The 144,179-nt window shown below is 39.3% G+C and overlaps 1 protein-coding gene and 1 pseudogene across 1 annotated transcript; both read left to right on the top strand.

Moving 5' to 3' along the window:
• Window positions 1–21,456: 21,456 nt before the first annotated feature.
• Window positions 21,457–48,237, top strand: LOC130034753 (histone H3.3C-like; annotated as a pseudogene).
• Window positions 48,238–57,956: 9,719 nt separating this feature from the next.
• ENPP1 (ectonucleotide pyrophosphatase/phosphodiesterase 1) lies at window positions 57,957–139,549 on the top strand. Its single transcript, XM_056126325.1, has 25 exons — window positions 57,957–58,178; window positions 93,331–93,403; window positions 94,620–94,736; window positions 95,837–95,962; window positions 97,120–97,180; window positions 98,669–98,766; window positions 101,391–101,470; window positions 102,307–102,426; window positions 102,924–103,033; window positions 104,867–104,932; window positions 105,219–105,291; window positions 109,380–109,488; window positions 110,821–110,952; window positions 113,472–113,503; window positions 113,868–113,995; window positions 116,832–116,901; window positions 120,849–120,936; window positions 122,421–122,590; window positions 124,402–124,453; window positions 126,377–126,531; window positions 128,123–128,252; window positions 131,065–131,145; window positions 132,187–132,319; window positions 134,480–134,642; window positions 138,865–139,549. The coding sequence occupies exons 1-25, from the start codon at window positions 57,957–57,959 to the stop codon at window positions 139,033–139,035; spliced, it is 2,760 nt and encodes a 919-aa protein (XP_055982300.1). The 3' UTR covers window positions 139,036–139,549.
• Window positions 139,550–144,179: the final 4,630 nt, after the last annotated feature.

Below are 144,179 nucleotides of genomic sequence, written 5' to 3'. Positions count from 1 at the left end.
GAACAGTGGTTCTCTCTGCTTCTCATGTCCATCTTACTCTCTCTCTCCTTTGGTACCAGTCAATTGTTTATTACATCTCTCATTGCTGCTATGCTTAGACCAACCCTGCTTGTCACTTTTCTCCTTAATGTACTAGAGACTGTGTTATAGATGAGCTTTTCCAAAAAAAAAAAAAAATCGTATACTAAATCCCTATTGTTCAGTATTTCAGAAGATGATTCCACTTGAAAATGGATTCTTTATAGGAGTAATTCTTAGGGTGAACTACTCCTATAAGACGTTTTTGGTTGATATATATATATATATATATATATATATATATATATATATATATAACCATTCGCAGCAGTGCTCAGGGGTTACAGGTGACTCTGTGCTGAATGTCATTCCTGGTTGTGCTCAGGGGATCATGAAGTGCTGGGGATTGAACCAAGGCTTCTTGCATGTAAAGTGTACACTCACACTCACCCCCTTGAACTAGTTCTCCTACTCAAGGTCATTGTTTTTATTTGAAGAGACTATTTGGTCACTTTCACAGGCAGAAGATGAAATAAAGATATAGTAGAAACTACAAGTCAAAGAGAAAAGGCTATCAAAGAAAAGAGAAGAGCTCTGGGGCGGAGCGATAGCACAGCAAGTAGGCTGTTTGCCTTGCGTGCGGCCGACCCAGGTTCAATTCCCAGCATCCCATATGGTCCACCAAGCACTTCCAGGAGTAATTCCTGAATGCAGAGCCAGGAGTAAGCCCTGTGCATCACTGGATATGACCCAAAAAGAGGAATAAAAAGAGAGAGAAGTCTTCCACAGATTTCAGAGCCTAACAATGACAATTTTATCTATGATTTCTAGTCTCCAGAGTGGTAAGAAAATAGACTTCTGTTTTCTGAGGTATTCAGTCTGGTAGTAGTTTGTAGTAGTTTGATATATTAGCTTTAGCAAATTAATAGATTGACTTGGAAATTATATAGCCAAATTGATACATGTGCGTTCACGGTATTCAGGGATCACACACACATTTTAGTAGTAAAATGTAGGCCATATTTGTGACATTGGTGATCACAGTGATGGCGCCTTTTGTGAGCAGTCAGGTTTTCATTGATTTTACATTGGCACTTTGAGTAAAATGATGCTTTCACCTTGATAGGAAAAATTTTTACTATCGTCCAAAAAATCAGGGGGTGTTTTTAGTTGGGACTTTCTTTGATGGGAACTTTATTTTGTGGTTAATTTTTATTAGAGAATAATTGATGAAACTAGCAAGTTACATAATCACCATGCAAAAATATGGATAAAAATGATGTTGCTTTTATTGGGTTGTTTTGAGAATAAAATAACTTGAGATTCACATGTTAATTGGAGTAGCTGACAGATAATAAATATTGTGTCTGAATTAGAAAAATAAATTAGTTTTGCAACTCTGAAGATTCAGTTTTTATATCAAATGCTGTAGACAAGCTTTTACACCAAACACTGGCTTTTGCTCTATTTTCTTAACAATGCTACTGCATGCGTAAGCAGTACTTTCTCAGGCCCCTGGGATTTTTCATTGTTTGGTGATAATAATCTAATTCTGCTGCAGTTTCATTTTACAAGATTGGGAATGAGGCAAGAAAGTGACAATGATTTACAATACCTTGGTGAATTGTAGAGCCTCAGTGGAGGCCCCCTAGCAAAGGAATGAAATTGCTGTTTCACTAACCTGAATTGTTTGGGGATCCTTGTTTTGCTCTGCTTTTTTTGAGAAGACCTCCTGAAACTTTCAGCAGAAACTATTGCTGAGTACCTTCTTCCTGGACGACATCATCTTAGAAACAGTAATAAATGTGCTGTTTTGATTTGGCAATTTTTTTAGAGGTAACTGGCTAATGTTAAAAAAATAAAAGTATGTGAGTGATGCTGTCATTCCATTGCTTAAAGTACTGTTGAGAATAAAGGACTACCTAAGTGCTGGACAATATTAAATGTATTAACCATGGAGTGCTGATATGTCATGATCTCTAGTGTAATAAAATAAGAAAAAAAATAGTTTTTTGGTTTTGGGAAATTTAGTAATGCTCAGGACTTACTCCTTGTGAAAAATAAAGGACTAGAGAGATAGTACAAGGGTAAGCTGCTTACCTCGCATGCAGCTGTCACTGTTTTGATCACTGGCACCAAAATAGTCCCCTAAGCACTGCCAGGTGTGATCCCAAAAGAGAGTTTAAAGCTCTTGCCTTGCATGCAGCCAATCCTGTACCATATATATGGTCCCTTGAGTTCCCCCCAGGAGTTATCCCTGATCCCAGAGCCAGGAGTAAACACTGAAAATCTCTAGGTGCATGGTTCAGAAACTAAAACAAATACAAAACATGCTTAAACAGCATCATTTGGGTTTACATGTTCTTCACCCCTGCAGGGTTGGTGTGGGTCTTAGGTAGTCACATTTCCCGCAACTGTGTGTTAAATGAAGGCTGATGGTGCTGAAAAGCAGAACAATGGACACTGACTTTTTCCTGCCTGCCTCCCCTTGTCCCCCATATTATTCTCAGTAAGAATAAGGATATCTATTGCACTGGGTCAAAAGTACTTTACTATCTAAAGTCTCAGGAGGCAAAAGAGGAGAGAACAGTTCTTATCTCGCCCTAGTTATCAATGGTGAGCTCGCTAAGGCACAATGGCTCCCCTTTGATAAACCATCTTGGTTGAAAGAATATCTTTGAGCTACTTCCAACAGACAAGTTTCAATGATGAGGCTAAGTGTTTGAAGCTTTTGGCTAACAACTCCTAGGGTGCTGCCAACTCCCAGGTTTCAGAAGACAGTTCTTAAACTTTTCAGAAAGATATTCAAAGCCCAGAAATTTAAAAATGCAGAAATAAAAAAGGATGAGTAAAATACACTTGAGCTTTTGCAGGTTGAAACTGCAGCCTTGATGGTGTGTGAGCCACCTAGACTTACCTCACATCTGACACTCAGTTAGTGCTGCCAGAACATTTTTTTTTATCCAGTGGTCAGAGTTTCTGGGTTTCACAAACTCACTTTTGACTTTACATTTTTTTCCTTTCCCTAGAAAAGATATATATATATATATATATATATATATATATATATATATATATATTTAAGTTTGAGCATCCACAGTCATTCTTGATGGAAGAAACTTGGCACAGAGAAACATTTTTTTAAATTTATTTTTTGTTTGGGGTCCATATCCATTAGTACTCGAGGATAAATTCTGGCTCTGCTCTTAGGAATCATTCGTGGTGGGCTTGGGGACCATATGGGATGTCCAGGCTCCATCCCAGGTCAGCCACATGCAAAGCAAAGTCCCTTATCTGCTGCTGTCTCTCCAGCCTCACATTATTTATTTTATTTTTATTTTATGAAGACACTATTATTAAAAGTGTTGTTCATTGTAGAGTTTTCTAGGCATACAATGTTCCAACACCAATCCCCAACTGTTGGTAGGTCTCCCTCCCACTTCCCAGCCTGCAAGCACATTTTTACCTTTATTTATTGTTGCTTGTGTCTCATAATTACTGTGTTGTTGGTTCTGTGGTTTAAATGTAAATATTTACCATACCTCTACTCTCCCAGTGTGTCTTTTTTAGAATAATAGTGAAGGGCTAGGACTCTGCGCTTGAGTTACCACTTATCAGCCAATTGTTTAAGCAGTCATTGTAAACCTCCAGTTTCCACCTTTGTAAAACAGGAAGGAATATAGGTGATTGTGATGAGTGAGTTCAATTGCATCTTTTAAATGCCTGGCTATGATAAGTATTTAGTAAAAGTCAACATGAGCAACATGACTGCTATAGGTGATTTGTGAGGTTCGAGAAGGGAAGGAAAGACAGATTGAATGGAGTCTATGACGAGTCTTTGCCACATCAAAGACCGGAATCCATAAGGTTGGAATGAGGACAAAGTTGGCAAAACCCTCCATGACATAGAAGCTAATGGTGTCTTCAAAGATGTCACACCGCTGGCCAAGCAAGTGACAACAGAGATAGACAAATGGGACTATCTTAAACTAAGAAGCTTCTGCACCTCAAAAGAAACAGTGACCAAAATACAAAGACAGTCTACAGAATGGGAAAGGATATTCTCCAAATTCACATCCGATAAGGGATTGATATCAAGGATATACAAAGTACTGGTTGAACTCCACAAGAAGAAAACATCCAACCCCATCAAAAAATGGGGAGATGAAATGAATAGAAACTTTCACAAAGAAGAAATCCAAATGGCTAAAAGGCACATGAGAAAATGCTCCACATCATTAATTATCAGGGAGATGCAGATCAAAACCACAATGAGATATCATTTCACACCACAGAGACTGGCCCATATCCACAGGAACAAAAGCAACCGGTGCTGGCGTGGATGTGGTGAGAAAGGGACACTCCTTCACTGTTGATGGGAATGCCAACTGGTTCAGCCCTTTTGGAAAACAGTATGAACAATTCTCAAAAAATTAGAAATTGAGCTCCCGTTTGATCCAACAATACCACTCCTGGGAATATATCCCAGAGTGGCAAAAAAGTATAGTCGAAGTGACATCTGCAATTGTCTGTTCATTGCAGCACTCTTTACAATAGCCAGAATCTGGAAAAAACCTGAGTGCCTGAGAACAGATGACTGGTTAAAGAAACTTTGGTACATCTACAAAATGAAGTACTATGTAGGTGTTAGAAAAGACGAAGTCACGAAATTTACATACAAGTGGTACTACATGGAAAGTATCATGTTAAGCGAAATGACTCAGAAAGAAAGGGATAGACATAGAAAGATTGCATTCATCTGGGGAACATAAAGTAACAAAATAGGAGACGAACACCTAAGAATGGCCGAGATTAGTACCAGGAATTTTACTCCAGGGCTTGGAGGCCAACCACACATACTAGGGGAAAAGGGAGCTCAGATAAAGAAGGGAATACCAAATAAAGATTTTGGGAGGATCCTTCGAGGATGGGAGAAGCATGCGGAAAGTAGACGATAGACTAAACATGATTGTCACCCATTGCCTCTTTTGCAAACCACAACACCCAATAAGAGAGAGAGAACAAAAGGGAATGCCCTGCCACAGAGGCAGGGTGGGCTGGGGTGGATGGGGGGTGGGAGGGATACTGGGATTTGTGGTGGTGGGAAATGGGCACCGGTGGAGGGATGGGTATTTGATCATTGTATAATTGAAACCCAAGCACAAAAATGTGTAAGTCTGCAACTGTACCTCATGATGTCTCACTATTAAAAAAAATTTTAATAAAAAAAAAAAGCGTGACCTCCCCCTTATCTGTCACCTGAACACAACATCTAGGTAACTGCTTCATCATAAAAGCACTTTAAATTCCAAAACACAGTACCGAAGAGAGCACCACTACTGTTTCATCAAGGTGATTTTTTTAAGATATCTGTTTTCTTCAAACAGTTTTAATTTTTATGACTATAAATGTATGCTTTTTAACAATAAAATTTTTTAGATGTGTGAAATTTACTGTGAACATTTCCAGGGGGTACAAAGACTGTTGCTTCATATACTACTAATTTCTTGGAAAGGTTATACTAGAATACTAAGGGCATTTGACAATTTTAGTAAAAAGTGAGTTATTAAATTTTAAGCATAAAGAAAAGCAGTTGAATCTACTTAAACTGATCAGTGCAGCTGACAGCAAGATACTGAAAGTCTGCTTCAAAATGTGATAGTTTTCAAAGAACCTTTTCATATATTTTCAGAGGTCTCCCTGAAAGGATTTCTTTCTTCACCAATCCTGCTGTTAAAGAAGGCCTCTGAAAACTGAAATGAATCTGAAGGTAAGCATAGTTCTTAAAGGAATAGAAGCCTAATTCAGGAATGTTTATTGAACTGAAGAAATTCAATCGACTGTCCCTTCCAGGCACACCAATTTTTTCTCGTTTCCAAAGTCCACTGTATATTTTAAAATCCTAAAGTTTCATTCAGGAAATCAGCAAACTGGCCCTGGCCTATGTCGGTATACTTTTCTGGCCCCTGTAAGAACTGTTCATACAGTCTCCTGTGTCTTTGAGATCACAAAGTCACTTGTGATTGGAGAGGGTTTTCTGCCTCCTTCTGATAGCTAAACATTTACCTACAAGAGTAAAATACATCTCTTTTTCTCATCTGAAACCTCCCTGACACTGATACCTTGTAGTTTTTACAAAAGATGAGGTTAAGTCAATACAGGGGTAGTAAGTCAGAAGCTGCAACTGGCCATACAGAAGCAATTTTTCTTCGAGAGTTCTGCTGTACTTGACCAGCGATTATGTGTGTGTGTGCAAGTGTATGTGTGCGTGTGTGTGGTTGTGTATGCATGCCTGGTTGTGGGACACACAGAGAGAAAAAACAAAGAGAATTCTTTTATTTTTTATTTTTTTTATTAGTTAAACACCATGAGGTACAGTTGTAGATTTACAATTTTTTGTGCTTGGGTTTGATTATACAATGATCAGATACCCATCCCTCCACCAGTGCCCATTTTCCACCACCATGGATAATATCCCCCCCACCCTCATCCCCCCATACCACCCTGCCTCTGTGGCAGGGCAATCCCTTGTGTTCTCTCTCTCCTTTTGGGTGTTGTGGTCTGCAAAAGAGGCATTGAGTGGCAAACATGTTCAGTCCATAGTCTACTTTCGACATGCATCTTCCCTCCTGGGAGGATCCTCCAAACACCCTTTATTTGGTGTTCCCTTCTCTATCTGAGCTGCCCTTTCCTCTAGAATGCCTGACTGGCCACTAAGAACAAAGAGAATTCTTAAGGAAGAATAACTTTGAAACTGAAAACAAGGAGAAGGATAATAAGCTGCTGTAACTCAGGAGTGCCTGAATCAGAAATCATCCATAACTGGAACAACATTTTCAAGGGGTAACAATTATGTGTTCCTCCAGGCAATCACCTAGATTCTTCTATTTCAGTTGTTCTTCATATGACAGAATCTGTGTACCATGTTAACATCTTTGTACTGTTCTTACTTTAACAACATTTATTTTATTTTATTTTAAATTTTTATTAGTGAAACACCATGAGGTACAGTTGTAGACATACAAATTTTTGTGCTTGGGTTTCAATTACACAATGATCGAGTACCCATCCCTCCACCAGTGCCCATTTTCCAACACCACTGATCCCAGTATCCCTCCCACCCCCATTCCCACCCCCCCATCCCACCCTGCCTCTGTGGCAGGGCATTCTCTTTTGTTCTCTCTCTGCTTTTGGGTGCTGTGGTTTGCAAAAAAGGCATGGCGTGGCAATCATGTTTGATCTATAGTCTAATTTCAGCATGCATCTCCCATCCTAGGAGGATCCTCACACCACCCTTTATTTGGTGCTCCTTCTCTATCTAAGCTGCCTTTTCCCTTAGTATGTGCAGCTGGCCTTCAAGCCATGGAGTGAACCTCCTGGTACTTATCTCAGCTATTCTTGGGTGTTAGTCTCCTATTTTGCTTCTTTATGTTCTCCAGATGAATGCAATCTTTCTATGTCTGTCCCTTTCTTTCTGACTTATTTCACTTAGCATGATACTTTCTATGTAGTACCACTTGTATGTAAATTTCATGACTTCATCTTTTCTAACAGCTACATAGTACTGCATTTTGTAGATGTACCAAAGTTTCTTTAACCAGTCATCTGTTCTCAGTCACTCAGGTTAGCAACATTTATTTTTAATTGTGATGGGTGGGATTGAGTATTTCACATGAAGTGAACTCTACAGAAGGGAGTGAGTCTCTTTTTCCTTTCTGGATATGTTTCTTACACATGGTACCTAAGACACCTTCTTGGCTCATTCAGTGTATTACAGTTACATATCAAGCCAGAAGAAGCTCTTCCTCATGTCATCTTCTATTGGTCAGAGACCTCGCAAACTAGTTTGGGAAAAAACTACCTAATTTCTTATGTGATAAGAGGCTTTGTGAAACAATTTTTAAAGATACAGCTTACTATGACTATGACAAGTCTCTATCAGCTATCAAAAAATCACAGTGTATTTTCCAGGCAGATGGAGAGTTTTACAGTCAAAAGATGATTTATGTGGTTCATGGTAGATTCAGTAAATTATTTTTGGATGATTAATGAAAAATGAATGAATTTGCACTTAATGAATTACACAAAGGACTCTTTCAAACAACCTAAAAATATGTATTTCAACTCAGGTTTCCCTAATCTAGACCTGCACTACACCACTTTACCTTGCCTACGACTTCCAGTGGCCTATATAGTATTGAGTACACACTATGTGTGCCAAGCATTGTTCTAAGTTCCTGGACACTTTGTGCCAAATACATCCTGATATGCAAATAGATACCTGATATATCAATAAATAAAGACAGAGCGATAGCACAGCAGTAGGGTGTTTGACTTGCACGCAGCCAACATGGCGGACCCAAGTTCGATTCCTCCGCCTCTCTCGGAAAGCCCGACAAGCTACCGGGAGTATCTCGCCCGCACGGCAGAGCCTGGCAAGCTCCCCATGACGTATTCGATACGCCAAATACAGTAACAACAAAGTCTCCAATGGAGCCGTTACTGGGCCTGCTAGAGCAAATCGACGAACAACGGGAGGGCCTTTTTATTAATTCTAGATTTCTGTGAAATAAATGGACAAAAGGTAAAATGGTGTACACATTAAATAGATATTGAATAGCAGAACAAAAAAGAGAGTGAAAGAGAGGACATAATCACAGGAATCAGGACTTCTGGGCAGTGGAGCCAGAGCAGGTTGCCGTATTAAGTAGAGGTGAGTTTCACTGGAAGGATGTCATTGAGCAAAGACGTGCAGGAGGTAAGGTATTAGTGAACCAAGACGATCTCTGAAAGCAGGGAATCCAGGCCAGAGGAACAGCAGGAACAAAGGCCATGAAGAGGGAATATACTTGGTCAGTTCTAAGACCAATAGGAAAGCAAGAATGGTGGAATCAAGGAAGTGAGTCTATATGGAGCCCTATATAGTACTGTGAATTTAGTCTGTCAATAAAGAAAACTGGAAGATTTTGAGAAGAGATATGACTCATTCTCACCTTTAATTTTTTTGTTTGTTTTGTTTTTGGCTTTTGAGCTACACCTGAGCAATGCTCAGGATTTCTCCCGGCTCTGCACTCAAGAATCACTCCTGGTGTTGCTTGGGGGACCATATAGGATGCCAGGGATTGGACCTAGGTAGGTCACGTGTTAACTTTTAACAGTGACACCATCTACACTGAGACTAGAGAGCTAACAGGGAAATCTAGAAGGAAGATGATTTAAGAGGAATGCAAAAATACAATCAATATTTAATAATTATATTCCAATAATCCAGACTTTAGAGGGACCAATACAGGGAGTAAGAAGCGATTGTATTCTATAGGTTTTTTGATGGGAGAGTCCCAGATTGGCTGAAAAAGGATTGAAGGAGGAAGAGAAATTGAGATGATACCGCCTTTTTCTCCTAATTAACTGAAGAGGGAGAACAGTGCAGTCTCCTGCCCCCGTGCCTGGCTATTCCTCACCGGGGCCCCTTGGAGGGGAGCGGGTTGAGCTTTCCTCCCCGCCCTGACCAGGGCCCAGGCAGCCGAAGACCTCCAGGACCAGCCACCACCATGCTGAGACCACTCTCCACACACATGAAGGTACCGGCAGAGGGACAAAGCCACGTGGGTTCCGGGGCCGAGATCTCCAAGCCTACTTGGATTGGAGTCGAGCATCCTCCACCCAGATCCTCCAAATTCCAGTAGGCGGGGGTCACACCCACCAACTGGCCCCCTGGCGCCGTGTAATCCCATCAGCGGCCAAGACTCAGAGACTATAAAAATCAGCTCCTGGAACTGCGCGGCCGCAATGCGGCCGCGCGACATTTTATTATGACATTTCATTCCTACTTTGACAAACTGGCAGGCTACCGAATGTAGCCTGTCCACACGGCAGAGTCTGGCAAACTCCGCGTGGCGTACCCAATATGCCAAATACCAGTAACAATGATGGGTCTCATTGTCCTAAAGAGCCTTGAATATAATCTCAGGGCTAGGATGAAGGAGACGTTACTGGGGCCTGCTCGAGGCAATCGACAAATAACAGGATGATCTGTGATCTGTGATCTGTGAACTGAAAGTATGAAATTAATATCAACTAAACCCTAAAAAGCAGACTTTAAGGAGAAGAAATGTTAATTATGACATATTGAAATTATAATGTTGATTAAATATTAAATACTAGTTGAGTAACAAGTAGGTTATTTACATACATCCTAATATAGTAGTTATAACAATATTTTTGTTGTAAATGATTTGATATATTGACACATTTCATACCTTTTCCTTCAACATCTTTATTCACTTAAGTTTGCTGATGCCATTGTCTGTGGCTTTTCATTTTGTTCTATTTGTCTGCAGTGCTGTAGATCAAACCCAGAGCTTTACACACAAAAGTCATAAGCTCTACCAGTGAGCCACATTCCCTGGCATTGATGTGATTATTTGATTAACACTCTCATGAGATTCTAAACTCCCTGAGAAAAGGGCAAACCTTTCTTGGTACTCGTTATATCTCCATTGCTAGAGATAACACTTGGCAGGTGGTACAAGATATATATCAACAACATAATATACATTTGTTAAATAAATCAATATACTTTTTAGAAGAAGAGAGTTTTTAAAATCTGACTGTATATCTAGAAAATTTAAAGGCAAGTACATGTTTTAAATTTTACTTATGTAGATAGTAGGGTTGGGCTGGAGCGATAGCACAGCGGGTATGGCATCTGCCTTGCACGCAGCCAACATGGCCGACCCGAGTTCGATTCCTCTGCCCTCTCGGAGAGCCCAGCAAGCTACCGATAGTATCTCGGCCGCACGGCACAGCCTGGCAAGCTACCCGTGATGTACTCGATATGCCAAACACAGTAACAACAAGTCTCACGATGGAGATGTTACTGGGCCCGCTCAAGAAAATTGATGAACAACGGGAGGACAGTGACAGTGACAGATAGTAGGGTGCTTGCCTTGATGGCCATGGGGTTTGATCCCCAGTATCCCACATGGTCTCCCATGCACTGTCGGAAGTAATTCCTGAGTGCAGAGCCAGGAGTAACCTTTGAGCATTGCTGGTTGTGACTCCAAACCAAAAAAATTTTACATGTGCATTATCATGCTCTTTTACCATAAGTATTCATTAACTTAAAGTTTTAACAGTAATTTTATTATTAAATAAAAATTGGGTAAAATAGTCTATCAGAAGTTATGTTCTTAATTTAAAATTTCTCAATTAAAAATTTGAGGCATCAGAAAATACTACTTATAGCAAAATATATTAATATATACTTTTATAAACATAAAATTCAGACATAATGTATACATAATTTAAAATATATTTACATGCAGACATTGCCATATTAATATGAGCTAGTTTTTCTGAATTAATGCCATGCATTAAAAGATGGCATTTGTAAGATTTATAAAAATTGCAGTAAATAAATCAGAACTTTTTTAGATGCAATAAACTTATATAGAGAATCACTTTATAAACACTATGATTTAAGTAGATGGCAGTAAAACAGAACAGGAAGTGGTATGGGGGAGTGGGTGGAGGATCCCAATCCAAAAACCACGGGAGTTTGGGTTTTGAGATACTCTGTGCTTTTGAGTGGCCTGACCACAAGGAAGTAAACATTGTGTCCTTGGGCTCATCAGTATACTCAATGGGGGCATTTTTCAGGAGTCCCGAGCCATTTCGCCTCTGTCTACTGCGGTTAAGGAAAGGAATGGGCAAGGCTCATACTCTATTTTATTGGAGACCTTCTGGATTCTCATCCTGAGAAAGGAAGAGAAATTGATCACAGAGAAGCATCTCTACAGGAACTCCTGCAGGAGCAACAATTCACATTTAGTTTATTCCTATGGTCTTTCTCCAAACACACAATTCTCTACTCCTGGGTTAAAACTGGATTCAGATACGGGAAAAGTGAGATAATGTTCTGGATCTGTCTTTATAAGTTTTTCAAGCCAATTGGCAGGTCTTTGAAATTTTAAAAAGACAAGATTTCCTTTGGTTTTCCTGAACTATATTCAACTTCTGAAAGGAATTTCTCAGAGAAACTCACTGGGGAATACACTGGACTAGAAATCACAGAACCGGCCTACTGACATCAATCTGATTATTATTCTTAAGATTTTTATATATTTTGCTAGTATCCCTGGTTCCCTCTGCAGAGTAAACAAAGTTTTTGCCATTGGCAGCAGCATATAGAAACACAATGTGATATTTAGGAGTTCTGAACACAAAGTATTCACTTAAACGCACTAAATATCAATGTTTTATCTGTAGAGAGAGAGAACAATGGAAACTACTATATTTTCTTTGCTTTGAGCATATAACACATTGCTCATATTCCCTATATGATTCCTATTTTTTAAAAAATGAATTACCTTCAGATACAGGTACAAGCTTACAAATTTTCGTGATTATGTTTCAATCATATAATGATCCAGTACCCATCCCACCACCAGGCACATTCTCCACCATCAATGTTTCCAGTATCCCTCCCGCCAACCCCACCCTTCCTACTCCCTGCCTCTGTGGCAGGCACATTCACCTCTGGCTGTCCTCACCGAGGCCCCTTGGAGGGGGGTGGATTGAGTTTCCCTCCCCGCCCCGAGCAGAACCCCGGCAGCCAAAGACCTCCAGAACCAGCCACAGCCATGCTGAGACCACTCTCCACACATTCAGACAAGCCTCATGCATGAAGGAACCGGCCGAGGAACCCAGGTCCCAGGGCTGAGATCTCCAAGTCTGCGCAGATAGGAACTGGGTCTTCTCTACCCAGATCCCCCATCTTCTAGTAGGTAGCATTATACCCACCAGCTGCTGCCAGTGCCAGGTGGTCACATCAATGGTTAAGACCCAGAGACTATAAAATCCAGCTCCTGGACATCTTGTTATCTCATTTTTACTTTGGAGAACCCGGCAGGCTGCTGAAAGTATCCTGCCCGCACAGCAGAGTCTGGCAAACTTCCCGTGTTGTACTCAATATGCCAAATACCAGTAACAATGGTAGGTCTCATTCTCCTAGCCCTGAAAGAGCATTGAATATGGCTCTTTTAAAATCTCAGGGCTAGGAAGAAGGAGACATTACTGGTGCCTGCTCGAGGCAATTGACGAACAACAGGATGATCGTGATCGTGATGCTGGGTCCATGTTGTGGTACTTTCTCTCCAGTTCTCGTAGATCATTATTATGGATGAATATATTTAAGGAGTTTATATATTCTTATTATGGCACCTAGTACAAAATAAATATTCTCAAGAATTGCTTTTCAGACAGAGAAGATGTATGAAATCTCATTCTAATTATGAAAAACCATATAGAGTGGATTTGAATCCAGAATCCATTAAGCTCTGATTCCTGATGAATGCATGATTCCTATCCTTGGTTTCAATCTGTACGATCTTCGAATTTTCTTCTTCCCCTAGCCCCTTCTGTTGGACACAGTGCCTTCTACCCACTCTTTATCCAGGAACTTGGATCCAGGAGTTAATGCAGGTAAAGGAGGAGAAGATCAGTGTGTGGGTGATGGGGCTAGGGGTCTGATATTCTTTACTGGAGCTGCACACAATTCAACTACCTCCTTTTCCCCCCATACTCTTAATGCATTTATTTATTTAAATATATTTTATTTTCATAAAAGCCTTCACGGCTGTGCAACATCTTATTATCTCATTCTTACTTTGGACAAACTGGCAGGCTACCAAATGTAACCTGCCAACATGGCAGAGTCTGGCACACTCCAATATGTACCCCCAATATGCCAAATACCAGTAACAATGACGGGTCTCATTCTACTAACACTGAAAGAGCCTTGAATACGGCACTTTTTAAAATCTCAGGGCTAGAGCGAAGGAGATGTTATTGGTGCCTGCTCGAGGCAATCGACGAACAACAGGATGATTGTGATCATAAAAGTAGTTCACAGTAGTTCATTACAGATGATATTTAAACACCAATCCCACCACTGAGTATCTTCCCACCACAATAAGAGGGAAGTGTGTGAAGGTTGTTGTATTTCATTCTGGAGCCATTTAAGCCCAAATATGAGAGTACAAACAAGTATATTAAAACCAAACAAGCGTGTGCTACTTTTGATAAGTGAGAGAGTATAAGAGGTCTAGTAGCCAGAGCTTTAGTTTATGGTGTTTGGGTTTTGTCCGTTGATGAGATTGTATGGCACAGGGGGCAGTTTGTGAGTGTGACTGCCAAGCTACTGGAAAACTGGGAAGCTGGGGGGGAAGAAGGCCCAGTCCTGATCCAAGCGGGCTTGGAGATCTCAGTCATGGGTTCCCACATACCTGTTTTTTTCTGGCAGTCCCCTCTGGAGTGATGTTCATCCTCTTGGGTGAGGCCCGTGCCCTCCTTGGGTGAGGCCCATCCGAGCATGTAGAGAGTGGCCTTGAGCATGGTGGCGGTTGGGTTTTGGAGGTTTTCAGCTGCTGGGGTTCCGCTTGGGGCAGGGAGCGAAACTCAAACTGCCCGCCTCGGAGGTGCCCCATCAACTACCTCATTGTTGCCACTAATTTGCTTTCTAGCAATCTTAGGCCTTTTCTCACTTTCTCTCCCTCTCTTCTCTGCAAGCAGGCATTGTTTCAGGGCTCTCACTGCCATGCACTTTGTCTTATGGCCCTCCCTGCTGCCTCAGGGGCCAGGGGTTGCCTCTGGCTTCAGGGTCATTCCAGGACTATGCAGCAGCAGCTCTAGACAGCGTGGTGGCCCCAGGTAACAGCAGCTTGTAGCTTGCAGCCCTCCCTGCTCCATCTCTGTCAGGGGTTGGGATCCCTCTACGGTTCCCAGGTCTCTGATACCATTTGAGCAGGCATCCACTCTGGCAACGACCATACCTGGGAGTCTCTCTAGCTAGCTCACTTGCCTTCAGCTGCTTCCAGCTGCCCCCTAACTTTCCCCAAGCTATCAGCTAACAGTGTCCCCAGAGAATATCAGTGGATGCAGTAGACTCCCTGCTTTGCCCATGTTCTTGAGACAGCTCAGACAACATCAGCATCAGCTCTGACAACACCCCAGGCAGCAGCAGCTGCTCTGCTCACTAACAGCTGCTCCAGCTCCCACTGTCTGGGAGTACTCACAGGGCAGGAAACTAAGTTGGCATGATGCCCAGGATTCCTGAAAACCGATGGGTAGGTATGTACACAAGTATCCAAGATCTTGCTATTTGTCTGGATTCTGTCCCCAAGATCCTACTGCCTTTGCCAAAGTCAAAGACTCGTCCTCATCCTAGGTCCCAAGCATGCGGCCAGGTCACAGTCCCTCCAGAATAAAGACCTAGCAGTGATAGTGTGGAGAAAAGCCCAATCTTTTTATTATTATTATTATTTTTAAACTTTTAAAATTTATTCATTGAATCACCGTGAGAATAATTACAAAGCTTTCAGGTTTAAGTCTTGGTCATAAAATGATCAAACACCCATCCCTTCACCAGTGCATATTTTCCACCACCAAGAACTCCAATATACCCCCCCATCCCACCCTTCTCCATGCCTGTGAGGCAGATGATTTCCACTTAACTCTCCTCAACTTTCATTGCATTCATTATTTCAACAGAAGATGCATCATTATTATTTGGAATTTTACACCAATAATCAAACCTGCTGAAAAGGCATCGTGAAATAATTTGTTTTCTATTGCTGATTATGAAGATTATATGATTTTTGGATATTTTATATTTTACTAATTAAGTCTGGAGGGATTTCTGCCAAAAGCCGCATAGTTCCAAGATTGGTTTGTGTGCCTCCGGGTCCATGGCCATGCCGGAGAGCCGCTCGTGGGGGGCAACTCGTGGTCTCGGCGGGTGGGAAGGACTTGCAGGTTCCACCCCCCATCCCATAAGGCCGCAGTTGCTCCGTCACCGCCAGCTCATACCTGGCTGTCCAATAAGTTCCAAGGCGGTAGCCACTGTGCTGCCAGGGGGAGGGGGTAAGTTGGAAGAGACAGACACCATTTCCCTCCTGGGAGGGCACAGTGCTGTAGTTTAATGCATAGTCCATTTACATTTCTGCTAAAAGCTGCTGGGTTCCAAATTAGGTTCATGTGCCTCTGGGTCCATGGCCATGCCAGAGAGCCGCTCATGGGGGGCGGGGGGGGGGGGCGAAAAGCCTGACCTTTTGCTATAAGTGCCATACCTTCCCTTGGTTCTGATGTTCAAGAGTTGTACACTCTATTGTGGTGTGATGGAACTTGCATATTTGTTTTTGCACTGGGGTTCACAGTGGCACTGATGCAGGGATTGCACTAGACAATGCCATGAGGTACCTGGTATGAAAAACTTGCAACAACATGCCTGCAGTGCAAGCTTTCCCCATGCACCGTGTCCCTACGCCCCTTGTGCTCTTTTAAAATTTATATGTAGCTATATAGCAATAGATATTTTTGTTTTTCTTTATTATTTCTTGTGAAATGTCTATTTTTTTGTTTTGAATTAACATTTTAAGTTTAAGCTACACAAATTCATACTTTGAAATCTGTATGTACTGCATTTTCAGTATCACCAGAAGTTGGTTCAAAATTTGATTTGTTTGTTTGTTTTTGCAACACACCTGGTGGTGCTTAGGGCTTACTCTGGCTCTCCACTCAGGAATTGTTCCTGGAAGTGCTCTGGGGATGCCAATGACTGTATCTAGGTCAGCTACTTGCAAGGCCAATACCCTACCTGCTGTACTATTGCTCCAGAGCTCCCTCCAACTTTAAATATTTTTTAAAAATATTATCTTCATCATGATAATAAAAACTATAAGGAAATCTGGAAATTAACATCCCTCTAACAAAACTGTAAGGGAAAGTGTTTAAAAAGGCACACATTTGTATATCTTTGGGTCATGTCACATTCCCTAATTCAATATTTTTGTCTCATTCATTGATGGATGCTAATAAAATGTAAATGTAAAGGCCTTGTAGATATTAAAACCAAAAGATAGAAGTATGAACAGATTGGGAGACTGAAATGATCTGGATACTATTTAGCCTATTTCTGACCTGCTAGGACGTAAGAGACATTTTTTTTCCATTTATTTTATTTTATTTTTTTTTTACAGTTGTAGATTTACAATTTTTTGTGCTTTGGTTTCAATTATACAATGATCAGATACCCATCCCTCCACCAGTGTCCATTTTCCACCACCATGGATAATATCCCTCCCACCCCCATCCCCCCATCCCCCCTGTCTCTGTGGCAGGGCAATCCCCTGTGTTCTCTCTCTCCTTTTGGGTGTTGTGGTCTGCAAAAGAGACATTGAGTGGCAAACATGTTCAGTCCATAGTCTACTTTCGACATGCATCTCCCCTCCTGGGAGGATCCTCCAAACATCCTTTATTTGGTGCTCCCTTCTCTATCTGAACTGCCCTTTCCTCTAGGATACCCGGCTGGCCTCTAAGTTATGGGGTAATCCTCCTGGTGCTGATCTCAGCTATTCTTGGGTATTAATCTCATACTTTGTTACTTTATATCCCCCAGATGAATGCAAACTTTCTATGTCTATCCCTCTCTTTCTGACTCATATCGCTTAGCATGATACTTTCCATATTGTACTACTTGTATGTAAATTTCATGACTTCATCTTTTCTAAGAGCTACATAGTACTCCATTGTGTAGATGTACCAAAGTTTCTTTAACCAGTCATCTATTCTTGGGCATTCAGGTTTCTTCCAGTTTCTGGCTATTGTAAAGAGTGCTGCAATGACCAAACAAGTGCAGATGTCACTTCGACTATACATTTTTGCCTCTCTGGGATATATTCCCAGGAGTGGTATTGCTGGGTCAAATGGGAGCTCAATTTCTAATTTTTTGAGAATCGTCCATACTGTTTTCCAGAAGGGCTGAGCCAGTGGACATTCCCACCAACAGTGAAGGAGTGTCCCTTTCTCGCCACATCCACGCCAGCATCGGTTGCTTTTGTTCTTTTGAATGTGGGCCAGTCTCTGAGGTGTGAGATGGTATCTCATTGTGGTTTTGATCTGCATCTCCCTGATGATTAATGATGTAGAGCATTTTCTCATGTGCTTTTTTGCCATTCGGATTTCTTCTTTGAGAAAGTTTCTGTTCATTTCATTGCCCCATTTTTTTGATGGGGTTGGATGTTTTCTTCTTGTGGAGTTTAACCAGTATTTTGTATATCCTGGATATCAACCCCTTGTCAGATGTGTATTCGGCGAATATCCTTTCCCATTCTGTAGACTGTCTTTGTATTTTGGTCACTGTTTCTTTGGAGGTGCAGAAGCTTCTTAGTTTAAGATAGTCCCATTTATCTATCTCTGTTTTCACTTGCTCGGCCAGTGGCGTGGCATCTTTGAAGATACCATTAGCTTCAATGTCATGGAGGGTTTTGCCAACTTTATCTTCAATGTACCTTATGGTTTCTGGTCTGATGTTGAGGTCTTTAATCCATTTTGATCTTACTTTTGTACATGGTGTTAGGCAGAGTTCTGAGCCTATTTTTTTGCATGTAGCCGTCCAGTGATGCCAACACAATTTATTAAAGAGGCTTTCCTTACTCCACTTCACATTACTTGCACCTTTATCAAAGATTAGATGAGCATATGATTGAGGAGAGATGTCAGTGTATTCAACCCTGTTCCATTGGTCTGCAGTTCTGCCTTTGTTCCAGTACCATGCTGTTTTAATTATTACTGCTTTGTAGTAGAGTTTGAAGTTAGGGAGGTTGATTCCTCCCATTTTCTTTTTCCCAAGAATTGCTTTAGCTATTCGTGGGGGCTTATTGTTCCATATAAATTTCAGGAGTGTTTGCTCCATTTCTTTGAAGAATGTCATGGGTATCCTTATAGGGATTGTATTGAATTTATACAATGCTTTCGGTAGTATTGCCATTTTGACAATGTTAAGTCTCCCGACCCATGAGCAGGGAATATCTTTCCATTTCCTCATATCCTCTTTTATTTCCTGAAGTAGCGTTTTGTAGTTTTCTTCGTACAGGTCCTTTACTTCCTTAGTTAAGCTGATTCCTAGGTACTTGATTTTCTGGGGCACAACTGTGAACGGGATTGTTTTTTTCATGTTGCTTTCATCTCTCTCACTGTTTGCGTATAGGAAAGCCATGGACTTTTGGGTATTGATTTTATAACCTGCAACTTTACTATACGAGTCTATTGTTTTTAGGAGTTTTTTGGTGGCAGTTATTGGGTTCTCTAAGTAGAATATCATATCATCTGTGAATAGTGAGAGCTTGATTTCTTCCTTTCCTACCTGAATGCCCTTAATATCTTTTTCCTGCCTAATCTCTATTGCAGGTACTTCCAGTACTATATTGAACAGCAGTGGAGAGAGTGGGCATCCCTGTCTCGTCCCTGATCTTAGAGGGAAGGCTCTCAGTTTTTCCCCATTGAGGATGATGCTTGCTGTAGACTTGTGGTAGATGGCTTTAATTATGTTGAGGAAGGTCCCCTCTATACCCATTTTGACTAGGGTTTTCATCATAAAGGGGTGCTGGATCTTATCAAATGCTTTCTCTGCATCTATTGATATGATCATATGCTTTTTATCTTTTTTTTTGTTGATATGGTGGATTATGTTGATTGATTTCCGAATGTTAAACCATCCTTGCATCCCTGGGATGAATCCTACTTGGTCATGGTGTATGATCTTTTTGATGAGTAGTTGGATTCTATTTGCTGAGGATCTTTTCATCTGTGTTCATCAGGGATATCGGCCTGTAATTCTCTTTCTTTGTGGTATCTCTGTCTGCTTTAGGTATCAGTGTGATATTTGCTTTGTAGAAACTGTTCGGAAGTGTTTTTGATATTTCAATTTCGTGGAAAAGCTTAAAGAGCATCGGGAGTAAGTCCTCTTTAAAGATTTGGAAGAATTCACTAGTGAATCCATCCGGGCCAGGACTTTTGTGCTTGGGGAGACTTTTTATTACCATTTCAATTTCCTTGATGGTGATAGGTCTGTTCAGGTATTCCAGGTCTTCTTGTTTCAGCCTTGGGAGTCTGTAGGAGTCTAGGAATTTATCCATTTCCTCGAGGTTTTGATGTTCCGTGGCATAAAGCTTCTCAAAGTACTCCCTGAGTATCCTCTGAATTTCTGTCGTTTCTGTTGTAATGACCCCCTTTTCATTTCTGATTCGGTTTATTAGGGTTTTCTCTCTCCCTTTCTTTGTGAGTTTTGCTAGAGGCTTATCGATCTTGTTAATTTTCTCAAAGAACCAGCTTTTGGTTTCATTGATCTTTCGGATTGTTTTTTGGGTTTCCATCTCTTTAATCTCTGCTCTGAGTTTTATTATTTCCTTTCTCCTGTTCGGGTTGTGCTCCTTTTTTTGGTCCTTGTAAGAGACATTTTCTAAGAAACCATGCTGGTATTACTAAACAAGACCATAGTTTTCTGAACACAGAAACACATAGGAGACAAATGTACACCCAAGGATTACTACGATTTTCAAGTATGGATGCAAAGGGATGCAAGTGTTTGGTGGCCGAGCCCCGTTCCCCTGATGAGCCTACGGCAATGGATGGATGAAGGATGGGGGAGTGGGAGGACCCTAGGCTGATTGGTAATCAGGGGACATTTATTTCACTCTAAACCTCACTCGTACACTTCTTTCTCCTACAGCATAGTTGTTTCTTCTCCCTTCACAGTGTAGTAATTTCTCTTCCCCTCTTACAGTGTCATTATGTCCTTCCTTAATACAGTGTCATTATTTTTCCCCCTCCCTCCTTACAGCATAGTTATATAGAAATCATGAAGGGTGGGGGAACACATAGATGGGGTTGAAAACTGTCATAACAACAAACAGAGGGAATGTGCCTGCCCCAGAGGCAGAAGGAGCAAGGACAAGCCAATGTTATCCAACAGGTTACAGTGGTAAAGAACTGTATAAGCAATAGGATATGGTGTGACTGCCTCAGGCAGGGAATAGAGAACATTGGGATTCAGCCAAAAGCAGGGAAACCAGGTAAATAAGAAATATCATTTTATATCAAGATTATGTGTGTCTATAGAGCATTGACATCTGCACATTCTGGAACACCCTTCTCCAGGGTGTTATGAATGGACTTTTATGATACGGAGATTTCCATCTTGTTCTAACTTGCTTCATTTGTGTGGAAACTACCTTGCCTTATTCACTAGTTTTTGAGTCTTTCATTCAAACAATCTGTATTGAACCAGAAATGCTATCAGTGGAGGGTTTGATGAACCTTAAGAAGCACATAAGCAAATTGATTTCAGATTCCATTGTGCCCTTGATGCACATCCTCATCTGGCACCGCCTTTTCAGATTTTCAGTACCCTCACCCTTTCTCTCTTCCTTACCTTGTCAGAACCAGCTACTGGGTCACCATAAACATTATGACATGAACATTAAGATCTAAAATATATTCTGTTATATCCGTGAAGATTATTTGAATTTCTTAAAAAGAACTAAACCCACCAAAGGCATTATCACATACTGAATCTGAGATTTCAGCATCTGCTGGTTAATGTTGGAACTTTTACCTGGAAATTTGGGCCACCAAAATCAAAGTATGAGCAATAATGTAGGAGATGCAGGTGACTTGTTTGAAGTAATCAGGTATGTGCTTTTAATATTGTGGATCTATCACTCAGAAATATCAATCTGCTAAAAAAACATTACTCCATTTTGAAATAGAGAGCATAGGGACCTAGAGAATATTCAGCAAAATAAATAAAAAGAAAGAAAGAAAAAAGAAAGAACAGAGAGAGAGAGAAGAAAAAAGCGTGCCTATTAAATAACTCTTAGGTACTTAGGTACTCTTAGGTATCTTAGTCAGCCAGCTAATTCATCACCCCTTTTGACAATTCCTACTGGTTATTCTGTGTTGTAAACTGACTTTTATATTTATTCTCCACAAGAAATTATCAAATTACAATGTGTAAGCAATTAAGATTCTCTAGTACATCTGGTATATGTGGTTTTAACGTTACAAGATTTCTGAGAACTACTAGTGCATTCTCATTTGTAAGACTGTATTCCAGGAATTGGAAGCTAACATTCAATGAATCATAAAAAATATTTTCTGATTGTAGTAATGAAGTCTGTTTTCAATGTATTTTTTATAGTTACTTAGCAAAAAGTTCATAAAACTTAAAAAAATGATAAATGTGTTCTAGGTCTCTCTTTCCTTCTTCTCTCTCTGGAAATCTTTGTGGAAAAAATTGCTCTGTCTAGGATGGTGAACTTTGTACACAATCTCTGATTCAGCCACTCCATCAGTTCAATTCTCAGACATGGAATTCAAGTTTTGCGTATACATTGACTCTGGGCTTTGAGTTTACAAGGAAGAGATGGGAGTGAACAGTGGGCTCTGGGCTCTGTGCCTGGGAGCTGCTGAAGGCTGACTCTCTCTCTCTCTCTCTCTCTCTCTCTCTCTCTCTCTCTCTCTTTTACTTTCATAGATAAAAAGCTGGTGGTCTCATTGATATCCATTTTCAAGGCATTTTGTTCCTGGCTGGACTCTTGGGCGAATTCTCCCAGACAGTAGGAAGGATAAAAAAGTCTGACTGGCATCTCAACACTGAATAGCCTTGCTCCCACCTTGGAAATAAAATAAACAATAAATAATTTGGTAGTGAAGTAAATGTATTATGTACTAATACTGATACACACCTAATATTTTTTATAATTTTGTAATACGATGTAACTTCTATAATTTTTTTTTTTTTAGGGCTGGAGTGATAGCACAGCAGGTAGGGTGTTTGCCTTGCACGCGGCCAACCCAAGTTCGATTCCCAGCATCCCATATGGTCCCCCGAGCACCACCAGGGGTGATTCCTGAGTGCATGAGCCAGGAGTAGCCCTTGTGCATCGCTGGGTGTGACCCAAAAAGCAAAAGAAAAAAATGTTTTTTTTTTAAATGAGAGACAGTGATGTTTTATAGGTTTAGTGAAAGCAAATTTCAAAAAAATTTTTTTTAAATATAAAGTTACTCAAACCATAGATATGTACTATTTTCAAACTACACATGCTCCCCTAAAAGCCTAGTTAGTATATTCCACAGAAGCTTCTAGGCTGAAGTCAGGGTCATCTCATCATGGGGTCCTGGTGATTCTGGGGGAAATTACACAAAGAAAGACGAGAAGTGGAGAACCATTGGAATTGACCAGGTCGTAGATGTGCAACGGGTTTAACCCTTTAAAATATTTCTGTTATTTTTGCTTCATTAGGGGATACAGCATTCTACACAAGAAAATTGACATATTTCCCAAAGATCTGAGTAAGGTAAAATAGCCCACTCTAATAATTCAATTTGGTAAGTATATTTTATATTTTCATTTCTCATTTGTCTGTGATTTATTAGGCAGAACAAATTATTTCTCAAATTTAAAACTTGTCTAAAGATTTGTTTTAATATTTGGAGGAAATTTTATGAGATAAGATGCTATGCAAGTTATGGTATTTTTTTAATGGGCATACTTATTTCCCTCTGTAAACTTGTTACACATTCATGAGAACTATTTCAAAGGACTGCTTTCTTAGTAAGATGTTATCTTGAGCTTCTTTCATCTATTAGCCAAATGAGTAAATTAAAATGAGTAAAATCAAGAGTAGGAGAGACAGTACAGAAGTTAAGCAATTTCCTTGCATATAGGTCGGTCCTGGTTTGGTCCTTAGAAACACATACAGTTCCTTGAACACCGCCAGCTGTGACCACCCAGCAAAGAGCCAGGAGTAAACCCTGAACACTGCAGGATGTGGCTCCAACTTTTTAAAATTAAATAAAATGAGTAAAGTCTTTACTTAAGATAATAATAATAATAATAATAATAATCAATAGCATTATGTCTATATTATATGCTACATTGCATTCTAAATATTATGCATATTGTATAATTACAAATATTAAAAAATAATAGAAGACCAGTAGATAAAGCTCTTTCCTTACACATAGTCTACGTGGGTTCAGTCCCTGGCACCACCTATGGTCAACTGAACCCTGACGAAAGTGATCATTGAGCACAAAATCAGGAATTAACCCCAGGGATAGCTGGGGGTGACCTAAGAAATTAAAAAAATTATAAAATTTAAAAAATGTTATATTATGTGTGGGAAAAATTAAGGAATATCTAAAACTTCTGTTGTGAAAGGATATTTGAAAGCTGCTAAGTACCTGAGAGCTAATGTCACCTTTAGAATAACAGACAAAAAGGTATTGAGACTAGAACAGGGTATGGGTCAGAAAGAAGTAACATTAGGCAACAAATAAATCTTACCAGACTTTTTTTAGAAATGAAAGTCACTACAGTTGGCAAATGGGCACTGGGAGGGCAGGTTTGTTTAATTTAGCACAGAGCTTATAAAAAACCCACAAGGACTTATTTTTAAACTCAAAATTTATTTTGAAATAAATGGTCATTTTCTTGCATAGAGTCCTATATATTTATAAATTGACTGGATTCTTCAGTCATGTTTACAAATTAATACAATTATCACCTCTCGACAGGAGGTTTCTTGGAACAACTGAGAAAAATAAGTTGACTTCTGTGTTGAATCATTTTTTTTAGAAAAACTAATTAAAAGGTGAAAAAAAGATTTTTCTCAGTGTGTGAAAATAGTTGTGATAAGAAATTAGAAATGAGTGTTAGTTTAAAGTATAATATTTTCACTCATTTTAAGTATTGAGTCATTTGTCAATTCTTAGTTTGAGATAAAATTGACTTTTTGTTTTTAAAAATAAAATCAGGATTTTTTAATGAAGGTCACTATCCCTAAGTGACACATCACCCATTTGTAAAAATTTGCTTATAGTTTATAGCCATTGCACAATTATTATAGGATAAATATATTATAATATATACAAACTCTACTGCACCTTTGAAATTTACCAAGTGCAGTTATGCCCAGAATCTTAATATTTTAAATATCCCTTTATGAGTTTGACAAAACAATGAGTATTATTATCCTCATGTTTAAAATATGGGAAACAAACTGAAAAGAAGTCCTGCCACATAGCTGGGATCACCTAATCATCAAATAGACAAAATAGGACTTCAACAAAGATTTGCTATATTCCAAACCTTTTCTCCCCACAAAATGGCACTTAGTTAACTACCTTTATTTTTAAACAAGGCTCCCTCTCTACTAATAATTATCTAGGAAAGCTCAGTTGTGTTTTATGAAGATTGAGAGCAAATTATTCTTTCACTTCCCTTCCTTCCTGCTAGGGATTCCCTTTCTCTTCACCTTCTCTTCCAATAAGAGTCTCCTAATAAAGTTATTGCAGTCTAAGGAGGAAGTTGTGTGGATAAACATACTAAGGAAGACTTTAAAATATATTAGAATTTAGAAACAAATTTTGTTTTGTTTTGATTTTGGGGCCTGGCTATGCTTAGGGCTTACTCGTAGCTCTGAGTTCAGGGATCACTCCTGACTGGCTCAGTGGACCATATATAGTGCTGGGAATCAAACCTGGGTCTGCCATATGCAAGACAAGAGCCACACACACCGTCTATCTATCCAGTCCCAGGAAAAATACTATTAAGAAGATTTATCAAAAACTTAGGTTTCAAACAAGATACAAAAGCACTTGAGAAAATATCAGTCCATCATAGAGAAGATGACCACCAACTGGGAGCTCTTTGGCACTATTGTGGCAACATGGGAAGATGCCATTGTTAACAACATTGACGAGGAATACGATCGACTGGTTCAGCACCTCCATGATTGTCCGAGGAACAACATGAGAGAGATAGCCACAAAAAAAGCCTGTCTTCGAAAACTCTTGAGCTTATTTGCCAATGTGGTTTGGTGCATGCCTCAGGCAACCGCAAGCGAACGTCCGAGCTTGCAAAGCAGTGCAGAGATGCGATCAAGGAAGACCTCAAAGAGAGAAGAGCAGAAGTGCTGGTAGATGCGGCAGAAGCCGGGAAAAGTATTCCTAACGCCTGCCTGTCCTTCGTCAACTACAAGTCCAAGATGACTGCCCTCCGACATCCTGATGGATCTATCACATCTTCCAGAACGGCAATGGAGAAGATAATCCATGACTTCTACTCAAATCTCTTTGATAGCCATGTCCACTTGCCGACATACCAAATTCCACAGGATGGATATGTCGTTCCCAATGTTCTCCCTTCCAAAATCCGACATGCCATTTCGTCAGTAAAGAAATGAACAGCACCCGGCCCAGACAAGGTCAGACCTGAACACCTGAAGAACCTGCCGTCAGTACTCATCAATACACTGGCTTGGCTCTTCACACGCTACCTGTCTGAATACAAGGTTCCGTCCCAATGGAAAACCAGCAGGACCGTACTACTGTTCAAGAAGGGAGACATCCATGACATTGGCAACTATCGCCCGATCTGCCTATGGTCTGTCGTCTACAAGTTGTTCGCTCGAGTCATCCTGAATAGGACTGGCAGAACACTAGATGAAGGACAACCATGCGAGCAAGCTGGGTTCCGCAAAGGATTCAGCACCATCAACCATATCCACACGATAACCAAGCTCATTGAGGTTTCTCAGGAGTTCAAGATGCCGCTCTGTCTAACGTTCATTGATTTAAAGAAGGCCTTTGATTCTGTTTGAGATGAAAGCGGTCATTGAAGCCCTAGCCAATCAGGGCATTCAAGCTCAATACATCAAGATCCTCCGTGAGCTGTATTACGGATTCACTACCAGGATCTCACCATTCTTCAAAGAAGCAATCATTGATGTCAAGAGAGGGGTGTGGCAGGGTGATACCATTTCACCAAAACTCTTCAGTGCCACCCTCGAGAACATCATGTGACGACTGGAATGGGAAGGAATGGGAGTGAAGATAGATGGTCGGCAATTACACCACCTCCGCTTTGCTGATGACATTATTTTAATAACACCAAACAAAGCCAAGAGGCACAAATGCTGGCTGACTTTGACCGTGAGTGTGGAAAGGTCGGTCTACAGCTGAATACAATGTTTATGAGAAACAGCCTCGTTCCTGACGCTCCATTCGCTCTCAATGGAATGACCATCTCTGAATGCAACAGCTACGTGTACCTAGGTCGAGAAGTCAACATGACAAATGCCCTGCCACCCGAGCTACGCAGGAGGAATAGAGTAGCTTGGAATGCCTTCAAGAGCATGGAAGAAATAGCTAAGAGGATGAAGAACCTCCAGCTCCGGGCACATCTCTTTGATTCCACTGTTCTTCCTGCATTAACATACGCCTCAAAGACCTGGGCCCTAAGCAAACAGGATGAGAACGCTATTCGGGTCTCCCAAAGAGGAATTGAAGGAACTATGCTTGGAATATCACGTTTCACTCAAATGAGAGAAAGTATCTGGAGTTCCGACCTCCATCGACGATCAAGAATCAGGGATGCTGTCTCGTTTGTCAAGGCATCAAAAATCAGATGGGCTGGTCACGTAATGAGATTTAAAGATGACCGCTGGACTAGAGCTGTTACTGACTGGATTCCACAGGATGTCAAAAGACCACGTGGCCGCCCACCTACCAGATGGTCAGACTTCTTCATCAAGATCATGAACGATCGGTTTGAGGCTCTTTGTGTTCCTAGAGTGAACAGACGCCATTGGGCTACACTAGCACGCGACAGAGACAAATGGAGACACTACTGGCGCCCGCTCGAGCAAATCAAAGATTAACGGGAAGTCAAGTGATCAAGTGATCATAGAGAAGATAGCATGTAAAAGTATATAAAGTACTGAAACAGTAATACAAGCATCCTGACTCAATAATAACTCCCCAAAAGTTGGTTATGGGCTGAGAATATAACTGAGTGACAGAGTACATGCCTTGTTTCAATCCCTGGCACATGCAACACATGCAACACCACACACACACACACACACACACGCACACACAAACACACACACACACACACACCCCTCATACTCTTCCCCCAAATAATCAAATGTTTTTAATATGATGCAGCACACATAATCTATATTATAGTTTGTGTCCATTTACCCATCTTAGAAGAATTGATCACTTTATCCTTCAAAACATTATTGTTCAATACTGGAAAATAGGTCAGTCTTTCCTCCTTTTCCTTTTTGATTTTTTTGGGGACCACAACTGGTAGAGTGCTCACGGCTTACTCCTAGACCTGCACTCAGAGATGACTACTGGTTGGCAGAGGAATTCTGGGGATTGAACCAGAATCAGCCTCACACAAGGCCCTGTCTCTTGTACTATCACTCTAGCCCCCCACCTTTCCAATTCAAAACCATGTACTCACATTTGGAACATGAATCTGGAGTCTTACAAGAAAGCACAGGTTTCTTTAGGGTACAACTATTTCTGATACTTGCTCACACCATCATAAGTTACAACAAGTCTAAGCATAATTTCTCTTGAAGTGCAGTGTGTGGGGGATATTGAACCTATTAGGGAAGAAAGGGGACATTACCCAGATGAGGTGCACAGTATAACTAGTATATGCTATCACTCTCTAGGAGAAAACATATGTGAGCATGCTAAGTGAAATAGGATGGAATATTGTATATAATATGAATAAAATATGAGTCTATCAACAAGCCCCCCATGCCCACTCTTGACACAGGATTAACACTGACATGGTCCACTGATAATGGACTAATAAGTTGCTAGGAAACTTGGAGAAATGATGTTGCATATTTTAGAAAGTGGAAATTCCAGAACTGCGATCAAAGGTGGAATAAATACGAGGAGGTTACAGGAATATATTAGTTAGAATGTGTATACTATCTTTGGTCAAAAAGCTAACCATAAGACTAATTCTGTGAAAAGTTCCAGAAGAACACAATTATCAAACACATAAGAAAGTGCTTGTGAGAAGAAACCCATGTTGTTACAAATTCATTGGTGTTTTTTACCAGGGTCAGGATTTAGGATAGAAGCAACCTTACAGCATTAAAAAAAAATCCAGTTCTAACTTCTTTCACAATGTAATGGAAGCCAGAAAAGGATTTCAAAAGTAAGGTGATGCAGTTATCATATCATGACATTGTAGAAATGGCAACTAGAAAAGCCTGGGTCACCAAGACTATGAATATGGTTAATGGAATAGGATGCTTTAGTAGGACATACTACAAGGTATTTATTATTCAATCTAAATTACAAAACAAACCAATAATGGACTATTAGGATGATAATGGCAGACAAGTCAATAAAATCTCCAATCCTTAGCCTACTTTCATTAGCTGAGACATTTTCAGTCCCATAAATACTTATTTTGGGTTCCTATAAACATGAAATACCAGACCAAAGGAAGTAGATATGTTCTTGATTCTTTTTAATTATTTCCCAAAAGGATTTTAAGTCATTTACACAAGTAAAGGCATATTAAGACATTTTAGGAACTGTTGAATCTAAGTCAAATGACTTGCTCTCAAAATCAGGGATGTGAAGATTGATCCTGGCTTCTTCTCTAGTACAATATGGCTATATTTTGGTTAAATAAGAATTAATTTATTGGCTCATATCAAGATCATGTAAGACTTGGAATAATCAAATTTGAGTTTTCTTTTCTTTTTTTTAGTTTTGGGGTCATGCCCAGAGTTGCACAGCGGTCACTCCTGGCTCTGCACTCAGGAGTTACTCCTAGCGGTACTCAGGGGACCATATGGGATGCTGGGAATTGAACCCGGGTTGGCTGTGTGCAAGGCAAATGCCTTACCTGCTGTGCTATCTCTCCAGCCCCAAATTTTTTTGATTCCTGAATGTATCATTATATTGGATATGCTTGGCCTGCATAGTAAGAACTATCTTATGGTAAGACCAAGTAGAAAAATCTCATTGCTAATGATCAGGGAGATGCAAATCAAAACAACAATGAGATATCTCACACTATAGAGACTGATACACATAACACATCAGCAAGAACAAGAACATTCAGTGCTGGCACGAATGGTGGGGAGAAAGGAACTCTCTATCATTGTCGTCTGGTCTAGACTTTTTGGAAAACAATATGGGCATTCCCCCAAAAAGTAGAAATTGAGCTTCTATGTGATACCATCTCTGGGAATATATGCAATACCACCTGCAATACCACCTCTGGGAATATATCCCAAGGGTGCAAAAAAGCACAGTAGAAATGACATCTGCACTGTTAGGAGAGACAAAGTCATGAAATTTGCTTATAAGTGGATGGTCATGGAGCGTATTATGCCAAGTGTAATGAGTCAGAAAGAGAGGGACAGTCATAGAATGACTGCACTCATTTGTGGAATATAAGACTGACACCCAAGGACAGTAGACACAGGGATCAGGAATACTGCTCCATGGTGAAAGCCTGCCTCATGATCTGGGGAGAAGGCAGCTGGGATAGAGAAGGGATCACTAAGTCAATGATGGTTGGAGGAATCGTTCAGGATGGGAAATGTGTGCTGAAAGTAGATAAAGGACCAAATTTGAAAGCCTCTCAGTATCTGTATTGCAAACCATAATGCCCAAAAATAGATAGAACACCCATCCCTCCACCAGTGCACATTTTCCACCACTAATGTCCCCAGTATTCCCCCTCCCATTCCCCATCCAACCCCTCCCCCTGCTTCTATGGCAGACAATTTCCCCCATAGTCTCTCTACTTGTAACCTCAACTCTGGGAAGCTCTATGGTTTTTTGGTGTTTTTGTTTATTTGTTTGTTTGTTTATTTTTGACTACTGGCTCTTCAGTGAACTTACTTTCTTATTCCTAAGAGAATTTGGTGATTCTTATGTTGAAATAATACCTGGTTTGTTCATTAATCAGCATGCTGTTCATTTTCCCCCTACCTTCCCCCCCTTTCTCTTTCGGTGTCCCTCTCTCCCTTCCCCCTCTCCTCTCCTCTATTCTTTCTCCATCCATCCATCCATCCATCCATCCATCCATCCATCCATCCATCCATCCCCCTCTCTTTTTCTCTCTTTCTCTTCTTTCTTTCTTTCTTTCTTTCTTTCTTTCTTTCTTTCTTTCTTTCTTTCTTGCCTGCTTGCTTTCTTGCTTTTCTTGCTTTCTTGCTTTCTGCCCCCTCTTGGCTTTTGAGTCACACCCAGCTGGTCTCAGGCCTTAGTCCTGGATCTGTGATGAGATCACTGGAGGGTATTGAGGCACCAGATGGGATGCTGGGGATTGAACATGGTTTGGGCACCTCCAAGGCAAGTGCCCTACGTGCTATACTATTGCTCCAGTCCACTGTTTGCTTCTTTTCAAACTTTTTCCTGCTTTTTGTTGTTTTTTTTTTAAAAAATTAATTAATTTCTATACAGAAAAAAGTCACAACTGCCAATACATTCTACAATTAAAATTGATTAGGCAAAAAAGCTCCAATATTAAAACAAATTATTATAAAAAATCATTTATGTGAAAATTGTTGTATCTGATTGCTCAGTTGTTAAGTTCTTGTCTAAGAATTTATTAAGCTGTTTGTTGCTAGTTGAACCATCTGTGTTGTTTTTTGTTGTTGAATTTAGTTGGCTTCTTTGTCACGTTACCATCTAATTTGGTGTGCTCCCACTGGAATTTTAGTATTGAGGAATTAGTCCAGAGACTACAGGATCTATTGTGTAGGCCAGTGAATTGACAGGGTGGCAGCTGTCGAAGGTGAGTGTGGCTGCTGGGGGTTCCAGAAGTATAGGGGATGTTTGGGGGGGGAGTCTGTCCACCCCAACTCCAGAAAAGCAACAGAGTTCTCTGCCTGGATAGAGTACCTAAAATTTCATTTGTGTGTCTCTATACAGAATATCCGGGCTGGAGTGATAGCATAGCAGGTAGGGCATTTGCCTTGCATGTGGTTGACCTGGGTTCAATTCCTTCATCCCTCTCGGAGAGCCCAGAAAGCTACAGAGAGTATTTAACCTGCACGACAGAGCCTGGCAAGCTCCCTGTGGCATATTTGATATGCCAAAAACAGTAACAAGTCTTACAGTGGAGACATTACTGGTGCCTGATTGAGCAAATCGATGAACAACAGGAGGACAGTACTACAGTGCTACATAGAATATCCATTAATTGGTATAAGTAGGAAACTCCCTCTCAGAGAGCCCAGCAGGCTACCGAGAGTATCTCGCCTGCATGGCAGAGCCTGGCAAGCTCCCCGTGACATATTTGATATGCCAGACACAGTAACAACAAAGTCTCCAATGGAGACGTTACTGGGCCCGCTCAAGAAAAAGGAAACTTATTACTGATAGTATTTCAGAACTCAAATCAAAATAACATATTTACAAAACATTTTTATGTTGACTTCCTTGTTTAACATTATTGTAACTTGCTTTCCTTCAGAATCCTTCAGAGATGTGTGTGATTCACTATGCTTTCAAAAGGTATGTTTGAATCCATTTTTAATATGTATTTTACCTAACGTATTGTTTCTCTGTTCTCAAAATGTATAAACATGAATCGTATTTCACATATTCAGAATTACCATCACTTCCAAGGTTTTTAATTTTTTTGACCTGTGAATTTAAATGATCTTTGCTATCTAATCCCAAAACTGTTTCTGGAAATGTTGGAAAGTTAACAGGGATCTAGAATTATTGTAATGTTGAAAAGGAAAGCCATTAAATTGATAAATTCAAAACATATGTGTGACTAGTGTTCAGTTTATGACTCATAGCCAGTATATTTCATTATTTACCTAAATAAGGATCTTACACAACCAACAAAATCCATGTTTCAAAATCATTTGAGTCTGCGGTCTTACAGCAACTCTTTCTAGTTACACCCTGCCAAATCTTGGTTCATAGCCTACTTCCTCAAGGAATCCTTTACTGACCACATATTATCTCTTCCACAGATTGATTCATATTATTGAATGAATCATGAATTATTCATCCAGTTATATATTCTAGTCCTGTACTTTTAAATCATGGTTTTTATTTAAATTTTATAGTATAATTCTCAGCACTCATTTGATTAATAGCTAACTAGAATTCTTCTCTTGATCAAACTTCAATGGAGTCTGATGTTTACTTAGCCAAGAATAATGCTTAACTCGGGGCTGGAGTGATAGCACAGTGGGTAGGGTGTTTGCCTTACACGCAGCCAACCCGGATTTGATTCCCAGCATCCCATATGGTCCCCTGAGCACTGCCAGGAGTAATTCCTGAGTGCATGAGCCAGGAGGAACCCCTGTGCATTGCTGGATGTGACCCAAAAAGAAAAAAAAATGCTTAGCTCATAGTGGTCACCTTAGTTGTCCTTCCTACATAATAATCTTATAGCTATGCCTGGTATAAAATTCTCAAAAGAAAGTCTCAGCCCATGCTAGAGGAAATTTTGGTTCCAACAAAGAAACTGACTGTCTGTGATCTATCTGATCAAATCATGACTACAGGGGTAAGATTATATCTCAGAATATATGGGATTCCCTTTCAAGTGACGGTCAGGGAAATAGGATTTCTAATCTGAACCACAAGAGGTATAAACGATGATAGTCATGATTATCATGGCCCTCCCATTTGAAATTGGTAAATTTTTATGCTCTTTCAATTCATTGAAAAGTTTACCCATTATGTTCTCAAAATATACTATTTCCATTAGTTATTCATATTTCTGTCTTTTCCTCTGGAGTAGCAACTTCTTGTGATGATGGACATATCTTGAGTATTATTTTTCAATCTTTATTTCATGTATTCTTGGTGTACAACAAGTAAGATCTATATTACAAGAAATCTAGTATATCGCACTCTGCATTTAACATTTCAATGTTTTGCTTAATATATCACTTGATCATTATATAGTAATTTCTTAAATACACGAAAATTCTAATTTCTTGTCTCTGTAAGGATGGATTCCAAGAGTCCAAATCCTTTGTATTATTTTCTCTATAGAATAAGTTGTTGAATAAGGGAAAGAGTAATTGGCATACTATTAGAGAGAGGAATTTTTGTTTCAAAATGAACCTTAGTTCTCCTGTCTTTCAGTCTTCCATTTACTTCCTTTAACAAAAGTACTTAATGCTAAACATTTATTCTTTAAACCTGATTGTATCTTGACTCACTTCTACTTCAAAATTAGGGTTAACTTTTCCTAAGCAGTTGTCAAGAATCTAAGGTTCAATAACACAGCAGTAGGGCATTTGACTTGCGTGTGCCCGGTCTGGCAGAGCCAGGTTTGGTTCCTCTGCCCCTCTCAGAGAGCCCACCAAGCTACCGAGAGTATCTCGCCCGCACAGCAAAGCATGGGAAGCTACCCATGACGTATTTGATATGCAAAAAACAGTAACAAGTCTCACAATTGAGACGTTACTGGGCCCGCTTGAGCAAATCGATGAACAACGGGAGGACAGTGCTACAGTGCTAATGTTTTTCCCATCACATGTGTTATTTTGATAAAAGAATCTCCAATTTTTGTCCTTGTGGATTTATTTAAAACTATTTTTTTCTTTTCTGTTTTTCTTATTTTAAAATAAATGGTGTTTTTTATTCTAGTAAAAATAATTTTAATAGTATAACACTAGTTATTTTTGCATTGCTGCTATACCATGCTCACCACCAGAGTGCCAGGACCTCTCTACCATTATCTCAGGGGTTCCCTCCTTCCCCTTTACCGTCAAATCACAATTTTATTGACTGGGTCTAGGACTGTTTCCTTTGAGGATTGTCCATTCCCTTGCTTGGTTTCTTCATACTCCTCAAATGAGTGATATCATGAAGTATTTGTCTTTTACTTTCTGGATCGCTTCACTTAGCAAACTTCCTCTACTTCCATGTAAGTTGCAGTGAACTACAAGGCTTCATCTTATCTCATAGCTGAGAAGTATTTCACTGTGCATATATACAGCACAATTTCTTTGTCCACGTATGTGTTCTTGGACTTTTGGATTGTTTCCAGATCTTGGCTATGGTTAAATTATGCTTCAATAAACATCACTGTATCACTGTCATCCTGTTCATTGATTTCCTCAAGCAGGCACCAGTAACGTCTCCTTCGTCCTAGCCCTGAGGTTTTAGAAAGTGCCACATTCGAGGCTCTTTGAGGGTCAGGAGAACAAGACCCATCATTGTTACTGGTTTTTGGCATATTGAATATGCCACGGGGAGATTGCCAGACTCTGCCATGTGGATAGGATACTTCTGGTAGCCTGCCTGATTCTCCAGAGTAAAAATTAAATAATAAGATGTCACTTCCAGGAGCTAGGTTTTATAGTCTCTGGGTTTTGGCCATTGATGAGATTACTCAGCTCTGGGGGCAGTTTGTGGGTGTAACAAGCCTGATGCATGAAGGAACCGGCAGAAGAACCCATGTGTGTGGAACCCAGGGCTTAGATCTCCTTCTATCTCCAAGCCTGTTCGGATTGGGACTGGGCCTCCGCCACCCAGATCCCCCATTTTCCAGTATGTAAGCGTTACACCCATCAACTTCAATGAACATAGTTGTATAAATTACTTTTTGGACTACTGGATAAGATGCCCAGTAATGAAAATGCAGAATCAAATAGAACTCTATCTAATCTTGATTTTTTTTTGAGAATTCTTAAACATTTCTCCTTAGAGGCTGAACCAAACAATTCCACCAACAGTGAATAAGAGTTTCTTTTTTCCTACCCCCATCAGCACTTGTTGTTTCTAGATTTTTTTGGTATGGACTACCCTTGCCAATGTGAGGTGATACCTAACTGTCATTTTGATTTTCCTTACTTTCATAAAAAACAACGGTGAGGAACATTTTTTTATATGCTTGTTGTTCACCTTTTATCCTATTTTTGAAGAAGTATGTATGCATGTCCTTTATCTATTTTTTGATTGTGTGTGTGTGTGTGTATGTGGTTTGGAGAGAAAGTTAAAGTAATACATTTTTTGTTTTGTTTTGTTTTTTGTTTTTCTTTTATTAGTGAAACGCCATGAGGTACAGTTGTAGACTTACAAGTTGTTGTGCTTGGGTTTCAGTTATACAATGATCGAGTACCCATCCCACCACCAGTGCCCATTCTCCACCCCCACCGATCGCAGTATCCCTCCCACCCCCCCCACCCCCAAATCCCCCATCCCACCCTGCCTCTGTGTCAGGGCACTCCCTTTTGTTCTATCTCTCCTTTTGGGTGCTGTGGTCTGCAGAAGAAACATTGGGTGGCAATCATGTTCGGTCTATAGACTACTTTCAGCATGCATCTCCCATCCTGGGAGGATCTTCCCAGCACCCTTTATTTGATGCTCCCTTCTCTATCTGAGCTGCTTTTACCCCTAGAATGTGTGGCTGGCCTCTAAGCCATGGAGTGAACAACCTGGTATTTATCACAGCTGTTCTTGGGTGTTAATCTCTTATTTTGTTACTTTATGTTACACACATGAATGCAATCTTTCTATGTCTGTCCGTCTCTTTCTGACTCATTTTGCTTAGCATGATATTTTCCATGTAGTACCATTTGTATGTAAATTTCATGACTTCGTCTTTTCTAACAGCTACATAGTACTCCACTGTGTAGATGTACCAAAGTTTCTTTAACCAGTCATCTGTTCTCGGGCATTCAGGTTTTTTCCATATTCTAGCTATTGTAAACAGTGCTTCAATGAACAAACAAGTGCAGATGTCACTTCGACTATACTTTTTTGCCTCTCTGGGGTATATTCCCAGGAGTGGTATTGCTGGATCAAATGGGAGCTCAATTTGTAACTTTTTGAGACTCGTCCATACTGTTTTCCAAAAGGGTTGAACCAGTAGGCATTCCCACCAGCAGTGAAGGAGGGTCCCTTTCTCACCACATCCATGCCAACACAGGTTGCTTTTGTTCTTTTGAATGAGGGTCAGTCTCTATGGTGTGAAATGGTATCTCATTGTTGTTTTGATCTGCATCTCCCTGATGATTAATGATGTAGAGCATTTTCTCATGTGCCTTTTAGCCATTCGGATTTCCTCTTTGAGAAAGTCTCTGTTCATTTCATTGCCTCACTTTTTGATGGGGTTGGATGTTTTCTTCTTGTGGAGTTCAACCAGTACTTTGTATATCCTTGACATCAACCCCTTGTCGGATGTGTATTTGGCAAATATCCTTTCCCATTCTGTAGATTGTCTTTGTATTTTGGTCACTGTTTCTTTGGAGGCACAGAAGGTTTTTAGTTTAAGATAGTCCCATTTGTCTATCTCTATTTTCACTTGCTTGGCCAGTGGCATGACATCTTTGAAGATACCATTAGCTTCAATGTCTTGGAGGGTTTTGTCAACTTTATCTTCAATGTACCTTATGGATTCCGGTCTGATGTTGAGGTCTCTGATCCATTTTGATCTTCCTTTTGTACATGGTGTTAGGCAGAGATCTAAGCCTAGTTTTTTGCATTGAGTCATTCAGTTTTGCCAGCACCATTTGTTAAAAAGGCTTTCCTTACTCCACTTTGCAGTTCTTGCTCCTTTATCAAAGATTAGATGATCATATGTTTGAGGGGAGATGTCAGTATATTCAACCCTGTTCCATAGGTCTGCAGCTCTGCCTTTGTTCCAGTACCATGCTGTTTTAATTATTACTGTTTTGTAGTAGAGTTTGAGGTTCGGGAGGTTAATTTCTCCCATTTTCTTTTTCCCAAGAATTGCTTTAGCTATTTGTGGGGGATTATTGTTCCATATAAATTTCAGGAGTTTTGCTCCATTTCTTTGAAGAATGTCATGGGTATCCTAATAGGGATCACATTGAATTTTTACAGTGCTTTGGGAAGTATTGCCATTTTGACAATATTAATTCTCCCAGTCCATGAACAGGGGATATTTTTCCATTTCCTCACGTACTCTTTTATTTCCAGAAGCAGCATTTTGTAGTTTTCTTTGTACAGGTCCTTTACTTCCTTAGTTAAACTAATTCCAAGGTAGTTGATTTTCTGGCGTACAATTGTGAACGAGATTGTTTTCTTCATCTCATTTTCTTCTCTCTCACTTTTTGCAGATAGGAAAGCCATGGACTTTTGGGTATTGATTTTATAGCCTGTAACTTTACTATACAAGTCTATTGTTTCTAGGAGTTTCTTGGTAGAGGTTTTAGGGTTCTCTAAGCATCATATCATCTGCAAATAGTGAGAGCTTGATTTCTTCCTTTCCTATTTGGATGCCCTTTATCTCTTTTTCTTGCCTAATCGCTATTGCTAGTATTTCCAGTACTATGTTGAACAGCAGTGGAGAGAGTGGGCATCCTGGTCTCATCCCTGATCTTAGGGGGAAGGCTCTCAGTTTTTCCCCATTGAGGATGATGCTTGCTGTAGGCTTGTGGTAGATGGCTTTAACTATATTGAGGAAAGTCCCCTTTATTCCCAATTTGGCAAGGGTTTTCATCATAAACCCGTGCTGGATCTTGTCAAATGCTTTCTCTGCATCTATTGATATGATCATATGGTTTTTATCTTTTATTTTATTGATATGATGGATTATGTTGATTGATTTCCGAATGTTAAACCATCCTTGCATCCCCGAGATGAATCCCATTGGTCATGGTGTATGATCTTTTTGATGAGTTGTTGAATTCGATTTGCTAGTATTTTGTTCAGAATCTTCGCATCCGTGTTCATCAGGGATATTGGCCTATAGTTTTCTTTTTTTTTTTGGTGTCTTTGTTTCCTTTTGGTATTAGAGAGATACGGGCTTCATAGAAACTGTTTGGGAGAGTTTCTGTTTTTTCAATTTCCTGGAAAAGCTTGAGAAGGACTGGCAGGAGGTCCTCTTTAAATGTTTGAAAAATTTAGCTAGTGAATTCAATCTGAACCTGGGCTTTTGTTTTTAGGAAGACTTTTGATTACAGTTTCAATTTCCTTGATGGTAATAGGTCTATTCAGGTATTCTATATCTTCTTGACTCAACTTTGGGAGATTATCGGAATCCAGGAATTTATCCATTTCTTCTGGGTTCTCTTGTTTTGTGGCATACAGACTTTCAGACTTTCAAAGTAGTCTCTGATGATCTTTTGAATTTCTTTGGTTTCCGTTGTGATATCTCCATTCTTATTTCTGATTCGGTTTATTAGGGTTTTCTCTCTCTCTCTTTCTTTGTGAGCTTCATTGGCTTCATTCAAAGCCAGTGTTTCCTTGCTGAGTTTTGCTCTTGTTGATCTATCCAACAAGAGGTGATAAGGCAATGTTGAAGTCTTCAACTACTATTGTATTGCTAGCAATGTTCTCCATAAAATCTGTTAGCAGTTGTTTTAAGTATCTAGCTGTTCCTTCAATAGGTGTGTATACATTTAAGAGTGTGATTTCTTCCTGTTGTACGTATCCCTTGATGAAGAGAAAATGACCTTCCTTGTCCCTTCTAATATTTTTCAGCCTGAAATTAATGTTGTCAGATACTACCCCAGCTTTTTTGAGGGAGCTGTTTGCTACAGGATTGTTTTCCATCCTTTAACTTTGAGTCTGTGTTTGCTCTGATTGTTCAGATGAGTTTCTTGTAGACAGCAGAATATTGGGTTCTGTCTCTGAATCCATTTTGCCACTCTGTGTCTCTTAATTGGTGAATTTAGACCGTTGACATTGAAAGAGATTATTGTCATGGGGTTTTGTGCCATCTTTCTGTAGGAGTTGGTTGTGTTTATACGTGTTTTCCTTCTTATCTTACAAGAGCCTCTTTAGTCCTTCTTTTAGATTTGGTTTTGAGTCTTTGAAGTTCCTGAGCTGTTGTTTATCTACAAAGTGGTGTATCATTCAGTCGAATTTGAGTGAGAGTTTAGCTGGATAGAATATTCTTGGTGAGGCGTTCATTTCATTGAGTTTTTTCACTATATCCCACCATTGCCTTTAGGCTTGGAGGGTTTCCTCTGATAGGCCTGCTGTGAATCCAAGGGTTGCTCTTTTGTATGTAATTTTTTCTTTGACCTTGCTGCTTGTAATATTGTGTCTCTGTCCACAGCATCCATCGTTCTGACTATGATATGCCTTATAGTATTTTTTCTGGGGTCTCTTTTAGCTGGTACCTTTCTGGCTCCTTGGATCTGGATGTCTGCATTCCTTAACTCTGGGAACTTTTCAGCAATGATTTCTTTGACTGTAACTTTTTCATTGGGGTTGTCTCCCTGTCCTTCTGGTACTCCAATGATTCTAATGTTGTTCCTCTTGACGACATCACCTAGGTCTCTGATTCTCCTTAGAGCCATTTAGAGGTCTTTTCCTATTGCTTGTTGTTCCCTATGGGATTTCTGTTGCTCATCTTCAAGCTTGCTGATCCTCTCTTCAGCTGCACTTATCCTATTGCTAAGGGCACTTACTCACTTTTTAATTTCATCTACTGAATCCTTTAGAACTTAGGAACTTACCATCAATACTCATCAATACATTGGCTTGGCTCTTCACACGCTACCTGTCTGAATGCAAGGTTCCATCCCAATGGAAAACCAGCAGGACTGTTCTACTGTACAAGAAGGGAGAGATCCACGACATTAGCAACTATCGCCCAATCTGCCTATTGTCTGTCGTCTACAAACTGTTCACTCGAGTCATCCTGAATAGGATTAGCAGAACACTAGATGAAGGACAACCATGTAAACAAGCAGGATTCCGAAAAGGATTCAGTACCATCGACCATATCCACATGATTACTAAGCTCATTGAGGTTTCTCGGTAGTTCAAGATGCCGCTCTGTCTAACGTTCATTGATTTAAAGAAGGCCTTTGATTCTGTTGAGACGGAAGCGGTCATGGAAGCCCTAGCCAATCAGGGCGTACAAACTCAATACATCAGGATCCTTCGTGAGCTCTATTGCAGATTCACTACCAAGATCTCACCATTCTACAAAGAAGTAATCATCCATATCAAGAGAGGGGTTTGGCAGGGTGATACCATTTCACCAAAACTCTTCAGTGCCACCCTCGAGAACATCATGCGATGACTGGAATGGGAAAGCATGGGAGTGAAGATAGATGGTCGGCAACTACACCACCTCCGCTTTGCTGATGACATCGTTCTAATAACACCAAACATCAGCCAAGTGGCACAAATGCTGAACGACTTTGACCGTGAATGTGGAAAGGTCGGACTACAGCTGAATCTTAAGAAGACAATGTTTATGAGAAACAGCCTTGTTCCTGATGCTCCATTCGCTCTCAACGGATTAGCAGAACACTAGATGAAGGTTGTCCTTCATCTAGTGTTCTGCTAATCCATTATATATATATACCTAGGTCGAGAAATCAACATGATGAATGACCTGGCACCTGAGTTGCGCAGGAGGAAGAGATTGTCATGGAATGCCTTCAAGAACGTTGAAGAAATAACTAAAAGGACAAAGAACCTCCAGCTATGAGCACATCTCTTTGATTCCACTGTTCTTCCTGCATTAACATATGCCTCAGAGACCTGGACCCTACGAAAACAGGATGAGAACGCTATTCGGGTCTCTCAAAGAGGAATCGAAAGAGCTATGCTTGGAATATCACGATTCACTCAAATGAGAGATAGAATCCGGAGTTCTGATCTTCGTCAATGCTCAAGAATCAGGGACGCTGTCTCATTTGCCAAGACATCAAAAATCAGATGGGCTGGACACGTAATGAGGTTTACAGACAACCGCTGGACTAGAGCCATTACTGATTGAATTCCACGGGACATCAAAAGATCACGTGGACGCCCACCTACAAGATGGTCAGACTTCTTCGTCAAGAACCTGAATGATCGGTTTGAGGCTCTGCATGTTCCTAGAACGAACAGATACCATTGGGCTATGCTAGCACACAACTGGGAAGAATGGAGACGTTAGTGGCACCTGCTCGAGTAAATTGATGAATAACAGGGATTAAGTGATTAAGTGAATCCTTTATTTGTGACACTTCTTTTTGTAGCTTTTTTATTTCTGCTCTCATTTCTTCCTGTATTTTCTCGACTATCTGTTCTATTGTTTCTTTCATTTCTTCTTTTAGTTTTCTGGATATCTCTTCCATTGATTCTTTGAGTAGATCCTTAAACAGCCTCTGCATTTTGTCCCGTAACTCTTTACCGAAGAGAGCATAATTGTGGACAACCTTGGTTGAGGATTCGGGATTCTTTTCTTTGTATTCTCCTTGTAGTGGAGATTTGCTCTGTTTCTTCATGTTGTTTTGGTTGCCTAGAGGTAGAACCCTGAAATCACAGGTACTGTTCCCTCTTATCGTGGGAAAGGATTTTGGATAAGGTTGGTCGATGGGAGTCACCCTTCTCCCTTTCTAGAGTCCGACTTTTTTCTCAGTCAGGCATTATTCTTTGTTTTATAACGGACATTGAATGAAGCTTTGGAGGAGGTGCTCTTTAATATTGAGCTTGTACTGCTTATTTCATACTGGTCTTTTGTTAGAAATGGAATAGGTGAGTGGAATATTGTTGTATTGTAGTACAGGCGGTCAGAAATTTATGGTCGGTATTAGGTGACAAAGTGTGGGATGAAAGTCCTAAGTGCTCGGATTGGGAAGTATAATTGCCGCCACTAATGTGGCCACCTGCCCAGGAGAAGGCCACGCCCACTTCTGGGAGGCCACGCTCCCTACGTAGTGGTCACGCCCCCGGCCCGGCCCAGCGTCACTACCACCTAGGATCCTGGAATGGAGGAGGGGTGATGGGGAGTCCAGCGGAGCTGCTCCTGGTGTCTCCCACTGCAGGGTGTGGGGTTCGGCGGGAAAAGGCGCAGGGCTGAGGGGGGGAAGTGCAGCGGTCCTGGCTCGGACTCCCCCTAACCACCTGGAGGGGAGGGACAGATTGGGTGAAGTAATACATGTTTAACATGTTTTTGAAAGAACCTTAATTGCATTATGCCCTTTTTAATGAAAATAAAACAGCTTTATTGAGTAGCACTGAACTGTAGCACTGTCCTCCCATTGCTCATTGATTTGCTCAGCAGGCACTAGTAATATCCCCATTGTGAGACTTGTTACTATTTTTGGCATACGAATATGTTATGGTTAGCTTGCCAGGCTTTATCGTGCTGGCGGGATACTCTTGGTAGTTTGCCGGGCTCTCTGAGAGGGGCGGAGGAATCGAAACGGGGTTGGCCCGGGTCAGCTGTGTGCAAGGCAAGCGCCCTACCCACTGTGCTATCACTCCAGTCCATCTATTGAATAATATTTCAAATACCACGACCACGACCACCCTGTTGTTCGTCGATTGCCTCGAGCAGGTGCCAGTAACGTCTTCTTCGTCCTAGCCCTGAGATTTTTTTTTTTTAAAGTGCCATATTCAAGGCTTTTTCAGGGTTAGGAGAATGAGACCCATCATTGTTACTGGTATTTGGCATATTGGGTATACCACGGGGAGTTTGCCAGACTCTGCCGTGTGGGCATGTTACATTTGGTAGCCTGCCAGTTTGACCGAATTAGGAATGAGATGATAAGATGTTGCACTCAGCTCCTGGGAGAGAACAAGACAGAGTCTCCTACCCTATGCCTGACTGTCTCCACCAGGGCCCAACAGCTGAAGACCACCGAGGCCCAGCCAAGGCCATGCTGGGAGCACTCTCCACACACTTGGATGAGCCTCACGCATAAAAGAACTGACAGAGGAACCCAGGCGTGTGGGACCCGGGGCTGAGATCTCCAAGCCTGTACAGTTTGGGACTGGACCTGCCAGTAAATAGACAGTTACACCCACCAACTGCCGTGTAACTCCAACAACGGCCAGGATCCAGAGATTATCACACTCAGTTCCCGGAAGCGCAACATCTTATCATTTCAAATACATATAAATCTATTTTAATGAATTTATATTTGATTCAATACAGCTTTCAATCTACTATTCAATGTATTTGGCGTAAATTTTCAGTCATGTAACTTCGCTAGTCAAGACAAAGAACATTTATTTCTATCATACACTCAGAAAACTCACCTTGTGCTGTAACGACAAATAAGAAACTGAAAATAAAAAGCTGAATGTAATGAGAATTATGAAACAGTAATGTAGTGAGAACTGAACCCCAAGTTCAGCCCAGAGAAGGGAGGAAGAGTTTCTTGCTCTGTATGACCATAATCAGGTAGAATAAGGGGCCGCAAGATGAACGGGAAAGCATGAGGCCTGCCAGACTTAGGGAAGTGCTCGGAAGGTGACACATGAAGGTCACACCAAATGGGCAAGAGATATTGACACAGACATTTCTTTGTTTTTTGGGGGGTGGGGGGGAGTGCATCTGAAGGCTGGGAAAGATGTTTCATTTTTCTCTTTTACTAAATTACATCTCACTCTTAGAGAATGAAAAAGAGACCCTCTCAGCAGATGGGGCTCCAAGTCTCTTTCTCTTCTTTCTTTTGCGGTCCTCAGTGTTGAGCCTCTAACAAACTGTGCTGTCTTTCTCTCTGTTCATTTTTGGCTTTTGCCAGCACAACAGTACCTTTTTATAAATTCCCTCCTGTCTCAGCCCACACTGATTTGCTTTCTGTCACTAAAATTTCAAGTTTCTAAAAAGTCACATGGAATAGTTTGTAACATTTCTTTATCCATCTAATGTTTATATGATTTATAGCAATTATATTCTGCTATTTTCACAGTATTGGGAATTTGAGAGCTCTCATATATTTCCCTAAGCTTTCCTAGATCCTAGTCAATTTTGTTAAGTTTTCTAAATAAAGTTGTTTTGGTGTCATTGATTTTCTTCATTATTTTCTGTTTGTAATTTTTATTTTGGTGGTATACATCTGATTTTAAATTTGTTGATTTTATCTTCTATTTGTGAGTACTAACATTATAAAATTGCCTAAAATATTTATTGAGCTGCTTATTATGTTTTCAGTTTCACTAAGTTAAAAATATTTGGTGGCAGTGAGACAATACAGTAATTAATGCATTTACCTCGCATTTGGTGACTTTAGTTCAATCCTCAGCTTCACATATGCTTTCTTGAAAATCCCCTGAAAATTTCTCAAAAACTGCCAGCGGATTTTAAAAAACTTAAATAGAAAAAATCCTATTCACTTAAAAATTTATAATTTTATTTACTCCATAGCACAGCGGCAGGGAGTTTGCCTTGCATGCAGCCAACATGGCCGACCCGAGTTCGATTCCTCTGCCCCTCTCGGAGAGCCCCGCAAGCTACCGAGAGTATCTCGCCCGCACAGCAGAGCCTGGCAAGCTCCCCGTGACGTGTTCGATATGCCAAACACTGTAACAACAAAGTCTCCAATGGAGACGTTACTGGGCCCGCTCGAGCAAATCGATGATCAACGGGAGGGCCTTTACTTTACTTTTACTACTTTTATATAGACCTAAGTTTTGGTTTAGTATTATTTTCTTTCTTCCTGAACAGGTTCCTATAATTGTTGTAGTGCAATTCTTCTGGGGAGACATTCTTTTAGCTTCATCTAAATATGTCTTTATTTTGATTTTGCTTATCAAAGTAATTTACACTGGGTGAAGACATATAGTTTTTAACTTTTAATTTTGTTTTACCTCTTATGTCTTTCTGTACTTTGAACTCATCTTTCCATAGCCAACTGGTTACAATAGATTCCATCAGGAAGTAGCCCATGTTTCTTATCTTTCCCCAACTCTACATATTGTACATCTCTCCTCTTGGACTACTTTTAATATTTTTCTTTAACACCAGTTTTTAGCAATATAATTATAGTGTGCATGTGTGTGTGTCTGTGTGTGGGTGTGTGTGTGTTCTAACTGGCATGTTACTTTGTGGAATCTGTGGATTTGTCATTTACTTGAAAACTGGAAAATTTTGTTTGCTATTCATTTTTTTCCTGCGTGTTTATTCTTCTTAGCCTGGAGTAATAAGAATAAACACACAGGAAAAAAATGCGGCAGAAGCTGGGAAAAGCATTTGTAATGCCCGCCTGTCCTTCGTCAACTACAAGACCAAGATTACTGACCTCCGACGTCCTGATGGATCTGTCACATCTTCCAGAGGGCAATGGAGATTATTCATGACTTCTACTCAGATCTCTTTGATAGCCGTGGCTACCTGTCCACATACCAAATTCCATAGGATAGATATGTCATTCCCAATGTTCTCCCTTCCTAAATCTGACACGCCATTTCATTGGTAAAGAAGCAAACAGCACCTGGCCCAGACAAGGTCAGACCCGAACACCTGAAAAATTTGCTCTCAGTACTCATCAATACACTGGCTTGGCTCTTCACACGCTACCTGTCTGAATGCAAGGTTCCGTCCCAGTGGAAAATAAGCAGGACTGTTTTACTGTACAATAAGAGAGATATCCACGACATTAGCAACTATCACTCGATCTGCCTGTTGTCTGTCATCTACAAGCTGTTCACTCGAGTCATCCTGAATAGGATTGGCAGAACATTAGATGAAGGACAACCATGTGAACAAGCCGGATTACAAAACGGATTCAGCACGATTGACCATATCCAAACGGTAACCAAGCTCATTGAGGTTTCTTGGAAGTTCAAGATGCCACTCTGTCTAACGGTCATTGATTTAAAGAAGACCTTTGATTCTGTTGAGACTGAAGCAGTCATCAAAGCCCTAGCCAAACAAGGCATTCAAACTCAATACATCAGGATCCTCCATGAGCTGTACTACCAGGATCTCACCATTCTACAAGGAAGTGATCATCGATGTCAAGAGACGGGTTCAGCAAGGTGATACCATTTCACCGAAACTCTTCAATGCCACCCTCAAGAACATCATGCAATGACTGGAATGGGAAGGAATGGGAGTGAAGATAGACCGTCAGTAACTACACCATCTCTGCTTCGCTGATGACATTGTTCTAAGAACACCAAACATTAGCCAAACTGCACAAATGCTGGCTGACTTTGACCGTGAGTGTGGAAAGTTCAGCCTGCAGCTGAATCTCATGAAGACAATGTTCATGAGAAATGGACTCATTCCTGACGTTTTATTCACTCTCAATGGAATGAACATCTCTGAATGCAGCAGTTATGTGTACCTAGGTTGAGAACTCAATATGAAAAATGACCTGGCACCTGAGCTGCGCAGAAGCAAGAGAGCGGTGTGGAATGCCTGCAAGAACATAGAAAAAATAAATAAAAGGATGAAAAACTTCTGGCTCTGGGCACATCTCTGACTCCACTGTTCTTCCTGCATTAAGATATGCCTCAGAGACCTGGGTCCTATGAAGAGAATGAGAACGCTATTCAGGTCTCCCAGAGAGGAATCAAAACAGCTATGCTTGAAGTATCATGCTTTACTCAGCTGAGAGAAGGAATCACTGACCTCCCATGACGATTGAGAAGCAGGGACACTGTCTTGTTTACCAACGTGTCGAAAATCAGATGGGCTGGTCACGTAATGCTATTTGGAGATGACCGCTGTACTAGAGCCGTTATCGAGTCAAAAGATAGCACGGCCGCCCACCTATGAGATGGTCAGACTTCTTTGTCAAGACCTGAACTGTTTGAAGCTCTTCGTGTTCCTGCATCTAGCATACGCCATTGGGCTACACTAGCAGGCAACAGGGACACATGGAGATGTTACTGGTGCCCACTCTAGCATATTGATGAGTAATGGGATGTCAAGTGATCAAGTGTGTTTATTCTGATTTTTTTTTTTTTTTTGCTTTTTGGGTCACACCTGGCGATGCTCAGGGGTTACTCCTGGCTCATACACTTAGGAATTGCTCCTGGCAGTGCTCAGGGGACCATATGGGGTGCTGGGAATCGAACCTGTGTCGGTCATGTTGGTTGCGTGCAAGGCAAACACTCTACCCGCTGTGCTATCACTCCAGCCCCCTATTCTGATATTTTAATTGCTATGCTTTCAGTTTCACTGTTATGTTTCAGGCTCTATTATGTTCCTAAACCTATCAAGTGCTCCTTTTTTCCAAGTATGTTGCATTTTAATTTCTAAAAGTTATATTTGTGACTTTCCCCCTTCATCTTGCTTTTCTTTCTCCATCATGCTGATGGCTTTCTCTAATTCATTTAGTATATGAATAATACTTATAATCAGCCTGCACGGCAGAGCCTGGCAAGCCACCCGTAACTTATCAAATATGCCAACAACAGTAGCTAAAACGGGTCTCATTTCCCTAACCCTGAAGGAGTCTCCAGCTGAGTTGGGAAGAAGAGAGGGCTCGTACTAAGCAGATGGCGTGCAAGTCAACGGGCAAGAAGGCACCCTGCAAGCAGCTGGCCACCAAGGTGGCCCACAAGAGTGCACCCGCCTCGGGCAGCATGAAGAAGACACACCATTACTGGTCTCACATCTTGGTGCTATGCAAGATTGTGGCTACCAGAAGTCCACCGAGCTGCTCATCTGCAAATTGCCATTCCAGAGGCTGGTGCATGAGATGACACAGGACTTCAAGACCAACCTGCGCTGCCATAGCTCGGCCGTCATGGCACTGCAGGGGGTGTGCGAGGCCTACCTGGTGGGGGTTCTTCGAGAACACCAACCTCTGCTCATTCCCAGCCAAGTGTGGCACCTTATGCCCAAGGACATCCAGTTGGCATGCTGCATCCGCGGAGAGAGCATGAAGTTTACGATGCTAAAATCTCAGGGCCACGACAAAAGGAGATGCTACTGGTGCCTGCTCAAGTAATCGATGATTAACGGGATGACAATGGCAGTGACAGTGATTAACAATATTTGTATTTTATACTGCTTTTTGCATATGGCTCTCTCTGACTTTAATTCTTGGCATCACATATGGTCCCCCAAACCTATCAGGAGTGATCCCCAAGGTAAGTCTGAGCACAGCTAATGTGACCTTCCAAATAAAAATAATATCTATGCTTTTCTACTGCTACTAAGTGACCATCTTAAAAAGGGAATTCTGTTTGTCATTTTAGGTAAAGCTCTTAGATGTACTTCCATCATTCATGACATTTTTGTGTTGTTTTCCTTAACTTTAAAGGTAAGGTAAAGGTAAAGGCCCTCCCGTTGATCGTCGATTTGCTCGAGCGGGCCCAGTAACGTTTCCATTGGAGACTTTGTTGTTACTGTGTTTGGCATATCGAATACTCTCGGTAGCTTGCTGGGCTTTCTGAAGGAGCGATAGCACAGCGGGTAGGGCGTTCGCCTTACAAGCGGCCAACATGGCCGACCCGAGTTCGATTCCTTAACTTTATCATATTTAAAAATGATGTGTTTTCAGTTTTTTAAATCTGGTAATTTGCAGATGTTAAACTTAGATTTATGTTGTCAATTGCTAGATTTTTTTGTCAAAGAAATAAACAATTGTATTAGAAAAATAAACTCTGGACTGTTCCAGATGATGGGCTATGTTGTTCAGCTGAGTGTACAAGTCTTAGACGGTGAGGCTTTGGAGGGGGAGTCTCAGCAGCCCTGGGTAAGGTGGACAGAACCAGATAGGGTCAGACAGCTTCTTGGCCTAGGCCTGAGTGGCCTGTGTCGCCACAGGCACTTCCTGTTCATAGAAAAGGTTCAAACATCTGCCACCATTGGTGGTGGCAGCAAAAACCCTCAGAACCACTTCTGGGACTTCTGCTTGGGGCCAAACCAGGCTACAAGGCTGGTCTAGTGAGAGTCACTGGCTTCTGTCCTGGGCATGAGATGGCTGGCCATCATGTCATTGTGTCCTCTAGAATTGTTCTCTGCACATTCATTCTCTTCTTCCAGGGACACCAGTCCTGGCTGAGATTTTTCTTTTTAAAATATTTTAAATTGTGTCAAATTCTTATCCTGTTTCTTGGAATCAGTTGGAGTTTTCTAGACTAACTTTTAAGATTTTATAAGTAATATTTGGAACATTATTCAGTCTGGATCTTTTTAAACTCCATTGTTTATTAATTAATTATTGTTGTTATTATTGTAAGTGTTGGTTTTTTTTTTCCCACTCCAAGAGGTGCTTTGAGCTAATTCTTGGCTTTGTGCTCAGGAATTATTCCTAGCCATGATGAGGGAATCATATGTGATGCCTAAGTTAGAACTGGATCAGCAATATGAAAAGCAAGGGCCTTAACTGTTGTACTATCTCTCTGGCTCTTAAGTCCTCTTAACTTCACTTATTAAATAATCTTTGGTGGAATTTGTAGAATCTGTTTTTCCTAAGGACTTTTCACTCTGGCCATAGGAACATAAATTATTCCAATAAACTTAACAGGCACTCCTGACAGATTGCCAGAGTAAATCCACTTCTTTCTGTCCCTTACAAGTTCCTTCTGTCTGCAATATTTTCTACAAATTATGATTTTTTGGGGGTGGCTTCTGTATTCAATTACAGGACAGGAGGGTTCTTCTTCCTTGCTCTATGGGCCCCAAAATGACTTTAAACTGAGGAAAATATAAAGCTCACATGGTTTCTCTCCTACTACTAATTGCTAACGTTAGATACTTGATACACAATATGAAACAATTCTGGTATCTCCAATCATCCCCAACCTGAATAGCACCAGTTCTGGTTGGCTAAAGTGTTAAACATGATCTTCCTCATTGGCCAAGTATTGCTGGGAGTGTTCCCTTAGCACTATTTGGGATACCCCCACCCTCATCCCAAAACAAAACAAAGTGAAACAAGAGACCTGAAAAACTTGAAAATTACGTTTACCAAGAACCATAAAATAGAGCTCAGTATATACCTGAGAAATCACTGGTACGTTGGAATGAGGGAAAGTTGACTCTTGGATAGTATGGAGTGTTGAAAGGAAATAAGTGAGGACCCTAAATTACAGACTAGAGAGATAGCACTGGGTTAAGGCACTGGTCTTGCATGGGGATGACACTGGTTTGATTTCCAACATTGCTTCTGAGTTCTGCCAAGAGTGATACCTGAGCACAGAACCAGAAACCAGAAATAAGCTCTTAGCACTCAGCACTTCAGCACTCCTCTGGGAGTAAGGGGGGAGAGAGAGAGGAGGGGGGAGGATTCGGGAGAGAGGAGGGGGGAGAGAGGATAGAAGGAGGAGAGGCGAGGTAAGGAGAGAGAGAGAGAGAGAGAGGGAGAGAGAGAGAGAGAGAGAGAGAGAGAGAGAGAGAGAGAGAGAGAGAGAGAGAGAGAGGGCTTTAGGGCTTTAGGATGGCTTTGAGTTGTTTGTTTGTTTTAGGGGCTTCATCCAGTGGTTTCTCAGGGGATAATTCTGGCAAATTGCTTGGGGTCACATGCTCTGTGTAGTGCTTAGGGGATCACAAGGTGCCATGGGATAGCATCCAGGCCTTCCTCATGCAAATCAAAAGCTGCAGTTCTTTGAGCTATCTCCCCAGCCCTGCAATGGCTTTGCTTTTAATAAACTCTAATCTTGGACTAGCAGTAAACATTAATAGTTAAGTAGATTAAGTAGAGTTAAAAACATATTTTTTTTTCTGCTTCCGTATGGAAGAATTGGGCTTTATGGGGGAACTGTCAGCAGAATAATTCCCTCATCAACAAGAGGCTCCTTCCAAAATGAACAACAACAGAAACTACTATCATAGGTTGAATAGAATCTGAGGTGACACTCCGAAGGTTTTGATGGGAGCAATCCTGAAATTCTCACAAGCCTTCTAAGGATAAAGAAGTAAACAGTTGTGTGGGAAAAATTTTAAGTGGGTCTCTCCATTTCCCCCTCCAGTTTGATTTCTTTGATTGGCCTGATAATAAATTGACTCAAAAGGTATTAGCAAGAGAAAATAATTTTAATTTCATGTACACAAAGGCCCATAAAGATATAGAGCCTAGTAAATGAGCAAAATTGTCAGTTTGAATAACTTCTAGACAAGGGGAAGTAATTAATATGTGACAAACTGATAAGACAAAGAAATTCTTGAAAGTTTTTGCTTGTGTCAGTAATTTAATGAACTAAGCAAGATCTATTTATATAACTTCCTGTGTTCTGTCTCTGACGATAAGATTGTCTCTCCATCTCTGTGCAGCTAGGGTAGACTTCACTTAAAAATTTATTTTCTGCTGTCACAGGGAAAGAGAGAAGGAGGGTTGGGATGAATATTCCCTTTTAGGGGAAAGGGAATTTATGATGCATGCATTGCATCTTAAATAGTCAATGCATCCACTCATCCATTGGCTATTATATTAACTGGAAATAATAAACAAAGTGTTCATTTTGCATAGGTTGGTAGTCTGCTTCGGTACCTGATAGTTGAGAATCAGTGGAATTGTACTATAGACCTGATTTTCATTTTTCATTTCATCATCCTGTTATTCGTCGATTGCCTCGAGCAGGCCCCAGTAACATCTCTTTCATCCTAACCCTGAGATTATATTCAAGGCTCTTTAGGAGAATGAGACCCATCATTGTTACTGGTATTTGGCATATTTGGTACGCCACGGGGAGTTTGCCAGAGTCTGCCCTGTGGGCAGGCTACATTCGATAGCCTGCAAGTTTGTCCAAAGTAGGAATGAGATAATAAGATGTCATAAAAAGATGTCCTGATAAGATGCCGCGTGGTTCCGGAAGCTGGATTTTATAGTCTCTGGGTCTTGGCCGTTGATGGGATTACACGGCGCCAGGGGGCCAGGTGGTGGGTGTGACCCCCGCCTACTGGAATTTGGAGGATCTGGGTGGAGGATGCTCGACTCCAATCCGAGTAAGTTGGGAATTCTCGGTCCCGGAACCCGCGTGGATTTGTCCCTCTGCCAGTACCTTCATGTGTGCGGAGAGTGGTCTCAGCATGGTGGTGGCTGGTCCTGGAGGTCTTCGGCTGCCGGAGCCCTGGTCGGGGCGGGGAGGAAAGCTCAACCCGCTCCCCTCCAATGGGCCCCGGCGAGGAACAGCCAGGCGCGGGGGCAGAAGACTGCACTGTTCTCGTCCGGGAGCTGGATTTTATAGTCTCTGAGTCTTGGCTGTTGATGGGATTACATGGCGCCAGGGGGCCAGGTGGTGGGTGTGACCCCCGCCTACTGGAATTTAGAGGATCTGGGTGGAGGATGCTCGACTCCAATCCAAGTAGGCTGGGAGATCTCGGCCCCGGAACCCGCATGGATTTGTCCCTCTGCCAGTACCTTCATGTGTGCGGAGAGTGGTCTCAGCATGGTGGTGGCTGGTCCTGGAGGATGAGAACAGTGCAGTCTTCTGCCCCCGCGCCTGGCTGTTCCTCGCCGGGGCCTGTTGGAGGGGAGCGGGTTGAGCTCTCCTCCCCGCCCCGACCAGGGCTCCGGCAGCCGAAGACCTCCAGGACCAGCCACCACCATGTTGAGATCACTCTCCGCACACATGAAGGTACTGGCAGAGGGACAAATAGACCTGATAGTTAAAGATAAGTCATAAACCCAAATATACTGAACCAGACCATTTCCGGATGAATGATGTAGCTGTAGGTAGAAGTATTTGTAAAAAAAATCTGTAGCCCTATCATAAGCTGACATAGAATTTAGAAGTAAATCACAAATAATTTGTACAAAAATTACATTAATTTTTTTTCTTTTGTTTGGGGGATAGGCATTGGATAATTTAAATATAGACAGAATATATTTAATTTTTATTACTTTTTAAAATTCTTTAATTTTAATTTTTTAATTTTTTTTTTCTTTTTGAGTCACACCTGATGATGCACAGGGGTTACTCCTGGCTCAGCATTCAGGAATCACTCCTGGCGGTGTTCAGGGGACTATATGGGATGCTGGGAATAGAACCCGGTTGGCCATGTGCAAGGTAAATGCCCTACTGGCTGAAGGAACTTCTTTTCTGTTTGTTTGTTTTTCTTGTTTTGGGGTCACACTGGGGAATGCACAGGGGTTACTTCTGGCTCATGCACTCAGGAATTACTCCTGGTGGTACTTGGCGGACCATATGGAATGCTGGGAATCGAATCTGGGCTGGACATGTGCAAGGCAAATACCCTACCTCTGTACTATTGCTCCAACCTCTAGATAGATTTAATTTTTAATTTTAAGTTAGGGATATGTAAACATTTTATTAGTGTTTAGAGATAGGAGCAGAATTTTTGTGGTATTCTGTGAAACATTTTAATTCATGTTCAAGTTAACCTTTATTAAAATATGACCTGCAAACAGAAAAGTGCAAAAATAACAAGCATACAATGATAAAGTTTTATAAAGTGTGCACATGTGTGTACACAGACACACACACACACAGACACACACACACACACATACCGCTAATTAGAGTTCAGAAACAACAATGAAATTCTCAAAACCAGCATTCCAAGATTTCATATCCCCCATAGGAGATCTAATTTTTATCACCACAGACTATGTTGTCAATTTTTAACTTTATATAAGGCAACACCAGTTTATGATGAGGAAAACAAGACTTAGAGTTTTTCTAATGTATGTACATGGTTACTAAATTATCTACTCTTCTTTTTCTTGAGAGCAAATTTTTGTGCTCAGAAGAAAAATCACAAAGAGATATTTTATGAATATATTAATGCATGAACTTTTTCCTAGAGTTCATGGACATTAAAGAACTTTGTGATTTCTTTTTGAGCCTTGACCGAATATATTTTGTGTTTATTAGGTAATTGTCACTGTCACTGTCCTCCCGTTGTTCATCAATTTGCTCAAGCGGGCCCAGTAACGTCTCCATTGGAGACTTTGTTGTTACTGTGTTTGGCATCGCGAATACATCACGGGGAGCTTGCCAGGCTCTGCCATGCGGGCGAGATACTCTCGGTAGCTTGCTGGGCTCTCAGAGAGGGGCGGAGGAATCGAACTCGGGTCGGCCATGTTGGCTGTGTGCAAGGCAAATGCCCTACTGCTGTGCTATCGCTCCAGCCCATTAGGTAATTGATGAAAGAGAAATTATAAAGCAGCTGCTAAAATTATTATCACATATTTATTTTTTAAGTTGAGAAGAGTTCTTTTTCAACTTGTAACTACAGTACAAGATAAGTTGCTTTTGTTTGGGGTGTTGACTGTATCAATGTCTAAATTATCAGATTCTGAGGGGAAAATGTTTAATATGTATATATAGTAAAACCTTAAGGTATCTTAAATTAGCATCCTACTTCTGTTCTAGATTAGTGTCTTTACTCTTTAAGACAAAGTGGTTTAGTACTAATGATGAAAAATATATTGATCCCTTTTGAACAAACTAGAGATATTGTCTTGTGACTTTACTTCTTTTGGAATGAAAAGCTGTTCCTCTGATCATTTATTTTATGAACGAGGAAGAGGAAACACTTGATTCAAATTAGTTATTGTGTTATAATGTCATTAGGGAAACACTATGAGTGGCATAATTAATACATCATTTGTTTAATAGAGGTCACATTAGGCTATGCTACATAGAAGAGTGAGTAGTGGGGCAGGAGCAATAGTACAGGAGGTGGGACATTTGCCTTGTACCAGCTGACCCTGGGATCCCATAGGGTCCCCCAAGCACTGCCAGAAGTGATCCCTGAGGGAAGAGTGGGGAGTAATACCTGAGCACAGCTGGGTGTGGTCCACCTCTCCTCCCCCCCCCCAAACAAACAAAAGAACAATGAGTATTTAGAATATTAATGAGTCTACACCCAGTGGTGCTGTAGGGCAGGGTGGAACACAAGGTTTTCAGATATTCTGAAGTTGGATAAAAATTCAGGTTCTTGGGGCTGGAGCAATAGGACAGCTGGTAGGGCGTTTGCCTTGCAGGTGGTCCACCTGGATTCCCAGCCCACCTGGATTCCCAGCATCCCATATGTTCTCCTGAGCACCACCAGGGGTAATTCCTGAGTGTAGAGCCAGGAGTAACCCCTGTGCATCGCCAGGTGTGACCCCCAAAGCAAATAAATAAAAGAAATAAAAATAATAAATGTGATTTTCCAGTTTTCTCAACACCATTTAAAAAAAAAAAGAAAAAGAAAATTCAGGTTCTTGATCACTTAAGCTACAACCTGACCTTTTGTCATTCTTATTCCTCTGATCTTAGAAATTCAGTAGGATTTTAATTTTAATTTATTTAATATTTTCTTGTGATCACATTAATTTACACACAGTTTAGATTGTATTCTCTTGCTACAACTTCCTGTCTCTTCAAAACATCAATCAAATTTTTAGAGTGACCCAGAAAAGATAAAGTTGACACAAGCAAGACAAATGCCTATGAGAGAGGCATATCCTGGTGGCGTGTGTGCCAAGCCAACACTGCAGATGTGTTAGATTTAGTTTGGCATTTAAAGTGTCTAAGGAAATTGTTTTCCTGAAATTTTAAGACAAAATTTTGCAATCTGGAGAATTCAAACAAACATCTGAACTTCCTGTTTCTCATGAAAAATCTGACTATCTGGCTATAATAGACCCAAAATTCTGCCAAATACATGTCTTGAACAGGCCATGCACAAGTTCAGTAGATGAAGTACCTTACTTACAGATGGCTCCTGCCAGTCTCTTCGTGTTTATTTCTGACCCTATAGATGACACACTGACGTTCCAACAGAGAAGACTTGAAAATGGCTTGCTCTTTGGGGATACAGACAAAATACTTACCCCGTTTGTTTCGTCAGGTTCAAAACCACTCTGGAACATCTCTGTTGAGTTGCTTTTAGAAGTGTTGCCACTCATTTGACCAACCTCTGGAACACATCTTTCTCTCTGAATCTGGCTTTTTGAAACAGTCAAAGAAATATTTGGAATCAAGCCTGGGGTATAAAATTATGTGTAACTATGAAATAGTAAAAGTCTGCTTCTTTTGGATGGCTTCTAAGGTAACTATAGAATAAACAAATAAACAACAAAAAAAAGAACCCAATAATATTTTGAGGGATACCCTTAATGTCTTCCAGATGCTGGCTACTCTTCCCAACAAACTCCCATAATTGCCTGGGTTACTCTATTATGTCTATATGACTAGGTTTAATGTTTTGTTTACTTCCTTCTCTCTCGACCAGACTGCAAACCAACTGAAAAAGACATTTATATTCTTCTTTGGTATGGCAGGCATACTGAGGAACTGAGAGAGTGAAATAAAAGATTCATAATTCAAAGAGTGAGTGAACCAGCATCAATGAAAAACAAATCAAAAGGTAGCAACCTACTTTTACATCTGTTAAGCATCCAATGTCATTATAAACTTTTGCACACATTTATGTATCAATCACATGAATGGAAGCTGAATTATCTGGAGATTGTATAACTTCTCTTGGCCACTAATATTAGTGGATATTGCAAACAGGTGGAAGTCACTGGTTTCTATCTAGACAGATAAGGTTCATATTACCACACATCAGAGGCTCTTTCAACTGATGACACAGGAAATGTAAAACCATTGAATCAAATTCCACTAATAAGACCACTCATGGTCTTCCTAGTTTGAAGACCAACTATCAACGTTTAATTTTCTCAGGTGTTGGAACTGGGGAGTTAGCTCTGGTGACAGTGCGCATGCTTAGCTCCTCACCTCCAAGGACCCGAGTCACCTTCTGCACTTCAAGCTCCCCTCACAATTAAGGCGGGGGGGGGGGGGGGGGGGGGATTGAGGGGGAGGGCATACCCCAGCGCCTCCGGGTGTGGCCTTTATAAAGAAAACGTTGCTATCACTAAGGAATATCAGTATAAGCCCCAGGGTAAGTCAACGCCAACATTTAGAAGCTTGTTGGACGTGGACATTCTAAAAGAACCAATAAATAAGTGTATTACAAATGCAGAAACCCAAAGACCATTAAAGCACATGAAACTATAGACAGCGAATTCCTCCTTTCCCGGGCATTTGTAAAATCAGGTATTTTACAATTGGATTAGTTCCTTTCTGAGCAGTGCAGACCGGGTGGACAGCAGGCTTTGGTAGAATTCTCGCTACCTGGGAGAGAAAGAAGGTTGCCTTTTCCGCACACTGGACCAAAGGAAGGAGCATATTCTCTCCTCCATCCTGAAACACTCGGGTCTGTCCCGACGGCACTTTCCTGCCTTTACCGCTGCATCCTTCTCCTCCTCCTCCTCCAGCTCTATTTTGGGGCCCCATGATCTCATGCCCTCTGCAGACCACACTCTGCAATTCCAGTCCAGCCCGTGTCCCGAGGCCGCGCGGGGCGATTCCTGCAAAGAGTTCGGAGGGTGCCCAGGGCGTGGTGCGGGGAAGGCTGGGCGGGCAGGAGAGAAAGGAGGAGGGTGGGTGGGTGCAAGACACGCCCACGTCCAGGACTCAAAATAACTGACACGCTGAGTGCCCGCAATCAGACAGGAAGCCAAATAATCCGGGGCGTAGAGGCGCGCGCTCGCGGCGGGAGCGCAGCCAGGGTCGCGGCGGGCGGGCGGGCGGTTCGGGGCGGGCGCGGCGGCGGCGGCGGCCGGGGCGGGGCGCGGCGGGCGCGGAGCCTATTAAAGGCGCGGCGGGCGGCCGGGCCCCGAGCGCCCAGGGCCACAATGGAGCGCGACGGCTGCGTGGGGGGCGGGAACGGCCGGCGGGACGGCCCGGCGGGGAACGGCCGGGACCCGGGTCGTGGCCCTGCGGCCGCTGATGTGTCCACCGAGCCGCAGGCGGCCGCGTCCCTGCTGGCCCCTCTGGACCTGGGGGAGGAGGCGTTGGAGAAGGCGGCGCGACCCCGCACGGCCAAAGACCCCAACACCTATAAAGTGCTCTCGCTGGTAGGTGCGCGGGAGGGTGGAGACGGGCAGCTTAGCCCGGGAGCCCAGATCGCGGTCAGCACCCGGGAGGGACCGTCGTGGCTCCGCTGCGCTGCGCGCACCTTTGCACCGGGCGCCTGGCCTCTGCAAACCTTTCCAGCGGACGCCTCGCGCGCTCCTTTCTTCCCTGCGCCCCGGCTCTCCGGCACTCGCACTGCTCTTACTGATGCCCTGCAGTCTGTTAGCGCCGTGACCTTTAGACGGCCCGCCCCAGCACACGAGTTTGGGTGGGAAAGTCACCTGCCCTAAAGTTGCGGGATCCTCGCACGGTTGACCCTCATCGGGGGTGGCTGGGAGTCAGCGTTGATGATTCCTTGCTAACCGATTGCACCGAAAGATTTCATGCCAGACCCCTGTCGTTTTGTCAGAAAGCCTAGAACACACTTTCTCCTTGGATCTGTTTAGGAATTTCCTTGAAGTTACTCAGAAATTCCACCAGTCTTCAGATTACGTGAATGTGCAGAAACGTTTATGATTCTTTGTCCAGTATTTTAACCATAGGTTACTCTGGTTACCTTGCGAACAAAAGTACCAATTATTCCCCGGCTGCACTGCTGTGACAGTTTGCTGGAGCCGCAGTCCACTTTAGGAAGCGTGGGCGTTGTTTTCGTTCTAGATCTATAGCGTTGGACCCTGAGCGAAGGTCTGGGTTTTGGGTTTTATGGGCAGCAGTAACTGAGGCCTGGTGCAGCTCTTCCTAATTTCTTTTGTGTTCAATGAGGACATCAACTCCACTTGCATATCACATAGATTTATTATAAGGATCAAATGGAACAATGTGTGTGTCACAATAAATTGAAAATTACAAGGAGACTGTGTCTTATGTGGAAGTGTAACAGATTGCGATGTATAGTGCATCCTTAAACAATTCTCTAACGTGCTATGGATGAACAAGCTGTATAGAGAATGCCTTTTCAAAAATTTTTAAAAATATTTTTCTTTCATAAACATTTCCGTTTTTACCGTAACTTCGATATCAGGAAATATTACAGTATTCTTAGGAGCCCGTATTCCTAAAGAGATGGTGTTAGATAACATGGAACTTAAGCTCCAAATTCCCAAGAGTAAGTTTCCCAAACCACATAATATCTTTCCACAACTTGTATCACAGTTTGAATGTAGAACACGTGATTGGGATGAATTTTTGGCTTTTCCAGTATCATTGTTTAAAGTCGGGTTAGATTATTTTCAGGAATTTAGCCACACTTCAAGGTATTCTGCAGTTGTATTAAATTAAATCTTTGTGTCAATCTCGTGTGAATTGTTTTCCAAATGCCTAATCTTGAAAAATTGCCAAATTTCCATTTGCTAACGTCGATTTTTAAATCTTTCCTACTCATTTGCTTACAGGTCCCTAAGTATCAGCAAATATCTACCCTTCCATCCTTGACGCCTGTAGTCAGTGGAGCTAATGACAGTTCATTAAGCTATGATGATGCAGCTTTGTGCATTTGCCATAAAGTGTCACAGAACTGAGTGAGCACGACAACCATGAATATTTTTTAATCCCATGAGGTTGGCTCTCTTACTGTAAAGCATACTGAGTTAGAACGAATTCTTATTTCATATCTTTTGATGAAATACAGTGGCATATTATTGTACACCCAAATTCTTGCTGTATTTTTGAAACTCAACTAAATTGACAGTTTACCTACGCTTTTTTCTCTTCTCTCAATACCTTTCTCCCAGCCACCCCACCCTACCTTCTTCAAATTAGCACTTTCAAAAGGAAACCAAAAGGAACTTGACAGTTGTCATCAAAGAGCCTGGGGCTGGTTTTCTAAGGGAAAAAAAAAAAGACTCAGTTGTGGGATTTGTTTTTCAGGTTAAAATCACTCTTTTCAAAAAGCTGAAAAAATGGATGACTAATCACATCTGAGATCAGGATGACTGAGATTGGTCTGCTGTGAGATAGAGCTCTTGCACAGTGTTTTATTTTTTTAGTGATAAATTAAGAGTTGCCTTGCAGAGAGATAATTGGTGGCAAAATTGTGTATTTTCTGAAAATATTGTGGAAAAATGATGTAGGTCTGTGGAATTGGGGAAAGAAGGGGAGATTATGCCCGCTTGCTCTTGTTCTATATCCTGTTTGAGCCCAGGGAAAGACTAGAATAGACACTGCTCTGTGGGCTTTTGACCATAGGTCTTAGAAATGTTCATGGCAATGCACCAACCCGGGTGCAAAAAAACTGTGAGAGCAAACACAAGGATAATGCTCTGTATGCTTCATGAATGTTACATACTGAAGGCCTTTCCTTGGTTCAGATTAAGATTTGATCCGAGATATAAACTCGGCATTGATTGAATTTAAAGATGTATTTGTCCTTCGGAAAATGTCCCTGATGTAGTTTTAAAGTGGTATGGAATAGCCAGCCACTTTGTAACCATTTCTCCATTAGTGAGCTATTGTGTAGAATGGTTTTGTTTGTCAACTCCTGCTGTGCCTGTATGATTACCTGTGTCCATGTCAAGGGATTTGTGGGCGTCGGTGGGTGAGTCAATATTGCTTTCTACTTTTAATGAAAAAGTTCTTTATAAGTCACAGAAAGTGATTTTTTTCCATCAGACATTGGGGTGTCACAGTTATTCAGTTAGCTTCTTCCTCTTATAATATACTATTTTATATACAGAATCTAGCATGGAATCATAGTCAAGCTAGTTCCTTTGTATTCATTTATGTAGTTCTTAATCTGATTTTGAATTTACATGATATTTTGCTTCTAAATTTATTATCTGTGTAGTGAATAGTTTAGTATGACTTCAAATGATAAGAGCATGATGATTGGAGATAGTACAGTGAGTAGAGCACTTGCCCTGCATGCAGCCCAACCAACCAGGTTCAAATCCCAGCACTCCAGAAGGACCACCAGGTCTAGTCCCCAAATTGAAAACAGAACAAAAAAACAATCAGCATATTCACTGTCACTGTCCTCCCGTTGTTCATCAATTTGCTCAAGCGGGCCCAGTAACGTCTCCATTGGAGACTTTGTTGTTACTGTGTTTGGCATATCGAATACGTCACGGGGAGCTTGCCATGCAGGTGAGATACTCGGTAGCTTGCCGGACTCTCCGAGAGGGGCAGAGGAATTGAACTCGGGTCAGCCATGTTGGCTGCGTGCAAGGCAAATGCCCTACCGCTGTGCTGTCGCTCAGCATATTAGAGACTAGTTAAGTCTCCACTTGACTTCTTATAGTATTATTTTTAATGTGTTCTAGTTGTTCCTAGAACCACTTCTAGGAAACCAGTAAAACTATATTGTATTTACTGGGGATGAAGAGATAATACAGCAGGTAGGGTGTTTGCCTTGCACGCAGATAATCTGGGTTTGATCCCTGAGCTCACCAAGAATGATTTCTGAGTGCACAACCAGGAGTAATCCTTGAGCACCAACAGATGTGGCTTAAAAAAAAAAAAAAAGTAAAACAAAGCAAAAGCATAAGAATATGCGGATATGTCCTGAGCATAGCTTTGTGTGACCCAAAAACCAAAACCAAAGAAAATCCAACAAAACAACAACAACAAAAAACCCTGTAGCATTTACTAATGGAACAAAGACAATGCCAAATCCAATGTCTATTTTGGTTGAATTCTTGAATGTGTTGTACTTTTATTTAGACCAAGTGACTTTTGTTAGGGCAAGAGCAGGTTCTTGGGGTGAAATGCAAAAAAAAAAATTATGAATGCTTCAGTCATCTCTGAATACTGAATATATTGAAAGAAAAAAAAGAAGAAAGAGATTCTCCATGGGATTAAAAGTGGCAGGTACTTCCACGGGATGGCTCTAAATGGTCATGGTAATGGTTTATTCCCTTCTACCTTGAAGGGGTAGAACATTTGATTCAAATGGCGAATTATGAGAGGTCTTTTTCTGGAATGCTCAAAGCCTGTGCTCCCACCCATTTTAAATCCTTTGATAGTCAAGTCAGGACTTTCATGATAACCTTTGGGATGTCCAGTTAAGGCAGAATAGAGGTACCTTACCCAATACAAAGAGGACTATCTTTGGTGGGCACATGAATAAGGGAATTGGAAGTTTCATGGTTGTAGGAAACAGGAAAACTTGGAGTCTTTTAGCTCTCTCTCTCTCTCGTAAATTTGCGTTTTTGCCAGATGAAAAGTTGGGCCTTTCCATGCCTTAGTACTTTCTTTTTAGCTGGATACGGCTTTTCTACCCAGTGATCTTTTTCTGTCCTTGTTACTTAGACTTGGGAAAGCCAGGAAGGGGAAGACTCAGTACGAACCAAGACCCATATGACCAACTGATGATCTGGCACTGGCATACAAATACTGATGCACCATGATCTGACACTGAGATATACAGCTCAGTGTTAAGATCAGATCTGGAATATTAATTTGCCAGGGCCTGGAGAAGTGAAAGAGAAAAAAAATTAACTCTAGATAAAATTTCACAATTAAAGTTAGTATCTCTACAAAGAGGCCAAAAATGACCTCTGTGATGACTTGAATCAGAGTCCAGTCACTGTGGTAGGCACCTCCCATATACGGACATCTGGCACATGCAAACGTGGCTCCCTCACGTGTGCCACTTTTCTTGTAGTCACTTTGTTGACAGATAACTGATTTCAGACTTCATGACTCCTGTAAAGAAGTGTTTCCTGCAGCATTGCTATTTCTTCTGTCTTGAGTCCCGTTTCTGTTTTATCCTTTTCTCACCATTTATATTTTCCACTCTATACCTCCTCATGAGTCACGGCCATCTCTTCAACACCCATAGTTTCCCCCTAACACTCCACTTCTTCACTTAACTCTGGAGAAACAGTTTTGCTGTCTTCTGCTCCCAATGGTTCTGAAGAGGATCCCATTTCAAAAGACCCCATGTTTTCTATAAAATAAAGACCTGGAACTACCAGGTAGATGGCCTTACTCAGCACCTCATGAAGGTGACACCCTAATTAACAACAACAAAAGAGCTAGAGATTATTTAGCCTTCTTAGACTCTTCACAGAACATTTTATCAATTGGCTCTCATCTTTTTTTATTTTTATTTTTTTCTCTCAGCTCTCATTATTAAATAGTTTAATATTCAATTTTATTTTTTGAGTTTGAAGTTATAGGGATGTATGACTTAGCAAATGCATTTTGTCTATGTTGCAGACTTTTATAAACATGTTAGATAACTAAATGTTGATTCACAACCTTTTTCTCTTTCTGTTAAGGAGACAGATATTTCAAGTTCCAAACAATTTAGGAACAAATAATCCTTTGGAGTACAGCTTGTAATTTGTAATCTGCCTTTGTTTAAAATAACGGGAAAGTGCCCCGCAAATGACAAAAAAGTATATAAGAAAGCTTTTTGCAAAGTTTTCAAGGCAGAACAGAGATTACTCTTCTGAGCCTAAATGCTATGTATCAGATATTTCAAAATACTAACCCCACATGAAAACTCTTTGGCATCAAATAAGAGCTAATTTTGTATTTACCATGGAGAGAAACTAAAAAACCTAAAGAAGTCCTTCAAAAGAGTGACCAGAATTTCAACTGAATATTATCTAGGACTCTGTTTCCAGAATATTTTTTTTCCTGAGAATTAAAAACTCAGAATGAAGATAGTACCCGTATATATATATATTTTATTATTTTCTCATTTAGTTTTCAACATAACAGTGGAAGCAGTGGTGATAAAAGTTTAGATGATTACAATCATAAAAACATCACTTTGCAATTTTAGTATGCAGATTCCCATATGTTCTTAATTGATTCACAGTGCCTCAACAACTCTGAAATAGAAAAATCTGGTGATAGTAAGTTTTACTTTACAGATAAAGAAAGGGGGTTGGGGTTTTTCTTTTTAATCAGTTTTCTCAATCATTTTATGATGGGAACCGTTGGAGAAATTGCTAAAGACATTCCTGGGCTTTGACTCCAGTGCTTATTACTTAGGATATTTGGAATCGCTATGAACTGAATGTTTGTGTCTCCTGTGCCCCATTTATATGTTGTAATCTCCGACCCTGGAGTCATGGTATTTGATGTGTAGGCAGGGATTTGGAGAGCAATTTGGATTTAGATGAAGTCATGAGGGTAAGACAATTATTATGGAGTTAGTTACCTTATAAATAGGGGTGTGTGTCGGGGGGGGGGGAGAACCCACCCTCAAAGTGGGCTCACTATGAGGACTAGAAAGTAGATGTTTGTTAACAAGGGAGCAGAAAGAATTATCCAGGAGGTAATTCCCAGAACTTGGCTTCCTTAAAAATCCCCTACCTCCAGATCTGGAAGAAAACAAATTTTTGTTGTTTAGATCACCGAGGCTCTGGTATTTTGTTATAACAAACTGACTAAGAAAGGGATTTAAGGAGTCTTCGTTTTAAGCAATGACCTCAAGTTAATCATAAATCCATGGTTCATTTACTCCTCTACTAAAAACAAGGGTTAAATTTATATTTAAAACCACACAATTAGTAAGTAGTCTACTAGAATAAGTGAGAAGACTTTTAATTAGGATTTTATATTCTGTTCTTATGGCTAGTGCCTTCCCATCTATTTGCTATTTGTGGTAGTGTGAATGCAGAAGTCTTGTGTTTTTGTGAAGTTGTGTGTTCAGGCTTTTGGGTAAGTGACTTCTTTTTTTTTCAGTTGAACCACCGTGAGCAACACAGTTACAGAGTTGTTCATGATTTGATTCAGTCATAGAATGTTCAACTACCCATCCCTTCACCAGTGTAAATTTCCCTCCATCACTGTCCTCAGTTTCCCTCCTGCCATTCTCTCCACCTGTCCCCCCAACACCCCCCACCCTCACCCCAGTCTGCATCTATGGCAGGTACACACTCTCTCTCCTCTCCTCCCTCCCTCTCTCACTCCTCTCTCTCTTCTCTCTCTCTCTCTCTCTCTCTCTCTCTCTCTCTCTCTCTCTCTCTCTCTCTCCCCTTCCCCCTCACCCCTGCCCTTTGGGCATTATGATTTGCAATTCAGAAACTATGGGGTTATCATGTATATCCCTTTACCTGCTTTCAATTCTCAGTTATTGATGTAACTTTATTTTTAATCTGAGTGTTTAATCGTAATAATTTTAAAATGTACTATAAAATAGGAAAATAGAAAGTCATTTTGGAGATTCAATTTTTGTATGCATATTTTGTTTGTAGATAGATATTTTCTCACTATGCCTAAGTGACAGGTATTCTGTTACAGACAGTTTATGACTAAGGACCCATAATGATGACAGTTCTCTTTGGTTTCAGAAGACTGTTCCTGGAAAGTGTTGGTTCTTAGAGCTGATTTATTTCCCATGACATTAAGAAGCATCTGAAGTTTATTATCTTTCATGAAAAGGGAGAACTGAAAAGAAATTTGGGTAGTTTTTAATTTTTGTTTATTTTTACAAATTTCATTGAATCACTATGAGTTACAAAGTTGTTCATGATTGAGTTTCAAATGTACCGTGTTCAAGCACCCATACCTTCACCTGTGTCCACTTTCCTTCCTCAATATCCTCCATTTCCCTCCTGCCCCTCAACCTACCTCTAAGGAAGGCAGACACTTGAGTCGTTTTTTTTATGATGCTATTAGGCATAAAACCCAGCTCCTGGAAGAGAACAATGCAGAGTCTCCTGCCCCCGCTCCTGGCTGTCCTCGCCAGGGCCCCTTGGAGGGAGGTGGGTTGAGTTTCCCTCCCTGCCCCGACCAGAGGCCCAGCAGCCGAAGACCTCCAAAAACAGCCACAACCATGCTGAGACCACCCTCCACACGCATGAAGGTACCGGCAGAAGAACAAAGGCATGAACGTCCCGGGGCTGAGATCTCCAAGCCTGCTCAGATCGGGTCTGAGCATCCTCTACCCAGATCCTCCATCTTCCAGTAGGCGTGGGTCACACCCACCAACTGCCCCCCAGTACCGTGTAATCCCATCAGTGGCCAAGACCCAGAGACTACAAAACCCAGTTCCCGGAAGCATGTGACCACATTTGTGGCCACATGATATCTTATTATCTCATTTTGCTTTTGACATCCTGGCAGGCTACTGCCCACACAGAAGTGTCTGGCAAACTCCCCATGGCATACCCAATATGCCAAATACCAGTGACAATGATGGGTCTCATTCTCCTAACCCTGAAAGAGCCTTGAATGTGGCACTTTTTAGAATCTCAGGGCTAGGACAAAGGAGACATTACTGGTGCCTGCTCAAGGCAATTGATGAACAACAGAATGATTGTGATTGTGATTGATTAGGCAGCAAAATAAATTCAGTGATTGTAATGAGATTCTTCTAAATTATATCATATTGCTCCAGCCAAATGAACAATGGTACAGCAGTTTCAGCTGAAATGTTTCAGGTAGCAGTTCTCAAACTGTTGTCTGTGGCCCCTTGGGGGAATCTGTAAGAGCCTTTTAAGATATATATGAATTCCAGACTATTTTAAAACAGTATTGAGACATCATTTTCCCTTTTCCATTTTGTTGACATTTATGCTGATTGTATTAAAGCAGTGAAGGGTAAAAGCTGTTGGCACCATTGCAGAAATCAAGGCATGTTCTTGGAATTAGGAAAAATAAAAAGATTAATTTTACTTAAAGAATTTACTGGGTAGGAGCCAGAGAAATAGTACAAGTTAGGTGCTTGCCTTGCATGCAGCTGACCTGGTATGGGGCATGGTTCCCTGAGCACCACTAGGATTGATCTCTGAATGCAGAGCCAGGAGTAAGCCGAGTACCACTGAGTGTTCTCCCCCATAAAAAGAGAATATATGAGGTGAAGTAGTAAAAATGACTATAAGGATAGAAACGTTATTAAGTTCCAACCATAGATTACCCCATCTTTTTTAACAAACCTTGTTAACAAAATCAGAAATATATGCATTGTACATTTGCCTCATACTCAGGTACTTCTGTTTTCTGGATGAAAAGTAAGTGTGGGATAGAGCTGTGAGCTAAACGAACTGCTCTCCCACCCCTATGTAATGCTTTTTGTTTGAAAGAACAGTGACAAAGTGATTATTCAGGTTTGTGTATTTAGCATATCTTTTATAAAAAAATAAATGATATTAACTTGTCACTTCAAAGGAAAGAAATGATGGCACCTGTTACCATATAAAATCTGAGCTTTCAAGTAAAAATTAGAAATTTTGAAAGCTTGTTGCAGCCTTTATTCGTTTAACAGCTTTTTAGTCCTTAAAGGTTTCTGGCCAAATTGATAGCTATAGTATAAAAACTATATACCTATAGTATAGTGAATAACTACAGCATTTCGAAGGACTACATAACTCAGTGAATCATTATTTTCTATAGGGCCAATACTATTTTAAAATTATTCATAGTCAAATTTTTATTCAAAGTTTAAAACACATATCTAGACAGACAGTATAAAATGAAGGAGACAAAACACCTTTGGGAATAAAAGAAATGGGAGAAAAGTGGTGAAAGTAAAATCTTTTAGTAACTGGAGTTGGGAAACCTGTATAGCCACATGTAGAAAATAACAAGAGACACTAGACTAATTTTGGTTAAGTGAAAATAAATTAAAGGCTGGATTTAACTGAAACCATAAAATACCTGAAGAAAATAGGTGAAATTCTCATGAATGGCCTCTGCAGGGATGCCTTTGGCGATTTCACTCAAATAGTAAAGAAAACAAAAGCAAAAATAAATTGGAGTATATGAATCTTGGAAGCAGTTTTTTATTTTGTTTTCATCTGGGTTCCATACTAGGTGATGCACAGAACTTACTCCTTGCTCTGTGCTCAGGGGTCACCGTTGGAAGAACTTGCAACACCGTATGGGGTGCTGGGAATCAAATGCAGGTTAACCGTGTACAAGGCAAAACCCTGCTTGCAAAATCTCGTTCGTGCCAAGACTTTTGTACAGTGAAAGAGAACACCACACAAACTAAAAGGCAACCTACTGACCAAGAAAATATGTACCTTATAGTCACACACCAAAATATTATGCAGAGCCTGTACATACTAGCAACAAAAGTCAGTCTACCAAATGAAAAGTGGACAGAAGATTTGAATAGACACTTCTCTGAAGAAGCCCATACAGATGTCTCCAGGCTCAAGCAAAAAATGTTCAAATTCATGTATTATTAAGGAAGTACAAATGAAGTTTCAAAGAGAGCACCTCACATCTGTGAGAATGACCTGTTCAGAAAGATTGACAACAGTGTCTGTTGTTGCAAATGTGAATTATCAAGAAAAGTTGAGGGAGTGTGGGACCTGATCATTCAGTGGCTGAGAACCATTCCTTTGGCCAACCCACTTGTCAGAGGAATGATGGGGGAATGAGAATGGAGGAACAGGGCCCCAGGCTGGTTGCTAGACAGTTTATTTCTCTCTCCTCCCCAGCATAGTCCGATATCTCCTCTTCTAGCACAGTTGTATCACCTGTATCACTTGTCATCCCATTGTTCATTGATTTGCTTGTTGGGCACCAGTAACGTCTCCATTTATCCTGTCACGTGCTAGTGTGGCCCAATGGCGTCTGCTCACTCCAGGAACATGAAGAGCATTGAACCATTCATTCAGGGTCTTGATGAAGAAGTCTGACCATCTCGTATGTGGGCGTTATTATTATTATTTTTTTTAGATTTTTATTAGTGAAACACCATGAGGTACAGTTGTAGATTTACAAATTTTTGTTCTTGGGTTTCAGTTATAGAGTGATCGAATACCCATCCCTCCACCAGTGCCCATTCTCCACCACCACTGATCCCAGTATCCCTCCCACTCCCTGTCCCCTCCCATTCCACCCTGCCTCTGTGGCAGGGCATTCCCCCTTGTTCTCTCTCTCCTTTTGAGTGCTGTGGTTTGCAAAACAGGCATTGAGTGGCAATCATGCTTGGTCCAGAGTCTACTCTCAGTATGCGTCTCCCATCCTGGGAGGATCCTCCCAACACCCTTTATTTGGTCCTCCCTTCTCTATCTGAGCTGCCTTTCCCCCCAGCGTGTGCGCGGCTGGCCTCCAAGCCATGGAGTAAACCTCCTGGTACTTAAAACCTGGTACTCTGCTATTCTTGGGTGTTAGTCTTCTATTTTGTTACTTTATGTTCTGTGGGCGCTCTTTTGACGTCCTGTGGATTTGATCTTCTGTGCTTGCACCACCAGGTCCTCGATGGATGCTTCTGATGCCAGCATACATGTGTTAAAAGTACAGACAGTCATTTTAGTCCTTCTTCATTTTGGCAACCTAGTTTGGTCCTGAGATTTTAGCAGTCTCTCCTTACTTGTCCTTCCCAACGCTGCCATATTGGGGGGTTCTTTCAGGATTAGGGGAATGCGGCCTGTTATTGTTACTGTTTATGGCATATCGAATATGTCACGGGTAGCTTTCCAGGCTCTGCTGTGCGGGTGGGATACTCTCGGTAGCTTGCCATGCTCTCCGAGAGTACAACCATAGTCTTACATTTTGGTCATAGTCCCAGTTATCATAGTTCCATCATCCTAGTCTCCTTGTAGACCTCAAAGTCCTCTATTTCGTTATCCCCTCATCTTATCCCTTCTTCTGCGTCTCATATTCTCTCTCTTTCCCCTTACAGCATAGTTATATAGCGGTCATGAAGAGTGAGTTACACATAGGTGGGGTTAAACATTGTCATAACAAACAGAGATAAAGTCATTCCTACAGGGGAAATTCTAGGGGATTAATACACGGATAAGATCTCATCTGTGGGTTCAGAACTCCAGATTACTAGATCTGCTCAAGGGCTGGATTCCATCCAGGGTGTATTTCTTTATCTTTTCCTCAGCGAGTAATTCATTTAAGCAATCATAGTAACTTTATTTCTTACTAATATTTCTAATCATTTGTATGAATACTGTAAGAGATATACTAAGCTTAAAGGTTGGCACTTCCTGGGGACATCTCACTGTATAGCCCAGACTATAATCCTCAGGCCAGATTAGTATTTCCTAACCCCAGCTGGGTCCTTATTCAGTTACTTCTTTTTGGGTCATGTCAGAGTTTGTTCATGACCATGCTCTTAACTTATTATACTTATGGTGCTTACCTTGTTCCCTTTAGATGCCAGGGTAGCTTATAGCTTGCCCTGGGTCCGTCCAGTCCCTTCGTTGGGACCCTGCTTTTGGAGTGCTAGGAACTAAGAGAAACTGAGGCTTAAATCAAGTAAATATGGATCCCAAGGAGTAAATATTATTTTGGAGTCAGTTACAAAGCATAGCATGAACTGTCTTCCTGTGTCTATACAAAAGGGATTTGGCTAAACCTTGCAAGTGACATAAAGGAGAGAGAAAAGCAATATAGTATTATTAGTGCTTGATGGAATTTGGTGTGCCTCAGGGGCACTGTTGTGGGAGTTATCAATAAAACTAAGCTCTCTGTGGGAGGAACAAGGACAACCCAATATTATCCAACAGCAAATATGCTGAGAAAATTTGGTGGGAAGAGTTGGTGAGAATAGAAATGAGTGTAGCAGTCTAGAGATTCCTTAAACGATGACAACAAAATTTTTGGCAACAATGTGGATAGAATTTGAGGGTCTTATATAAACTTAGTGAAATAAGTAAGAGGGAAAGGGGATGGTGGTGAGAAGAGAAGAGGTCCTCTGACAACTGAATAGCACTGGAACTTTGATCGGAAAGGCAGGAAACTGGTGTGTATATGCTTAAACCCACGCTGAGGTGTGACACTGTGCTCCTGTGGTACTTCAAATGCTAAAGCTCTATCATTTTTATTTCAGAACATTAAATAATAAAACTGAAGTGTAAAGTTGACTAATGAGTTTTTAATTTATAAAAAGTACCGTAACATTGTTTTAAGCCACATTTAATTACCACCACTTGACTTGGTGTATTTAAATAATATATCCACAGAAAATCTCTTTTGAAGTTCCTCCTTTAGGAACATAAAAGAACTTGTTTTCTTTCTTCTTTTTTTATCTTTTGCTTTTGGGGTCACACCCATCAATGCTCAGGGATTACTCCTGGCTCTGCATTCAGGAATTACTCCTGGCCATTCTTGGGGGACCATATCGGATACTAGGGATTGAACTGGGTTGACCACATGCAAGGCAAAGACCCTACCCACTGTACTATGGCTCAGGCCTACTTTGAGACCAAGAGTTTTGAGACTTTATGCTATAAGAAAAGATACACTAAATTATACTTGAAGAACTTGGGAGGAGAAAAGAGTAAGAGATATATATATATAAAAGGTATTAGCTAATTATCAACAGTTCCATCGTTAAAGTCCTTTGTAGATTTAAACTACTTTTATATGTGCTACCTTTTTGGAGCTAAGCTTTGCCATTATCCCTGGGTTAGAATAATCTATAATTTTCAGATTATAGAATAATCAGAAAAATTGGAGCAACTTTGCAAGATCACCAGATTAATTCTCTTAAACTCATTTTTGCAGATTATTAACAAGTAGTTTGGAAGTCATAATTGCATTTAGTTCCTTGTGCTTGGTGTTTGAATATGGGAAAATAAATTCTTTTCCAAACATCTGCTTTTCAACCTCAAAATAGAGATGACAAAACCATATTAAATGTTATAAAGGGGGTACCCTGAATTTTTCTTACTGATAAGCTTCACTGATTTCCTTTTTTGCTTTACTTTGAAGACATTACAGTTTTGGTGCCCAAAGTGTGGTATATTGACTAGCATATTGGCATCACCTCCTTGGAACTTGTTAAAAATGCAGAACTTTGAGCCTTTTCCTTGGCTTGTTGAACCAGATTCTGCATTTCCACAGGCCCTGGATTCATCTGGCCATTAAAGGTTAAAGAGCAGCATGCCAAGCTCAGTTAGTCCGTATAATAGAGACCCAGAACATTTCTTTAGTTGGAAGTTCTGTTCCAATCTTGTTTACCATTAACTTCACTTACCATCCTATAGTTAAAAAAAGAAAAGACTGAATATTTCTTATGACATCACTTGTGTTGTATTGGATTGAAATGGTGTTACTGTTGGCTTCATTTGTTTGGCCCCTATCCTGCCTTGGACTTAGAGGTACATTGATTCATGAAGCCTCATTGCTTTGGTACAGGGCACTATGTAATTACCCCCTCACATGTGCTGTTTCTGGTTTGCAGGAGTCTACTTGTGCTCTCCTGTGTTTATTATGCTTTAATTGCCTTTCCAACTCTGCCTCAACTTGTCCTTTAATTGGCCTTCATTTCTCTCAACTGTGCCAATCTGCTTTTTCTGTGATCTGATAATATTCAGATGTTCTTTCCAAGTTAACCCTCCATCTGTATAAGAATATCAACTGGATTTGTTTTATGCCATTACTGAACCCTTCAAAGTTTCCATCCACTTTAGTATTCTCCATAGTCAACAGTACACTTTACACAAAACTAAACAAAGGAATCTTATACAAGAACTTTTTAAGTGATGTAAAATCAGGTTAAATGTCCTTGGCACAAAGTTTATTCCATAATACTTCATTGTCCAGTCACATTGGCTTCCCATGAAGCACCACCCAACATCATTTAGATTAGAATCTTCCAGTGATTAGGAAACAGGTGAATGAAATATGTTTGTGTGTAAAGGGTATGTGTTTATAAGCAGCTTTATAAATAAATTGTGTTGCTATTACTATCTTTGAGCAGCAGAGGGAAATCAGTAAAAAAACAACTCCACTTGTTCATTATTTAACTTTTTGGTAGTTCAAATGAAGTAAATGTGATGCAGGTTGACATATAAAAATATTTGTACATTTGTCATCTCTTGGAAACCTTCAGAAAAAAAGAGAACACAGATTTTTTTGGGTTGCTTCAGGCAAAGTCTTGGGAGAAGGGGTCACGTAAACAGTCTGCACATGGAGTCAGAAGAATTATTTGCCATATGAATTTTGAAGAATTACTTTGCTTCACTGACTTTCAGTGCCCTTAATCAAAATATGGTTTGGATTAAGTGGATTTCTTCTAAATCTAAAATCTCTGGATAGAGCTAGTATTTCCCTCAATTGTGTAAAATTTTACATACTGTAAAGAGTTCAAATTTGTAAAAATCAATAAAGAATAAGAATCACTTTCATCTTACTATCTGCATTTATTATCTGCATTACTATTTTTTCCTGCTCAAGACCTTTCTATATTTGCATATATCTTGCCTTCCTGTTCCTCCTCCTTTTCTTTATTTCTTCCCTTTCCTCCTTCTTTCCCTCCTTCCTCTTTTTTTTCTCTTCTCATTATTATCATTGCCATCTTCTTTTAAAAAAAAATGAAGGAACCATACTACATTTACTACTTTTCTTTCTTTGGTTTTTTGGTTATATTCCATTATGGATTTTACCATTGCTTAACATCTTTTTGATGTGCTTTTTATGAACAGGACTTTGAGATTTTTTTTTATCTCCAAAGCTTACTTATATTGTAGACATAATGAATCCCTACCATTTATTTTAGTTTTATTATTACTATTTTTTTATTTTCTTGGCCCACTCGAGCAAATCGATGAACAATGGGAGGACTGTGACCTGTGAGTATTTTTTATTCTATTCTATTTATTTATTTATTTCCTGCATGGCAGAGCCTGGCAAGCTACCCCTGGCATATTTGATATACCAAAAACAGTAACAATAATGGGCCTCATTCCCCTCACCCTGAAAGAGCCTCCAATATGGCAGTGTTGGGAAAGACGAGTAAGGAGAGGCTGCTAAAATCTCAGGACTGGGACTAATGAGACTTTACTGGCGCCTGCTTGAGTAAATCGATGAACAATGGGATGACAGTGTTACAGTGATATAGTGATTTTTTGTTTTGGGGTTACACTTGGCAGTACTCAGGGCTTCCTCTTGACTCTGGGCTCCGGAATCATGTATAGTAGTGTCCTAAACCTTAAGTATAGTAGTGTAAGGGATTGAACCCAGGTTGTCTGTGTACAAAGTTAATGTGCTATATGCTGTACTATCTGGTTCAAATTTGTTTAGTTACTAGAACACATTTTATCTATTTAATCTCTCTCCCTTGCTTGTGTCTTTTTTATGATTTTTGTCATCAGATTTCTCAAAATAATGTCTTCTCTGCATCATTTTTCTGCTCAACATTTCCAGATTCTGCCACACCTTATGGGAGAAAATATAGACCCCTTAGCTCAATCTTTTTAGCCTTGTATGTCGTCATTCCAGGAGTACTGTTACCTCTCAAGGGCTTAGCCCAGATAGTTTCATCCACTTACTGCAGTCCTGAAGATCTATGAAACACATGTGTAGTAGCCCTTAGTCAATATTTGTCAAGCATTTGGTAGACCCTTACATTTAGTAAGTGCTATGTTAGCATTTGTTGAATACGTACTTGCTTTTATTGAGTTTGACATTTATCAAATCCTATGTTAAGCACTTTATGTCTTTTGAAATAGCAAGGCAAACACACCTCAGTGGGTCATGTATTATTTTGAACATTCATATGTTACATTATAATTTGGATTTAGGACTTAGAAAAGCTCAGGCATTTTTCTGTCAACTGCTGCTCCTTTGGTACTTGGTTAATTTTAAGAGTCAGAAGGGACCTCTAGATGCTTCTCACAGATGTTTCAGCCTTCACAGTCAGCTTGGACTTGTATCATGCACACTATGTTTGGTAGTTGGTTCCATACTCTAACCCAGGACTGATCTTGTCACCTCCCCCTTCTCACACAGTATCAAGAAGCTCCTGGGATCCTATAAACTTCTTCCTCCCATAAGGAACATTCCTTTGATGTCTCTAGGCTTAGTATCTGCCTCTCAATATTGAGCTACTCAGTAGCCTCTTAATCACATGTAGCAGGAGATTAGTGGTTAGTAATAGGCTCAACTATATTATTGTGTCACCAATCATGAGTGTGCCTCATTGGATTAATCCTTGAAGTTCTCTGTGCCTTCGTTCCCTCTCCTGTAAGATGCATTTAAAAACAGATTCTCTTGGTTTCTTTTGAGCATGAGATAAATTGATAGGTTTAGGCTAGTGATGATCTAGAGAGAGGAGATGCTAGATTTGAGTTCATTGTTACTGCTGTGATTAGTAATTATTTTCTTATTCAGCAAATAATTCCTACTGTGTGAGCCATCCTATCCGAAAGGCTGGGAACTAAATGCTGGTGAAGCAAGGGAACTGACTGTTCTCATGGTCTGTCCGCACAGGATTAGCCCCGTGTCAGAGACTTCCACCAAATAGTCTTGCATTGTGACTGTGATAAGTGCTTCCGCTAAGCTAAATCCAGAGTTGTGAGTGAGAGTGGTGAAGGGACACTGATTTAGTCATAGGAAGCTGACAAGGCACTCCTGAGAAAATGATGTGTGAGCAGGGCCCTGGGAAAGAGAGCAATACCTTGGCTGTCAGGGAGCTTGGCCCTGGGAATGGTGATGGCCAGGGTGACTGGCAACCAGGATGTGTGTCACGGAAGATGCGGCCAGGTCCATGCTGGCCCTGCAGACCAGAATAGAGATTTAGATTTTTCTTTCATTAGGAATTGGAAATCACCAGCATCTTTTCCTGGTTTTGTTTCTGTAGTCTTCGGAGATTAAAAACCTGTTTCCCATTTTGGAAAGGTCAGTCAAGCTGCAGCTGAAGGAACAGATTGACAAAAAACTTACAGGTATAAGAAAAAGCACAGTGTCTCTATTTATATTTCTGGGCCATTTCCAAATTGTTCATTTTTCTCCTTGATTTTAAGTTCTGTCTCGGGTTGCCTAATTTAAAAATTACATTAATCTAATTTACTATAGTAAGCAGGAGTTCAATTTTTCAGTTATTCTAAACACTGCTCAGGTGCTTAGCACTGCCGTACTAGCCACTGCTCTGCTGGGTAGCAGAGCCATAAAATAGAGTGGTTTTAAGTTTTGAGGACCTCTCTTGCTTCCTTCTTAAAGGCTAAGGGATAACAAGGGTTTTGCTTTTAACATGTGTAGTTCTTCCCACAATTAATAATGGAAATAGCAAATATCAGAAATGCTCTCTTCAAAAATCACTTGTTGGGGGCTGGAACAATAGCACAGTGGGTAGGGCATTTGCCTTGCATGTGGCCGACTCGGGTTCGAGTCCCAGCATCCCATATGGTCCCCTGAGCATCACCAGGAATAATTTCTGAGTGCAAAGCCAGGAGTAACCCCTGTGCATCGCCAGGTGTGACCCACAAAGAAAAAAAAAAGCACTTGTTAGAACAAAAGAATTTGCTTAAAGGAGTTACATGTCACGGTCATGGTCCTCCCGTTGTTCATCGATTTGCTCAAGCGGGCCCAGTAACGTCTCCATTTTGAGACTTCTTGTTACTGTGTTTGGCATATTGAATATGTCACGGGTAGCTTGCATGTAAGTGTTCTTATAAATGTAATCATTGGAGTTTTTCCCCAAAAGAGTAAGTATTATTACATAAGCTTAAATATGCACATTATGGGGACTGGAGTGATAGCACAGCGGGTAGGGCATTTGCCTTTCATGCAGCCAATCCGGGTTTGATCCCCAGCATTGCATATGGTCCTCTGAGGACTGCCAGGAGTAATTCCTCAGTACATGAGCCGGTAGTAACCCCTGTGCATCACCGGGTATGACCCAAAGAGAAAAAAAATATGCACACTAAAAGATGGCACATTTTAAAATTAAATTTCTCTCCACATAATAAACCTGTGCCATCTATTACCAGTTTTTAAACTCTCTTTGAAGTGACTATAATTTTGATTGAGCATCACAGGGTCTTTACAGCAAGACAGTTTTTTTTTCTTCATTGAATCACTGTGAGATGCCTAGTTACAAGGTTGTTAATGACTGGGTTTCAGTCATACAGTGTTCCAGTACCCATCCCATCACCAGTGTACATTTCCCACCAGCGATGTCCAGTTTCCCTTCAGCTACCCTTCCCCCCCATTCCCTGCCCCCAACCGCTCTCCCCCACCTCTCCAGCCCCCCAGTCGCAGCTGCCTTTATGAAGGCACTTTTCTCCTTTCACTCTCTGTCTCTCACTCTCCCTTTTTTTTCCCTTCTGGGCATGATGGTTTTCAGTATAGGTACTGAGAACATGTATTCCTTTACCTCCTTTCAGCACTCCATTCTTGTCCAGAGTGATCATTTTCAACAATCCTTGTCATAGTGGCTCCTTCTCTATCCTAACTGCCCTCCCCCTGCCCTTTCACCTGTGGCAAGCTTACATCTGTGGTCAAGTCCTCCTGGCCCGTGTTAATACTGTCTGTGGATATTAGTCTCATTTTACACTTTTTATATATTCCACAGATGAGTGCAGTCATTCTGTCTGTCTCTCTCCTTTTGACTCATTTCACTCAGCATGATACTCTCCATATTCATCGTGCTCTCAAATTTCATGACTTTGTTTTTCCTGGTGGCTGTATCATATTGAATTGTGTAGATGTACCATAGTTTCTTTATCCTGTCGTCTGTTCTCAGGCACTCAGGTTGTTTCCAGATTCTGGCTATTGTGAATAGTGCTGTAATGAACATAGAAGTTCAGATGGCATTTCTGCTATGTGATTTTGGGTCCCCGTGGGTATATTCCCAGAAGAGGATTAGTTTTTGACTTTTTTTTTTTTTTTTGCTTTCACAACCAGCAATGCTCAGGGGTTATTCCTGGCTCTGCACTCAGGAATTATTCCTGGCACTGCTCAGGGGACCATATGGGATGCTGGGAATCGAACCCAGGTCGGTCACCTTGCAAGGCAAATGCCCTACCCGCTGTGCTATTGCTCCAGCCCTGGCTTTTAAAATAAAAAAAAAAATTAAATATTTTAAAATAAAAAAAATTTAAATTGATCCACTGTGAGATACACAGTTACAAAGTTGTTTATAATTGAGTTAAGTCATACAATGTTCCAACACCCATTCAGTTGTACATTTTTTTTTATCTCCTCCCATTTCTTTTCCTGAGGAAAGTTACTACCAATATTTCAGCTGTCTGTTTCTACTGAGCCATTTTTTTTTAAAGAATAAATCATTATTTGCTAAAAATTACTTTAGAAAAAACTAAACCACAAAAAAAATCACACAGTCTTAAGCATATGTGTGTTCTTTCTAATTTGGTATTTCATTTCTGACCTGTTATCTACATAGGCCAGAAAACTGCCCATGCAAGACAAATGACTTTTGGCTAAAACCTGTAGTACTTTACCTTATGGTCCTTCTGGTTTGCCCTCTGACTGAAGGCAGAAAGAGGAAGGGCTGTTCTACTCCATCCGCCATTTTCCTCCCTTCTTGTTATAGAAACTTTTTTTTTTCTAAAATCAATACTACTTTTATTTAACGAGACTTATCTTTCTTGATCATAGCTTCAAAAGAAGCTGTGTAATACTGGCACGAGCTGCGAGTGAACTGAGTGAGAGACAGCTCAGGATGGGATAGTGAGTTTATTAGAAGCTCAGTGCTGAGGACCTCAAGTCAGAAAAGAAAGATACTTGGAGACTCATTTATTGAGAGGTTCTCTCTTTTATCATCCAAAGGTGGGCTGCAATCTATGTACATTCTTATCAGTGAGACAGGAAATAACAGTGGTTATAACTGCAGCACTGTCCTCCCGTTTATCGATTTGCTCGAGCGGGCACCAGTAACATCTCCATTGTGAGACTTGTTGTTACTGTTTTTGGCATATCGAATATCCAATATGCCAGGGGGCTCTGCCATGTGGGCGGGATACTTTTGGTAGCTTGCCGGGCTCTCCAAGAAGGGCAGAGGAATTGAACTCGTGCGTGCAAGGCAGATGCCCTACCTGCTATACTATTGCTCCAGCGTGTGGTAATAAGTGGTAATGAAGGTAAAGGTAAAGGCCCTCCCGTTGATCATCGATTTGCTCGAGGGGGCCCAGTAACGTCTCCATTGGAGACTTTGTTGTTACTGTGTTTGGCATATCGAATACGTCACGGGTGGCTTGCCAGGCCCTGCCGTGCGGGTGAGATACTCTCGGTAGTTTGCAGGGCTCTCCGAGAGGGGCAGAGGAATCGAACTCGGGTTGGCCATGTTGGCTGCGTGCAAGGCAAACGCCCTACCGCTGTGCTATCGCTCCAGCCCTAAGTGGTAATAAGTAAAAGAAAAATGATCAATGCATCACTCCCACAGGGTACGGCCTTCAGGTGCTCAAAAGAAAAACAGTGTCATTATATCTTGGCCAGTTTTGGTGCGGCCTTCAGGTACCATCTCCCGTGCACTCCCATAAATCTATCAGGCCCTGTGTGCTCCCATCAATCTAGTAGGCTGTTGGGCCCTTAAAGCGGTTGATTGGGGTCACAAAAGGAATGCTTCTCCTTGCCTTCTCTTGTTTAACTTAGGGGGTCAGTTTCAGTTTCCCAGTCCCAATTACATTTTCTTAATTTTCATTACAGTTTCATAATTCTCACACACATAGCTTCTTATTTGTCATTACAGCTGCTTTCAGGATTTCTTTTGGCGATGGTGTTTTTTTGTTCCCCCCTCATTGAAGCTAAGTCTAATTAAATACTTTTACATCTAGGACATACAGGATTAAAAGCAGGTGAACCTTCAAATTGAAAAGGCTTCTTTGAATCTGCATATAAGTATACGTTTATTGTCTACATTTGCTATACTAGGCGGGTCCAGTCAGAAAGTAAAGGCCAAACCTAGCAATTTACCATGAGAATTTCATAAAGGAAGTAAGTTTCAAAAAGGTGTTGGGAAGAGCTGAAAGCCAAGGAGATAATGGTGTGGCTGGAAGCAGTGACTCCCCAGAGAAGGGTAACAAAAGGACATTGCTGCTCCACTGAGGGCAGGAAGGGCAAAGGGCAAAGGTGACACAAACAAAGCCCAGAGAGAGTGCTCAGAGGAAGGCAGCCAAGCCAAAGTTTTGCCTAGAACTAGAAGAAACATCTCTGGTGACTTCTCTCTTCCCACCCTTGCATCTTCTGTCACTGTTTCCCCTTGGCTTATCCAGGCCGGATGCCTGGAGTCCCTGAGTCTGGGCTCTGCAGTCAGTTAGTGGTGTTGCTTAACAGAGGAGCTCAGCAGAAAGGCAGTGACCCTCTCAGAATTTGACCTGCTCTGGGAAAAGATGCTGAGACAGTCTAGCAGAGGGGGTGAAGGGAGTATAAGGGGAGCAATTGAGTGCCTCATCTTGGAAGAGGAGAAGAAAGAGGACTGTGGCCAGGGTAGCCTTTGACTAGTGAGGCAATGTCAGTGACCACAGGGCCCACTTTATGAGCTCTTCTTCCTGTCAAGGTCTCAGAGTTCTCCAAAAGGGAACAACAAACAGGCTTGTGAGGAGGCTGTGTGACCTTGGGCGAGGTGAAGTATTTAGCTTAGGCTGTCCCTGCAGACCCCGCTCCCAGCAGCCAATGGAGCAATTTCTTCATTCCAGGAAACAGACTGGAACAGCTTCCTACAGCCCCGGCACAGAGCAGAAATGGATAGAAAAGCAATCTCTTCACACTGTTGTGTTCGCATCTAAAAGTTGTATGTTAGGGGCTGGAGCGATAGTATAGCAGATAGGGTGTTTGCCTTGCACGCGGCCAACCCAGGTTTGATCCCTGGCATCCCATATGGTCCCCCAGAATCTCCAGAAGTGATCCCTGAGTGAAGAGCCAGGAGTAACCCCTGAGCATCACTGGGTATGCCCCCACCCTCCGAAAAACAAAAAAATTCGATGTTACAGAAATGTGCAAAGTGAAAGTTCAACTTGATTTTTTCATTTAACAGTATCACCATAAGTTTAAAATTAAATATATATTAACAACTTACTAGTAGAATAAGAAAAGACTTAACAATAGTAAGAAAAAAAAGAAAATTGTACATCATTTTATTTATTTATTTACTTATTTATTTATTTTTCCTTTTTGTGTCACACCTGGCGATGCTCAGGGGTTACTCCTGGCTCTGCACTCAGGAATTACTCCTAGTGGTGCTTGGGGGACCACATGGCATGCTGGGAATTGAACCCACGTCAGCCGTGTGCAAGGCAAGACCCTACCTGCTTGTGCTATTGCTCCAGGCCCCTGTATATCATTTTAACTGAAATTATATAGAGAATAATTTCTCAGTTATATACATAATTATTTGCAGGAGTACATGTACCTAGTAAGTAATAGAAAAACTTTGGAGGAATATGGCTGTCTTTTTGAACAGAAACTTTTGTTTTTCTTTTTGGATCACACCCGGCGATACTCAGGGATTACTCCTGGCTCATGCACTCAGGAGTCACTCCTGGCGGTGCTTGGGGGACCATATGGGATGCTGGGAGTCAAACACAGGTCGGCCACCGTGTAAGGCAAATGCCCTACCCACTGTGCTATTGCTCCAGCCCTGAACAGAAACTTTTATAGAATGATTTTGTAATGGGAGGATTCAATTCCACTGGCATTCGAGAAGAAAAAGAGACACATGATGACGGGTCAAGCAAAAGCTTTTTTGGCAACATGCCCAAACTTGGAATATGGCAAACTCTTGTCTTCCAAGCAACTGTCCTGTCTGTATGGTCATGAGAAAGGGTTTAATAAAGAAAAGAGAAGCTCATTTTCAGGAAGGGTGGGTTACAGGCCTGTGGGTCCCAGGGTGATCAGTAAATTTGCTGAGTCTCTGAGGCACAAGGGAAGATTTCTGATTACTCTTTCAGTCTCCCTATCTTTTTGGAGGTGGGCGCATTCACAACATTTTCAACTATCTGTAACCAGATAGATTCTCTAGGATTTCTGATCCTGAATTCAACTCTTCATTTCTTTGGTCTGGCTTCAGTTATAGATTTACAGACAAGCTGCCAGGAGAGTACAGTGTTCCCATTTTCCCCATGCCTGTGTCCCTGTCATCAATATCCTACATGAGTGTGGTAGTTTATGTGTCTCAGTCTAATGATATTTGAACTGGACAAGGTCTAAATGTTCTTCAGATTGCAAGATATTTTTTAACAGTGACAACAGTAACTTGAGATGAGGGGGGGTTGGGGGGAAGAAGGTTTTTTACTTGAGACCTGGAGATAGAGAGGTCTAGGAACCTGCTTTAATTTGTACTGAGAGTTGAGAAGAGCATCAGGGGGGTTGTCAGCTTATTTATTGGAACATTCAAATGTTTGCAGCAGAAATCTAAAACAGGGAAAGGGGAAAGGAAAGGGGGAAAAAAAGTCAAATGCAACTGATCAGTGATCTAAATCAATTGGCATCTATAAAACAAAAGTTTCCTCAATGGAGGAGGTGACCAGGCTCTTCTCAAGACCTCTCTGAGTTAGGCCTCTTTGAAGTGGATGCAGTTTTGATTATAGATGCCAGGCTTGGTGTAGGCACTTCAATTATAAAAAAATTCAGTGCTAAGAGTCTACAATACAAGGACATATATCACTGCTAGCAAACCAGTATTAATATACCCTTATAAACTGAAGTTCATACCTAATAGATCTCTGTTTTCCCCCTAATGTCTTTGTTTATTATTTCAGTATCATATCCAGGAATGTTTGGTGGTTACATCTCCTTAATTTGACTAAAGTTTTCAGATTTCCTTGTTTTGGATAACCTTGGAGTCCAGAGGTCTACTGGTCACTCATTATTCTGTGAAATGTTTACAGCCAGGCTTTGTTGCTGGTTTTCTCTTTCTTAGGTAGGCATGTGTGTTCTGTGAGGTCATCCTCAGAGATAAAGTGCCCTTCTCTATTCTTCAGACTTTGATGTAACTCAATCAATAATGACATTAGTTTGAATTACCTAGTTTATGTAGTGTTCATCATATTTGTTCACTGTGAGGATGGTCTTTTTTTCTTTACTCATTTACTAAACTATACTCCTTTTAAGGAAGTTACTTTGCCCAGCTATGCTTAAAGATAACAGAGTGTATTCCTCTTTTAAGGGTAGAATATCTGCATGAGTTGTTTGGGATTCTTGGGTACTGAAGATGTTTGTACTCCAGTTATTTAGTTTTAGAATTCAATTTCGCTGGTGATGGGCCATTCCTATAAGGTGCAGGAGGCCTGGGGACATGTTCCTGATGGTACTTGGCAAATTGGATCAGCTGTTCTGTGCTAGGGCCTGAGACGGTTGCTGTTGAGGCCCTGCCATACCTGGAGGGACTATCAGGGTCATCCAGTGCTGATTGAGGCCATTTGTTGTTGGGAATTAAACCCAGATTAGGGGCATGCAAGATTACACCTAATTTTTTTTGGGGGGGGGGCTCACATCTGGTGATGCTCAGGGGTTATTCCTGCCTCTGCACTCAAGAATTACTCCTGGCAGTGTTCAGGGGACCGTATGGGATGCTGGGAATTGAACCTGGGTCAGTGGCATGCAAGGCAAATGCCTTACCGCTGTGCTATTGCTCCAGCCCCCCTACACCTAAGTTTTATGCTGTTTCCTTGGCCCCCTTCCCATTTATTTATTCAATCATTTACATGGTAATGAAGTCATTGACATTGATTTTATTCTTTGGGTTAAAAACTGATGCTATGCTTTGTTTTCCCACAAGTTTCAGTTTTGGTCATTGGAGCTGGTCTCTGTGTCCCTTTGGTACACACCAGTCATGATGTCTGTGTGCTTGTGAATGTGGCTAGTACTACCTTACACTGATACTAGTTAGGCTATTTGTCTTGTCTTTCTTTGTTTCCACTGCAGGCCCAGCTATCTTACTAAATAATATTCTTGCTGCCATAAAACTTATGTATATAATCAAAGTCCACTTCTGTTCTTGCAGGTTAAAAGTAGATTTATGTAAAACCTTTGTGCTTAAACACTGTGCATTTGTCAAAAGAAGAAGAGTGCTCATCACACCACCCAAATCAAGGTAACAGTATGGAGGGGTGTGCAGGCACTTTCTTTCGTTGCTGAAGAAACATCTAGGTCATTCCCTCCGCGTGAAGCTGACCAATTGTTTGCTTTTTCTTTTTGGAGAGTCACCGCTTAGATTCCTTCATGAATTCTTTTTCCTTAGGGATGAGTTAGGCTTAAAATTCATGTAGGAAAAGAGCAAATGCATCCTTGCTTATGGTCAGAGAGCCATATTGGTTAGTATCACTGTTTCATACGTTCATCTCTTGTGATCTCAAACACCTCTCTGTATTTTTGATAGGTCAGAAATTTGGACAGTGCTTGGCTGGGTGGGTACAGTTTAGGGATTCAGCTGGTCATGAGGGCTGGATCTGTAACAGTTTGGAATGGAATATCTAGAAGTTGGCCCAGGTAGCTTGCTCCCATTCCATGCCCTTAGCCTATATTATCTTCTAGTGGTTCTTTGCTATGCCTTTAAATATTTATTCTGTCATTTTATTAAAAGGTAAAGGTAGGGGCTGGAGCAGTAACACAGTAGGTAGGGCGTTTGCCTTGCACGCAGCCAAAGCGGGTTCAATTCCCAGAATCCCATATGGTCCCCTAAGCGCCACCAGGAGGAATTCCTGAGTGCAAAGCCAGGAGTAACCCCTGAGCATCGCTGGGTGTGACTCAAAAAGCAAAAAAAAAAAAAAAAGATAAAGGTAGCTATTTGATCTGTTAGATACTTTCCTCAGGATCAGAATTTATATAAACCCAAATCCTATCCAAATTCCTGACCTATATACCTCTCAATAAATCTTAAGACACAAACAACTAAGCAATAAGATGGATAGAGCAAATACCTCCACAAAAAGCATAATCCCTTTTAAAAAGGTCAGAGGGTTATTCTTCAGATAGTCTCTTGCCAAAAGAACTATTTACACCCACAAACAGGTAGTGCCTGTGAATGATCACAGAATTATTATACATTAATGCTCTGTCCTTCATTTGAAGACAATTTCACTGTGCTTTGTCTTCAAAAGTACTGTTATTCCAGCAAAAGGCATTTTTAAGATTTTTTCATATAAATTCTGATCCCGAGGAAAGTATATAATAGATTGAATATCTACCTTTGTCTTTTAATAAAATAAGAATAAATATTTAAAGGCATACCAAAAAACCAGGGCTGGAGCGATAGCACAGCGGGTAGGGCATTTGCCTTGCAAGTGGCTTACCTGGGTTTGATTCCTCCATCTCTCTTGGAGAGCCGAGCAGGCTACCAAGAGTATCCCACCCACATGACAGAGCCTGGCAAGTTCCCTGTGGCATATTTGATATGCCAAAAAAAGTAACAAGAAGTCTCACAATGGAGATGCTACTGGTGCCCGCTCGAGCAAATCATTAAACAATGGGAGGACAGTGCTACTGTGCAGTGCTACCAAAAAACCACTAGAAGAAAATGTAGGCTAAGGACATGAAATGGGAGCAAGCTACCTGGGCCAACTTCTAGATACTCCATTGCAAACTGTTACAGAGCCAGCCCTCATGTCCAACTGAATTCCTAAATGCTACCAGTCCAACTAAGCCCTGTCCAAATTCCTGACCTATCAAAAATACAGAGAGAAGTTTGAGATTACAAAGTCATGGAGTGAAGGTTGACATCAAAGCTTAAGTCTCTTCTGAAACTACTAATATGCTACCAGATGTTCATTTAATACTTTGATCTGTAACTGTGGGGAGAAATTGTGAAAACACAGTGAGATCCAGGAAAAGGAATTGGCTCACTCAGGCCGAAACCACAAGTGTTGGATAGTTTTTCTTTGAAAATGCTTATCCTGTTGATTTCTCTCTCTGGGCCAATAACAGGGGTTTGTTTGTTCAGTTGTTTGTTTGGTTGGTTTTGGGGTGTTACTTGGCACTGCTCAGGGCTTACTCCTAGTTCTGCATTCAGGAATTGCTGTTGGTGTGCTTCGGAGTATATTGAGTTCTGGGGATTAAATTTAGATTGATTATGCGCAGGGCAAGTGCATCCTATCTCTATAGCAATAACAAGGGGATTTGGAAACAACTTTGCATCAATATGTGTTTCACCATATGTGTTTAGGCTTTCAAAAGTGTTTTGCATCAGAGAATATTTTAACTTAATGAAGCAAGTGTTGTGACACACAGAAATCTCCTATATTAATATCTATACAGATTTTTTCACCCCAAATATAAAATTTTATTTTTCTGGTATCAGTATTACAGAGAGGGGGGAAAAGGAGATAGCAGACAAAGCTGGCTCCTTTGGGGGAAGCCATACCCAGTAGTGCTCAGGGTTTGTTCCCAGAGGTGCTTCAGGAAGTGTGGTCTGAGGCATCTGACCCAGACCCCACCTTATAAAGCATGTTGTCCAGTCTTTGAGCTGTCTCCCCAGCCTTAGCATTTCATATTTCTAAAATACCAACCATTTTATAACACAAGACATTTCTCCCTAAAAGAATGCAAGATTTTTAACAGTCGTATCTGGTCTGAGATCAGTCTTGTCAGGTCAGTTCAACCTGTTGGCTGCAAAGATTTTCATTGTGTTAGTTTGGTCTTAAAAGGCAATTGAAACTTCATTTTATTATATAGTATAAAAATTAAGTAAAGAATTGTAGTTTCTTGAAAAACATTCCTAAATTCATTTACATAGTTGTCCTTACTTTGAACTTTGAAGTGCTTAAAAATTCTGTAAGAATGTAGTATTATCTTTGAAAAGTCCTATGGAGGTTCTCAGCAGTGCATTTTTTACATTAGAGTTTAGTCCTCTAAGAAGAGAAATTCCCCAAAGACTCAAGTCAGTATGCGGTATGCATTTTCACAGAGTTGTTTTTAGAAAGCAAATATGTTTGGTCAGAAGTGAGAGAATTGACAACAACATAGCCCACTGATTTCCTTCAGGTGTTAACATTTAAAGGATATTTCTAATATAACTGTTATTTTTAAGTGTTTCTTTGGCAAGGTAGAAGTTGCTTTCATTTGTATCTTTTTTTTTTTTTTTTTTGGCCCAACAGCAGTGCACAAGAAACAGATATTTGAATAAACAACAAAGAATAATATCCATTTTTCTCTATTTGAGGTGATTTAATGTTTATTTCTGTTGACTTACCGAACGCATGGGCTGAAGTGATAACACAGCGGTAGGGCATTTGCCTTGCACGCAGCTGGCCCTGCCGAGCCAGGTTCGATTCCTCCACCCCTCCCAGAGAGCTCGGCAAGCTACCAAGAGTATCTCGCCCACATATATTCAATATGCCAAACACAGTAACAAGTCTAAAAATGGAGACATTACTGGGCCCGCTCGAGCAAATCGATGAACAATGGGAGGACGGTGTTGACCGTGTACCAAATGCACAAGAAAGACTTAATGACTTGAGGATCTTAATCAAACAGTCTAGATACGTGTTTTTCTAATACATGAACAAACACATGCCCACAACTCCACATTTCCTCATATGTCTCTTAGTTCCATGCTTTCTAATATAAACATTTTTTTCCCATAGTTACAAAACAACAAAATATAAAAAGTACTTGTGGACTGATTTGACATTGCTGTATTAAGCTTCTTTGAAGGACAAAATTGAGAATTTCATTGCTCTAAAATTTATTGATGAGGGGGCCAGAGTGGCACAGAACATAGAGTGCTTGCCTTGCACGTGGCTGGTGCAGGTTTGGTCCCTGAACCTTGTATAGTTCCCTGAGTCCTACCAGGACTGATCCCTGTGCCTCGAGCCAGGGGAATCCCTGAGCATTGCCAGGTGTGGCCCCAAAACAAAACAAAACAAAACAAAAAACTATTGATGTGAAATATTCCATTAAAATGATTTGAACAAAGTGCTGAGTACTAAATTTTACCTTCTGTCGATGTGACATTAGATCAGAAATTATTTTTTCTGTTGCCCTGCTTTTGTCAGTTCCATGGTATGTATGGAACTAAATAAAAATTTGGCCTGAAATCAATTTAGAAAACAGATGTTAATTCTTAACCTCTTCGAGCAGTGAAAAGATTATTTAAAATAATTAATGAGCCTATTCACGATCATGACCATCCTGTTGTTTGTCAATTGCCTCGACCAGGCCCCAGTAACGTCTGCTTCGTCCTAGCCCTGAGATTTTTAAAAAGTGCCATATTCAAGGCTCTTTCAGGCTTAGGAGAATGAGACCCATTATTGTTACTGGTATTTGGCATATTGGGTACACCACGGGGAGTTTGCCAGATTCTGCCGTGTGGGCGGGTTACATTTGGTAGCCTGCCAGTTTGTCCAAAGTCCACCACATATAAAGTACAAAACCCCCATGCTTAAAAAGATAATCATTAGTTCCATGTTTCAGAAGGCAAAAATGTTGACAATACATTCATTATGCATTATGCAAAGTACTGTATTTAAAATGGTAAGAAGTTCTGTGGAGATGAAAACATAGGTATCTGGAAAGCTCTTTTATGCAAAAATATATATTTTCCCAAAATAAGAATTAAGTATGTGCTAAGCATGATCATATTTGAACATGCATGTTTTCAAGTATATATTATAGTCCTATACTTAGCTGTATTAAATGCATATGTTAAACATACACTTAACCTGCTGACACATCAGGTGGAAATGTATCTCTAGAACCCCAAATTCAACATTCTAATATCTCAGCTAAAGGAATGCATAAAACTTCTTCTCCAAAAAATAAGTTGGTAAAAATCTGGCACATATTGTGTGTTTCAAACCTATTATTGCCATTTAAATGCTTGCTCAGCACCAAGCCTTCCATCATTTTTCTCACAGTGAGATCCGTTTTGTGGAACTCTAACAAGATTTTTTTTATAATGAATACATTAAAAAATTAAATTTATGTAATTATATAATAGAATTAAATTCGTATAATTAAATTGTATAAATTATTTTTTATGATTATTAAGTTTTGTGTCATAATTAGCCTCTCATAAGTTTTGTTTTATAATTAGTAAGAATAGTGAAGTAATTGATAATATATTAATGACTGTTTCTTACAGCATTGAGGGAAGATGCATAGATAATCTAAATCAATAAATTTCGGATTATGAATAAAACTCTTACTGGCTTTCATTTTTCAAATAGTAAACTCTAACTCTGATATCCCAAGTTGTATTTGAAGTTAGTGGTCTTCTAACTTCTAGTTGGTACCTTCTGCCAATTTTCAACCTTCTTCTCACTCAGACCATTCATTATTCCCACTCTGACTGTCCCTCCTGCCTTATCCCAGTTCCCTATTTGAGAACACATGGCTACTATCTACTGACTGTTCCATCTTTGCTGCAGTATCTTGCCCCCTTCTGTACCGTTTGCTCTCCCTTCCCGGATTCCTGTGCTGTCATCTTGTAACTGCTTAGCTACGCTCTCTCCAGGCATTCTAGGCCACTTGCTTACATTACAGTTCACAAACTCAGGCTAAGTTGCACTTCCAGTACTGGAGGATCTTTTCACTCAGCCTTTCTGAATTCAGTCTCTGTGTTCCCACTGATTTACTGTTCTTCACATGGGGTGTCCTAGTCCCTTTGATTCAGAGCCATGTTGTGACAACTTTTCCTCCAGGTACTTCATCTGCAGCTGTTAACTCATTTCCTGTGCCTATGTCTTGGCTTTTTTGTCATCTCTCTTCCTCCTCCACCTTCTTCTGAGACATCTGTCTTTGGATCTGAGCCCGCGAAGAGTATTTAAGCATGCAGCTTTAATATGATGGGTTAAACCAGTGTTAAAAATGAACGTAGGTTGTTTCTGTTTTTTTTTTTTTAAATGTTGATTTTGATTTGCTCAAGCGGGCCCAGTAATATCTCCATGGTGAGACTTGTTGTTACTGTGTTTGGCAAAATACGTCATAGGTAGCTTGCCAGGCTGGGCGTTTGCCTTGCATGTGGTTGACCCAGGCGACCCAGGTTCAACTCCTCTGCCCCTCTCGGAGAGCCCGGAAAGCTACCGAGAGTATATCCACCTGCACGGCAAAGCCTGGCAAGCTTCCCGTGACAGATTCGATATGCCAAACACAGTAACAAGTCTCAGAATGGAGATGTTACTAGGCCCGTTCAAGCAAATTGATGAACAACAGGAGGACAGTGACAGTGACAGTTGATTTCGATTCCTCCACCCCTCTCGGAGAGCCTGGCAAGCTACAGAGAATATCTCTCCTGCATGGCGAAGCCTGGCAAGCTACCCGTGATGTATTCAATATGCCAAACACAGTAACAATTGTCACAATGGAGACGTTACTGGGCCCGCTCGAGCAAATCGATGAACAACGGGAGGACAGTGACAGGACAGTGACAGTCTTTATCTTTATTCATTTTGACAGTTGATTTTGAAGTAAAAAATTGTTTGCTACTTAATGGCAATACAGGCTGCCCCATCTCTCCTTGGCTCTGATAACACAAACTTTCAGTTAAACCACTGATGTTTCAATAGGGGTATTTTTAGAGCTTATGCCTGGTTAGTGCTCAAGGGTTACTCCTTGCTCTGTGATCAGGAGTCAGTCCTTCCTGGAAGTACTCAGGGGACCATTTGTGCTATTGGTGAGTGAGCTGGGATTGGCTGCTTACAAGGCAAGTAAGTGCTTTACACTTTGTACTGTCTTTTGCCCGTCTTTAGTCCAGTTCACTAAGTACTGGCATGGCTAGTTCCCTAGCTGCATGGTCCAAATTTCAGTTGCCAGGGTTTATTAGCTGAATATTTTCATTAAATACAATCTTTGATGCTAGTTTTCAGTTCTCAAATCACTGTGTAAATAACATGGGTATTGTGGTCAGTGACCAATGTCACCTCTCTCAGGTCATTCAGTGGTCATGATAAGTTGTGTATTAAAGCACAGAGAGCCTGCAGATATGTTGATTATTTGTATACTAATGTATACTAAGCTCATATGACTTTTTGGTTTTGTGCTACACTAAGGTCCTAAGGTAGTATTAAGGTCTTCCTCTTGGCTCTGTGCTCAGGGATTGCTCAGAGCAGATCGTGTTCTGGGGATTGAACTTGGGTTGGCTGAATGTAAGGCAAGAGCTCGACCCATTTTGCTATCTCTTTGGCCCCAAATTGCATTTCTTTTTGTTTATGTTTGTTTGTATGTTTTTGAGTTACATCTAGTGATGCTCAGGGGTTAACCCTGACTCTGCTCAGGAATTCCTGGTGGTTCTTGTGGGATTAAACCCAGGTCAACCAAGTGCAAGGCAAGCACATTAGCTGCTGTATTATCTCTTGAGCCCCACCAGAGTGTAAAACTTTTAATGTCTTTAATCAGTACCTTTAAATTCCCTCTCCCATACATTATGTGGTTTAAAATGCCCTCAATTGGTTAGGAAGATCTTTGCTGTTGCTGTTTTTGGGTGCGGGGGTGGACAGCTTTTCCTAGAATCAGTTCCAGATCTCTTGTTTGCGGGATAAACTATTTTCCATGGAGCCACATTTCCGGTCTATAGAGGTTTAAGAGAATGGCCATACTCCCCTGACCCTTTCTCCTTGCTATCATTTATGTATTGTTCAAACTCTTCCTCTCATGACTCCCTATTTGAACATGCTTAAATTTTGATTTCCTAAATAAAAACCTGAAAGAAGCCCTGTTGTATTTTAGAATTCCCTGTATTTTTTTCTCTCCTACCTTTACCCCCTTTTTTCTTATATAAGCTAGACCTGCTGCCTCACTTTACTACTCACTTCCCGTTTTTTTCTGAGTCTTAGTACTAGTAACTTGAGATCAGAGGTCATATCTGTTTTATTACTGATTATCTAATACAGAGCCTAGAGATTAGCATTTGGTCACTGCTTGATTTTTATTTGAAGGAATGAGTTCATTACAGCTACAACCCAGCACGGTCCTTTTACTCATTCTTCCTGTCTCTACTAATTCCTCAGCATAGCTTGGAACATGCCTCTTCACCTTCCCATCCCTGCGCCTTGTATACACACAGCCCTTTGCCTGCTCTGCTTCACAGCAGCCCCTTATTATTCATTCTCTGCCTCTCAATGTCTTTCTTCTGAGCCTTTCTTATGATGGTCTGTGTTCTATAAGTTTTGTCTTCTACCTTCCCTCAGCTGACTGGCAATATTAAGCCATTATATCACCCCTTTCAAAGCCTACCCAAAGGCTTTCTCAAAGACACTCTTCCTTAGCAGCCCCCACCTTTCTCCTTTAAACAACTGTGGAACTTTGGTATTTTTGTTTTGTTTTGTTTTGCTTTTTGGCTCACACCCAGAAATGCTCAGGGGTTACTCCTGGTTCTGCATTCTGAGTCTTGTTTTCTGATTCCCATTTGGGATGCTGGGAATCGAACCTGGGTTGCAAGGCAAATGCCCTACCTGCTGTGCTATTGCTCCAGCCCCAACAACTGTGGAACTTTGATGCTGCTTCATAGTTTACATATATAAGCCATTTATGCTTTTGTTTTGCCTTCTCTTCCTGCTCCATCCCCAGAAGCTCCCTACTTGTCTTTCTTTCTTAAACACTTGATAGCCTTTACACATATTTGGTACTCACTGCATTTTTTGAGTTGCCCTGCAAAATGGCATTACAGCGACAATAAGAGGAATTCTTACTTCACCCCAAAAGAATTCAGGATTGTTTTGTGAATTGCTCGTGTTACTTTCTTTAATTTTTCAAATAAAGGCAAATAAAGGCTACTATTTGTAGGAATTATACAGTATGTCATTAATTTTAAAATTCCAGGGTGATAAGAGTTGATGAATAATTAGAAAATGGTGAAATGGTAGAGTTAGATATTGGAGATTCATTCAGTTCCAGCTGTTGACTTCATTTAAATTACCAATTTTGTTAGAGAATGTAATACCCAGAAAATTAAAGTGACCTTCTCAATTTATAGTACTTTCTGTGGTAACAGTTGGGACTGATGTAGTCACTTATTCCTCTCCAATGCTTATCTCTAAATGCCACACCACAGTGTTCATAAAGATAGGGTTTAGGTTTTTATAATTGAACCGTTACAAGAGACATTGTTAATTGTACTTTATTGTCTCTTTTGGATGAATACATTGAAAATTAAGTCTCTAAAATATTTTTCCTTTTTTTGGGGGGGGTGGTCACACCCGGCAATGCACAGGGGTTACTCCTGGCTCTGCATTCAGGAATTACCCCTGGCGGTGCTCAGGGGACCATATGGGATGCTGGGAATCAAACCCAGGTTGGCCGAGTGCAAGGTAAATACGCTACCTGCTGTGCTATTGCTCTAGCCCCAAATATTTTTCCTTTATAACTTTTATCTAATTTTTTGACTAGATTACATTTATACCAATTGAATATTTTCTGGCAACATAAACTTCGTAGGGCATAGATTTGTTTGTCAAAATTTAATAGTCATTTGCTAAAGTATACATTCATAGAAATGCTTAAAGTTATAAGTATGCCGTTTTACTATTTTTTTTCACAAAGTAGATAATATGTGTCCTCAAAACACAGATCAGGAAATAGGGTAACATTCATAAGTTTAGAAACTTTTGAAGAAATAAAACAGGAACAAGTAAAGGGTTTTAGAATTTATATAATTTTCTTTTCTCTTTACAGGTATTGTCAGTCTGTGTATTAACAACAATTCTTGGTTGTATATTTGGATTAAAACCAAGCTGTGCCAAAGAAGGTAATAATTTGGTGTGTGTGTGTATGTGTGTGTGTGTGTGTGTGTGTGCTTTATTTTAGCTGCCTATAAAATAATTAAGATAAACTATAGGTCCTAATCCCTTTGGTTACTGAAAAATTGATGTTGAACGGACCAGCCTTTTCCTTGAAGCTCTTTCAAGAAAAAATATTTTATTGCAAAATCTTTGCCATAAAAAATTAATACCCTAGAGAGCAGGGCCATAATGCAAAAGCCCGTGAAACCAATATAACAAGTAAATCCCCCAAACAATAAAATATAAATTAAGGACAAAGAAACCAACAAGCAGGGGAGCTGAAGTATTCTTCGACTAAAACCCTCATTCTTTCTCTGGGGATACCCAGGACACAGTTTCTCCTCAGGGGATTGGTTGCAGAAGCAGCCTGGGCGTTACTAAGCAAACAGCATCCCTTGGCAACCAGAAACTTACAATGTGCTCATAAGGCTTTTAAATTTACAGACATTTGTATTTTCACAACAATAGTGAAAATCTTAAGCATCTACGTATTTTTTTTTAATTAACACAAAGTACAGACCTCAATTCAACATGTAAGTTTTACTATAATAAGTCTTTGAGTCACGGTACATTGTAACAGTCATTATTTTTCCTTTCTCATTTTTTTTCTTTTGAAATCATTACTAATTTTACTAAGAAGTTTAGTTTGAAAAATGAACAATTTGTTTTCCTATTAACTACTCTGTAATTGTAATAATTAGTAATTTAATGTTTTGGTGATTATTAAGCTAATATGTATTGCTGAAATAAAATTTATTACTTAGTAATTTTATGCAGTCAGCAATCTATTCAAATTCATTCAATATTTAAACACAATTAGGAGTTAAAGGCTTTCATTCAAGTAGTCTTAGGTACAAAGTGATAGTTTGTGCTTAAATCAGTTTGATACAGAAAAATAAAGACTCAGACACAGCAGCATTTGCAATGAAAGAAAAATCTTTTTCTAAATGATTACAAACTTTGTCTATATAAAGTTTGTCTATATAAAGTTTCCATGTGTTTATGTTATATTTTAGATTTGTGAGAAGATTCTTGGGTGACTTTTTTATTCATCTCTGCTTTCTAAACTGTTTGAATCTCCTTTATGTCTGATTTAAGAGTGTTATTTGACCTTTGCTTCTTTCCCTTATACTTTCTTATGTGATTTTTAGAAGAATATAACTCAATATTCGGTATTTTCAGTTAAAAGCTGCAAAGGCCGCTGCTTTGAGAGAACATTTGGGAACTGTCGCTGTGACGTTGCCTGTGTTACCCTTGGGAATTGCTGTCTAGATTACCAGGAGACATGCATAGAACCAGGTAAAAAGTGTTCGGGGGAAGAGGTGAACTTTAAGCTCTCTATCTTTTTTAAATGGGACTTACCAAACCGATACAAGATTTTGAAAAATTTCACATACACATTTGAACTTCAACCTTTTTTTTTCCAACAGTTATCTTAGAAAACAAATGTGTGTATTTTTAGTGTGTGTTGATAACCTGTATAGTCTAATTTGTCTTTAACTCTAAAAAGACAGTTGAAATATGAAAATATTTAAAATTTCTATTATGGACTTATTAATGCGAAAGTGCTTAGATGCTCACCTAAACTGAAATAAAGCCCATCAGGGCGGAGGAGATATTAAAAAAAAATAACAGCTAGAGTGCACATTTTGCATATGAGAGACCCAGGTTTGGTCCCTAGGGCTACATGACCAGAAGTGACCCCTGAGGTGCCACTGAATATGACCCCAAAGCCAAATAAAAATAATGAATGAAATGAAACCATCAAAATACTCAAATTAATCAATTTGACTTGGACTTTCCTGTGTATGACATGAAATAACACTCCAATGAAAAGTGAGTCAGATTAAGGTTGAACTTTTGATAACCCGGAAAATGTGTGATGAAAGACTTCCAGGAGCTCCCTGTAAGTTGTATAATAATATTTATGTTTGCCCACATTTCAAAATGATGCAACTCTGAGGGTGTAACAATCGGTGCCTGCAATGTGTTCTGTTAGTTCAGATCAACCAAGGCACAGCAGATCCTTGGAGTGACAAAGAATTCTGAAATAGTTCATTGTCTCCTTGGATCTTGCTCCAGAATGCAAGCCTGTATTCCTGCTGCAGATGTGGGACTTCACTGTAGTATCACTGCCATCCTGTTGTTCATCAATTTACTTGAGCGGGTGCCAGTAACGTCTCCGTTCATCCCAGCCCGGAGATTTTAGCAGCCTCTCACTACTCGTCTTTCCCAATGAAACTGCTGTATTGGAAGCTCTTTCAGGGTCGGGAAATGAGACCCTTTATTGTTACTGTTTTTGGCATATTGAATATACCACAGGGGGCTTGCCAGGCTCTGCCGTGCAGGATGTGGGACTTGGACCTTAAAAACGTGTCTTTGTTGATGGTTGTTTCTAGAGAGTATATGGACATGCAGCAAATTCCGGTGTGGTGAGAAAAGGTTGTCAAAAAGCCTCTGCTCCTGTTCAGATGACTGCAAGGAGAAGGGTGACTGCTGTATCAACTACAGCGCTGTCTGTCAAGGTTTGTTTTCTGTATGCTCTCTCTCTCTCTCTCTCTCTCTCTCTCTCTCTCTCTCTCTCTGCTTTTTCTACAGCAGACCCACAGACTCCTTGGGTTTAGGTGGGTTTTTCAAAGGTGGTTTATTGTTTGTTAACATTAGGACTCAGGTTTATTGATCATTTGTCACTGTCCTCTCGTTGTTCATCGATTTGCTCCAGCGGGCCCAGTAATGTCTCTATTGTGACACTTGTTACTGTCTTTTGGCATATCGAATTCGTCACGGGTAGCTTGCCAGGCTTTGCCATGCGGGTGAAATACTCTTGGTTGCTTGCCGCACTCTCCGGGTGGGGCAGAGAAATTGAACCTGGGTCAGCCTCATGCTAGGCAAATGTCCTACCCACTGTGCTATCGCTCCAGACCATTTGTATCAGTTGAAAAATTATTTAGTGAAGAACATTTCAAATACATTCTGGAAGAGAGAATGTCATAAATCTGGTACTTGATACCCAGTAGAATAGTTAATATTACCTACACATGGCCAAGCTTTGTTTGTTATCCACTGTCCTCTCATGCCCAAGTATTTTGATCATTTGAGATTAGCTGAATATTTAGTGTTGCATTTGTGGGTGGGAATATCACCAGTTTCTTCTGTAGTAAATAAGGTCAGTGTGTATCCTGTTTTGAGAGGATAGGCATGAGAAATCATCGACTGTTACTTTATTATAATGCTTTATCTGAGTGTTTGGGTTTCTTGAAATTCTTTCACAAAATTTGACTCGACGTGAAAGGAACTAAGACATGTGAGATTTATTAGCAGAAGATTTATATAACCTTGGATAGAAACAGGGTTCTAAATTTTGATTAAAAAAATATCAACACCCAAAATGCAAAAGATGCCTCCAACTTTTCACAAATACGTTAGTATGTTTTCATCTTGCAATTGCACATTCAGTTTTTTTCCTTGCTGATATCTACTGTTATATTGAAGCAGAATATTTTATTTGTGTATTTCTCTAGAATCATGCCTTACATTGTATTTGATTTCTAAATTTCATTTCTATATCAAGTTTTGTTTTTGTTTTGGAAATCTCAAATTTCATGCTGTGCCTCATAAGATGCCAAATTTTTGTTGGTTATGAAATTTGTTCAACTTGTTTTATTTCTTGAAAATATTTTAGGTGAGAAAAGTTGGGTAGAAGAAAAATGTGAGATCATTAATGAGACACAGTGTCCAGAAGGGTAAGATTATACTCTGAGAGATTAATACCTTCTCCTTTAGAAGTGCTATTTTTTATCCAAAATTAAAATGTACAAATAATTTTTCATAATTAATCAAATGTTATTTGCAGTCATGCTTTGCATTTGGCACTTGTAGTATAAAAATGATTATGGCATGAAGCCACACTGGAAATCAGTAGGAAAAAGGGAAGTCATGAATATTTAGAGTCTGTATTTGTATTAGCATTAAACAGAAGAACTTGGGACTTACTTAAAGGAAATTTAAATTAATTTTGAGGGTTTTTTTTGCTTTTTGTGTCACACCGGTGATACTCAGGGGTTACTCTTGGCTTTGCACTCAGGAATTGACTCCTGGTGGTGCTTAGGGGACCATAAGGGATGCTGGGAATTGAACCCGGGTCAGCTATGTGCAAGGCAAACGCCCTACCCGCTGTGCTATCACTCCAGCCCCTAATTTTGAGTTTTGACAGTTGAGCAAGTAGCAACTGGCTTTATACTTTGTGTTTTATGGTTTTTAGTTGGGGGTTTCTATATAAGTTTTGGTAATAAGTAAATAAAAGAATGCTATTTTTATAAATTTTAGTCGTTCTTTTTACCCCCTATGTTAATTAGGTCATCTAGAAAAAGTTTGTGTATTGGGAGATGACTCAGAACTCAGTGGCTCATACCTTTCATGCTAAAGCCCCAAGTTTAAATCTTTAGCATTGCATGCTACCCCTAAGTATTATGGGGTGTGTCTCCAGAGGCCATTGAGCACCACGGGATCGGGTCTTAGCTGCCCCAGGATGACTGGACTGATCAGCATCATATCATTGGGCTGAGCATGTATGGTATCTGTATAGTATGGTTTGTTGAGTATCACTGGGATATACTGAGCTGGTGACCCACTTTGTGACCTAGCCCCCAAACACTGCATGACACTAAAACTAAAGTTTTAGTTTAAGAAAACTAAATTTTCTTTGCTTGGAATTTAAAGAGCAGAAAGTTTAAGGAAGAGTCTGGTATGTTTATCTGTGTTCTAGAGGCTCTTATAATTTGAATTACCCATTTTCAGGAATAGACTTCACCTCTTCAATATACAGCTACAGCTGTTCCTCAGTATTTATGGAGGATTGCTTTCAGGATCCTGCTATCTGCAGAAAATATTCCTCCTTTTAGTAGCATTTATTTTGACGTTTAGAATAGCAGGAACTATGGTGTTTTCTGTCTGGTAACCAAAAATGGTATGAGTGCTAATTAATACTTATTGATTTTATGTGTGTGTGTGTGTGTGTGTGTGTATACATGTGAAAGGAAGTTATGAATATAAATGCTTGTGGAGTATTCTTTATGAGGGGACTTGCTGAGCTTGTTAGCTTACTTTAGATCACATACTGTCTCAGAGGAGTATCTTCGCAGGATCCATGCCAGTATCAAGAAAACTTTCATTAGGATGTGTCATCTTTTGCTCCTTAAACATTCCTTTTCTTTTTCTTTCTCATTACCCAGGTATGAAAATCCTCCTACCCTCTTATTTTCTTTGGATGGCTTCAGGGCAGAATATTTACACACTTGGGGTGGACTTCTTCCTGTTATTAGCAAATTAAGTGAGTAACTTCAGAATTTACTGTTGAGTATCATACTTGCAGTGACATAGACTAGGGAGTCAGATTGTTTTTGGAAAAATACTGACAGAACTTGACTTGTTTCACTAATTTTTTTAAATCATAAAATAGTTGAACCTGATAAGGGATTAGTCTTTAATATCTTAATTGTAGTGAATCATACCTTTGGATTCATCTAAGGTAAAGTAATTAGGATTTTTATCCCTTAGCTAATGTCATGTATAAGTTAAATACTGTTTTATTATTTATAGAAATATATTTGATTAAAAATTTTCATTCTTTTTGTGGTTAAATCATTTACATTTCATTTAAAAAATTTTGGACCGTACCTGGCATTGCTTGGGCTTACTCCTGGCTCTGTGCTCAGGGATCACTTATGGTAATGCTTGTAATACCATATGGAGCGCCCAGGATAAAAGTCAGGGTTGACTGCATGCAAGGCAAGTTAACCCATGTTCTATCTCTCTGGCCAAAATTTACAAGATCTGAATCATATTAACTACCCCCTCCCTACCCCCAGTATGTGGATATCACTCGTATCATTATTATTTTTGGGATCATACCTGGTAGTGCTCCTGGCTCTGTACTCAGGGGTCATTCTTGACAGGGCTTGGGGACCCTATGGGATGCTGGGGTTTGAACCTGGGTCAGCCATGTGCAAGGAAATACCATTTCCATTGTACTCTGGCCCTGTATCAACATTATTGAGTAAAAAAAGAAAAAAAGGGGGATATACATAAAAACTATAGAACTTTGTTAGTGATATGTATTTAACTTGAGTATGACATAAATAGAAGTAAGTAAATACAGCACTTTAGTGTCCTTTCAGAATTATAAAAATATTTTACCAGAACTTGAATATGGGATTTTGTAATGAATGTTAAAGTTACTAATAGTGAATGCATAGTAATGATACTACTTTTGTGAGAAACAAAAACTGTATTAGGAGTGCTTCTTAAAATGACTCTAACTTCTGTCTGGAGTAAACTAGTTTTATAAACAGTCATTTCATTTAAAAAGTCTTTAGAAAAAACCTGCATGCACAAGGAAACTTCTGTTTTCATTAGCCAGATTTTTGGTCTGTGAAGCTTTAACCCATCCCTTTGCTGAAGAAAAATTTTGTCTCAATTATACCAGACCTGATTTCCTGAGAAGTCATCCAGAATGAAGTTACTGTGTGGGCATCTACATGTGAAGTTTAAAATAGAATGATTATCAATTAGATTTAGATGTTTAGGGAAATGTTGCTGGTTGTTTTGAACTGTTAGAAGGCAACGAGCTACATAGACACATCCTGTCAAAGGAACTTTTTCAGGCAATGATGTATTGAAATGTTGCAACAATTATCTTGCTCGCCTTCTGTATTAAGCAAAAAAGAGGTACTTGACTAGGGTTAAACCTGGAACAGTCTAACTACTGTGCTAGAATTCTGTTGCTTGCAGTCTTTCAACTTTCTAGAGCAGCAGTGAGTTTGTATGAAGTTAGCTAGTTTGGGTTTGTGGTATTTCTTTACTCTTGCATTAATACTGAATATTTAGCTGCTAATGGTTTTGTTTGTTTGTTTATGAATTATCACTTATAATTTCCTTCTGTGATCACCAAGTAATCTTATCTAAGATGCATCAGCAATACAACTGATCCGTCTGGAACTTAATGTTATTACTGAGTATTAACTAATTGTTTCCTTGGTTTTGTTATCTTCTTAATATGTTTTGCTAAGAGAAAAACTTCATAATATTTTTAAAAATATATTTTATTTGACCTCAGATGACCAAAATATTATCCCTTCAAATTTAATCAATATAAAATAAAATCAATATATTTCTTTTAATTTCTTTTTTAAATGGAGACTTTGAAATTTGATGTATATTTAGCCCTATATCCATAATTAAGCTTTTAACTGTCAATTTCTATTTATAGTACTGTTTTAAAATTCACTTTGAACTTTTATGTGGTTATAAATCTCTCTTTGGGCTGATGAGATAATATATATATATATATATATATATATATATATATATATCTCCTGTCCTGCCCTGCCCTGTCCTGTCCTGTGCTCCCATTGTTCATCAGTTTGCTCAAGCAGGCAACATAGTGTTTCACAACAAATTGTGAGACTTGTTACTGTTTTTATGGCATATCGAATATGTCACGGGTAGCTTGCCAGGCTTTGCCATGTGGGCGAGATACTTTCGGTAGCTTGCCGGGCTCTCCTAGAAGGGCAGAGGAATTGAACCCCGGTTGACTGCATGCAAGGCAAATGCTCTACCGACTGTGCTATTGCTCCAGCCCATATATATAATATATAGCAGTATATATAGCATATATATAGTATATATAGTATACACACACACATATATAGTACATATATGCCTTACGTGCACTGTTGTTTGCTCACTGGTCCTCCATATCGTCCTCCGAACCCTGCCAAGACTAAGCTCTGAGCACATCTAGGTGTAGCACAAAACCAAACTAGTTAAAATAAAAATCTCTTGTGTGTTAATTTTTAGATTTTTTTTTTACTCTTTAGACTTCTGTAGTACTAAAGTTAAATGAATTTAATGGATTTTTAGTTGCATTTAATAACATTTTTTTTTCTTTTGTAGAAAGCTGTGGAACATACACTAAAAACATGAGACCCGTCTATCCAACAAAAACTTTTCCCAATCACTACAGTATTGTCACAGTAAGAGGCTCAGTCAAGTCTTAAATGTTTGTATATGGGAATGTAACATTTTTAAGGGGGATAGATATCAGATAAGAAAAATAAGTTCTTTTCCATTGTATATTTAAGGAAGAAAAATAGTTTTTGGTCATTGTTCTACCACTCTTTCTCTTTGACCTTGAGAAGGTCTCTCTCCCTTCTTTCTTAAATTTCCCACTTGTGAAAAGGTGATGTTCAGTGTCAGGATGCTCTGATTCTTATGTCCTATTTTTCCCTTAGAAATCGTAGAGCTTATTTCCTTTGTGCCTATTACTGTCCACATTCAACATATTCTCAGCCCACCTTTGTCTTGATGTAGAAATTTGACCTAGTCAGTTTCCATACTTGTAGATGGAATTACAGCTTTTCTTTCAAGCTTCCAGATTTTATTTAAATCCATTAAAAATTTTTCATTAGATCTAAGGATTGAAGCTAGAAAATTAATACTTTAGCCTGTGTGGATGCATGTTGTTCTTGGACACAACCCAAAAGGAATTTGTTCCACAGGAAAGTTTCACTTAGCAATGCTTTTCATTTAAAATCTGGGAGGCTGTTTATTTTTACCAGACTTCATCCATAGCATTTACTAATTGTTTTTTCTGATTACATAGTCTGAAAATGCAAATGCTTCATAAAATCTTGACTGACTGGTTAAGTTTTGATTATGTCCACTCTCTTGTCATTTCCTAGTTTCCAGTTATCAGTTCCTGTGTCACAGTTTTGTTCTGTGGCCTTATTTAATAGTAAAAAACTTGCTTAAACTCTTCATTTTATGTTTTAGGGACTTTACTTGCATAAACTCTTATTTTCTATTTTAGGGACTTTATCCAGAATCCCATGGCATAATTGACAATAAAATGTATGATCCCCAAATGAATGCTTCCTTTGCACTTAAAAGCAAAGAGAAATTTAATCCTGAGTGGTACAAAGGAGAACCAGTAAGTTTTTTGTTATTTTAGCTGCAACTGTTAGAACAAAATACCAGATACAAAATACTTTTTCATTTTTTGTTTCCTTTCTTTTCTTAAAATTTTATAAATTAAAATAAAATTTTATAATATAATAAAATATAAATTTAGGATGCTTATAGGAATACTATTTATAATTATAATCCGTAATAAGTACTTAATAAATTTTAGTCATATCCATAAAATGTCAATACATTGAAAGCATTTATTTTTCTTTTAAGGGGAACCTATTTAGTATGGATATGGCGTTGACATAGCAGGAATTGCCAGCCATTTTGGGGGTTAATCTCTTTCGTATCTTGCTGTTGCTATTTAGTTATATTACATGATTATTTTGTAGTTTAACTTTTGGAGCTTGTTAAACTTAAAAACATTCTGCCATTGTAGAAGAATGCGTTGGTGTTGCATGAACACATACTTTCCTGAGACTTTATGTCTAGATAACTTCCCTTCCTTATCTTTGTCAGATTTGGCTTACTGCTAAGCATCAAGGCCTGAGGACTGGGACTTTTTTTTGGCCAGGATCAGATGTGGAAATCGATGGGATTCTCCCAGACTTCTATAAAATATATAATGGGTATGTGCAGATGTACATTTTCCTAAGACAGGTAGTTATAATACAACTTTTTAAATATATTTAAATATTTAAATATATTTTCTAATCCTCATTTCACTTCTTTTATTGAATTGGGGTTTAAGCTCTGTCATTTGAAAAATGTGATAGGTGAAAAAGAAGCAATGTTAGAATAAGGACTTTTAAGTTTTGTTTAGGTGGATGACAAATAGGTAGTAAATTAGACAGATTTATTTTAAGAAGCTTTCTAGAAAGTGCTGGTTGTAGATTGTTGGTTGTCGTTTGGGAAGGAGTGAAAAATGAAGTCATGTAAGAATAGAGGTCTTTCTGTGGACCAATTGTCTGGGGGCTGGAAAAGACAGAAGTATTAAAGCCAGTGCAGCTTGGAATGCATCTCTGGTGCCTGGAAATACTGTTTAAAAGCAGTTATCAATGGCATTTGTGAATTTGCATTTCCATATTTAATAAATATAAAATTGATATGAGAAAAATTATTGGTCTCCTTAGGATTTTTTTTTTTTTTTTGCTTTTTGGTTTACACCCAGCAATGCACAGGGGTTACTCCTGCCTCTGCACTCAGGAATGTCTCCTGGCAGTGCTTGGAGGACCTTATGGAATGCTTGGAATCGAACACGGGTCTGCTGCAAGCAAGGCAAATGCCCTACCTGCTGTGACATTGCTCCAGCCCCAACTTAGGATTTTTAAAAAGTCTATGATGTAGTAAAATAGTTTTTTTTTCTGGGAGATTTACTCAGATTAATTTTAATGAGACTACTTTAGACTTTCCATAGTTTAGCACAGCGGGTAGGGTGTTCGCCTTACACGCGGCCAACATGGCCGACCCGAGTTCGATTCCTCCACCCCTCTCGGAGAGCCTGGCAAGCTACCGAGAGTATTCGATATGCCAGACACAGTAACAACAAAGTCTCCAATGGAGACGTTACTGGGCCCGCTCGAGCCTTTACTTTAGACTTAGGAAATTTCACAAAATCAATATAAATATGCACTGGGGGAACTAATGGGAAAGATCATAAACTACAAGTAAGAGATGCTTCCCTGGAGCTGGGGAGAAAGCCCAAAGGGCTGGCGCATGTTCTTTCCATGTGGGAGGCCTGAATTCAAGTCCATCAGCAATATGCGCCCTCCTTCCGCCAAGCACCTCCAGGTATGGCCTACAAACTGAAAAACAAAATCAAAACCCCAGCTTTGCATACCTGTTTTCTCTGATAATTTATGCTGTTGTTTAATCTTTGTGTTTGACATGATCACGGCAGTCCTGGTATCACTTGCCATTATTTTCATTCCATGGTCATTGAGATGTCCCTTGCCTTACATATGTTCTTCGACTTCTCAGAGTCTCACGAGAGAACACAGCTCACTGTACTTGGAATTGGACTGTGTAAATGTGATCCTGTTTCCAAAGGAAATCACCACAAATTCTGCTGAGGATAGTTGCAGGGGGAAATGTCTGTTCTTCATGCCTTTCTCTCTGCTGTGTGCAAACCCACTGATGAGTGTCCTTCATGAGCTGCCCACCTGAATGCTGACACATATTACCTGGTAGTCATTATTATGCTTAAGTAGAATGAAAATATCCTTACACAGAGTATGAAAAGCACATTTTGACCCAGTCACAATTTTTCTTTTTTTTTTCCTGAGTGAAGTTTAGCTTTTGTCCCTTTGTTGGGAAAACAAACTTGAGTTTGCTACTAGAGCTTTTATATTGTTGAAACACAATGAGCAGATTGAACTTTTACTCTCATAAAAGTTTCAGTGTGAAAAATAAAGTTTAAATTCAAACAGCTATCACATATTTGTTTTATTTATTAATTTTAGTTCAGTACCGTTTGAAGAAAGAATATTAACAGTTCTTAAATGGCTGAAGCTTCCCAAAGAGGAAAGGTATGTAGATGACAAATTTATTTTATCAATATCCTATTGTTTTATAGAAATTATGCACAATATTTTAATATAGAATACAACAAAACTTTGCAATTATATACCAGTGAACTCTTGAGTGAACTTTTATAACCACATTTTGAAGATTTCCCAAACTATATTATTTCTCAGAAAATTTAGAAGTGTTACCCATGTTGTAGATGTTTTAATCACTACTGTTGAATTATTCTTTTCGTTTTGTTTTAAAATGTGTTCATAAAATATTACATTTTGATACTGTTTGATTTAGACCACACTTTTACACTCTGTATTTAGAAGAACCAGATTCTTCAGGTCATACGTATGGACCAGTCAGCAGTGAAGTAAGTATGTTTTTTTTTTTTTATCAGTAATTATTGCATTAGCCTGCTAACATCTAACCAAACCTTCCTCTGAAGCAGGTTTAGATTCTTTAAGATTTGATCATTTCTGGTGAAAGATTGTTTATTGAGCAGTTTTATTAAAATAACCAACACACTTTAATCAAAATAACAGTTGGGTGTCATTTATCCTCCTAGCAATGCTAAATTAAATGAATGATAAATTTAATTTCCAAGTTTTATTCTGAAGCATCTATCCATTCTTTATATATCCTATTGGCCTATAAACAAAGTGTTCTGAAAATTTAGAAATAAGTAAAGTCTTAATTTTCTATGAAAATTGAGGGAAATCTGTCAGATATCAAGAGCTTTGTATGAACTCTCCCCCACTTAGCAAATAAATATATCTCTGATATTCCAAGACTGTGCTGATAGCAGATTTTGTCCACCAAGGGGTATAAAACTTTATCAAAACAGAGATGTTGGGGCTGATGGCAGTTTAATGGGTAAGGCAAGTGCCTTGTATGTGGCAGTTCCAGGTTTGATCCCCTGAATCCCATATGGTCCCCGGAGCACTGCCAGAATGATTCCTGAGTGCAAAGCCAGGAGTAACTTCTGAGCCCTTCCAGATGTGACCCCAAACAAAAAAGTATAGAGAACTTGAACTAATCATTGTATTTTTGAATGATTATTAGGAAATTCGAAGTAGGGACGCAGTTCATAAACTTTTAATGTAGCATCTAATTTGATCTACCATTTTCAGGACAACTTCTTATGACTGTTAGCCATAAGTCTTAAGAAGTCACAACTGCTTTAGTGATTTAAAATTTCAAATGCAAAAAAAACCAATAAAATAAAAATTCCAGTACTACTTTCAGTTTTTGTGCAGCCTTATCATTTTTATATTAGCATAGGAAGTATCAAAACAGAATAGTGCTCTGAGCCTCTTTCCTTGGATCTTGACAGTACCTGCAGAGGGAACCCCTTATTGTTCTTCTTTACTTGTAATTAGATTTTTTTCAGTGACCTAATATATGTAAAGAAACTCTAAGAAAGTATCTGTGAATTTTGTTGCCCTCAATTAGAGGGAGAAAAGACACCACGGATCCCTGCCTCAGGGTCCTTGTCTGATGTTCCAGGGGATTCCAGTCATTAAAAGTCTGGATGATGGGGCCAGTGTATGCAGCCAATCTGGGTTCCATTCCCAGCACCCATAATGGTCCTGAAGCTGGTCAGGAGTGATCAGTGAGTGATGAGCTTGGAGTAAACCCTGATCACCACCAGGTATGGCCCCAGAACAAAAACAAACAAAACGAAGTCTGGATGGTCCTACCCAGATAGATGGGAAACTCGGGGACTGGATTCCAGTATTGCTGAGCGCCCTGTTTCATGGATGCTGACTGTTCCTCATGCTTACTTCAGCATCAGAATAAATATGAGACATTCAAGCATCATCATTTTCCTTGCTTAAATATAAAATATCTGCTTAAACCATCTTTGCCTGCCTTTTCTTATACTGAATCAGTCCATGTAAGCCCATCTTAAAGAATAGATGAGTGTCATCAGTAAAAAAGGGTAAATAAAAAAAAAGTTTACCCTCATCTATGGCTGACAGTGTATAGTCTTTCTTTAAAATCATTTCCACAGGCCAGGGCAATAACTCAAGTGCTGAATGCATTGCGTGTTGGAGGTTCTGGTTCAATCCTAGCCACCATATGGTCTCCCAAGGGCTGCTGGGAGTGACACTCCAAGCACCACACCAATAATAGCCCCCAGTTCCACTGGGTTGCTCCCACCCAGGAGCAACCCCTGTTCCCTGTTGCTCCCAACCCCCTGTTCATGTTTAGAAGTTCAGTTGTATTTAAACACATCATATACTTTTATCTTCATTTTGTCCTTCAGCTATGTATAAATGATCCTTATTAGAGATGGGGTAAGGAAGATGATGTGGTGAAAAAATGGTCATGTCATAAGTGATGGAAGGAAAAGTTTCTAGTAACTGTTTATCTGGATTTGAACAATTGACCAGATGCTAGTATAATTTTTACTCTTTAAGTTATTGACAGTTACCCATTCCTAGGTCAGCTTGTGTGCGTTCGTTGTTTTATAATTGTTTGATTATCAGATCATATAAACTTTAATGTGAGTTCTACCTTTCCTAATTCACTAATTTCCTTCTGGTTTCTCTGTTTTTGATTGATCTTCATTCAAGGTTCAGCTCACTGGTTATCAAATGGTATTCACCATCTTATAAACTTGCTAAGTTATATTACTGGTTCATCAGTACTAAGTATCTTAATACTTAAAAACTCAATCTTGCATACTACAGTGAAATAATACTAGCGATAAGATAAATGGGTTAGAGTTATAAGATAAATTACAGAAAATTTATCAAACTCCATTTTTCTCAGATTGTTTTGCAAGTAGAGAAGGAAAGATTATTGCCAAAAAGCACTCCATCTAAACTACCTGCCCACCAGTCTTTATGACATCAGTACATAAAATACATATATTTATAAGGAAATAGTTAACTGTATTCCTCAGCCTTCTAATTTTTAAAATTAACTGCATAGAACAGGCTGGAGCAATAGCACAGTGAGTAGGGCGTTTGCCTTGCATACAGTTGACCAGAGTTCAATTCCTCTGCCCCTCTCGGAGAGCCCGGCAAGCTACTGAGAGTATCTCGCCTGCATGGCAAAGCCTAGCAAGCTACCCATGACGTATTCAATATGCTAAACACAGTAACAACAAGTCTCACAATGTTACTGGGCCCGCTCGAGCAAATTGATGAATAACAGTAGGACAGTGACATTGACAGTGACTGCATAGAATTTTTATATATACATAAAAGTCCTTTCCTTCCTCTTTCTTTCTTTCTTTCTTTCTTTCTTTCTTTCTTTCTTCCTTCCTTCCTTCCTTCCTTCCTTCCTTCCTTCCTTCTTCCTTGGAATTTATTTATATTTTGGTTAATCAATGTATTAATGTATTTTTAATTGAATTACCATAAGATACACAAAGTTTTTCATGATTGGGTTTCAGTCATACAGTGTTCCAACACCCATCTCTTTACCAGTGTACATTTTCCACCACCATTGTACCCAGTTACCCTCCCATGATAACCTTTACCTACTTTTATCATCCAGTTCTTGTCTACAGTGATTATTTGTAGCTATTATTATTCCAACTATTCCAATTATCTTCGTCATCCCTTCCCTATCTTAACTGCCTTCCGCTGAATGACTTTTTTTTAAGTATCTTCTGACTAATTTTTTTTCTTAAATTTTTATTAGTGAAACATCATGAGGTACAGTTGTAGACTTACAAATTTTTGTGCTTGGGTTTCAGTTATACAATGATCGAATACCCATCCCTCCACCAGTGCCCATTCTCCACCACCACCAGTCCCAGTATCCCTCCCTCCCCCCATCCTCCCATCCCACACTACCTCTGTGGCAGGGCATTCCCTTTTGTTATCTTTCTCATTTTGAGTTCTGTGGTTTGCAAAAGAGACATTGAGTGGTAATCTTGTTCGGTCTATAGTCTACTCTCATCATGCATTTCCCATCCTGAGAGGAACCTCCAAACACCCTTTATTTGGTGCTCCCTTCTCTATCTGAGCTGTCTTTTCCCCTAGCGTGTGTGGCTGTCCTGACTAATTTTTTATAGTTTGAAAATTTGGAAACATTTACATAGTAAACATCTAAATGACCAGAAACTGTTCAAAGAAATGGACTTAGAAAATGAACTTTCAGAGTATATTAGTTTCTTAGCCAAACACTGACTCTGGACCATTGCTAGTTTGAATGAAAACAGGTCTGATTTAAAGAGTAACATTCTGAATCTCAGAGAAGGAGTTAATGTGGTCAGCTAATGTTATTCCCAGGACCTAGAACTGAGACTATGTGGAACTTGGGCTCTCCAATTGTTAAGCGTCAGCAGTTACATTATGTATTCTGACTTGTCTTAGCCTGGTGTGAATCAGTTCATCCAGGCAGTTGCATCCATTGGCGTTCTTCTTGAACAGAGAGAGTGTTGCAAAGAAATAGCCTTTAGTATGGAATACATTACTTAGGACTGTGTTTCTTCCTTAGGTCATCAGAGCATTGCAAAGGGTTGACAACATGGTTGGTATGCTGATGGATGGTCTAAAAGAGCTGAACTTGCATAAATGTCTGAACCTCATCCTTATTTCAGATCATGGTAATTCGCATTTGCATTTTACCTTTATTTTAAATGTTGCCCTCAAAGTTTAATTGATTATTGTTGTATTTTTTTTCCTCTCAAACTTATTATTTTTTTCTTTTTTGGGGGGTGAAGGGTGGGGCCACTCTTGGCTGTGCTCAGGGCTTACTTCTGGCTCTGTACTCACCATTGGTGGGGCTCTGGGAACTATACAGTGCAGTGGGTCAAACTGGGTCTGCTGCATGCAAGGCAAGTGTCTTATCTACTGTACTATCTCTCTGTTCAGGCTTAATTTTTTAGTTTTTTTTTATGAAGTCATTAAGAGAAAATGAAATAGTTCAATTAAAGCATAGAACTCAGAGAAACCTAAAAACCTTTTAACTACAATATAATCAATTTTAAAATTTGGGAAAGATTTGCATCAGGAACTTGGATAGTTGAAACTTTTTTTTCCAACATGAATTTTAAGTAAACTTCATACTTACATTTTATTTGAACAATTTTGATGTTCCTTTTCCATTTTCCATTTTCTTTAGTATGTTCCTTTTTCATTTTCTTTAGTATGAAAATTTTCCATTTTCTTTAGTATGAAGAAGCTTTAGAGGCAGTATATTCTAATTTTGGTAATATTTTCACATTTACTTGTTATAATTTTTAAAGTGTATGTTTGTATGCAGCCATAGAGCAATAGAATAACATAGTTTGTTTTGTTTTGTTTTTGTTTGAGGGCTACATCCAGTGATGCTCAGGAATTATTCCTGGGAGGGCTTAGTCGAGTAAATGGGATGCTGAAATTGAACTTGGATAGACCATGCAGAAGCCAGGAGCCTTACCCTGAGCATTATTTCTCTGACTTCAAAATATTTATTTTTGTTTGTATTGTTGTTTGCTTCAGAAACAATTTCTAAAGTCTCCTTCTAGAAATAGTACTAGGAAGTTTTATCCTAAAGAAGCTCCAGTCCTGAATAAGAGAGAACTTTGTACTCTAAGTTCATGTTTTGGTTGATTTAAGGAAAGTATCTTGACTTTCATATCTAATCTAATTCTGTTATAAGACATTCCTCCTCATTCACATAAATACATTAGAGTATCTGAATAAAAAATTTAAATAACATTAAACCTTGAACTTCTTTTGCAAGAAAGAAAAGAAAAATATTTTGAATAAGTTGCAATAAGTTGCAATAATGCTGAAATTCTCTGTCTTACCTATAAGATGTTACGTTTAGATACAATCTGAGCCTAAGTATATTGAATTAAATTTTAGAAGTGAAAGAAGTTGTGGTAAGACGTAGTCAAATTTTGATTAATGTTGCGACATGAGGAAAATGAGATTTTTTTTCCCCCTCCTAGGCATGGAACAAGGCAGTTGTAAGAAATATGTATATCTGAATAAATATCTGGGAGATGTTAAAAATATTAAAGTTGTCTATGGACCTGCAGCTCGTTTGCGACCTACTGATGTCCCAGATAAATATTATTCATGTGAGTACCTCTCTGTGCAAAGATGAGAGTAATTATATTTTATTCACTATGAGAGTACGTTTCTCTAAATCTTCCTATTTCTGAATGAGAGCCAGATGACTAAAGTTAATTTCCTTTTTGTGATTATAATCTCTAGTGGAGTTCTTCCATAGCCAGAGGGATTTTTGAACTGTATGTGAGATGACAAGCCTAACCACTTATCTAAGTTGTTACTCACGGCTAAGTTTTTTTATTTGATGAGCTTAGTATAATATTATGTTGTAGTGTGCATTTTACATATATTAGTTTCAAGATAACTTGTGCTAGGGTGAAAAAAAATACCTAAAGGGGAAAAAAAAAAACTAGAGCAAAGTTCAACCATAGATTTTCAACTTTCAATGACAATGAAAAACCAGTTATAGCTATTTTGGAATTAACTGTTTTGAAGAGAGGCATGCCAACATGGTTTAAGCCATGATTCCTGGACTCCAAAACACCTTTTCTAAAACATCCTTCTCCCCAAAGTAAGTATGCCTTTTTTAAAGAGAGAAAAAAAAATGCAGGTTATTTCTTTTTTTTTTTTGACTACATGTGAACTCAGATTGGCAATCTTTTAAAAATATTCTTGTTCAAGTCAAACCTAATTATAAAGCTGTTTACAGATGATATAATCCTCTTTTTTGATCGTTTTCCTTGGTAGTTTTCAGATATCTAAAACAAGTTTTGCTTATCTTTTTGTTGTTGTTTACTTTGAAATGGAAAGAGAAAAATAATTTCTAGCAGTTATCAAAAGTACATTAGGCTCTACTATTTCAGTGTACTTTGTGTTTGCAAATGTATTAATACAGTAATCCAAAACATAGGCTCATCCAGCAAACTTTTTTTTTTTTTTTTGCTTCTGAGCCACAGTCAAGGTTACTTCTGACTCTGAGTTCAGGGATCACTCTTGGCAGAGATTGGGGGACCATATGGGATGTGGGGGGATCAAACCCAGGTTGGCTATGTGCAAGGCAGATGGCCTACCTACTGTACTGTTGCTCTGTCTCTCCATCAAATTTTTAATTGGAATTTTTAAAAATGTAGCACAATAATATTTATTATACTTTTAAAATTTATTATAGTAAATTTATTATAAATATTTATACTTAAAAATCTGTGGTTTTAAAATTTTGTTATAATGTATTACATTAATGTAAATAAAATATAAATTTATTATAATAAAATTATAAATTGTTAAAATAGTTCTAAAACTTCTCATAAAAACTGGACGCAGTGGTCACGTCAAAGATATTTAAGATGGGGTAAGCTACACCCTTATCTCAGTTAGGTTCCTAATTTTTTCAAATTGAAGCAATAGCTATATGCATATAGATACACACATGTATAATCTTATAATCTAATATAGTAAAATGATAATAACATGTTAATATTCTTTTGTCTGAATAAGTTTCTCAAGTTTGTTTGAGGAATTTTATGAAAAGAATTTTAGAGGGTGCCAGAGAGAGAACCCACATGGTATAATACATGCCTAGCATGTATGTGGCACTGGCTCTTGCCCGGGGAACACTTAGTCCTGAATATCACTGGGCATATGTGGCCCCCAAGTGGCCCCCAAGTACTACCACTTCTGGCCCTGGGGTCCCTGGAAAACCATTGGTTCATGCTTGGGCTTAGCTTTGATTGGAATAGTACTGCTACTCTAGGTGTTACCCCAATTAAAAAAATATCATTTTAGAAAACTTGACAGGTTTACAGCCCAAAGTACACCAGGTAACTATACCTAGATTTGCTATACAAATCCATTTTTAATACTTTTGTATTTCTCTTTCTTCAAATTTCCCTTTGCCCTACTAATTGGTCAGTGTAGCTCTATCAGTGCAAGCTTTCTACCAAAATCTGTAAATTCACAGCCCATTTCCTTTCTTTAGAGATTAAACACTGTTTCTCTTGAAATACCTTGTCAGATACTTTCCATGTGTATATACAACACTTTTATTCTTTCACTATTTTTGGGTGGAATCACACACAACGATATTTAGGGGTTATTTCTGGCTTTGCACTCCGAAATTACTCCTGTAAGGGCTTAGTATGGGGATGCCAGGGATCGAACCCAGGGCAGCTGCATGCAAGGCTAATGCCATATCTGCTGTACTATTGCTCAACTCCCACAGTTTCATTTTTAAAAGCAGACAGCAAAGTCATGCTGGATATAGATAGATGGGTGGATGGGTATTCGTAGGAATGAACAGATGGCAGATGTACTAACAGGTTAATGGCTAAGTCATTGTATGTTTTGAATTGGCAGGTGTGAATAAACAGAGGAATCAATAGTTGTTTCATAACTTGTCTTTTCACAATATGACATAAGCTCATGGTCATGGGAATATCCTAAATATTTAATATATGTAAATCAAAATTAAATATTGACATCTTCTATGGTATTTAAATATAGCTTGAGTCTAATCTATATTGGGGGGTTATTTTTATTTATAATGATAGCATACTATCAATTGTTAATTCTTATCATTGTTTCCCTTCAGTTAATTATGAAAGCATTGCCAGGAATCTTTCTGTGAGTATCTTTATTTTTCAATTATTGAATTATTTTATTAGCTTTATAGGATATATATTTTGGGTGAAGTTTCCGTATTTTTTCTTGTGATTGCAGGATTAGAATTTTGAGTATCTGAGCCAACGATTAAGCATTCTGTTTTCATTAAAGTTTTTTATGAATAAGTTGTATAAACCTAGGTTTGAAAGATTTTAAGAATTTTTATGAAATACTTTCAGAACAACTTTATTTTTGTATGTATGGGACTTAGAGAACATGCTGATAAAGTATGGGGAATATTTCATACGAGGTTCAAAGCAGTTTCAAGAGAAGTTTACATTTAAGGAATTACAAAATAAAGCTTTTTTTTCTTCTACCATTTCAGTGCCGGGAACCAAACCAGCATTTCAAACCTTACTTGAAACATTTCTTACCTAAGCGTTTCCACTTTGCCAAAAGTGATAGGATTGAGCCCTTGACGTTCTATATGGATCCCCAGTGGCAACTTGCATTGTAAGTTCTGATATAATACAATAATTCACTTGATCTATTAGTAATTCAAGGTAAATATTGAGCCCTTTCAAAAATGTTGTTACATACATGATACATAAATTGTTCTCTTCACCCTCTTTCAGAGTTTCTCAAACTTGGCTTAGTGACGTTTTAAATCAAATCATTCTTTGCTGTCTTAAGCATTGCAGGATGTTTGAAAGTATCTCCACCTACTAGATAAAATGCTCCCCTTTTCATAGATATGACAACAACAACAACAGAAAGTGTCTCTGTACACTGAAAAATCCGGAGTCAGGGAAACCTCCACAGATAGGAATCAGCACTTTGTGCACAGTTGTCTTTAGCTTTTCTTATGTTCCATATTTGTATTACCACTTGACATGGTAGCTCTTCTGTACAGCTAATGATACCCTAAGATGCCAGCAAATAATTGGCAAAAATTCTTTTTAATAAAGAACAGTCACCTTCATCATGAAGCTGAGTTGTTTCTCCATTCTCATTAACTTAATCTATCAATTAACCTCATTTTATCAATGTGCTCAGTGAAGCTATGAGTGCAGTTAATACTGCCAGTATATCAAAACTTTGTCATTAACCTTTTATTTTGAGGGTGGGAGCACAGATTCTCTTCCAGACAATGATGTTGCTGCTTTCATTTTTTTTTTTTTCTGTTTGGTTGACATGGTATTTGTTACACCTCCTTCTTTGCAATCACCAGAGAGGACTGGAGAGCATGAGGATGAAGGTGCATGCCTTGAATTTGACTGTTGAAGTTCCTTAGTATACTCAGTGCAGCCCCAAGAGCCCTGGAGGGAGTGCTGCTGCTCAGGGCTTGTAGTGATGGCAATGATCTCGCCACTCCACATGGAGCAGAGCCTCCAGGCCCATACCAGAAGTACCTCCGGGGCCCTCAGGGCGTACACCAGGTTATACTCAGGTGTTGCACTGCATCAGCCACATCAAGGTGTGTACCTTCACCCCTGTGCTACCTATCTTTCCCGTCCTCTTTAACCTATTTTTGTTGATTGCAAAGAAGGTATAGTAAATATCGTGGCATACCAAACCTGTGCAGTGAGCCAGAGTTTAGTCAGCAAAATTGCATTATCTTCATTGTAATTAAGCGCTTTTGTTTTGTTTTGTTTTGGCTTTTGGGCTTTTGGGCTCATGCCTAGTGGTGCTCAGGGGCTACTCCTGGCTCTGAACTCAGGAAATACTCCTGGCGGTGCTCAGGGGACCATATGAGATGCCAGGGATCAAACCCAGCAGAGCAAGGTAAACGCCCTTCCTGCTGTACTATTGCTCTGGCCTGTGATTAAGAGTTTCGCTTTCGTGTTTTGATTACAGACGTTCCCAGACTTATTTCCACACTTATCCCATTTCAGAAAAATTAACAAAAATCCCTTGGCATCCCTTTGGAAATTTACCGTCTTTAAACTAACAGGGCAGAAACACCCTTTCATTCTGCCTGAAGCTGTTCCTGCTCTCCTAGGTGCTTCCAGCACTTTGCAGTATACTGTGTCACCTGTTCTGAAAGAGACTGGTGTAGAAGAAGAATGTGGGGCTGGAGAAAGAGCTCAGAAAGCTAAGCTTGTGAAAAATTGCATGTGGGAATCCCAGTTTGATCCCTGGCACTGCATGATTCCCCAAGTATTGCCAAGAGTGGTCCCCAAGCACTACTAGGTGTGTCCCGCCCAAAACAAGAGTGCCCAACACTCTCAAATATTGCACTTGCTCCAAAGTAGAGAAGAAAGTGAAAGAACAGTTCTTGCTCACATGGGAAAATTAGTGTATAGTATCAGTTATGACCCAGAATTTCTTTTGACTAAAACAATCTATTTTTTTATACCCATGATGTATTCGATATGCCAAACACAGTAACAACAAATCTCACAATGGAGATGTTATTGGGCCCACTTGAGCAAATCGATGAACAATGGGAGGACAGTGCTACAGTGCTATTTACTTATTTATTTTTTAAATAATGAATCTCCATGAGGTACACTTACATACTTACAAACTTTCGTGTTGGCATTTCAGTCATACAATGATTGAGTACGTATCCCTCCACCAGTGCCCATTCACCACCAATGATCCCAGTATCCCTCCCACCACCCCCACTCCCATTCCCGCCTCCCCCTGCCTCTGTGGCCTGGCATTCCCTTTTGCTCTCTCTCTCTCTCTCTCCTTTTGGGTGTAGTGGTTTGCAATAGAGTTATTGAGTGGCCACTGTGTTGGTCTATAGTCTACTTTCAGCAAGTATCACCCAACCTGAGTGGGTCCCCCAAAAACCCTTTACTTGGTTTTCCCTTCTGTATGGGAACTCTTTTCCCCCAGCATGTGAGGCTGGCTTCCAAGCCATGGGGCAAACCTCCTGGTCCTTATCTCTACTATTTTTGATTGTTAGTCTCCCATTCTGTTACTTTATATTTCACAGATGAGTTCAATCTTTCTGTGTCTCTCACTCTCTTTGTGACTCATTTCACTTAACATGAAAATCAATCTATTTTTTTTTATAAATTATCCAGCATCACACACTCTTGGCAGCAAGAGAAAAATTAAATTACCAAAGTCTTGGTAAATAGCACAGCCAAGGTTCAGAACCGTGCTCGTGGGTTTCCTCTTCTGTAATGTGGAGCTGGTTTGTCTGCAAACCAAAAGTTTGCCTTTTAGGGCTGTTCAGAGAGACCACATTTTGCTTTGTTTTTATTTAATAAAACAGGTGTTTTTAACAAATAAAATAGCTACTTATTCCTTATTAATGTAAATAATGTTATAGTTATCAATTTTGCTTTATGATTTAACTTTATATTATTAATACAAATCATGTCAAAATTAGGAATCCTTCAGAAAGAAAATATTGTGGAGGAGGATTTCACGGCTCTGACAATGGATTTTCAAATATGCAAGTGAGTAGATGTTATAATGTAAGGCAATAACAGTATATATATTCAGAGGAAGACATTTAAAGTTTGAGACTAAAGAATATAATCAATTAATGGGCCAGGGTAATAACCCCAGTGGTGGAGCACATACGTTTCGCTGCAGGGCTGGGCCCCTATTTAAATAAATAAAAAGATTCATTACATGTTTTGAATGAGTTGTATATATGTAGTATATATATATATATATATATATATATAAAATGAAGGCATTTGTGGGGTTTTGTATTTTTTAGTTTAGACACTGTGATGTACAATACTGTTAATAGTAGTATTTCAGGCATACAGTGTAATAGCACACCCACCACCTCAGTGCCAGCCAGCATCCTGTCTCATCCTCCCACCTTCCTCCTTTGCACATTCAGGGACTGTTAATTTTCAGGGGCTATTAACGTTGGTCATTTTGAATTTTCCTACTGTTTCCTTATATTCAACGTATGAGAGGGATCGTTCTATTTTTGTCCTTCTCCCTCTTGACTTCATTCGATGTGATATTCTCTGGTTGCATGTATATGCAGAAGAATTGCAGAATTTTTCCTTAAAGCTTAGTTTAATTATATATATATACTTATATATAATTAAACTTATATATTTATATATAATTATTTATATATAATTAAACTTATATACTTTTATATAAACTTATATATAATTATATATAATTAAAATTAAATATATATCTTAATTTTAAAAATCTGCTTACCTTTTCTGGGACAGTTGGGTTGTTTCTCCATCTTGGCTGTTGTGAAAAGTTCTGCAAAAAGCATAGGATACTGAATGTCTTTGTAAAATGTCATTTTGGGGTAGATGCCATGAAGAGAATTTGGGGTCAGAGGGAGAGTACAGTTGGGTAGTGTGTTGCCTTGAACATGTCTGACCCGGGTTCAATCCCTGGCACCCCGTATAATCCCCTGAGACTGCTAGGAGTAATCCCTGAATGCAGAGTCAGGAGTGAGTCCCGAGTACCTCCACATATGGTCCAGAAACAAAATAAGAAGTAGAAATGCTGGATCTAATGGAAGCTCGATTCTTAGTTTTTTGAAAGGTCCCCATGCTGTTTTCCATAGAGGCTGAGTCAGACAAAACTTTTGCACCAACAATTGTTGAGGATTCCTTTTCCCCACATGCCTACCAGCACTTATTCAGTGTCTGTCAATCTCACTGGTGTGAGGTGAAATCTCATTTGTATTTCTAGTTATTATTTCCCTGGTGACAAGTGTTGGTGGAATAATACATTTTCATATAATTTTTGGCCATCTCTCTGTCTTCTATCAGGATGGGTTCAGTTCTTCACCCCATTTTTTGATGTAGTTGTTTTTTTGTTAAGTTTTACATAGCTTTATAGATCTAGATATTAGCTCTTTGTCAAGTTTGTGGTGAGATGTTTTCTCCCAGTCTATGAAATATCTTCTTAATCTAGTCATTATTTCTTTTGAGATACAGAAGTTTCCTAATTTTTTAAAAATTTTTATTAGTGAGACATCGTGAGGTACACTTGTAGACTTACAAATTTTTGTGCTTGGGTTTCAGTTATACAATGATCAAATACCCATCCCTCCACCAGTGCCCATTTCCCACCACCACGGATCCCAGTATCCCTCCCAACCCCCCTTCTCCCCCATCCCACCCTGCCTCTGTGGCAGGACATTCCCTTTTGTTCTCTCTCTCTTATTGGTTGTTGTGGTTTGCAAAAGAGTCAATGGGTGACAATCATGTTTGGTCTATAGTCTCAGAAGTTTCCTAATTTGATGTAAGAACCATTTGTTTATTTTGCTTCAGTTTTGTTGACCAATGGCATTGAGTCTTTAAGATGCCTCTGGAGCCAATATTATGTAGATTTCTGTCCATATATTCCTTGATGTATTCTAATGGATTCAGGTCTAGTATAAAATTCTGTAATCTATTTTGAATTAACTTTTGCATGTGATGTGACACAGAGATGCAGATTTATCTTTTTTTATGTGTGGTTAGTCAGTTTTCCCAGCACTATTGAGGTTTATCTTGCTCTACTCCATACCCCTAACCTTTAAGATTAGCTGTTTATATATTTGAGGTTTACCTTGCTCTATTCCATACCCCTAGATACTTTAATATTAGCTGTCTATATATTTGAGGGTTTCTCTCTAGACTCAGTTCTATTCCATTGATCTGTCTGCCTTAATATGAGTACCACAGTGTCTAGATTATTACAGATTTATAGTGTAATTTAAAGTTGGAGAAAGAAAAGTCATCTTTCACTTTACCATTATTTCTTTGGATATTTGGGAGAGTTTATGAATTTTATATAAATTTTTACAGTATTTGAAAGATCTTATGAGTCTTTTTTAATGGAAACTGAAGAGTTAGTACAGTGCTTTGTGTAGGATGGCCATTTTAAGAATGTTACTCCTTCCAATCCATGAACAAGGAATGTGTTTAAATTTCCTTTTTCAAAAAAATAGTGAAATAATGAATTACAATTTTATTTGTGTAAGTCTCACTTTGGTATATTCTCAGATACTTGATCTTTGAAGGCACAGTTGTGAATTGGGTTCTTTGTCTCTCTCTCTCTCTCTCTCTCTCTCTCTCTCTCTCAGAATCTGTCCCCCCAACTTATTCTTTGTGTTTAGAAGCACCACAGGAGTCAGTGATAGTACAGCAGATAAGGTGTTTGCCTTATACATGGCAACCTACATGGCCCTCTGAACAGTGGGAGGAGTAACTCCTGAGTGCACAGTCAGGAGTAATCCCTGAGCACTATTGGGTATATGACCCAAAAAGCAAGAGAAGAATAAGGAAACACAACAAATTTTTCATTTGATTTTTTTAGCCTACTGCTTCATTGTATGGGTTTATGGTTTTTAGGAGCTTTCTGGTAGCGTCCGTAGGATTTTCTAAATATAGAAGCTTGTCATCTGCAAATAGTAATGGTTTTATTCTTTTTCAGGCTGGATTTGCTTAATATCTCTTTCTTGCCTAGTTGTGTCAAAAACTTCTAATACTTTGAATGTTTAAATTAATAAAATTGTTAAATTTTATATTGGAGTTTTATGAATATGAGATTTATAACTTAAACTATATGATTTATACCTATATATACTTAATTTAGGATGTTGCCTCACTTAAAAAAAGCTAGCATTTGAATAAGTAAATATCTTTTCCTACTTAACATTCTAAATGAATAAAGTGACTTGCATTTATCCTAGCATTTTATTTTTTTAAATACAAAACACAATTCTCTAATTTAATCTCTTGATCATTATTGTGTGAGGTGGGTAGGGTGAGATTGATATTGTCTTTCAAAGATTAAAATAAAATATTTTATCATTTCCATTCTGATTGTCAGATCAGAAATAGTGATGAAGTAAGGGGAAATATTCTTCATGTCCTTAAGTTAAATGGAACAGGAGCCTTAAAGAATCATATAGTATACAATGGGCATAAGATTTATCCCCATGGGCCAGACAGATAGTACAGTGGGTAAGGAGCTTGCCTTGCATGCTGCTGACCCAGGTTTGATCCCCAGTGTCCCATGTGGTCCCCAGAGCCCCCAAGAGTGATCTCTGAGGGGCCAGAGAGATAGTACAGTGAGTTAGGTGCTTGCCTTGTACAATGACCAACCCAGGTTCAATCTCCAGCATTCTATATGGTCTCCTGAGTATCCCCAAGAGTGATTCCTAAGTGCAGAACCAGTAGTAACTCCTGAGTATCACCAGATCTGGCCCCCAAACAAAAACAGAACAAAAAAGAATAGTCCTGGAGCTAAAAGTAAGCCTTGAGCACCACCAGATGTTGCTCAACTCAAAACAAAATTTCCTCTCTTGACATACTTTTTTAATGTATGTACAGTGTTAATAATACAAAATCAGTTTCTTTGTCAGCTGCATACATCTCTAAAAATGAGTTAATAAATGTTTCCTCTTTGGTCATTGTAGGCTCTCTTTATTGGCTATGGACCTGGATTCAAGCATGGCATTGAAGTTGATGCCTTTGAAAATATTGAAGTCTATAATTTAATGTGTGGTAAGTCTGACCAGGAAACTTTTATTCCTTCTGGACATAGAGCAAGAATGGTTTATCAAAAATGGTTTCATGCCACTCCTCTTTTGGAGATGAAAGTGAAACATAATGCCCCCTTAGATTTTTAGCATCATCTTTATGACCCAAAGTCATTGAAAAAGATTAGAATATATAGCTGGAGTCATAGCACAGCGGGTAGGGCATTTGCCTTGTATGCGGCCGACCCAGGTTCTATTCCTCCATCCCTCTCTGACAGCCTGGCAAGCTACCGAGAGTATTCTGTTCACATGGCAGAGCCTGGGAAGCTCCTCGTGGCATATTCGATATGCCAAAAACAGTAACAACAAGTCTCACAATGGAGACGTTACTGGTGCCCACTCGAGAAAATCGATGAACAATGGAGGACAGTGTTACAGTGCTACAGTCTTATTACTGTGTGTTTAATCATGCTGCAACTCCAGTTAATAAAAAGTGCTTGGAATTTATGAACTGTGGACAGAATTGGCAGAACCTTGGATAGTAGGAATAATTATCTGGATGCTGAGGTTGGGGATACAGAGGCGAATCCTATTGAATATTTTTGGCTTATTATTTATCTTCTTAGTACTTTTATGGTTGAAAATTGGGTTTAAAATGTTGCTTTATTTTCCTGATAAAAATACAGGATAAATAAATAAACTCAGACAAAGCTGGTTTTGAATCCTATTGTGTTAGGTTTGAGACCTGAATAAGTCACTTTGATAGTTTATCTACTAAATAATGACAAGAAATTATTCGATTATGCTGAGGATTAAGTAACAGCAACACTTTAGTCCAGTGTTTAGCATATTATAAGCACTTAAGTTGTACTCAGCTATTACAGACATAAAATTTATTAGCGGATTTCTTCGAGTAGTTTAGCATACATGTCAGTGTTTCGATTAAGATTAGCAGGGGCTGGAAAGATAATCCAGAAGGTAAGGGGCTTGTCTTGCACAAGGCCAACTCTAGTTCCAGTTCACTCTTTAGACCCTGTATGGTCCCCCAAGGAACCCCAGAAGGAGTAATCTCTGAGCATAGAGTCAAGAATAATCCCTGAGCACTACTGGGTGTGAACACCGCCTTAAAAAAAATGAATGGAAGTTATAGATAGTAGTTATAAATGGTAGTTATAAATGGTAGTTAATATAAGTAGAGTTTAAAATTCAGGAGATTTTTATACTTTTGTTTTATAGTGCAAAAATTTTTTAATAGATTTGGTTTTATTTGTCGATGAATAATAAACCCAGAAGTTCTCATGCTTATCCTGATTCTGTACTCATGGATTACTCTTGGTGGTACTCAGAGGATTACATAGGGTGCTAGGGATGGACTTGGGGTAACCTTTACCCCTGTATTAGCTCTCTGGCCTTCAATTTGGTTTTAATCAAAAATAGAAATTATGGTATAAATCTACCATTTAATTTTGAAAATTCTAAATAACTCATTATATTTTTGAAATTATGCAGATTTACTGAATTTGGCACCAGCTTCTAATAATGGAACTCATGGAAGTCTTAACCACCTTCTGAAAAGACCTGTTTACATCCCAGAGCATCCCAGTGAACCCCACCCCCTGGACCAGTGCCCCTTCATAGGAACCCCCAGAGATAATCTTGGCTGTTCTTGCGATCCCTCAGTAAGTTGTACCAAGAAATTGTGCACCCTCTACATAGCACACTCTGTGCTGTAGAAATAATTATCAAATTAAAATTTGTATGTAAGAGTAAAATTTATGTTTGATTCTAGTGTCACATGCAGACCTTTTATGGCTTTTTCTTTTCTACCTAGTTTTTGCATTTCCACTTTTTATCCTTTGATACTCTGGTGAAAGTCTGGCAGAATTCTAGAACATCCTGAATGTGAGACTGTGCTATTAATCCTAAGTGAGGTCACAATTTTGAATGAGCTACAAGCTTATTTCTATAGCACACCCTCAACTTACTTACATATAGGGAGAAAATTTTATTTTTAATATCAGGAAAGGAAATATTGTGCTGTTAATGTTCAGTTGTAAGAAGATCAAAATAGGTGATAATCGAGCCAGGGCAATTGTACAATGGGAAGGGCACTTGCCTTGTACACGACCTACCTGGTTTTGATCCCCAGTGCCCCATGTGGTCCCTGGAACCCCTCTAAGAGTGATTCCTGAGTGCAGAGCCAGGAGTAACTCCTAAACCCTGCTAAGCATGCCCCCCCAAAAACAAATTAAACATGTAGGTGATAATTATAAAGAAAATTGATAGTGTTCATAAGATGATATTATCAAAAGCTGTTGATTTTGTTTTGTTTTGTTTTTGTTTTTGGGTCACACCTGGCGATGCTCAGGGGTTACTCCTGATTCCTGACTCTGCACTCAGGAATCACTTCTGGCAGTGCTCGGAGGACCATATAGGTTGCTGGGAATTGAACCTGAATCAGCCACGTGCAGGGCAAACACCCTACCCACTGTGCTATCACTCCATTCCAGAAGCTGTTGATTTTTTTAAGTTTCATTTCATTTTACACTTGCATAAAGACTGTGAAGTATAGGAAGTGAGTTACAAAAGATCAATTAAATTCTTAATTTTTGATTAGTAGTGTACTTATACTAACAATGTTGTTATGCTTTCCTCTTCATATTTAAAAAGAAAACTCACAAAAAGCTCCTCAAAACAATAAGTTTGTATAGTACAGTGGCAGATCACAAAATCAATACCCCAAAACCCACGACTTTCCTATATACAAATAATGAAAGAGAAAAAAGAGATATCAAAAAAACAATCCCATTCACAATTATACCTCAGAAAATCAAGTGCCTCAGAATCAGTTTAACTAATGACCTATACAAAGTAAACTACAAAACACTACTTCAAGAAATAAAAGAGGACATGAAGAAATGGAAACATATACCCTAGTCATGGATTGGGCTGGAGCGATAGTACAGCGGTAGGGCGTTTGCCTTGCACGCAGCCAACATGTCTGACCTGAGTTCGATTCCTCCGCCCCTCTCAGAGAGCCCGGCAAGCTACCGAGAGTATCTTGCCCACATGGCAGAGCCTGGCAAGCTCCCCGTGATGCATTCGATATACCAAACACAGTAACAACAAAGTCTCCAATGGAGACGTTACTGGGCCCGCTCCAGCAAATCGATGAACAACGGGAGGACAGTGACAGTGACAGTGACAGTCATGGATTGGGAGGATTAACATTGTCAAAATGGCAGTACTCTCCAAAGCAGTATACAGATTCAATGCAGTCCCTCTAAGGATACCCATACATTTTTCAGAGAAGTATATCAAACACTCTTAAAGTTCATTCCGCACAATAAATAAACAAACAGGAAAACCTCACATGAGATGATTTCAAATGTTATCTTCTTCTCTGATGGAATTATTAAACTGTAGATACTATGTCTTGTAAAATTAAAACGTCTCTCAATCCTTAAAATTAATATGATTAACTTTTTAGGTTTTGCCAAGTATGGATTTTCAGAGCCAGTTGAATCTGACTGTGACAGAAGGTAAGGCCTTTCGAGTTTAGAATATAAAAGCCGGCTTTTTCTCAGTAATCGGAGACACAGGATTGGTTTTCTGGCATTATTTTAGAGTGGGCTGGAGCGATAGCACAGCGGTTGGGCATTTGCCTTGCACACAGCCAGCCCCGCTGAGCTGGGTTTGATTCCTCCACCCCTCTCAGAGAGCCCAGCAAGCTACCGAGAGTATCTTGCCCACATGACAAAGCCTGGCAAGCTATCCTTGACTTATTTGACATGCTAAAACACAGTAACAACAAGTCTTAAAATGGAGACGTTACTGGGCCCACTTGAGCAAATCGATGAACAACGGAAGGACAGTGACAGTGATTTTAGAGTGACCAGTAGAATTAAGGAAGTAATGGAGGGTCACCTTATGGAGCAGATTTCTTCTTTTACTAGTCTCGATTGTCAGTCATTAAAAATGGAAGGGATATTTGCAGTGGAAACTCTTGTGTAATAGAGTTAATGGAACCTAAATAACTCTTTATGAACATAATAGACGTCTTTTGAAATTTACAGATTTTTTTAAAGTGTGCAGTAGTTCCTATGATAGGTTTTATTTAAAGTACCTATTATAGACAACTCTCTTGATTTTTAATTTTAAGAAAGGATAAATCAGTCTATCAAAAGATGTTTCTTTCTAATCATTGAATAAAATAGATGTATGAGAAACCTAGTGGAATATTTCAGTTATAACTTTAGTGTTTACGGTTACACTGATGCAGTCTCTGATCCTTAAGTTCTTTGAAGTTTTTCTTGCCTGAATAAAAATGATAAATTTGGCACCATTTTCAACCTGTGAATTCTTCTGTTAGATTAAAAAAAAATCTTTGATGGTCCCAAGGTTGCAAGTGTTGTGACAAAGGATAGCACTTTTGAAACTGAGTGGATCTCAGTATAAATATGAGCTTAGGGACTATCTATTTTTGAAAAAGGATGTTTAGCCCCTATAAACTTCTATGTTTTCATCTGCAAAATGGGTGAGTAATCTTAATTCTCATATAGGAATTAAATTAGAGGAAATAAGCAAAGAATTCTGCAAAATACTGAACACTTAAAAAATAATAATGATTGGTATATACTAACTAGTATAGTTTCATTTAATTAATTATATTCCAAAAAATATTCCAAACTTAGAATTTTAGTTTGAAAATTTGGTTTTGCTGAGTATGTCATCTAAGAAAGTTTTTTATGGAATGTCTTGAAGAGTAAGCTTTAAGTGCATATTCTGTAAATTCTGTAAATCATTTTACAGAATTTTGAGTCTGTAGCTGTATGACCCTGAATGTATCTGACCTCATCTGTCACAAAATTTTGGTAATATCCTTTTAAGTCCTAATTGCCTACATTTCTAGTCATCTTATATAGCATCCTCTTATATTTTGATAGTCCATTAATCTTTCAGAAGCTTTGTAGAAAAAAGTACTACAGGGCATTCTTTTTGTTTTCTTAATTGCTAATGAATCTTCTCTATATAAAAATTATAGTTAACATAATTTTTCAGAGTCTGCAAACATAGTTCAGAGTGCTAGAACACATACTTCACATTCATAGTTCCAGATTTTGATTTCTGACACTGCAAGGTCCCTAAGCATTGCTGGGTATAGTCTTCCTGACACACAGCACCACCAGGAGTGGCCCCAGTAGCAAGCACTGCTAGGTCCAAACAGCACTGCATCTTTGGGCCAGAGTACTGAACTATCAGGCCCACAATGCCAGATTGGGAATTTCCAGGGATGGCTTTAGGGCCGCCGGGGAGTGGTAGGACTCTCACTCTGAAATGCTATAATACATCTTCAGTAGAGTTAAGTGGAAGAAAGGTTTAATAAGTTTATCATTATATAATCATAATATAATACATACTCAGTACATTGAAGTGCTTGTTCCATTTTCCCCATATAACCCAAGAGAAAACCCTCAAGCGCAGGGCTTTGCCCTATGGAAGACCTAGAATTCTCCAGAAGAAGAGCAACGTCTGTCTTCTCTACCAGCACCAATTTGTGAGTGCTTACAGCCATGACATCCTCATGCCTCTTTGGACATCCTACACTGTCGACAGAAATGCAAGTATTTGCCGCGTCTTTAAGCATAAGTCATTGTTTCAACTTATTAAGCAGAACATTGAAGCATACTTTCTCACTGTTGCTCTTGACTCTGTAATCAATTCCCAAATTAGGAGATGACTGAGTGCAAATGTGAAGTAAAATTAGGTTCCAGCTCTGCCACTTGCAAGCTATGTGACTCTGTACTCGAAGCAAATTTCTTCTCCTGCATTATTCATGGGTTTGCTACAAAAAAATGAAGCCTACCTCTCCCCTTAGACCCTTTTCATGGGATGCTGTGAGGGAAAAAGAAAAGAAATGGGCCTTGAAACAAAGAAAGGTGGTTGGAGATGGATTTGAGATCATATATGGAACTGAATGGAGGCTTAAACTAGACTGACCAGATTTTTCGGAAACAGAACGCATCTGACAAGTTGGAGGATGCCCTAAAGGATGGAAAGGAAAATTGAAAGGACTTGTCTGACTTCAGTTGTTGGATTTAAAAAAACACATTTTTGAATGGTGGTAGATGGCAACTAGACTCTCAGATGATCCTAATATATACAGGTCAAGCTACAAAGCTGGACACCTGAAAAGTTAAACCCACAAAAACAAAACTAGCAAATTAAACCAAAACAGACTCCTTGCTTGTGTGATCAGAAGGGTGTACACCAAAAGATGAAAGGGAATGGGGTTGGCAAAGGTACAAGGGGGAGTAACTTTTGTGGTGGAGGATGGAAACCAGACTTTTGGTGTGTGTGAAAAAGTAACATATATAGATGTAAAATTATAATGCTGCACGGGTGAAATCTGTGTAATATTATAAACCAGTGTTACTTGAACAAAAATTTAAAAATAAAAACTAAAGCTGGGTTCAGCAATAGTACAGTAGGTAAGGTGCTCACTGTGCACACAGCTGACAGGGGCTTGAACCCTGGCATTTCATATGGTCCCCTGAGCATGAGCACTGTCAGGAATGATTCCTGAGCAGAGAGCTAGGAATAACCTCTGAGCATTGCCGGGTGTGACCTCCAGTTTAAGTTTATTTAGTTGCCTTTGTAAGTCTATCCATTGTTTTATTGGTCTTATTATTTTTATTGTTGTTTTGTCTCTTACGTATTATGTAGTTATTATTACATAATTTTTGTAATAATTTGAATTTTAAGTTTTTTTTTTATAAAGCTAGAGCTATATAAATGACCAGCCACTACTACTTCCGTAGTTTTTATATTCTTTTGACATTAGGGCATTTTTTACCTCTCCAATTGTAGTCCATATTGTTGCATACGGAATATAGATTCAGATCTTTAAAGATGAGCATTTCACTCGACACGAGTTTAAAATTGAATAAAGAAAAACATTGACAAAATTAGCACAGCATGGTAAAAAATTGGTTGTACATTAATGACAAATGATTGACATCTTTAATATTGTAAGTTTTTGCATGTCAGAAAAAATAGATGAACATACTAGTAGAAAAATGGGAACATGAAGAACATGAGTAAGAGAAGCACCATAACTTTATGATGTCATTCACCCTTAGCTATTTATAAATCAATCTCCTTTTTCTTTATATGCCTGATTTTTTTTTCCTTCTCATTTTGTACTTTAGGACAGTTTCTCTACAGAAAATTTTTCCAACTGTTTTTACCAGGATCCTCGAATTTCTCTTATTCCTGTCCACAAATGTTCATTTTATAAAAGCAACACTAAATTGAGTTATGGATTCCTCTCTCCACCACGTAAGTTTCTGACTTTCTCTTATCGGTTTCCTCTCTTCCTTTTTCTTTTTTCTGCCATACATTATAGGGCGGTGTATATCACCTTGCTTATTTATTGATGAAAATCCAGGATGACTTTAAGTATGCAGAGAAGATTTTAAGGCATATATGTCTTGAATTTTAGAAAACATTTGTTACTATTTGGAAGGAGATGGATTTGTATTGAGGCTGTAGCCAGGATAGTCTTCATTTTTCTTTATTATTTTGAACAGAATTTGAGAAAACCCAGATAAGTTAGAAAGATGCATTATGGCTCTTTGGAAGAAGATAGCACTTCTTAATTTAAAATGAAAATACAATGGGTAAAAAAAAGAAGTAGAGTCTTAAGAGCTTGTCCTTTCACTAAACCCATGCCTGTAGGGGATGGTTTTTTTGGGGGGAAAGCTTAGGGTACTATTTGCTAAAGTGGATAAAATGTAGAAGGTTAAAGAGCAGACATTTTGAGGCCAGTCTTAACATGGGAAAAGTCAGCAGTCTAGGTGTTGTCATATCCTCTTGGTCCAATCCACTCCCCAGAGTAAGAGCCTGATGTCAGAGCTTGGCCTCTGCATTATAAAAATAAACCAGATCCAAACTGAAAACTCATACAAAGAAACCTTGTGCAACATTTCGAGGCAGACATCCTGTGATGTTTTTTCTGGATAATAGGTGTTGTTTTGAAGCCAGACATTCTTCTTCTTCTTCTTCTTCTTTTTTTTTTTTCCTTTTCACTGTAAAAGAGTTTAGGGAAAAATTGTCAACACAATTGTCAAAACGCTTTACCTGAAATGTCAGATAGAGTTTGAATGTGTTTAACTTTGGGCCCTTCCTTCTCACTATATTTATGTTGGACTGGAGTGATAGCACAACAGATGGGGCATTTGCCTTGAACGCAGTCGACCTGGGTTCGATTTCTCTGCCCCTCTTGGAGATTCCGGCAAGCTACCAAGAGTATCTCACCTTCATGGCAAAGTCTAGCAAGATCCCCGTGACATATTTGATATGCCAAAAACAGTATCCACAAGTCTCACAATTTGTTGTGAGATGTTACTGGTGCCCACTCGAGAAAATCGATGGAACAATGGGAGGACAGTGCTACAGTGCTACAGTGCTATATTTATGTATTTGAGTCCTGACTGGCTGTGCTCATGGGCTTAAACTGTTGACTCTGCTCAGGGATCACTCTTGACAGTGGTTGGGGGACCATAGGCGCTGCTGGGAATCAAACCTGGATCAGTCACATGCAAGGCAACCCCTGTTATCTAGTTCCAGATCCCATAGTTTTTATTTTTTTGAGCAATTCGTTGTAGGGGTTGGAGAGAGAGGACAGTGGCTAGGGTACTTGTCCTGCCTGTGGCCAACCCAGGTTCCATACTAAGTGGTCCCCTGAGCATTGCGAGGAGTGACACCTTAGCACAAAGGCAGGTATAAGCCCTGGCACTGCTGGGCAAGTCCCCAAACAAACAAATCTAAAAGAAGACACTCTAAACATTTTTATTGCCTTATATTACAAAATATCAAGAGACATTTTAAAGACCTCGATCAAATCTATTGCTTTTTTCCCCCCCTTGTTACAGTGCTTAGGAAAATAATTTTACAGGTTTAAAATGATAGCTGGGTAACTTTTTTCTTTTCTTTCCTTCCTTTCTTCCTTTCTTCCTTTCTTCCTTTCTTCCTTTCTTTCTTTCTTTCTTTCTTTCTTTCTTTCTTTCTTTCTTTCTTTCTTTCTTTCCTTCCTTCCTTCTTTCTTTCTTTCTCACTTTCTCCCTCCTCCCTTCCTTTCTCCCTCTCTCCCTCCCTCCTACCTTCCCTCCCTCTCTCTTTCCTTCTTTCTTTCTTTCCTTCTTTCTTTTCTTTCTTTCTTTCTTTCTTTCTTTCTTTCTTTCTTTCTTTCTTTCTCTCTCCTTCCTTCCTTCCTTCCTTCCTTCCTTCCTTCCTTCCTTCCTTCCTTCCTTCTTTCTTTTTCCTTCCTTCCTTCTTTCTTTCTTTCTTTCTTTCTTTCTTTCTTTCTTTCTTTCTTTCTTTCTTTCTTTCTTTCTTCTCTCCTTCCTTCCTGCCTGCCTTCCTTCCTTCCTTCCTTCCTTCCTTCTTTCTTTCCTTCTTTCCTTCTTTCTTTCTTTCTTTCTTTCTTTCTTTCTTTCTTTCTTTCTTTCTTTCTCTCTCCTTCCTTCTTTCCTTCCTTCCTTCCTTCTTTCTTTCTTTCTTTCTTTCTTTCTTTCTTTCTTTCTTTCTCTCTCCTTCCTTCCTTCCTTCCTTCCTTCCTTCCTTCCTTCCTTCCTTCCTTCCTTCTTTCTCCTTCCTTCCTTCCTTCCTTCCTTCCTTCCTTCCTTCCTTCCTTCCTTCTTTCTTTCTTTCTTTCCTTCTTTCTCTCTTTCTCTCTTTCTCTTTCTCTGTCTTTCCCTTTTTTCTTTCTCTTTTTCTCTCTTCCTCTTTCTTTCACTTTCTCCCTCCTTCCCTCCCTCCCTCCCTCTCTCCTTTCCTTCCTTCCTTCCTTCCTTCCTTCCTTCCTTCCTTCCTTCCTTCCTTCCTTCCTTCCTTCCTTTTCCACATCAGTGGTGTTCAAAGTTTACCTCTGTCTCTGCACTCAAGGATCACTCCTGGCAGGGTTTAGGGGACCCTATGTGGTACCAGGCATTGAAACTGGATCTGCCACATTCAAGACTAGTGCCTGACCCACTGTCTGTGTAGCTCTAACTAATATCCTAAATTGTTTCAAAGGAAACTATCAAGAAACTGTAATGTCTAATGTTATTTGTGAAGAGAAAATAATTCTTCTCTTTTTTTTTCTTTGCAGAACTAAATAAAGTATCTAATAAAATCAATTCTGAAGCATTGCTTACTACTAATATAGTGCCAATGTACCAGAGTTTTCAAGGTAAAGATATTTTTATCTATATTTATAATTCTTATGAATTTCTTATGTATAAATATAGGAGGTGTATGTTTAAATTAAGTGACTGAATTTTAATTACTTTAAAGTTTTTTTACTTTAATAATACAAGTACACAAACATTTTATGATTATTAAAATTGTAGAATACATGTGTCTGTGTGCATGTTTGTGTGTATGTATATTATCTGTTATTCTACCTAAATGTTTATAAAGTTTGAAGACAAAAAAATGCTGTTTCTTAGATTATCTAGCTACTGTATTGTATACTAATGCAGTTATTGACCTAAAGTCTGTTTCCGGGGCTGAAGTGATAGTACAGAGGGGAGGGCATTTGCCTTGCATACGACTGACCCAAGTTTGATCCCTGGCATTCCATATGATCCCCCCCCCCCCCCCGAGCACTGCCAGGAGTAATTTCTGAGTGCAGAGCCAGGAGTAACCCCTGAGTATTGTGGGGTATGACCCCAAAAGCCAAAACTTATAATAAGAAAATTTAAATTAAAAAAAAAGTCTGTTTTCCTCATTTTACTATTTGGAAGATCTTGATTATTGTTTTGGAGTTTAGAATATATTTTAAAGATTTTACATCCTTGTTAATTATGAGTCTTTGATGCATAAGAATAAATATAAATTTTATACTTAACATGACATAATGTTCTTCGAAACATAGAGCATGTAAGGAGATTCTTACTGTCATTTATGTCTGGAATATTTGCAAATAATTTTAATGAGGCTATTCTGATATTAAGAGTGAAGCTAAATAGCATGCCTTGTTTGTGCTTGTAATATTTACTAGATAATAATATGTGATGACAAGTTCGTGATGATGCACATGTTCAGGGATTCTTAAAACAGTTGAGGCGAACATGTGCCAGTCAGCTGAATAATACATATCTTTGTTCTCACACTAAGACAGAGTCAAATGACTTTCTAGTTATGACAAAGTAAGTTTACTCCTGGGGCTGATGTATTTCGCTTTCATGACACCTTGTCCTTTTGAGACCATATTGTCTTCTTGTTTCAGTTATATGGCTGTACTTCCATGGCACCCTGCTGCAAAGGTATGCTCAGGAAAGAAATGGCATCAATGTTGTCAGTGGTCCTGTGTTTGACTTTGATTATGATGGACGTCATGATTCTGCAGAGATCCTGAAGCAGTAAGAACATACTTTGTTTACTCTCAAAAATAGCCATCAAATATTCTGACCTGTCAAGTTAAATTGACAAAAACTTTTCTCTCAGGTGTCATTGTATCACTGTCATCTCGTTTGTCGATTTACTCGAGCAGGCACCAGTAACGTCTCTGGTCCTCCAAGCTCTGAGATTTTAGCAGCCTCTTCTTACTTGTCTTTTCCCAATGATTGGAGGCTCTTTCAGGCTCAAGGGAATGAGATCTGTTGTCGTTACTATTTTTGCCATATGGAATATGCCATATGGAACTTGCCAGCCTCTGCCTGTGTGGGCAGGATACTCTTGATAGCTTCCCGGGCTCTCCAAGAGGCATATATTTATTTATAAATTTATTTATTTATAAATATATTCATGTAAATTCATTTATATATTTAGAAAAAAGAAATATACAAATTTTTCTCTGGTACTGGTGATATTTATGTACACAATTTCCATTTACTCTGAAAGCATCTCAGAATATACAATTAATTTGCAAGTTTTTCTTGGTGTTAAATACAATATTTTTAGATCAAAGTTGTGTTTCTCTGGGAATATAGTTGGAGGGAAGTGGACACTGGTAAAAAGACTGGTATTGGAACATTTTGTGCCTGAAACTCAGTCATGAATAACTTTGTAAATCACAGTGTCTCAATAACACTTGTAAAAAAAAAAAAAACAGAAACAAAAACGAAAGTAGTATTTTTATTTTCTATTTCAATGGGTAATTCTAGACCACAGTTTCAATGCTGAACTCTGTTAGTTGTCAAGAAGGTAACATCAGTGTTTAAACTTTCTGTGTGTGACTTCTGTCTCTGCATTTAGAGTCTGTACTCCTGGCAGACGGTGGACCACATGAGGTGCTGGGGATTGAACCCAGGCGTTTTGGCATTCTAACACAGGACATCCTCTATACTACTGCTCCTGCCCCTTATAATTACTAACATTTTACTGCACTGCATTGTAGCACTGTCCTCCCATTGTTCATTGATTTGCTCTAGTGAACACCAGTAACGTCTCCGTTGTGAGACTTGTTTTTGGCATATCGAACACATCACGGGGAGCTTGCCAGGCTCTTCCGTGTGGGCGGGATACTCAGGTAGCTTGCCGGGCTCTCTGAGAGGGATGAAGGAATTGAACCTGGGTCGGCTGCATGCAAGGCTAATGCTCTACTCGCTGTGCTATTGCTCCAGCCAACTTTTTACAGCATATTTAGTTATTTTGACTTGACTTTTGTTTTATGCTGCATTGTGTTAAACAGATGCTCTTTTTAAATATTTTTTTCTGGGATTATTCTTTTTTTTTTTGAATTTATTTATTTATTTATTGAATCACCGTGGGAAAGGTTACAAAGCTTTCAGGTTTAGGTCTCAGTCATGCAAATATCAAACACATTTCCCTTTACCAATACTTATTTTTTACCATGAAGAACCCCAATAAAACCCCACTCCCCACCCCTCCCAGTCCCTGTGGGGCAGATGAATTCTAGTTAACACTCTATCTGCTTTGATTAGATTCATTGTTTCAATAAAAGATTCACCACTATTATTTGGAGTTTAACCCCCCCCCCCAAATCAGACATGCTGAAAAAGCATTGTGAATTGATTTGCTTTCTACAGCTGGGTTCAAGAATGTTGGTTTTGGATTTCTGCTATTTTACTTATTGACCCTGGAAGTATTTCTACTGAAAGTCAGTTAAGAAATTGGTTTCTGTGCTCTGGAGTCGTGGCCGTGCTGGAGAGCCGCTAGTGGGGGACAACTGGTGGCCTCGGTAGGGCGTGAAGGGCGGACCGAAACGCCCCCCCTTCCCATGAGGTTTTAGTCGCCCCCACACCCCCGGCTCATACCTGCTGTCCACAAGGCTCCCATGCGGCCGCCATCTTTCTTTCCAGAGAGGAGAAGGCGACTGGGGCAACACCCTTTCCCCTCCAGACAGACATGATGGCCTGGATTAACGCATAGTCCGTTCACTTTTCTGCTCCAAGCTGTCGGGTTCTGCATTAAGTCCTTGTGCTTCTGGGGCCGTGGCCGTGCTGGAGAGCCACTCGCGGGGGCAACTGGTGACCTCGGTAGGGTGTGAAGGATGGACCGGAACGCCCCCCTTTTTCTGGGATTATTCTTTCCTAACATTCTTATTGTCATATTTACAGAAACAGAAAATCCATCCGTGGTCAAGAAGTTCTAGTTCCAACTCATTTCTTCATTGTGTTAACAAGCTGTAAAAATACAACCCAAACTCCATCAGAGTGTAGAAATTTGGATCCTTTGGCTTTTATTTTGCCTCACAGACCTGATAACAGTGAGAGCTGTGTGGTATGTAGACTTTGGTAATGTACCTTGAACACTGAAAAGATGAATATAAATATATTTGTGTGTGTGTGTGTGGTGTGTGCATGTATGTGCGTGTGTGTGAGCTTCACCCAGCGTTGCTCAAGGGCTAATCAGTGTTTGTGGGGTCACTTCTGGCAGTGCTCGAGGTACTATATGGTTTTGGGGCTTGAACCCAGGCCTCTTGTGTAGTAGGCTTTTGTTCAGACCTTAGAGCCATCTCTCTGATCTGGTTTTGTGTATATTGTGTATCTGATATTTTATGGGAAAAACTACACTTGAGTATACATGTGCTTTGAAATTACAGGATGGTTTTAAATTTTATTTTCTGAGATGGAAAGTTTTAAGACCACCCATCTGTTAAAAATAACAAAAAAAAATCGGATTTACAAATGTAAAAACATAATGACTTTATGTGACTTAGGTAATAAACTCTAGGTTTATATGAAGTATGAATTTGCTCTTATTTTATAACTAGATTTAGAATTTTCAAAAGTGTTAAACACTATTATAATTAGATTCTGAAAGTTGTGGTTAGGCAAAGCTTCAAATTTTTCATGTTCTTTATTATAAAAATCATGTTTGTTTCTTATTACAGTTTCTTATTATGACCTTCCAGTGTCAGGAAAAAGAATTTTTTTATTATCCTGGTAGCTCAAAATTTATCTTTGAACATCAAGGCTACATTAAAAGTTTAGCATTTTTGTTTGTTTTTTTGTTTTTGTTTTGTTTTTGGGTCGCACTTGGCGATGCGCAGGGGTTACTCCTGGCTCATGCACTCGGGAATTAGTCCCAGTGGTGCTGGGACTATATGGGATGCTCGGAATTGAGTCTGGGTTGGCTGCATGCAAGGCAAACACCCTACTTGCTGTGCTATAGCTCCAGTCCAACTTTAAAGGTAAAGGTAAAGGTAAAGGCCCTCCCGTTGATCGTCGATTTGCTTGAGCGGGCCCAGTAACGTCTCCATTGGAGACTTTGTTGTTACTGTGTCTGGCATATCGAATACTCTCGGTAGCTTGCCGGGCTCTCTGAGAGGGGTGGAGGAATCGAACTCGGGTCGGCCATGTTGACCGCTTGTAAGGCGAACGCCCTACCCGCTGTGCTATCACTCCAGCCCGGTCCAACCAGTCCAACTTTAGCAGTTTTTAATTTTTTTATTATAAACCAAAATGATGAGTATTTACCTGTTATTCTAGTATCTTTCTCCTTCCCTTCCAACCCTCTTCGAAATTAAAATAAATATGGGCCAAAGTTGGCAAATAAAAGTATGGATTTTTCTATTTTTCTTATTTGCCTCAGTGAATAGACCTTGGATAGACAGTTGATATGGAGTCCTGAGGCCAAAAGGACCCAGTCTGAACTAAGCAGGAGAGAGCACGTGATCAGTCACTCGCCTGTCCCTCCATTCATTTATTTATCTCTTCTTTAATTCATTCATTCACTCCTTATTAAAGATACTCTAATACTAAGGACACAGCACTGAACGAAGCAGGTAGGGGTCTTGGTATGGGCGCAGAGAATACAGCAACCCGGAGACTAGTGGTTTTCCAAAGTGTCATTCATTAAATTTCACAAAGATGTGCCTCTCTTTAATTGATTAATTATTTAGTTGTTTCTACAACAAACTTTCAGAATCAGTTGATCAGTCCTCAGAACACATCTCAGTGACTAAGTTTTCCTTATTCTTATACACTACAGTAGTAAGTTAATCTTTGGTTGCTTGTTTTCTCTCTTACCTTACCAACTGGAAACTGTTGGACACATTACATGAACTTCCTTCATTTTGGCCTCCTTTTTGAGATATTAAATTGTCCTTAAAAGTATAAGTTAGCATTATATGTAGAACTGTAGCATTGTCCTCAAATTGTTCATCGATTTGCTCGAGTGGGCACCAGCATTCATTTATTTATCTCTTCTTTAATTCATTCATTGACTCCTTATTAAAGATACTCTAATACTAAGAGTTGTGAGACTCCATTGTGAGACTTACATAACAGCATTATATACTGAAGCAAATAACATAAAGCTCACTTACAAAAACTTGAGCAGTAAGGAGTTCCTCATGCAAGAGGAAATTCCCGGGTAAAGTCTTGGGATGGTACATTGGTCAACAAGAGCATTAGGAGCCAGAACATTTGTGCTGTTTTGACCACCATTCTTAACTCATGGCCATGTGGGCTGAAGATGACTTATGTTTTTCCAGATAATGTCTTAATTCTGGATCCTACCTCCAAAAAAAAAAAAGTCATGAGCTTCTACTAAATGGCATTGATCAAAGTGACATTAAATTGCAAGAACCAAATGTTGATTTTCTTTTCCATCTCTACCATCCCAAAAGCTAGTGTGCTCATATCCTAAATGAAAACTTTCTGTCATCAGTGTTACTGATAGACTCATTATGTAAGAGAAGATGACTGGAAGTTCTATCAGACAGATGCCTTCTATTTCATCTCTGAGGCAGAATCCAAAGATGAGATGAATGTTGGCCTAAAAAAAACAATATCCGTTATATGTACTTTCTTATCTATCCCTATGACTGTTGGAACAGATGGAAGTTTTCTGCTGGCAAGGAGCTCAGTGAGTCAAATGAGCTGACTCAGTCTCTTTAGAACGGATTTTCTTTTCTCGCTTTCTTTATAGCTAGGTGAGGACTCCTCCCTTTCTCAGTTCTTTGCATTTGTTTCCATTCTCAATTCTTTTTCCTACTTCTTTTAGAGCTAGAGTGAGGATTGCTGCAGAGACTGAGTGCAACAACAGTATTGGTAGTGTGTAATTAAAAGCTAGTGGGAAAATAGAAATATTTGGTCTGATCCCCTTCTATGGAAGAAGTCTAAATGTATCAATTATGGCTAAAAATGTCCCAGGAGATGTGAAACTTTATTGAAATGTGTCTTTAAAGTACAGTTCAGGGACTGGAGCGATAGCACAGCAGGTAGGGAGTTTACCTTGCACGCGGCCGACCCGAGTTCAATTCCCAGCATCCCAATGTCCCCTGAGCACCGCCAGGAGTAACTCCTGAGTGCAGAGCTAGGAGTAACCCCTGTGCATCGCCAGGTATGACCTAAAAAGCAAAAAAAAAAAAAGAAATAAATAAAGTACAGTTGAAGCCCATCAACTCATGAATGCTTTCTTTATCTGACCTTTTCTGAGTAGCTATTTTCAAGAAAACTTTCACCAAAATATGTATATGTGTATATATATATAATGTATATATTATGTATATTGAATTCAGATATTGAACACCTCACTGGACTCAGCTTCTATCAAGAAAGAGAAGAGCCAACTTCAGAAATTTTAATTGTATATATGTATATATATGCATATATACATATATATAATTTTCATCTTTAACCCTATCTAAACTACCATTTCTACCTCCATATGAGAGGCTGTCTGCACCTAATTCTATTTTTTTAACTTTTTTTTTTGCAGTATACTTGAATATAACATTAATTACAGGTATATAACATCACCGGAAAATTATCATCATAATAAATCTAACGTTTGTTGCCATAAGGCGGTAATTTTTTTTCTGGTGATGACAACTTTAAAGACTTTACACTCTTAGCAACTTTCATATCCTTCTTAGATCTCATGTTAACTAAGATTTTATTACCACACCAAAAATAAAATTGGTTTTTATTACTTTCCCAATCCTTTTCTCAGTGAAAATCAATGAAAAGAATTAATTCTCTTAAGATCTAGTGTTTATTTAATACATTTACATGTATCATTACATCTGGTTCTCCTAAAAAAACTAAAGAGGTGCAGGTAAAGGAATCAGTATTCAGATATTTAATAACTTGTCATAGTTTACTTGGTAAGGTAATTATAGAACCAGGGCATGCAGTTTGTTTCTTCACAGCAGTCCCTATATTTTGTTGGTTCTTTATGGTTCTGTTTGCCAACATTTTTTAAACCCAACACTATTGATGTTTCTAGTACCAATTCAATATATGAGCTTCTTTCACAGTATCCTTTTTCCTAAATATTATACATCTAATGAAACCCATATGGTATATAGTACATGATGAGCTAAACAAGAGCAGGAATTCAATCTAGTAAATCTTGGGGCATCTGTCATTTGGGAGCCCGAGTATCAGAACTGAATAAAGTAGGGGAGATGGACACCTTGTAGGAAAAATGAGCTGACTACTCACCAATGACATTTTTTTCTTCTTTATTTCCCCAACTCCACCCCCCATAGCATGGGAAGCGTGAATTTTCATGGGTTGAAGAACTATTGAGGTTACACAGAGCTCGAATCACAGATATTGAACACCTCACTGGACTCAGCTTCTATCAAGAAAGAGAAGAGCCAACTTCAGAAATTTTAACGTTGAAAACATACTTGCCAACCTTTACCCAAGACGACTGATATGTTTCTAATTGCAGAACATACAAACCACAAATCTTTGGAAAGAACTTTCTGTTTTATACGGTCTTCTGTTCACACTATCGCATTTTTTGGAAACTGTCAACCAGAGTTAGAACTGGGCATCCTCTGTGATCACTACCGTCTCAGGGAAATCTGTGGCCTCCGCATAACGATAGGAGAAAGCTCCTATTGAGTCTTACACATGTTTGTATGTGTGAGCACTGAATGCATTGTTCAAGTTTGGGAAATAAAGACACACCATACTAAAACTGCTCTTCTACCTCTTTAAGGGCAGAAGTAGCTGTGAATTTTGTCTGGAAGCCAGATATTTGAAAAATATATTAATTGGTACAGGCACAGTAAACATTGGACTAATGAATAGGATTAGAAGAGTGTCTTTAGTATCTTCACAATAATGTGAGATTCTGGATTCTTTTTAACATAAAATTTTATATTTTATAAAAACAAAAAAGCAAAGTTTTTTGAGGTCCTATTTTTATCTTTATATATATATACACCCTTAAAAGGTAAAATATATAATACCATGCATATTTTACTTAGATTGAATGTATCCACATTTAATGACTCTGACAAGCTAAACTTTGAGGATTTGTGGATTGAGTATATCTGTTATAAAATTTAAATGAATAGGATCAGAAGAACTCATGTTACATTAATGTCTTCATAAGAACTTGAAATTTTTGGATTCTTTTAACATAAAATTTTATATTATTCTTTTGGTTTTAATCAAAAAAAAAGCAAAAATATTTTTGAGGTCTTATTTCTACCTTTTCTGTATAATCTCTCAAAAGTCAATGTATAATACTGTGCATATTTTGATTATTATCAATGTATTCAGATTTTATAACTGACAAGCCAAACTTTGAGGAAGAAATTGTATATTGTGTATATCTGTTACAAAGTTCAAACCATACTTGTTTAGAAAAATCACATCCTATTCACTGGTAGCTCTTCAATAGCTCTTATAAACCTTTAAAATCAGTTTTAGATTGCTAAAATTGTGTCTTGATAAAATTTTATCAGTACGTGCTAATGACATTTTTCATGAGACCATAAAAATATTTTTCTCTGTCACAAAAGTGGTCACACCAGCAGAGTTGTACTGTGATGAGCTATTCATTTTGAAGTTCCATGATTTAAAGGGTAAATGTCATCACATTTCATATGTTTTTGATGGTCGTGATAAGTCAGTCTGTTTTCCTTACTATGTTATGATAACTATCACTTTTATCACAATCTAGAAATTTTCAGAGTTCAGAGGCTGCCTTCAAATTCAGGCTGCCAGTGTCTGACTTAGATATTATACCAAAGATTTGTGTTTGTCTTTCATATTATAATTATGCTTATAACCTCAGGACCACAAAGACCTGTTGGTAATACAATTTGCATCTGGAAATTAGTTAATATTTAATAATGTAGGAAGTTACATTGGTTTTTATTTCACTGCCATGGGTCCCTGAAGAGCAACACATTTCTCTCTGTAGTTCAAATGAAATAATTTCTGCTATGTTAGATTCAGATTTACTGATTCTATTGTTCTAGTTTACTGATTTTGTCCTCTGTCTAATCCATTCTGCTGTAGAGCCCATCCAGTGGTTTTTATATTTCAGTTATTATATATTTTTCTAAAATTTCCATTTTTATACCCTTTATTTTTTTTACTGAGAATATTTATCTTTTTCATAGGCTTTCTATTTCTTCCTGAGATGCTTTTTTTCTCATTTGTTTTGAGCATATTCATAATTACTCATTGAAGCAATTTTATGTTGACTGCTATATAATTCTTGCCAGATAATTCTGATATCTATGTTATTCAGATGTCATTATTTTTATCTTACTTTTCAAAAAGACTTTCTTGGTTCTTGGTATGATGAATTATTTTTAACTGAAACCTGGGTGTTTTAGATACTGTTACACAATTGGATCATTATAAGTCTCTTTGAACTAAATTTCTCTGACATCACCTTCGCCAGGCAGTTGGGGATGATAATGTCCTTATTGGTATGACTAGGGATTCAGGTTGCCCACTTAGCCAACACTCACACTTAGATAACAGGGGTCCCTGAGTAGGGTGGGAATTCTGCTCCTTAGTGCCTTTTTGCTGATGCCTGCAAGGTGGAAAGCACATTGTCACCATATTGCTCTGTGGTCTTCACTGACATTGTGGTCTGGGTTGATGATGAAGACTTGATGATCACCAGGTGGAATTGAAATACTGAAATGAGCAGCCACCAACTCAGCTTTCCCACACTTGCCAACTAGAGAAGTTCGGGACTTGAATGCGGCTTGGCCAGGGTAGATGTTCATACTCCTCACTTAGCCTTTGCCCAGGAGGGTGGGGCCATGGTCTTTTCTGTGGCCTTTGGCTACAGTATGGCTGTTTTCTCTCTTGCTCTTTATTTTTTCTTCTGGTTCTGTCTTGACAGAACACAAGTCTTTCTTGACACTTCTTTGCGTCTGCATCTGACGCGTCCAGATGGCTGACTCTGTCAGCACCAAGTCTGGATATTTTATATGTGCTAAGAAAAATACTTGGGAGATTTCCCAGTGTTGCTCCAGGAGTTTGAGGCCCCCAGCCATTTTTTTTTTGTCTCCACCTTTCAGAATCTCCTCTGTATTTGTTTTATATATGATACTCATGCTTTCAGTCTGCATTTAGCAGAAGGATATCTACTTCTTTGTAGAAGTGTCTCATTGATTTTTATATGTACTTCAAGACATCTGCAGACACACACTTTTTTCTGTAAAGGCTTTTTAAAAAATTTTTGTTCCCACATAAAGCATATTGACAGGTCTTAGCTAGAGACAGGTGTCCCACCCCTTTGTCAAGTGCTGGGAATACAAAGAAAAAACAAGTCTGCTCCTTAGAGTGTGGGGTTGGAGAGCAGGTAGCAGAAGAATAAAAGATCACCTCTGGGTGGTCAGGGAGGGAGTGAGGGAAAGAACAAAGGAGACTGGGGGGTGCTGTAGCATCAATAGGACTTCCTGGAATCGCTCATATTTGGACTTGAATCTGAAGGAAGAATTAGGGCTTTGGGTGAATGAGTAAGGAAAGGGCAGTCAAGCATCCCTTACATTCAGTTTTTGGCATTTTGCCATTTACTCTTATGATATTTTCTGTGTGTTGCTGTGACAGTTTATAATACGAAACTTTCAGTTTTCTTGCTCTGTCATAATCTATTCTAAGGGAAATGTCACTATAAATTCTGCCCTGACCCTTTAAAGGAAAAGGCATCCACTTCTATTTCTCCTAAACTACTCATTTGCTGTCTTACAGTATTTTATTTTTTGTCTTGAAAGAGAAAGTTCCTCGTACTATTGCATCAACTTAAAATATGTGACTGGTTTCTACTTCCCCAATTTAAATGGCTAATTCATACAGCCATGTATGGAAATGCCTTTATTCTACATTTTTCTATAAAGTCCTCCCCCCCCAACATCCCCTCCACCTTTGACACACACACTTTTGACACACACACTTTTCAAATGCACAGCAAAACCTTCAGCTCTGATTTTATTTTCAGCTCTAACTTCAAGCCTCTTAAATGAGGTAATTTCATTTCCATACAAAAGTTCACACAATCATTCATTCATGGCAGAAAAGATTTAAAAAAAAAGTTGATGGAAGGAACACTGTTTCCTAGTAGTAAACAAGGCAAACTTTAGGGAGGAAGGTTTGGGTCTCAGAATAATGAGTAGATTCCCAGAGAGCCCTGAACCAGTTAAAGAGACAATACAGGAATGGAGTTTAGAACATTCACTCCCCACAGGAAGCCAGAAGCCTCCCCCTTCCTTTGCCGTTGCTCTCTCACTAGCTACATTCACTGCCTGTCCCTGTTCTGTTAGCTAAGTGTTTATCTATGACAGAACTAGCACTTGAACTTTGAACTAAAGGTGGCGATTACACTTCATGCTGAAACCTATCACAGCTGTGGGTAATTTGTAAGCACCAAGTAAGATATTATCATGCCTACCATCCAAGGACATTTGCCTTGATTTTTGGTGAATCTGAATTTTATAAGGGAGAAAAAGCATCGACAACATATATGTGTCTGTAAGCTAAGAGATGTGGATTTGGAAATAAAAGTTGTATATTAAGCTGATGCCTGCTTTCCTGTTCTGTGTGCTCTGGGCGGGTTTTTGACGGGTTGGGTGGTGCCATTTCTTCAGACTGAGTACAAGGGTTGATCCAATCAGCACTGCATTGTTGGAAAAGTTTAATATCCAAAGTTCATTTTAAGTTCACAGAGTAAACCATCTGGTCAGTGACCTATAGCTTGTTTTGATATCTTAATTACATTTAATCATACTCCAGATAAAAAGCAAGTAACACACATATACAAATTTCCTGCCAGTATTTACAGTGATCTAAATTGGGGAAAATTCACCAACATGTAACTTTCACAGATTATTTTCTCCAATGTGATTTTTTTTGCACATTCTCCAATATATTTAAATAGTGATCGAGGAAAAAGCAAAGATGTTTACTAGAAATCATATCCACTCAGAAATCACATACATAAGTTTTAGCCAGCTGAAAATGACAGGATCTCTGAAACAGGTACTGTACCCTTGGGATGCCCAAAGGAGGCAGTATCAAAAAAGCCCTTTTTATTCCACCCACCCAAACACTGTCGTTTAAATTTAACTTAGGGACCAGAGTGGTCACCATGAACTCACCAGCGGTGGTCCCTGAGTACACAGCCAGGAGTAAACCCTCAATACCTCTGAATGTGGCCCCAAGACATTTTTTTTAACCTGCAACTTTTCCATAAATCCTCAATTTAGGGGGCAATTAGAAGGTTTTAATTAAGAAAAAAGTAAATTCACATCCAATTATATATCAGGAATTCAGAACTAAAAATTAGTTCTTAAACATTTACAGAATAAATATTTTAAAAAGTTTAATAAATATCCCTGAAGTGTGTTTTTTTTTCATATCTTTGATAAATTTGCCCTGTGACATTTGGGTATATTTATACTGTGAAAAAAAAGTGTGCATTTACTCGGGTGATTGTAATGTAAAAGTGAAGCAGATATCTCAGAACAGAACATTTATAAATTAATAAAATCTTGAAAGAATTCTTAAAATTATATATATATATCACTGTCACTGTCCTCCC

Source organism: Sorex fumeus, unplaced genomic scaffold, assembly GCF_029834395.1.
Source record: "Sorex fumeus unplaced genomic scaffold, SorFum_2.1 ptg000061l, whole genome shotgun sequence".
Lineage (NCBI taxonomy): Eukaryota > Metazoa > Chordata > Mammalia > Eulipotyphla > Soricidae > Sorex > Sorex fumeus.
This window is presented reverse-complemented; position numbering and strand designations above follow the sequence as displayed.

What these genes read in the sequence shown, in the direction of transcription:
- ENPP1 (XM_056126325.1), top strand. Translation starts at nt 57,957, where the DNA reads ATGGAGCGCGACGGCTGCGTGGGGGGCGGGAACGGCCGGCGGGACGGC. An exon ending in ACCAAGCTGTGCCAAAGAAG is followed by an intron (nt 93,404 to 94,619) that starts GTAATAATTTGG and finishes CGGTATTTTCAG; the next exon opens with TTAAAAGCTGCAAAGGCCGC. An exon ending in ATGGACCAGTCAGCAGTGAA is followed by an intron (nt 105,292 to 109,379) that starts GTAAGTATGTTT and finishes TTTCTTCCTTAG; the next exon opens with GTCATCAGAGCATTGCAAAG.